We start from the raw sequence: 111,482 nt of genomic DNA, 5'->3' as shown, positions 1-111,482 counted from the left end.
TCAAATGTGAATTTGAGGTCGATAATGGATGTTGTTTGAATATAATTTGTGTCATTAAGTCAGATTTGTTTTAGATATTTATCACAGTGTCTCTGAATAGTGTAGGGCTTTCATTTTTGTCATGGAATTGAAAAGGTTTTGTTACATGTTTCGATACGTTTTTGTATTAAAAAGTTTCTTTAAAACATACATATGGTACTTGTGATTTCAAAGGCTATGGACATGGTCACTTTTGATATATACCAGATACATAAAGTGGAATGTTCACACCATTATCAACTATATTCCGTTTTACCTTATAGATCATTTAAATTCAAAATATCAGTATGGTTACTTAAGACACCATAGTATAACTTGTCAAAATTATCATTAAGAATTAGTTTAAGGATTAAAAATCGACATTTCACATTTTATTGGGGTATGGTATGCAACGAGGCTGTTCAAAATGGGCTGAGTTCGAAAGACTCCTCCAGCTTTTTGAACTTCGCCATTGCATAACACAACCCAATGAAATGCAAAATGTCGATTTAAAATACTTAAAAACAGCTACGGTTACCTAACTATATAAAATAATAAATGAGGAGAAGAAAATAGTTCCTTATTTATAGGTTTAATTGCAGTATTTTCAAAGACAAGCACAGTATAACAGCTTATCGCAACTGCATAACAGCTAACAGCTAAAAAATACAACTGCAGTTATGAAAAATTAACAAAAACATGAAAACATCAAATTATAGTCACCTATAAAGTTCTCATTATATCTCGCGATAACAGCGATAATATATAAATATCACATGGCTTCCAGTGTGAAAGTACATATTGTCAACATGAGTGAAATACTGTTACCCGAGGCAAAAATAAAAATGTATGTACTTTTTGTTCATTGACAAGTATGTCCATTTAAAATCCCTCTAAGCGGTATGTAACACTGTTCAATAATTGTTGTGTGCGAATCTTTACCTGCAATATTGGATTTAATTATCGATCATCTTTGCCAAACAAAAGAATCACTTGAATGTCAAACAAAAACCCATTTCCTGAAAGTGCTTTCCTTTTAACTAGAAAAGTTAAATACACTGAGAATATATTTCTCTTTTTCAGGAGAGAAAGGTTTTGATTGATCGCAAAACAATTCCTTAACACCTTTTATTCAATACCAGATGAAAACATTATTGGCGATCATGGAATCTACATCTTGCTGTGTGGCAAACTGAATAATAAATTCAAATTTGAGCCAGTCAGTTTAACTTTAAAACGACTAAGAGCAAAGTTGTATAGACAACAATGTATCCATTAAGGCTTCATCTCAGATCACCGGTGGATATTTTGAACAAAACACTTATTCTGACTATCATATTAAGTCAATTAAGTCAATACGGGATACATTGTCACTCGTTTGAAGATGAAGAACGATTAAATACCTTTATAACAGAGAAAACGAAGCCCGGAATAAGACCAGTGCTGGATCAAACAAGGTCAATTAATATTTCTGTTCTTCCAGTGCTATCTGAGCTCAGAGAACTGAATGCAAAAGATCAAACACTCAAAACATCCATGGCTCTAGTTTTAGGGTGGAAGCAGGAACTTATTCACTGGAATGAATCCGATTTTGGAGGAGCAAAACAATTAGTATTTGATGCTCGTCAAATATGGACACCAGATATAAATTTTAACAATCGTGTTGATTATGGCAACATAATAACTGACGATGCTGATAAATCGTTTAAAGTTACGCTGTATGATGATGGAAATGTCATCTGGGTGATAGGAGACCAGCTCGAAACTTCGTGCACTGTAGATATTAGTTGGTATCCATTTGACAACCAAACATGTATCCTTGAAATAGCGACAGTGACCTCAACAGATCCAGAAATACAACTTATTCCAGCCGCACAGTTTGTGCATATAAACATGGAAGTAACAAATACCGAATGGACCATACACGAGTCACCAATATACAAGACTGCTCTTCACACAGATAGAAGTGTCCTGAAAGTACACATATTATTGTCTCGAAAGGTTTTATCCCATATAATGAATACAATCATTCCGGTGTTTATTCTATCTTTCATGAATGTACTCAGTTTTAAGATCCCATTGCAAAGCGGAGAAAGGATTTCATATAGCGTATCTTTGTTTCTCACCTTCATGGTTTTGCTGGACATGATCAGTGACTCAATTCCAAATGTCTCCAGTCAAGTTTCTGGGCTACAGTTGTTTGTGACACTGCAGTTAGCATTTGGGGCAGTTGTCACATCACTGTCCATCGCGTTGGTTAAGTGGTCTCACTCATTCTCGAACCAACGAGACGGCGGTAGATTTTCCATTAAATGTTTGAAAGGACTGTGTAAGACCAAAACAGAGATAAACGACTTAGATGAATCAGAAGACGGAAATCAGGAAAAGGGATTCGACGGTATTATGAAACAACAACAGTTCTTTGAAAAGATTGATCGTGTTTTGTTTTGGTTCTTTCTTGCTCTATATGCACTTGCAGCTGTGACACTTATAATACTTTCATGTTAATCTCGATTCATGTTTGTCGCGTTATTAATGCTATATTAAACGCACAAAAAGTCTGGAGTTAACCCCACATAGGAGAACTGATTATGAATGTTGTCAACATGTTTTAATTTAAATGAAAACAATTGTGTAGCGCAGTGGTTAACAAACTGTTTTACACTTAAATGGAAGTTCGGGTTCCCCCAAATGGTGAGTTTTTCGTCGCCCCGAACAGCACAATGCCGGCTTAGGGGCTAGCAAACATACCAACTATTGCTAATGTCCACCTTCCCACTGATAATAAGATAGCTTGTTTACCGACGAGTCATCGGTCATTCCATTGTTGAAATCCACGTTCTCAGTTGTGATTTACAACATTATAGTAACAACGAAGTGGACATATAAGTGATAGTGTATAACGCAATCTGTTATAAACACTTCTCTTTTTGTATGACTTCTGCAGTTGTTAAAGGTGCCATAAAGTTTAACAAACTACATGTACTAGAATACAAGAGCCTTTTTGTACGTTATGAAAAATAAATATTTACCAACGCGTTAGGATATTATTTGTGAAGGGAGGACTAAAGGGTCAATACAATATCTAATTCTTAAAATTAATATGTTGTCAAATCAATCCTAAGACATGACTTTACTCAAACTATGCGAACAATACCAATCATAGAACATCACAAGGCATTTCTCATATGTATTATATATTTAATATTAGTAGTGTCATGCCGTGTCATTTGATGAATGTTGTGTTTAAATAATGTTGTATATCAATATTTTAATAAAGGTTTTACTTTGCTTGACTTTTCTTTCAAATAAGGTTAAGTACACTATTATAATACAGTTAAATGTCAAGAACTACATTTGAATGGCTTTGTCAATAATTTAGGAAATTATGCGGACAATAGCAAAGCCAATGGGACATTGGTGTACGCAAATCCGGGGATGCGTAATATTGTCATGAACCAGACCTTTTACAACTGACGTTTACGAACCAAATATAAAATAAAATATTTACATTTATGTTAACGTCGAATTCATACAAAAATAAGTTCATGCTCTGCATCAAATCGCAAACAAGCTTAGATCTATTGTATAAAGTGAGTGTTATTCATAATTTCTTATTGTAATATGCTGTGATATATTTTGTCAATTGTGTCTCAATAAATCTGGTTGTTGTTTTTTTTTCATTAAATTAATTAAGCGAGTAAGTAAACTGGTTTTAAATGTTAAAATGTTTTAGTAAATTCTCCGATACAAATACTATGCCCACAATGGCTACATTTACTGGACCACTGTCAGTGTGTGTGTATATCACGTGACAAATGACGTCATATATGCTTCGTCGGAAGGCAACGTTTTGCTTAAAATAAAGACTTAAACCAAAGATAACTTTTCGTTCACTACACTATTTTAAAATGAAACAAAGGGCAGTCTACACACACTGATAAAAAATATGAATATACAAAAAGTGTAAATAGTTAGCGTTGTTTTTTTATAATGTTCGTTCTTAATTATTTAAATATATACAAATAATTTTAAGAAAAAATGAATACTGTATCCCACTGACATACACTGTAAGAACATGGAGATTTTATATTGTGTATTGTTTTATTATAGCAGAAATATTGTATTAGTGTTTTATTTACAGAAATAAATAGTTTTTATATTTAATTATTTCGTTGTTTTATAATTTAATCAATTACGACTTAAGGGTTTTAGGCGACGTTCTTAAGATCGTCCAATTAAGTTAAATTTCAATCTGGATTAGAGACCTTGACGAACTAAATAACCAAATAGCTTCCAACGTTTCCAGTCAAGGGAACGTTTGAAAACGACTTTCCGCCCGGTACATGACATATCTAAAGATCATGTGACAGTTTGATGGTGGAAAGTAACATGCAACAAAAAATGAAGCAGTGACTTCATTGCCTGGCACCCAGCAATATAAGGTCACGCATTAGTTTGCCCGAACATATCACACATCTTGAATGGCTACTTTCGGCAGGGCACATTTCCCAAGCTTTCTTGTTTATAGTGTTTGTTTCTTAATGATTTAAATAGACGACGTGGGGTTTGTCTTCAAAGCGAGGGTCGCATCGGCGCCTTATATTGTCATACCAAAGTTACTGAGCCCAGGTATTTTTAAAGCAAGTTAACAGGAACTGACGGCAGTGAAAATATTATACTCTGTAAAATAAATAGCAAAGAGTTATAATGCAATGTACAGACTGGAAGATCACATACCATAAAAATTGAAAGTCTGTATTGAAAGTTTTATAGAATTGTGAAAAATGTTTTGCTATGTCTTCGAAAGTTTAAAACAATCGATAAAGTGAAGTTTCATGACATTTTACCCAAAACGTGTCAGCATTTTCTTACCGATTTTATCAAATAATAATTGACGTTCGTTGAATAGCACCTAATTTGTCCACTTAATAATTATGTCGTGTTTAAGCTCCGCCTTTTGTCTACTGTTTTGATATGTGAGTTAATGTTAAGACGAAACAAAGGCCCGAGACGTGGTCGCCCTACGTTATTAGCACGAGGGCCAATTATCGAACAACACCATGGCTTCACCATATTTTAACCTCTTTCATACATATTTTCTTATATGGTATATTTTTTAATTAACCTCCACTCCAGTTGTATTTCTGTCACCTAGAATTGATGAAGTAGAGTAAACTTATTCTCAAATAAAAAATAGATTTTGAGAATAAGGTCATGTCGGAAAAAGCCAAAACATTGCGTTGCCCATTTATTTTCCCATCAAGTGCCTTCTTTGTGAACATACTTCATGACTGTTATTATGAAAATAACATGAGTCTTTAATATGCAATTAGTTTTAAGTACGAGTCATGTTCTTCCCTTCATGTTAGTCAAAGAAAATTAATAAAAGAATAACTCGTACAAATAATAACTTCATGTTATTTACTAAATAAAAGTATCGTTTTCTTAAGGTCGAAATTCTTGTATAATGAACAACATTTAGGAATCTCGAATACAAATGTGCATTTTTCCCCTTAATGTGTATCCCATATCGGGTCACCAACTATCCCCACAACGTTCATATAACGTCGACAATCTGTAAGCATTGATGAAGACGCAAATGTTTTATTCATTAATCGGAATCGGAAAAAGTCGCCGTTTCGGTAAGATATAGAGATAAGCGACCCAATACGGAAAAATATTGATACATTATATTAACAATATCAATGCAAATGCACTCACTGGCTACTTGCAAGAACCCGAATATAAGAACATAACATGTTAAACGAATACATGCGCCGAGTTTATTTCGCTCTCACTCGGTTTGGTGACCTTTCCACGTACATCCCATATTGCGGCCAAAGGAAACCATATTCAGCCATATACCATATTTCTGTAGCTTTTTGCATATATATTGAGCTTCGCTCTCATCCTATATGGTTTCCTTTGCCCCTTATATCCCGTACCGGGTTACAAACTATACCTGTAATTTATGATACATATATATCAATGCACTTTCTGGTAATTTCAGAGAACTTCCACATAATACACCAAATGGATTGTAACAATATTACCAAGTATCAAATGTCCTTTCTGCTAATGGACAAGTATGTCCATTTAAAAGCCCTCGAAACGATTTGTGTCACAATCCAATGTCTGTTGTGAGTGATCCTTCCAGTATCAATTTTGGATCTAATTGTCGATTATTGTTTAAAACAAAAGAGTAACTTAAATGTCAGACATCAACCTAAGCTTGTTTTTGTAAGTGCTATCCTTTTAATACATTAACATTTAAAAAAGTAAATACACAGACATTGTATTCCTTTCTGTGGCGGATAATGGTTTTCAAGTTTAAATAAGGGGTTACCGGGTAACAACCGCAGCTAACAGGCGGTTCCATTAAGAGAGTCAACCAATACCGGTCGTACCCATAATTGCAGATCGGTTACTTTATTTCTTGTTTTGTAACAGGCTTTCTTTTAAAATTCAAAGTTAAAGCCATAGGTAGCAGTAACATGCAAATAGGAATATAGTCAATATACGTTTCAAGATGCACATGACTCAAAGGGTGCATTTAAATGGATCACCATTGGCGATTTTAAGTAGGCTGTGTTTGGTGGCTATTATATGTATTGAATACGATGTACGTTGTCACTCATTCGATGATGAAAAGCGATTATATACTTTTATAACAGAGAAAACGATTCCCGGAATAAGGCCAGTGCTGGACCAAACCAGGTCAATTAACATTTCTGTTCTTCCAATTCTAGAAGAACTCAAAGAACTGAATGCAAAAGATCAAACACTGAAAACAACAATGGCTCTATTTCTCTGGTGGAAGCAGGATCTTCTTCGATGGAATGATTCATATTTTGGAGGAGCGAACAAAATAACATTTAATTCTCGTCAACTATGGACACCAGATATTATCATTCGAAATCGTGTTGATCATGGCAATATGTTAACTGACGATGCTGATATATCAGTTAAACTTACGCTGTTTGCTGATGGGCGTGTCTTTTGGGTTATAGGAGGCCAGCTCGAAACTTTATGTACTGTAGATGTCAGTAGATATCCATTTGACAACCAAACATGTATCGTTGAAATAGCGACAGTAACCTCAACAAATTCAGCAATACAACTTATTCCAGCCGAACGGTTAGCGTACATTGCCTCTGCTGGACCACATAGCGAATGGACCATACATGATTCACCTATTCACAAAACTGGCGAGTACACAGATAAAAGTTATTTAGAACTGCACATTGTATTGACCAGGAAGCCTTTATCGTATATAATGAATACGATCATTCCCGTGTTCATATTATCTGTAATGAATGTACTCAGTTTCAAAATCCCATTACAAAGCGGCGAGAGAATATCATACAGCGTCTCCCTGTTTCTCTCATTCATGGTTTTACTGAACATGATCAGCGACTCAATACCTAATGTCTCCAGTCAAGTTTCCGGCCTACAGCTGTTTGTGACACTGCAGTTAGCATTCGGAGCAGTTGTTACAGCGTTGTCAATCGCGATGGTAAAGTTGTCTTTCGTTAACCAGAGAGACACTAGTATAAGTTCAGATGGATGTCTAAAAGGACTGTTCACGAGAAAACCAAAGGCAAAGGACTGCAATGTTGCAGATGATGAACAAAAACGGAAGGGAAGCGACGGAGTTAGGAGGGAAAAGCAGTTAATTGAAACGATTGACTGTGTTCTGTTCTGGATCTTTCTTGTCCTGTTTCTACTTGCGGTTGTGACACTTATGATAGTTTCAAGTTAAACTCGAGTCTTGTTCTCTGCGTAGTCAAATCTATATAAACGCTTACAATATAAAGTATAACTGATATAAAAGTACCAGAAGTCGATTTAACTAATTAAGATCATAGACCTCAAAATACTTAATGGTGTCATTTTTTAAAATTAGTTTTAAAAATGCGTGTCAAAAAACAATAATGTATTTGTTTTGTAGCTGCAAAGTAGTGCTCTCTCAAAAAGAATAAAATTTGTATCAAAACTCTGAATAATTGTTTCAGATACTTTAATACTGCTTGTGCTTGTCCGCTTAACGCAGTTCTTAACATCCTGTATAAGCTCGTGTTCGATACATGGTGTAAACGGGTATCATTTTTATAGTGCACGTACTTCAAAACGGTAGGATTAGGTGGCCTCCTTTTGCTAATCTCCAAATTCTCATTTTCAATAGGAAGGTTGCTTATCGAGGAATCATCAATTTTGCAACACGCCCTTGCAACCGTCCATCACTGGATATCAACATCGGCTTAATATCAAAATTGGACAGACAAACGTTATCGACCTCGACCCGACATCAATTTATGTCGCTATTACACCTGGCCCAACATCGGTCAGAATCGGTTCGCCTTTATCGTGTAATGCAACAAGAAGTCATTTCGGTCAGGCATAAAAACAAGAACATGATGATGGACCGACATACTTTATCGACAGCCGTCAAACATCAAATTTATCTCGCTGATAAAATTGGCCCCAAAATAGTCTGTTTGATATCAATGAGCTTTTAAAAAACACATCAATCCGACATCGGTCCAATATCGGTTAACATCATCATCAACATATGCATTTATGTATTTTTGGACTAAACTTTATAAATAAAGTTATATTTTGTATGTTTATACATATATCGTTTCTCTTATGTCTTAACGCAGTCTTCATATGACGAAGGATGTGCCTTGGTATCTGAAAAGGAAACAAGTTAATGATCTTATATATACAATCAAGAGCATGTCCTTTAGCAGTGTGCGTTTACAAACCTGGTTTTTAATAGTAAATTAATTCCACAATCATGAAATAGCAAAACACTGTGTATGCAGTACTAATTTGTACGCTTTGCGAATGCTAGCCATGAAAATGCGATATGGTCGCATTGAAAAGGCCAAATGATGAACCAAATGTTGTTTGCGTCTTATCCGGGTATGGAATCATTGAACAACATTGGTGAAGATTTGTAGGCTTAACTGATGATTAACTTGAACATTGCTACAGGCCATCACGGGCAACCTGTTGTGCACACTAAGCGGTACGATGGCACCTCATCCTTTTATTACCTGACAACAGTTTTGACTGTTTCACAAATGCCCATGCAACAACCGTTTTATTACCTGGTTATTTTCGGAAACATTTTCAAATCATTGTTTGTTTACGTCTGATTTGTTTACGTCTGGTGATGATATTGATCATATAGACGGAATTCAAGAGTTTATACGATATGCATTTTATTTTTAGAATATGGGTAAAACGCATGACGTATCTATGACGTAGCCTCACGCAACGTCAAGAGTTCAAAACATTGTTATGTTGATTACTATTTGTAAAACAGTCGAAAATAGTTACATTTATATAGGGCATCTGAATATATATAAAAAAATGTATGTTCAGTATCACTTTTGAATTGTGAATGTTACCATTTTACCGTATATTATAATAAGGGATGCAAACGAATATTCGAATATTCGATCGAACGTTTGGTATTCGAATATCAAAATCAGTATTCGAATATTCGATGTTTTTGTTGAAATAATAAATTAATAAACTTTTTGCCTACAACTGTCATCTTCGTCTGTCTTGTTTTTACAACGATGGACCCGTAATGCCAGAGGTGTAAACATATGACACTATACACGCGCCATATCGGATATATCGTCGGGAACAATAAACAGTCCCCGTAATTTTGTATTTACTGGCTGTTAGACAAGTGACATCAAACACATTCCAATTATTTTGGGAACATTTAAGATCGGCCTTTATACCAATGTGTTGTCGTTCCCTGCAAATCAAGCTTGGCGATATGCGCAAATCGCCTTGATGATTCGAAGGACATGTGATAGTTATTTGCTTTAAACTGTTTTCATGTTTCGTTACAACGCTCTTGCGTTGAAAAGTAGTTGTATGGTTTAACGTTTAAGGATATATGTCCTGTATTGTTGTAAAATACATCAGTCATAATCGACGTGCGGCCATGGTTGGTGTCGTTTTCTATAAAAATATTTCGTAAACATCAATCCCAGAACGAGGCTGCAAGTACCACGTTGGCGCATATCGTCATTTAACCGGGAAAAAACAAAATTCCCGATCTTATTTTGCATTGTTTACAAAAGTGAACGCAGAGGAATTGATATAGTTTTTTTTTTAAATATAATTATGGCTTTTTCTTGGGATATATTCTGAAAATGGGGAAATTCAGAGGCTAATTTGTGGAACAATAAGTGTCCGTCGCGTGTACCGAATACGACTAAGAAGGGTAACAGGGCCCTAGCTATTACGTTAGTGAATACTAGTTTTCTACAATTCTTAAAGGATCATTTTGGTAGAATATTATTTGTGTTCTTATATGGGGGAACTTGTCAATAAACAGTTGGTGCATTGATATTGATATTAATGAAAATAAACTTTTTTTTAATTAGAATGAACTGCTTTGCATTCATTATTTTGTGTTTATGCCGAATTAGAAGAATGGTTTTGTTTTGCTGTTACAGATTTCGCACAATTGTCCTTTCAAGAGAGTCAAACGAATCTTCGTTCGAAAATCTTATAACATTAGAGCCCGCAATCCTTACTTAATGTATATATTTTCTTATTATTTATCATACCATTCTAAACTAGAATATTTACTTTGATAAAAACAGCATCTTTGTTTCCGATTGCACTTAGTTAAAATAATATTTAAATGGAATGTTACATTATGAAATATTCTATGGGCACTCTCTCGCACTCAATTTCCATGTATGAAATGTTATTTAACAATAGTTCCATTAGAAAGCTCTCCAAACGATTTATAACACAATACAATCTTTGATGTGTGTGACCCTTCCAGGTTCAATATTGTATTTAAGTCTCCTTACTTGTTCAAAAAACCAAGGGATCAATGAAATGTCAAACATAAAGCTTGTTCTTGGAAGTACTATTCTTTACATCCATTAACGTTTAAACTAGTGAATGCACAGAAAAAAATCCTTTCTTCTGGAGATATTGGTTAAAATTTAACTAAAATTCACGAATACCGTCGTAACTTACAGGACATGTTCCATTAATTGTTTTAACAAATACCAGTTGTACCCATTTTTGCAGATCAGTAATTTATTGTGAAGTGGCAGGCTTTCTAATTTATACAAAGTTGAAACCGTCGGTAGAACTACCATTTAAGTGAGATGGCACGTTTAAAGATAAAAATGACTCAAAGAGCGCATATACTTGTGGATTTAAGTTGGCTGTGTTTGGTGGCTTTTATATGTATTCCATATGCAGTACATTGTCACTCATTCGACGATGAAGAACGATTATATACCTTTATAACAGTACAAACGAAGCCGAGAATACGACCAGTGCTTGACCAAACAAAGTCAATTAACATTTCTGTTCTTCCAGTTCTAATAGAACTTAAAGAGCTGAATGCAAAAGATCAAACTCTGAAAACATCAATGGCTCTTTTTCTCCGGTGGAAGCAGGATCTTCTTCGATGGAATAATTCAGATTTTGGGGGAGCGGGCAAAATAACACTTGATTCTCGTGAACTATGGACACCAGATGTAAATTTTGATAATCGTGTTGATTTTGGCAACATTTTAACTAATGATGCTGATAACTCGTATAAAGTTACGCTGTTTGCTGATGGAAATGTCATTTGGATTATTGGAGGCCAGCTCGAAACTCCATGCACTGTAGATATCAGTTGGTATCCATTTGACAACCAAAGATGTATCATTGAAATAGCGACAGTGACCTCAACAGATCCAGAATTACAACTTATTCCAGCCACACGGTTAGCGTACACGGTCGGTGTTGGATCAAATAGCGAATGGACCATACTTGATTCACCGATTTACCAAAACAGCTATTTCACAGAAAAAAGTTTTTTAGAAGTGCACATTGTGTTGACCAGGAAGCCTTTATCGTATATAATGAATACGATCATTCCGGTGTTTATATTATCTTTCATGAATGTACTCAGTTTCAAGATCCCGTTACAAAGCGGCGAGAGAATATCATACAGCGTTTCCCTGTTTCTCTCATTCATGGTTTTACTGACCATGATCAGTGACTCAATTCCTGTCTCCAGTCAAGTTTCCGGCCTCCAGCTGTTTGTGACACTTCAGTTAGCATTCGGAGCAGTAGTCACATCGCTGTCAATCGCGATGGTAAAGTTGTCATTTGCGAACCAGAGAGACAATAGTAAAAGTTTAAATGGATGTCTGAAAGGACTGTGTACGAAAACGCCAAAGACACACGACTGCAATGTAACAGATGATGGAGAAACACAAAACGAAAACGTCAGTGTTATGAAGAAAAATCAGTTCTTTGATACGATTGACTGTGTTTTGTTTTGGATCTTCCTTGCTCTTTTTCTACTTGCGGTCTTGATACTCGTTATAGTATCAAGCTGAACTCTATTCTTTTTCTCCGCGTAGTCATATATATATATCTATATCTATATAAACACATGCAATTTAAAGTGATACTGATGAAGCTGTTATAGAATTCGGTAAACCTCGTTTCCGTAAAACACCCTACGCTCAGGTTGGAGTGAACCTGTCGTACACTCAGCTTGGTCATGGAAGATACTTATAATCTCCACACTCTCATTCTCAGGGAAGTTGTGTACCAACGAATCATTGACTATTCCGTTGGTGAACTCTGTGTGAACCTCCAGGCAGTCATATTTGGGGATTTTTGTTCGCTTTTAACACATACGTTATTACATTTATTAAAGTTGACATATAAACCCTTTCAATTATACCGTGTTTGAAATTATCTGCCCTTTAAAGACGTTACGAGGTGATAGTCGATAATAGAGTGCTATTTAAGCGAGTTAATCAATTTTCAGCTATTAAATGCGATAAAAGGTACAGAACAGATTTGATGTTGTTGTTGTGTTTTGGTGTTTTAACTATATTAATTTATTCATGTACAATACGTATTTCGTATACATTCACCGAAAAAGCCACGCTTTCAAACAAATAATCGGTTTGCCATATATTTTCGCGACGTTCGTAATTATAAGTAAAAAACATTGTGCAAACCCAGTCGCAAATATATGTTAGCAGACCACATTTAAATATTAACATATTAAAATGTGATTCTATCTGAATATAAGAGCTTGGCGTTTTTCTTGATTGTTGCCTTCTTCTGTTTGCAGTCAAGCATTATCAAACAGAACGTCATGCTATAAACACGTAATTTGACAACAGTTGAAACCCGCTATGTGTAACTCTGTTATTTCGATGTTCTGGTAATGACGAACTTTTCCGAATGTGTTGGGTTTAAATATTCACATTTTGTAATTCGGTTTTATCTAATATTCCTTATCGCAAGTTTTGATTGCATTCAGCTTCTGTAGTTAGAATGAGTGCCGTTAAGCTTCTCTTCATGTACTCGTTTACAGTGTTTATTAAATTCTCTTTTTCTCTCTGTAAGTTTTGTATTATTGCTATTAACGTACTAGTTCTACTCATTATAAGGGGTGTGTCTACTCAAAAACTACATGCCACGTATTACAACAGACATGTCCTTTTACAACGTAAATTTGCAGTTATATACATTAAATTGGAATTTTGCGAGGAATAACTCATTGCGCGTTGGAATTGATACGAGTATTAAAGTTAATTTATAATATTATCGTTCCAACGTCGACTTATAAGGTATTTGAAGGCACTTGACACCAGATGATACCATTGCAAGGAAAAGGTAAAATGAAAATCGAAGTAATTATTGCAGTTCGTTGAAAAATACAGGACTGTTGACACCTATATGGAAAGTGTAATGAGCCATAAGTCTGGAAAACTAATACAGTATGTTATATATAAAAAATAAATGAGATAGTGATACCATTTTCACGCGATTCGTCAAGGATTGGACCAGAAATGCTCATGCAGGAGTGAATACATTTGAATTCAGTCAAAGTGTATGAACATTCAGTTCAAATTGTGTGATCTGGTGTTGATCGAGCTTGTTTAAGTTAGTGTGACCTTAAACATTGTTAATTAGTGAATCAAAGATAGAAACACAAATGCACAGGCTAGGGAGCAAACAATTTTTTGACAATTTATTGGCAATCAATATGGAATAATTAATACGACCTCGCTAGTAATCGAACTTAGTCGAGGCTTTTGCTCATAAACAGCGTAATGAGTTCGGTCAGAATCCACAAGAATCGATCATGTAGGAGATGGGACACAGAGAATTAAGTCAAATTTTGACAATTCAGGGACAATTGCTCTGGATACAAGATACTCATAAATTTATTTCACCCCGGATATACATAAATTACAACACAAGCTCGTAGGGCTACCTTCCGACAAAATACAAATCAAATACCATATCAATTGTGCACACGAAACCTGGAAATCAATGAAAGAATGCATAAAGATAAGATTAAAGTTAAATAGTATTAGCAAAAGAGTAAAGGTATAAAATAATATCATATTGAATGATTACAAATACATCGATTCTAAATAGATAGAACATTACAAACACCGGGAATAAATTATCACTGTTAACTAGAAGATTTGTTTATTAAAATTATGCTTACAAGATTATTTAGACGAAATGCTTATGTCTGAATTTAATATTGGAAAAATAGTTTGAACTAAAATCCAAAAATGAAAAATATTGATACAAAATGCCAAATAAAATACAAAAAAAGGCAACGCAACGCACAGTGTTTTGCAAACATATCTGAGGGAAATGTGACAAATGAAAAGAAGAATGCACTTTTATACATATAGTGTTAAAAACTACATAAACGGAGATAAGAGGCAACGAGTTTAATAACGTCGCAGCATATACTGTTCTACCAAAGCAAAACAACATTAAATTTAGAGCGATGTTATTGCAGTCTTTAAAGCAAAATTAAAAACGCTTGAGGATGAAGATACATATAGCTCAAAATGTTCATTCTACAAGAAATACTGATATAATTATAACAGGTTACATTAAAGAGATACAGATTAACAACCACATAAAGCATATGTAGCTTATAAAACTATGCACAGTGTTATTTAAATCGACATATGGAACACTTGCATTTTGGTTCTGGCCAGATGTTTGAATTCTTTAAAATTGTTTACTTGTCTTCAATTATTTTTATATATTCAAATTTCTTACCCTAGGAATGTCATTTGTGTTTGCAAATCAGTATTTATGTGTTTTATTAAATTTAACAAGATCATGTAAATGTTCTGGTGAAATACCATAACCACTATAAAGTTTCAATAGCAATTGTTTAAATCTTTCCAACATGAAGGGTAGACCAATTACAGCGATTTAATAGATCTCCATAAGATGAGTTAAAATCATTATGGACTATTCGAAGGGCCCAGTATTGAAGCGTTTTTTTCTATTTTTTAGAGTTTGTCATACTACAAAAATGCCAAAAGATAGGTCAATAGTTAAACTTTGATCTGATAAATGATTTAAAAATAAGAAGTATGTTCTTTTCTATGAGAAATTTGCTTAGTCTTTGAAGAACGTTTAGTTGAGTTCCTTTTTTTTTGCACAGGTGTGATATTTGTGAGACAAATTTAAACAGCCATGTAATCTAATTCCACTCCTTGAAGTTTGACCTGTTCATCACATTGCATTGTGTTGCTAGATATAATTAATGAGTAATTTCATCGTGCGTTTTTACCAATTGATATAGATTAAAATTTAACTGGGTTAATTTGCTTGCATTTGATTTAAAGAGAACCATTCAATGAGTTGGTTGTTCCCTTTTTCTTGTGCTGACTTTACTGCTGAGCTATAGTTATAGAAAAGCTGAGTTATAATTGATTTAGAAATTAAATGACAAGAAAAGCCAAATTATAAATGAAACATATATGAAAAACATTCAGTATTGGGACGGTTTATTCAATATACATACTTGATACACTGGTATTTTAAATAAAGCAGTATTCCGGGCACCGGTCTAAAATTAAGTAGTCCTCCTGATTCCAAGGGTAGGGGGTTCATCGTAAACAATGGGGAATTGTAACTTTCGTTAGAATTGAGAAAGTTGGAATTCTTAACGTACTAAGCATATGTAAAAGACAGTTTTCTACTCTAACGGTGATTTTATATATCTTTATGGCCAAATGTGATATTTACCTAACAGATAAGGTGTTTCAGAAAATGAATTATCTGTGATATATTTAAATGCCAAAATTTGCCGTAAACCTAGGCTTTGATTGTGTTCCGGTTTGGCTTGATCTAACGCCTGGATTTCGTATTTGAATGCGTTACTGTTCTTCCATGTGAACCCTTTATTCGATAAGGATTGTGTTTATACTTTATAGTTATCGTGTCTTTTAAATATAAGACTTTGAGCACCAAATACGACCGTTGGAAATGAATATGAAAACTGTATATAAGTTTGATATTTCATAGTTGAAATATGAACTCAGTAGACTTTTTACAAGATAGTTTTCCTTATTTCGTCGTATTTGTCCGTCGAAAAATGAATTCTTACATTTCAAAAAAAATGGAACGGAAATATGGGGTACTAAATAAACTTCTTCACAATTGTGATGATAAAATAAAACATACAAAATAGTGTTTTTGCAAATGTTAAGATAATAGTTTCATGCACATTTTATATGCATTTCCTGTGATGAGGGTAGTGCTGGGCCTACTAATTCAACGCCCGACCTCCAACCCCCTGATCTGATGATAACTTTCTGATGGATTAACATTATTCTAGTGTGTGTGTGTGTGTGTGTGTGTGTGTGTGTGTGTATGCGTGCGTGCGTGTGTGCGCGTGCGTACGTGTGTGCGTGTGTGTGTGCCGTGCGTGTGTGTGTTTCTCTTTTCATTCACAAAAATGATGTCTCCTTTTTAAAATTAACCGGGGGAGATAACTGTTGAAATGAAATAACATGATAACAACAACTATTCTAACTGATAAGATCACACCCAATATCTTTTACACACACGATCTACTAGTACCGGACCTAGTTTATCGATTCACTGATTGCAATCCGAGCACCTCGGCCATTTCCAAACATCCTCGGATGCAAACTCAACACAGTGTTACGTCCCTTACAGTCCAGTAATCACTGCCAGCATGAAAATCACGTGACCATATACCATAAAGGTAAAGATTGTAAATTACTTTTTTTTCTAAAAAAAAGTTTGTATTATGACCTCATTGCATCTTAAATAATTGAAATTTTAGAAAAAAAAACCCAATCCAAACAGAGAGAAGAAAAACAACATTAAAAACTAAAGATTTTAATATAATGTTTATTAAGCTGAAATTCAGCTATTCTCGCTCACGGTGGCAGAGATTTATTCTGCTTGTCATGGGAGATCACTGCGTAGGAGATTGCCTCGGATGTATTTGGACGGTTTACAATGTCAGAAATCTTAACATCTTACTACGCTGCATTTATCATTTATGCAAAATTACTCTTCACTGGAATTCAATTTAAACTTAGAAATACAAATAAAACGTTTAAACCGTACATTTGATTAACAGTATTATTATTTATTTTACGGACTACTTTTACCAATGCACCGGCATTCATCCGAGATTGTTTTCGATGCAAAACGGCCGAGGTGCTCTGATTTGAGAAACGTTATCAAGCTTGCCCTAACAAACGGACAATAGTACGTCACGTATTTTATATGGTCGTATGACAATATATACATTCTATCATGTCTGAAGTTCTCCGGCATGATTACTGATAAGAAAAACGAACGCCTTGAAATCAGGACTTTATTTCATCTATTATAAACACCAACTTCAACTCATTTTCATCCAATTTCATCCCTGAAAAAAATATGATAAAATTAACAATTTGTTCTAGTTCACCGAATACAGATTGCTGTCCAAAACAAAAGAAGTAAATGTATTTATAATCATGATAAATGCAAGAAAGTGAAATAAAACCGTTTGATTGCGTAAAAAAGCAATAATCATTGTCAATATTGTGGACATGGTTCTTTGTTCATTGCTTTGAAATTTGGTACACATGGGCATGTAAGCTGAAACGGCCTGTTGGTGTGATATTACTACATAGCTATAGTTTTCGACTGCAATACATTTCTTTTGTGTGTTTTTTCAAATGATAAAACAAACTGGAACACATCGAAAATCAAATAAGGCAAGGGAAAGCAACACGTCAAGCAGGACTTTTAGGACAAAATTCCCCCGGACAAAATCACCAATTTCTGTAAAAAAATAGGCAAAATAACCAATTCTCTTTTGCAGATGTTTTTGTGTAGTTTCTTATATAATTGTAAAATTTAATGAAATGATATACAATAAAACAATTTGTTTAATACGTATGGTAATAAATCTTGGAAATGGCAGGCGAAGTTGAATATCGAATGGGGCGATATTGTCCGTCGATACAAAAAATGGTGGGGGGGATTTCGTCCATCACCCGTAAAACTCATAACCTGTCCAATGCCTAGGCTAGCAATGACAATGGCCATCGACACACGTTTCACGGTTTGTGCCGCTGCTACAATGGGCGTGGCAATCGCTGTCGCTCGTGCAGAGTTTCTCGTGCATACAGTGGCAGTGGCCCCCATGGCAGTGCTCGTCCTGACCGGCAGGACAGTTCAGTGCCGCACATTCAATATCGTTCGTGCACGACTGGGCGTGAGCCACAACTGAAGTTAAGAAAATATTAAAATGACCTTCCAGAAAGAAAAACAACCAGTCAGTGTGTTTCACCATTTATTATCTAATAGATGCATTTTTTTTACAAAACTTCGTTTGATTTATTACATTAGCTAATAATTTTAGTGATATTGACTGATTGCAGACCAGGTTCAATTCGACCGGCAGTCGCCAGCATATTTTACTACGGGAAACGATCTAGTATTGAAGCTGCCTCATTTATTATTTATGATTGCAAGATTTCCTAGGCAAATCGCCCACGCTACGCCCCCGACGATGGCTATAAAGGTGTCCGCATCTCACCCTAGAAGTTATGGTTTCCTCACCGGGAAAACTTTCTCATGGGCTCTCAAAGAGGGGCCAGTGCTGGTCCACCCATTTAGCCAATTCGAGAGTGATTCCTATCAGCTCCTTGATCAGCTGTCTATGTAATCAAAACCTAAACGAAATTTGTCTGTCATCTTCTAGGTCGACGTCAAAAATAAATAACCCAAACTCAACTTACGAATGAGCGAGAGAACAGCAAAAATGATGGCGGCTTTCATCTTCAAGCTTTGGCGCGTTAAATAGCGAGATGGGCGTGCGAATGCTTTTATACTTACGGCTTATCTTACGATGGGAAGGACACGCCACGATGTTTATCAAGATCTTTCGAACTAGGCGATATAATGACAGCGCAATGCATGTCTAATAAGCAATAACGTCTGCAAACAATTTGAACTTAACTTACTGTGCTAAAAAGTCAGCATATCAGTTCAGTATATCAATGTCTCCAGCGACCTGCACTTTAAAGCACAGTTTGGCCTGCTTCGGATCAACATATCACTGGCTTATACGACAATATGTTAACGTTACCACCACAAGCTTGTCATGAAAATATTCTTTGATGGTGAACTGGAGAATTAGAGATACATGCATACTGAACTCATATTTAGAATATGTACACTGACTTACATTTTCAGCTAATTAATTTTAAGACAGACAATCATTTTCGTACTAGGCTTAATTATTAAGAGTTTCAACTTTCGCAGGGATCCGGCTACTACCACTTATTCGCTACCGTGCGGCTCACTCCGCCTATTCCTAATCATTAAGGTGTTAATTATGTCATTTAACTATTACGAAAATGTATGAAGACGTCCACTGTTGCCATTTTGATGATATCGATAATAGCCGATGATTGGTTGAACGATTTATGCTTTTGATAATCTCAGTTATTTATTTGGTCATAGTGTAGGATTTACTGAATTCAAATTCATGGAAAAAACATGTCAATGGTCAATACATGAAGAATACTTTACATTGAAAAAGAGTGCCAAATAATAAACCAAATATTTTATGCTTCATAAGGCTATATTTGTATGTTAAATTCAAAAGCTAAGGTATTGCATCATCATCAATTATTATTAAAAAAACAAGAAGGAAAAAAGTTCGTTGTTCTCCAAAATTGTTAATAAAAAATCCGTTTCCACGAAAGTCCGCCAAGTCTGACAAGAAGTGTTTTATTTTGATTAATTTAAATTTTTATGATTTCCCAGCTAGGGGTGAAAAGAGGCTTTCATTATTTTGCATTTAATTTTAAAATAACGGTGTATTCAATAACTTGAATCACCATATATCTGACTTAAATACTTCAATATATGATTGCATAGTGACTCCAATTATTAAAACCAAAATACCGAACTGGCTAAATCATGAAACTAAACTTTTTGTGAGAATATGAATAAAGAAATCATTGTCTAAGTTACTACTGAAATTTATAAGGAAAACTTAAGAGTGCGTCCTATCAAAAACCGATTGCAGACTTGACGAATACAATCCCGTTTGACAGGTTGCCGATTTAATTAGATATTTAGTCACGTGATATAAACTTCCGCTTTTGGTGGATAAATAAAATATTCCCGCTAAAGACAAAAAATAGGTATTTTTCCGAACGTGCGACGTCAAATCCATTACTTTTTGGTTGCAAACTAAAGTATTGATAAAGTTAAAATGATTAGCTTTTGTGTTTGCATCCGAATCCCGTCGATATAGCAATTGTAAATGTTCATTGTTTCACTAGATATTATTTTTGCAGTCTTTTGAGGTAGTCTAAAATAATAGACGTGTTATACGGGATTCTTCCAATCCCTAACGTCTAAACGGGAATGTGCAAAAAACGGGGGTGTTTTAAAAATATTGAAATTGTTTTAAGTGTAGTATTTTATGGTTGATATTGATCATAAAGAGTTATATTTATATTTTACCATGTAAGTGAAATGTTATTTTGCACTAAACAAACGAAAGTTGACCGACACTGACAACAATTATGCGAAGGGGAACAACTCTTTACAATCGTAAGAACTCGGCCTCCTCCGACAAAGCTTCGAGAAAGACCTCGTTATACAATCGTAACAACTCGGCCATGGCCGAAATGTTCCGAGCGATTTAAAACTGTGCCCTGAAAGCCTTGCAGGTGCCCTTCATGTATATATCGTTATGTTTTGACAGAATGAAATGAAGAAAAGCCGTCAAACTCATAATTATTAGTTGGATATTTATTTTTTTGTGTACGGAACTATTATATAATAACATTATCTGGTAATATTTCTTGTTTTTATGATATTTTATAGACGCTATATGCTTTAACCCGGAATCCTGATCGGAACAACTACCCGCTTTTGATACTAAACAATTTGTACGTGAAGGATTTGCCATATCAAAAATCTAAAAAAAATCCGTCAACGTACAATTATTTGGACTATCTTTTGAGGTTAATATCTAATATTCTATCTTGCGTATCCTTATTTAAGCTGCAATGCCAGGTGTAAGGCCAAGGCGAGCAGTCCAGGACAATGCCCAAAGTATGGCCGAACCTGCATCTGAAATGTCGGTGTAAGTATCAGAGTATTGATTATTTGTTTAGACAAATTAAACTGTTCATGATTACATTATTATAAGACTAACAGTCTTGTAAAAGATGCTGAATCATGCAACATAACCCTAAGAAACAATTTAAGGAGGAGTCCAGAAAAGTGCTGTTTTACGTTCACTCTACAGCAGGTCTTGTAGTATGCTCTTAACCTTCTAAGAATGCAATGTCCAACGCTTATAATAATATCTATATCATATTTTGTCCGAGTTCCATTTCTGGGATTGGTTTATTATATTGTTATCACCTGTAATATTTAACTATAAAAATAATAAACACATCATTAATGATTATTTGCTTGATATCGCACGATCAAATAAAATTTACCCCACAATAAAATAAAATTTACCCCACAATAAAATTAATATTTCATCCAGTGTTTACAAAGAAGAGTTTGTGTACACCACCGGGCGTTTTTCTTTACTTTGATACCATTGTCGTTATAAATAGTTGTGTCAAGGGTGGAGTCTGCGGGTGCTCATAAACAAAAAGCATGAGAATAAATAGACCTTGGGGGTCATTGGGTCATCAAAAATATTACTGTTCAAAGGCTTGTAATGTTTGGTGTTTTGGAAAATATTAAATAAAAAAAATTCAACTCATCAACATATTTATTTATTGATATTCCTTTTTCACAAGTAAAGTAATAATATTATTTTTAATGAATGAATATAACTTTTGGCCAATTCGGAGAAATTAAAGATATATCATCAATAATGGAGGTCACAGACATTATTATGAACATGAATAAAGTTACTTTTTTTTTCAAAATATATAGTTTGGCAATAAAAAAATTAAAGTTGCAATAGATTTTTGCTTACATACCACATTGAAAGAAAGATGAAGGTTCTATTATGACTATTTTCAAACCTTCTAAGTCAGAAAATTATGGGAGTTGTTAGGATCTACAACTTAGATGATGTGCCATGATATATTACTCCTGGCACACCATCTTGCTGTCAAAAAAATCATTACAAGAGAAGCAAAGATGTAAATTGTCAATGTTGATGAGAGTTTTGATCAGGCTGGGGATAATGACGTGCCGGTGCAATGAAGTTATGTCGGAAAAAAGCCTCGCCAGTGGAAGGCATGTTAAGCCCAACAAGCCATAAAGGCCTGCTGCAAACCGTGCTCATGATAGATGCATTACGATGAAATATTCACAAAGCAAACACTCAAATAAATGCTTTAAATAATACTAATATATATACTTGAAATAAGCACTTTTACTGGAGAAACTGAGCTTGTCTACCGGACATCCAAGCTCAAAAATCCCATGTAAAACTCTTAAATATTAATCAGTTTGCATTCCAATTATTGTGTTACAGTGACAATGACGATGATAGTGATGTTGAAGATTCTCCTGTGAGCAAGCCTGCCGGTAGAGGTCGCGGAAAGGGAGGTCGGGGAGCAGCCAGTGTAAGTTAACTTGTCCATGGTTTCATTATGTTTGTTTTGTAAAAATACATCAATCAGATTGATATAGCGAAAATGAGTTACTTGTGATTGAAATATTGCGTCATGTACTAGAAGTTTTCATTGAAGAAATATTGTCAAGGGTAAGAAAGCCTAACAGATGAAAGAAACCTAAAAATTGAATAACATTTGAAATTTATTTTGTATTTCAAAGTTAATTGGTTTTGATGGCTCTGCTTATGAAATTGCATTATGAATAAATATGGACAGAATTAACATTGCGAAAATGTGTGACAGTTCTTCCTAAAATCTGGTCTTCACAACAAGCCTGTTATTTAGTTTTAATTTTATTTAAAATAATGTCATTATTCATCAGGGACCATGTGAGTGTTCAATGATACATATACACTCACACTGGGGTTGTCTCACCTCTCCCTTAATTTAGCTAAGGTAGAAGTCATTTTTAAATTGACCCTAGGGTGACCGCTGAGAATATAACTTAAACAGATAGAGAATCAAATGCTGAAAATGCCTATGACAATTTAAAATCCTTATGTTTTATTTCTATTTAATCATATCTTAGGGAAGCAAGCGTGGTCGAGGCGGAGGTAGGGGTCGAGGAGCGAGGGCTGCCCCTGTTGCTCCTGTAGAGGAGGAGGTGGAAGGGGGCTCACTGTTTGAGATTGTCAAGGCTGGCAGGGCCTCTCTCCAGGTAACCATAAGATAATTACAGGATGTTACCCTAGCCACACAAAGTTTTGTTTTACCTTATTATTTCAGTACACTCTTTTATATATCTATTGTCTGGTAAGATTGATTATGAGGCTTAGAAAACAATGAGTTTTTCTAATTTGCGTAGTCAAAACCATTTAACCAAACAAAAAAGATACAACAGCCCTGGGCATGTATTCTTAACCACCCTTGAATGAACTTCATTTTTTAGAGTAGAACCTAAGAGTCATGGTTGGAATGGACTGTAAAATCAATTGAACAGTAGAATGAATGGAATTACTGACACATGACTAAGGATTTAAGGATAAGAATTATATTGAATTGGGATCTGTGATCAAGTGGTCAGGGTCCTAGGCTTTTTTCTATAGGACCCACAGGTCCGACTAGTGGACCCATTCCCAAAGCAAAATATATAATCATTCCTCATTCGCAGGAGACTGAAAAGCTTGTTCTTTAAGTTTAAACTGTAAAATTTCCCAAATTCAGCATATTTCGCGCCTAAAATGTTCCCAAACGGGGCAGAAAAGCCTTGGGTCCTGGGTTGCAGGTTGTTTCCCAGCATCTTTCATCATTTTTATGGAGTTGATATTCCCCTTTAACGGAGGCCCTGTCCAATCACATAAAAGGTATCTTGTCTTTTGTTTTCAGACTGTTGTTGATGACTGGATCGAGAATTATAAGTCGGACCGAGACGGCTCCCTGTTGGAGCTTATACAATTCTTCATCCAGTGTTCCGGATGTAAGGGGAAGATAACTCCGTACATGTACTCCAATATGGAACATGCCGAGATAATCCGTAAAATGACAGAGGAGTTTGATGAGGTGGGATATGATTAAAATGCCAAGTTTATAGAAATTAAATCTTATAACACTGTTGTTATTAATATAATATTTAACATTTAAATAAAACAAGAAAAGCTAAACATGTTTCTAGACATTTTAAGACGACTTTAACCCTTTCCTTCATAGAGAAGGCCACATCAGACGCCCGCACCTAAGCCCCTAGTTTATGCCATTATTTTATAACTTGGGTGTAAAAGGCACATCAATGAGGCTATGGATAGAGGAGTTTAAAGGCATATCTATAAAGGAAAGAGTTAAACATGTACATGTATTGTGTTTAACATTAAGTTGTCATCTTAAGTGTGGTCAGGATTAAATATAAATGTTTAGATTTTTATAAATATTTTGTATATAAAAAGGATTTTCTTGTGTTTTGTAGCATCAAACATTGATATTTGAAAATGTAAATTTTGCATGAGACGCGGAAAAAAACATATATAACCACTGGTTAGTTGTCGTCTAAACCTTTTATAAGAGATCTATTGAACATAAAGCTAAAATTCTAGTGTAAACTTAAACATAGTTGTGAACAATTGACCCTGTGCTAGTTCTGGCAGAGCTCCAGATGGCTTTGTACTTAAAGTATTGAATAATCTGATGGAAACCATTCAATTTGTTAACATCCCATTGCTGTTATCTTCAGAGATGCCAATTTTCCTCTTTTCAGCAGATTTCCTCTTTTTTGGCCACAAAAGTTAAAATTCAAAATTTTTGCTTTTTGTACGATCTAAATAAAAAAAAAAAATTGTATATAGAGTGATGGGGATACTCTTATATCGTCTAGTTTCCTATTTTTTTTACAAATTTGCTTTGGCATGCCTGTAACCTATATATTCTTATAAATTATTATACTCCTAGTGATAATTGATTTCTAGAAATCAAAGTTGAATATCACTAGCAGAAGTAGCAAAGAAAAGATTATTTTGATACTCTTTCATTCTCTTATCCCTTATGATAACTGACTGAATAATACTTTCCAGGACAGCGGAGACTACCCCCTGATTATGACAGGGCCACAGTGGAAAAAGTTCAAGTCTAACTATGTGGAATTTGTCCAGGTTAGTCATCTGATAAAATTAGGTATAAATAGGAAAATTAAATCAGCTAATTATGCTTTATTTTAATAACAGATTAATATGACTAATAATTACTGTAAAAATGATGATATCACTGGTAATCAGTGGTGGTAATTAGCACAAGTCTGCAGGCTTTGCACTGATAGATTTCATTCCAGGCTGACTCAAAGTCTGGAATATACATTGAAGGCTCGAATTCTTTCATGATTAAAGTTAAAATAGTTAAATTCGACTTTGGAACAAACTAGACAAGTCTTTGACAAGAGCAGGGATTGAAGAATTGTGCTTATTTTGACTCTTAATTTTAAATGTTTGTCTTTACCATGCTATGACGTGATCATTTTGGGCATTTAGAATATTGCATACTGGGGTATGTTACATATATGATGGCACCCAACAGTATTGCTTTGTTCACCAAAGGGGCTGGAGCGAAAAATCAATTACAATGTAATCTGTTACCAGTAGAAAATTGACAATGCCATTTCAGTTACATGAGCTGACTGGCAAGAAGTTCAATATCTTATACCATTACCTGCTCTTGTATATTTTGTCGTCCAACTGTATTGCCTTGTCTTTTCTAGGTGTTGGTGCGCCAGTGCCAGTACAGTGTTATCTATGACCAGTATATGATGGACAATATCATCTCTCTGCTCACTGGACTCACTGACTCCCAGGTCCGAGCATTCAGACACACCAGCACACTAGCAGGTAAGCTTGCAGGGTGTAATTAGGCATTGTTGGATATGTTCTTCCATATTGATTATACTAATCATGTATGGGTAAATTTGATTAAGTCTGCATAATTTGTTTCATGTTTTTCACTGTAAATTTAGTCTTCAGAAAACACATCTGTTTGGACATTACCATAGTATTGTTCTCTGGGACAATACCATAGTATTGTTCTCTGAAACTTTAGCTCATATGAATATCAGAATTAAAGTGAAAGGATCAATGTGATTCCTCTCATAGCATTTCAAGAAATATTCTGTTGGCAGCTCAGTCTTAACTGTAAGTTTATTCTTAATGAATTAATAGTTTTCAATCCTGTCTTTGGCTCAGCTGAGATATTTCCAACACTGTCCACTATGTGTTGAACATTATGTACAAGATTTCTAATATCCTAACGGACATCTTATTCTCTCCACAGCTATGAAGCTTATGACAGCTTTAGTGGACGTTGCCCTGAACCTGAGTATCAACCTAGACAACACACAGCGCCAGTATGACTCTGAGAGACAGAAAACAAAGAACAAGCAGGCCACAGAGAGGTTGAACCTGCTGCTGGTGAAGAGACAGGAGCTTGAGGAAAACCAGGCCGAGATCAGGAACATGCTGACATACATCTTTAAGGGCGTGTTTGTCCACAGATACAGGTAAGAGCATGATGCCAGTGATTATAACAATTTGGGAAATAGACTGCGGCCTTCCTGATTGAGAAAATGTGTCATTTGACTAAAATTTTGATACCAAATTTGTCTGGAAATGAACAAGAATGCTTCAAAAATAGATGTTTTTGATCAATTTTGTTCCTTTTTGAAAAATCCCAACAAGAACCAATTTTGTAATGAAATACATAAAAAAACACCTATAACCTCCCCCCAGCACACTGAATTTGGTGATTGTATTCTGTGTGTCAGATATATTCAAACTACTTTTATTAGCACAATAAAAACAGCCATTCAGTTCTTCAATAAAATGATGGTATTTGGTCAGTAAATGATTACTATAGGTTATATAATCCAATGGATTACCTTGGCTGCCTGACAAACATCTTTTGGCAAGTGACCAGGCAGAGAATGGCTCCCATTTGCTAAATGTTAATTGTGACAAAAAATGATGGCTAATAGAATATTGCACGTGTCTATTTCCTGGGTTTGAGACTTGATCTCAATATTATTGGACCATATTTCAGGGACACACAGGCTGAGATTAGATCTATCTGTATGAAGGAGATCGGAGTCTGGATGAAAAAATATCCCAACATGTTCCTGGACGATGGATACCTGAAATATGTCGGGTGGACACTCTATGATAAGGTTTGTAAGCTAATATATCATCATTATTCACCTGTATTTTGGAGATGTCTGCTTGGCTGTCTGAAGGCCCCTCTACCCTTGCTGTAACACTACAGACATCACTCACAAGATAGAGTATTTCACAAGCAGTTTAGTGAATGTCTTGTATCATTGGGTGCAGATATATATTACCATTAATTACCCACAGGTTGGAGATGTCCGCTCCGGCTGTCTGAAGGCCCTCTACCCTCTCTATGACACTACAGACCTCACTCACAAACTAGAATACTTCACAAACAGATTCAAGGTATGTTGATGATTGTGTCTTTGTGCACTTAAGATGCACATTCACTCAGTTGATCAGTGTAAATTATCCCACAATTAGCCATCATTACTAATTTCAAGCCGATGAAGACAGCTTAATATTACATGATATCACACTTGAGGCTTGTTTTCTGGGTAGAGACCAGTACTGTCTAATGTCCTATTTGAGGGGCCAAAATAATGTCCCTCTGGTAGGGATCATACCCACAATCTCTTTGGTGAGAGGCATACATCAATACCATAAAACCACTCTGACCTCTTTGGACAAGAAATAGGATTCATACCTAGATATTTTGGTCGAGAGGCAAACATATACCATAAAACCGCTCTGACCTCTTTGGACAAGCATTAGGGTTCATACCTAGATATTTTGGTCGAGAGGCAAACATATACCATAAAACCGCTCTGACCTCTTTGGACAAGCAATAGGATTCATACCTAGATATTTTGGTCGAGAGGCAAACACATATACCATAAAACCGCTCTGACCTCTTGGGACTAGCAATATTTGAAGGTTGAGTGATTGTATTACAGGACCGTATAGTTGAGATGACTCTGGACAAGGAAACCGAAGTGGCCGTCCAAGGGGTCAAGCTGGTCATCAGCATCCTCACGTGAGTAAACATTGACCATGGAGTATAGTAGCCAATGACCACTGGCCCCAATTTCTCCAACAATCTTAAGTCCCTGATAACAGAATCAAGCTGTTATGTATTGTAAAATTTTCCTTTTAAGAGTTTTGAGACTTTTATACGAAATTATTTGGAAGATTACTTTTTGTTTTGTAATTAAGATACTTAAACATGTTGTGCTGAAGATATTTTGAGAAATTCGGGCCAGTGGACATTAGGCTTTCTTGGCATAAGCTAGCACAAATATGAAAGTGATGTTGTCATTGTCACACTTTTGTTTCTGATGGATATACTTGAATGACTTGCACAGTCTTTAAACTTGGTATGCAAAAGTCATGGTATAATTTTGAGGTCAGTAGGTCAAGTACAAAATGAACTTTTACTATAAATCAGCACTTCTGACATGCAATGCATTCAATTAGTAAAACTTTCGTTTTTAGAAGAAATTTAAATAGTGTAAATTCTAAATGAATATTTACAAATGATTTGTTTTTTTTCAGGAGCTTTGGAGATGCTGTACTCAGTGATAAGGACTGTGAGAATGTGTACGAGTTGGTCTACTCCTCGCACAGACAGGTTAGAAATACGATGATATGTACCAAATTTTTCTTGCTGAAAAAACTAATTTGAACATATTTGAAAGTTCCCCATTGAATTAGCTTGTATGTTCAACAAAAAAAATCAAGGTAAATACAGTCGGAAAACCTAAATTGGCTTAACTCAGTTAAAAACGTTCATGATATTAAAAAAAACTTAGTGTGCATATTGCCAGAGACAAATTGCACATATACATCAAGACCCATAACTCTGGTTTTAATAATTGTTGAGATATGCCCCTTGTTTAAAAAAAACAAAAAACAACAGAACTAGCTTCCGTGTTTGCTCAGCAGTGCTCCTAGATTTTACTTGTGCATTATTCTTAAGTTTTAATGGTAGACCCAACTTAAACAGGGTATTTATTAAGAATTTGCCATCTTTGCATTTAATAATGAGATTATATACATTTGCGAGAAAACCTGTATTATTCTTGAAATAGAACATGCCTTCTTGATGTAAATGATCTTGCATAACATCTATGTCTTACTGTATTGTGTCAGGTTGCCCAAGCAGCTGGAGAGTTTCTGAATGCGAAGCTGTTTCGTCATGAAGATATTGAGCAGAGTGTGATGCGGACAGCCAAGGGGAAGAAGAGAAGTCCCAACACACCGCTGATACGCGACCTTGTACAGTTCTTCATTGAGAGTGAGGTGGGTAAGGGTAAAGAAACGACATACAACTGCTTTAAATTAGGCTTTTACGATTCAAAGCCTGAAGTGTGTGGTTTGTGAATGCTTCATCACATATGGATCGCACGGTAAAATTGGTCAAGTTGAACACACAAAACAAGTAGAAACAGCAAATATAAATGGTAAAATTACCAACATGTATCACAGGGAAAAAGATGAGTTGATAACAACTAAGGCATCTATGCTGTGATTATTATCTGGTTGTGGAGTATTATATGATATATACCTGAAATTATGATCAAGACTGTGGAAAGAACCATTTCACGCTTATTTGAGGTTCTCTCAAAAACTGCTTTGTTCAGTCATAGAATATTATTGAAATATTGTTTTTCAAAAATGTTTGAAGTAATTTTAATATTTAACATGAGATTCTATAGCATTTTATTTTTATATCAGCTTCATGAACATGGAGCTTACCTAGTGGACAGCTTGTGGGATATCAACCCTATGACCAAGGACTGGGAGTGTATGACTGACTTACTGCTGGAGGAACCTGGAAAAGGCGAGGAAGGTAATGGAGCCTGCTAATTGTGATAGTACAGAATAGGTTGGAGTTTGTTTGTGGGGGGATGGAGGGCTGTGGGGTAGTGAACTTTTAGTCACTTAGTGGAAGTTCAACCCTAAGACCAAGGACTGTGAGAGAAACCAAGAAATTTTGGCTATCAATTTGGGAATTGTGTATTTTTGGTCATCAATTTAGGAATTGTGTAATTTTGGTCATCAATTTGGGAACTGTGCAGTTTTGGTCATCAATTTGGGAATTGTGTATTTTTGGCCATCAATTTAGGAATTGTGTAATTTTGGCCATCAATTTGGGAACTGTGCAGTTTTGGTCATCAATTTGGGAATTGTGTATTTTTGGCCATCAATTTAGGAATTGTGTAATTTTGGCCATCAATTTGGGAACTGTGTAATTTTGGCCATCATTTTGGGAACTGTGCAGTTTTGGTCATCAATTTGGAAATTGTGTAATTTTGGCCATCAATTTGGGTATTGTGTAATTTTGACCATCAATTTGGGTATTGTGTAATTTTGACCATCAATTTGGGTATTGTGTAATTTTGACCATCAATTTGGGTATTGAGTATTTATGGCCATCAATTTGGGTATTGAGTAATTTTGGCCATCAATTTTGGTATTATATAATTTTGGCCATTAATTTGGGTGTTGAGTATTTTTGGCCATCAATTTTGGTATTATATAATTTTGGCCATTAATTTGGGTGTTGAGTATTTTTGGCAACCAATTTGGGTATTGAGTATTTTTATGCCCCCTTTTGAAAAAAGTGGGGTATATTGTTTTGCACATGTCGGTCGGTCGGTCGGTCTGTCTGTCGGTCGGTCGGAATACCAAATGGTTTCCGATCAATAACTTGAGAACGCTTTGACCGAGGGACCTCATACTTGGTATGTGTATTGGTCATCACCAGCAGATGAACCCTATTGATTTTGAGGTCAGTGGGTCAAAGGTCAAGGTCAGTGTGACCTTTACATGAAAAACGGTTTCCGATCAATAACTTGAGAACGCTTTGACCCAGGGACCTCATACTTGGTAGGTGTATTGGTCATGACCAGCAGATGAACCCTATTGATTTTGAGGTCAGTGGGTCAAAGGTCAAGGTCAGTGTGACCTTAACATGAAAAACGGTTTCCGATCAATAACTTGAGAACGCTTTGACCGAGGGACCTCATACTTGGTATGTGTATTGGTCATCACCAGCAGATGAACCCTATTGATTTTGAGGTCAGTGGGTCAAAGGTCAAGGTCAGTGTGACCTTTACATGAAAAACGGTTTCCGATCAATAACTTGAGAACGCTTTGACCGAGGGACCTCATACTTGGTATGTGTATTGGTCATCACCAGCAGATGAACCCTATTGATTTTGAGGTCAGTGGGTCAAAGGTCAAGGTCAGTGTGACCTTTACATGAAAAACGGTTTCCGATCAATAACTTGAGAACGCTTTGACCCAGGGACCTCATACTTGGTAGGTGTATTGGTCATCACCAGCAGATGAACCCTATTGATTTTGAGGTCAGTGGGTCAAAGGTCAAGGTCAGTGTGACCTTAACATGAAAAACGGTTTCCGATCAATAACTTGAGAACGCTTTGACCGAGGGACCTCATACTTGGTATGTGTATTGGTCATCACCAGCAGATGAACCCTATTGATTTTGAGGTCAGTGGGTCAAAGGTCAAGGTCAGTGTGACCTTTACATGAAAAACGGTTTCCGATCAATAACTTGAGAACGCTTTGACCCAGGGACCTCATACTAGGTAGGCTTATTGGTCATGACCAGCAGATGAACCCTATTGATTTTGAGGTCAGTGGGTCAAAGGTCAAGGTCAGTGTGACTGTAAGCTGAAAAAAGGTTTTCTGATTGTCCATATTTTATTTAAGTGTCCAAATCCTACTAACAATTTGGCTCCCAAGGGGGCATAAATGTTTCACTAACATCTCTTGTTGCCATCAATTTGGGTATTGTGTTAGCATTTGCATCAAGTGATCCTGTATAATGAACTCTCACAGAACAGAAATTATCAAAAACTATGATTTAAAGAACATCGTTGCTATTGTTTTAACAATTATATTTTGCTTTGTAAGATATCGGTCCCAGAAACTAAGTGAAAGTAACCATCTCCAGGAAACTTGGGAATACATTTCGTTTTATTGATAAATATACATGTTTATACATAATTAAAGAAATTGAACTTCTGTTGTCGTTTTATTTTCGGTTAAAATTTACTATACATGATTCTCTTTTAGCATTAAAACGAAGCAATTTCCAAACTTTAGTAATCATTATTTGCCCTTGTTTCTTGTAGCTCTTGATGACAAACAGGAGACCAGCCTTATAGAGATAATGGTGTGTTGTGTGAAACAGGCCGCCACTGGAGAGTCACCAGTCGGCAGGGGGTCCTCAAAACAGAAGGTAGGGGCAATTATATATGCAAAATTATTTCCCTATATGTTTTTCTTTTGTTGGCAAGCATCTGATATCATTTGATATCGGCTGTGTTTCCTGTTGATATCGGGTGTGTAAAATTTGCAGGACTATTTTTACTGGTCTGCAGAATTTCATGTTATATACACTGAGATGCCTTCATTTTCATGCTGCATCAGTATACGTTACCTTAAACTTGTTGGTCTGCTGATAAGATTCATTTGTTAGCTTGTCCATAGCCTCGTTGTCAATATTTTACTTGTTGAACAGACCTACTAGTTCCAAGTTTTATATTAATATCTTAAAGCGTCTCAAAGTTACTTAAATGTACATTTAATTGTTGTGCCTTTGTCATTAAACCATGGCAGTTAGTATGCATACATGAATGTGGAACATGATCTATTATTCTGTTAAGCTGTGCTGCATGATTAACGTAGTAAAGCAGACAAACGCTTGTACCAAAAGTATGTGTATGCTCAACTGTGTATACTGTATGTTTTACTGAACAGATCTGTGAATTTTGACAAATGGTTGCATGACTCAAGCAAAGCATTTCATGTAACTGTGTGGTAAATTTTAACAAAATTCAACTAAGATAGTTGCGGAGTGAATGTTTTACAGCTTTCATAACAAAGATTTAAGATGGTAAACCAAGAAGAGAAGTTTTCATGTATAACTACCATGTTTTTCAGCTGACAACCAAAGAGAAGCAGTCAGTGCAGGATGATAAAACCAAACTGACAGAGCACTACATCGTGGCCCTACCACAACTCTTGTTGAAGGTAAATAAAGTAGATATGATGCCAATCTGGGCTGGTTGTCATAAACAATGCAAAGTCTTTCAGGATTGCCAAAGGGCATGATATTTTTATATGACCATTTCTTGACACTGTTGATACTTTCCTAAAGGGACACTATGGCATCTGCATAACACAAGATTACTTTATTGTATTGCATAACACAAGAGTGATTAATATAATGTGCAATAACTTTTAAAAATCCATAAGTTTAAACTTAACTCTTCATTTTTCACCACGGTATCTGTAAGACACAGGTAAGGTTTTGAAATGGTATGATTCATCAATATCTTCTTATTTTAAACGTATACCCAACAACGTTTATTCATTCTCCACAGTATCTGATGGACCCAGAGAAGGTGAGCAACCTGCTACAGATCCCCCAGTACTTTGACCTGGAGATATACACCTCCAGCAGGCAGGAGAAGGTGAGAAATATAGAGAATGCTAACTTGTTACTAAATGGTGTGTTTGCTTCCGGTTTCTCAACCTTGCAGGCTGAAAGATTTTTTCATTGCTATCGGACATTTTTGTAGTAAAATCGAAAACAAACATTATTTTGTTTTGCCTCACACAAGATGAAAAAGACATCAGATAGAAGTGACACATAGTTAAAGTACATAAAGATGATATATAGTTAAGTATTTTTGAAGTATGAACTACGGAATTATGCTAATTTCTACACAAACATATATAGCAATACAGTAAGTTTCTTATCTGCCAACTATGATGTTCATATTGTTTTTCTTCAGAATTTGGAAGCCTTGCTAAGATATCTTCATGAGATTGTGGAAAAACACACTGACCAAGAGGTACAGTTAATACTTTTATTATTTCCCCGTCATAGATACTTTAGTACTTTATTTTTAGTACTTTCATGATAACATACTATAAGCTGGTCTGTTTTTTAAAGAAGAAAAGTTCAGGTATTGATGTATATATCCTTGACCGTAACTCTGAACCTGTTCAAGGTATTCAAAGTATTGTCAAGTAATACCTCTTGTTCAAATGAGAGAAAAAAACAGACGATCATAAGTGTGAGGTCTGTGGCGCTCTTGTTTGTCATCATTACTATTTTAACACGCAATGTCTGAGTACTTTATGTGACAAAAACTATAAGATAATGCACTATAAGATGCAGTATTGCACTTATATGTATACCACTTCTGGCAGATACAAACATTATATGACCTTTTCATTTGTGATATATTGCAGAATAAAAATAAAAATGTGGATGTGGAATAGATTGATCAGTGACAGATGATTTGGGGCTTTTTAAATGCCTTTGTAAAAATAAAATTTTATGTCAAGATCATTTTCTTGCAGATAGCGCTATTTCTTGCAAATGTCACTCATATATTCCTGTTATTGTGGAGCTTTATTCTCTGTCAAAAATTAATGTCTGTTTCCGTTAAAAATGTGTTTATGCTAGGAAGACCTTTTTTCTCCATTCTTTTTGAAAAATAACAACTACAAGGCTTTTATTTAGTAGGGTCAGGTTACCTGAAACAAACCTTTGTATGTTCATCTTAAACTGAAAAAAACAGAAACATTCATGTATATTCTGTGTTTAGGTACTGGAGATGTGTTCACGCTGCTTTGAGAGCCTATGTGACGATTCATTCGCTATTGCTGGCAAGTGTGACGTTGCCAGGAAAACGCTGGTAGACAGCCTTGCGGTCAAGTTCAAGGAGGCAATGCAAGACTTTTTTGCTGAGGTAACATAACATGGGCCATACCAGTATGTTCTGTAACCTCACTTTATTTACAAAGTTGAATATCCAAAGATTCAAACCTTTCGGTTGTTGTTGTTTTTATTAAGAAAAACTAGTGTATGTTTTGTGAGCCTTACAGAATTGCTGAGGTATGTGCTCATGTAATGTGGATGGATTTTATCATTTTTTTGGCAAATTTGTTATTGACAACTTTTGGTTCATTGCATCATTCTTGTCTGGGCTATAACTTGACCATATCTTGACCACGCAATGTATGCTTGTCAAAACACTTGCCATAAAGATTCACCATAGTGAGGTGGCATGTTGGGCACTAGACTCAGGTCTGAACTTTAAAAGGTCAAGGTCACCCTTAGAGGTCAAATGTTAAAATATGTCAAAGGCTTCGACAGCGCGACATGTCACCTTTTTAGTGTCTAGTAATGATAATTATTGGAAATATAAACCAATTTGGCACTAGAATTTGTACAAGGTGATACAGTTTACTTGTATTGTGCTTTTTTCTTGGCAATATTATTGTCAGAATGTGTATGTATGTAAACATATCAACAATAAACATGCTTTGTACAAGTATCAAATTATTTTCAAAATTAAATTTTTTCCCCCATTTTTTTGACAGTATGTTGCAGGAACCTCAATATTATTCTTGTTTGGCCTAGGTTTGAACATAATCTTTCTTTTTTTAGGGAGAACAACCCGATGAAGATGAGGTGTATGCCCTTATTGCAGCCTTGAAGCGCCTGTATGCATTTTCCTGGTAAGACCTTGCCGACAAGGCTTGTTAACACTAATCTCACTCAATTTTGGAGATCTCATCAAATTTTTATTGTTGCTTCCTTAAATGTTGTTGAAAAAGATAGTGGAAAGCCTTTATGCTTCCTCAATAAGCAAATGTATTTCTGAAGGCTTAAACTTCCATGTTGCTGCTCAACATATACAGGAGATGTTCAGTTTCCTAAACGTATGACTGCCATATATATGATTTATGATTTTCATTGATACAATTCATATAATTTGGTTTTAAGAGATTTTATTTTTTTTAAGTACTTTTTTCTTGCAATAGGAACCAGACGCCTAACATAGGAAAGTAGTTGAAATAAGTACAAGCCCGCAAGCCCTGCTTTCCGGGCTTGCTCAAATTCTGAATTTTATGTAGCAGGGCTTGTTAAAAAATTTGATGCAAAGCAATAACGTAAGTTTTTGGGCTTCTTCATCCAAAAGTCTAATTTCGATGACTGATAGAATTTATTTGGTATGGTCTGATTGAAATGTCTTACTTTTCTTCAGCTGCCATGATCTGAGTTCCTGGGAATTGTGGGAAGATTTGTTCCAAGTCGTGAGGCTGGCTTCTGAAAGTGTGGACCTACATGACGAGGTATTCGGTTGTATATTGTTCCTTTGTTTTGAGAGAATTATTTATCCGTCAGCAAAAATGCATATACCTGATAAGGATGTATTGTATAAGTATTCGGGATGATTTGAGGCTAGATGGTGAAAAAAGATGACATTGCAGATAAGGAAGGTCAAACTTTTGATCTGAGCTATCTCCTCAATCCTTACTTATCATGTATCCAATTTATGTTTTGCTAAATGTATGTACATACAATAAATATTGTTTAAACCATACTTTTAATCCATTCAATTTCCTAAAATATTTGTAGTTAAATGGTAGGAAAGTCTGTTTTTTAACATAAAACTCTGTACATTTATGTTCAACAAAATTAAGGAAAATAAAGTATTTCATAAATTATTATACCCCCACAAACGAAGTTTGAGGGGGTATATAGGAGTGAGCTTGTCGGTCGGTCTGTCTGTCGGTCGGTCGGTCTGTCGGTTTTCATGGTTTCCGGACGATAATTCGTGAAAGGCTAGACAGATTTGAAATTTTTTTGGTACACAGGTGTAACATCAGAAGATACAGGTCAAGTTCGATATTGGGGCTGGTGGGGCCAAGGTCAAGGTCACTGTTACTAAAAATAGAAAAACGGTTTCCGGACGATAACTCATGAAAGGCTTGACAGATTTGAACAATTTTTGGTACACAGGTGTAACATCAGAAGATACAGGTCAAGTTCGATATTGGGGCTGGTGGGGCCAAGGTCAAGGTCACTGTTACTAAAAAATAGAAAAACGGTTTCCGGACAAAAACTCATGAAAGGCTTGACAGATTTGAACAATTTTTGGTACACCGCTGTAACATCAGAAGATACAGGTCAAGTTCGATATTGGGGCTGGTGGGGTCAAGGTCACTGTTACTGAAAATAGAAAAACGGTTTCCGGACGATAAATCATGAAAGGCTTAACAGATTTGAACAATTTTTGGTACACAGGTGTAACATCAGAAGATGCAGGTCAAGTTCGATATTGGGGCTGGTGGGGCTACGGTCAAGGTCACTGTTACTAAAAATAGAAAAACGGTTTCCGGACGATAACTCATGAAAGGCTAGACAGATTTGAACAATTTTTGGTACACAGGTGTAACATCAGAAGATACAGGTCAAGTTTGATATTGGGGCTGGTGGGGCCAAGGTCAAGGTCACTGTTACTAAAAATAGAAAAATGGTTTCCGGACGATAACTCATGAAAGGCTAGTTTTTCTAGTCAGCAGTGTAACTTCTAAATTACTCAACAGATTTAAATTAAACAATACATGCATGATAAAAGAAGATGCAGTGTGCAGTAACCTTGGCGTTATGGCCTCTTTTGAAAGGAATAGTTTGCCATACTTGTGTCCAGGCGGCATTAAGGGGTATTCGTCACTCCTGTGACAGCTCTAGTTAAATTTTTATATGATATGAACAGTGAGATACTTATTTAGGAAAATGATTCAAATTAGGAAATGATTTAAGATGATGTGTGCAAACCAGCCCAGATACAATTAGAAACTTGAGAAATATTTCAGTCGGCCATAACACTTGGATGTTGCTTATCTCTTTCAGATTGTGTGTAAGGCTCAGAAGACGCTACAGATGTTGTTACTCTGGAACCTGAAGAAGCTTGATGAGGTACCGAGTGAGGATCACGCGCTCACTGTGAGGAAATACCAGGTGGATCTCCTCAAGTACTGCCATCAACTCCTTTTCCACACCAGCGACAAGATTAGTGAGGAGGTATGAGGCTTTATTTCTTGACTGTATATTTTAGCTAGGTTTTAAAAAAGGACTGGATGCTGCAAAAGGGAAAATGGATGAGAAATAACTTGGAACAATATGAAATTGACAAAAATCTTAGGACTTTTGAGTAATGAAAGTAAGATTAGATTTCAGCTGCCAAATATGTAATCTTTGTATGTATAAATTTATAAGTTATAAATATTTGACAGTCTTAAGCATTTCATTCTGTTAAGGCAGTGGAGCTGTCATGCAGAAGGGTGCTTAAAATAAAGGACAGGGTGCAGCACCCTTTAAGTACTTTTAAGCTTAAACAAAAGTTTATATAAATTCCTCAGAAACACCCCTATGTTTGATCTCACGACCCTTGCGATGAGCGCTTGTTTAGAAGTGAGATAAATTGACCTTACTGTCTGAACTAGAGGTTGACCACAGGGTTTCGGGTTGAAGTGCTGCTATGGGCTTTCTTAAATTGTTAAAGATATTCTCTGGTTCCATGCAGTTAGTTAAGTACAAGGTGCCATTGCATTGTGAAATAAATGAAAACTGAATAAAGTGACAGACAGCCTGGTGGTGTCCAGGGGAGCGGGAGAGCTCTGGTGTATTATCCAGAAAAGAGCCACCTTATCTTATATTAGTAGTTTGATCCATAACTTTGATTGTATACCTACAATAGCTTAAATAGTAAACCTACAACTGTTCAAAATATCCACAGGCTTACCTGACAATATGCGACAGCCTAGTGGTCTATGGGAAGCAGCTTGCGGAGAGGGAGAGCCAAAACGTGCTGGTGTATGATCCGGACAAGAGCCTGCAGAATCGTCTCACGTCCTTCCTTATGGACAAAGTCTTCCTAGAGGATGATGATGGTGTGTACATGACTTGTTCATGTGAAAGATTGAACTGTGATACATGAATGCATTTCTCAGAGGTTGTTTAGTTATGTGGTAAAGTTTGCATTCATCCCTGCATAAATTTTGAGAATATTTCACTGCCCTTTTGTCAGAGAAATGTATGGTTTCTACATCAAGTCAGATACACATGTGTAAGTCAGTGATTTGAAAAGATTTTTTTACCTTCTGCAGTCATCAAAATTAGACTTTTAAATGAACAAGCCCAAATTCTTATACTATCGCTTCAGCCTTGGCATCAAATTTTGAACAAGCCCTGCTATATAAAATTCAGTATTCGAACAAGCCCGAAAAACATTTTACCAGTGCAGGGCTTGTTGGCTTGTGATTATTTCGACCACTGCTTTTGTTTGCTAACTATTATTCTTTGGAATTATATTTATTGGGGATGGTAAAATGCAGGATTAATCCTGAAAACAGGATTACGAGCTTATGATATTAGACTATGGTATATAAGAACAGTTGGTAAGTTTGTCATTTTGCGGGATGGATGAAAAATTAGTAGTTAAAACAATGAGACAATGATATCATTAATCACATTGTTAACTTAAACAAAGTTCTAAACCATCGGCCCAATGTTACTTGCATTTACAGATGAAGTGGATGAGAACATAAAGATTGAGGAGCTTCACAAACGACGTAACTTCCTCGCCTGTTACTGCAAGCTGATTGTGTATAATGTCATCCACATCACTGCTGCTGCTCCAATGTTCAAACACTACATGAAGGTTGGTGGTCTTTATATGGTCTTATCTAGCCCGAATATCACGAAAATACTTCAGTCAACATTTATCTCAAGCTAAACTTATTTTACCATATAACATCCAAAAGTTTTTCTGATCCGTAAATGTTTATACTTTTAAAAAAAATGTGTTCTCTCATAGAATATGTTGATTAAAAACTTTGGTCAATATTCCAAAGGAAAAAATCTATGTCAAAATGTGTACTACGGTACCCCATTATTTTTAACAGTTTCTCAAGTACGGGAACATCTTCTGCTCTAAATTAGTTTTCTTTGAAATCTAGACCAAAAGTTTTTATCAACACATTCTATGAGAAATAAGTTTTAAAAAAGTGTAAAAACATGCAAGATATGCTTTTATGTTGTGAAATGAATGACTTTTTATGTGGTCTAGGGGCCTGATCTATAATATACCTGCAAAAATATTGACAACAAATATCATTTCATTGCTATTTAGTCTCTGGTTATGTAAAATCTTAAATATTGGTCTGAAAAAATGTTTTAAGAACAGTTTACAGTGGTAGCTCATATATGTTTTTGCATCAAGCGAGTCCTTTTACTCAGGTTAAAATTGTGTTGAACCAGATGCAGTTCTCAAAATCATATTTTACTTGATTAATATAAAGTTAAAGGGATTGTGCACAATGTGTATTTGGGTTTTTCATAAAAGTGTTTTAAAAAAAGAGTCATTTTATTTTCAAACATTTTAACGTCACAGTGATGAATTCAACAAACATGGCCTATCCATTGTTTTCAGTTCTACAATGACTATGGTGACATCATCAAAGCCACGTTGAGCAAGTCACGAGAAATCAACAAGGTCACCACGGCCAAGACTCTCATAACAAGTCTCACTCAGGTAAGTGGTGGAGTTTGTAGGCATCGTTTGTTCATGGAGCAGTACAGAAGCAAATATATTTCATGCCTTCTGGTGGTTTATTGAAATACGAACGTGGATTATATCTTGATAACCACAGAGTTTCAAACATTGAGTTAATCGAAGTATAATTTCACTGTTTTCTCAGATTTTACCCGTTTCATTGTAAAAATGGTAACATTAAGGCATACGATGCTGGTAAAAAATGCAATGACTTCATTTAATTTTAATTTCCGACATGACAACATTTGGTTGAAATTTCGCCCATATTTTCTGTTTAAGTTTTGTTTTTGTTAGATCACAAGCCTGAAATACTTATAAGTAAACATGTTTTGATAATGTTACTTTTAAAGAAAGTAAGTTTATCATGATATAATTCACCATATCGGTTTTACAGTTGAACACCGTTAATCCGAAATCGCAGGGACCCAACAAATTACTTCGGAATGCCGATGTTTCAAATTAACAATTTTCTGCAAATGACAGCGTTTGCGAATTATAGATGAAGTGAAATACTAAGTCCTGAAGATTGCAATGTCGGTTACACGTTACCAATACGATACATTCAGTTTGAGTTATCTTTCGTATACAAAAATATTTGTTGATTTAGTGTTTAATAATTGACAAATAATTCGCTATTATGCTTCTTTATTAAAACAACATAAAACATTTAAAACAAAATGACAGCACATGTATGCAATGCGGCAATCCAATCAGATGAGGTAGACATTTTCAAATGATATTCAGATTGTGTTAACCAGCAATGATATACACAATACATCACCCAAATGAATGGCTCATTTTCTGACATTGATGTTTGTAACATACGCATGCTCATTCTGTAACAAGTGCTTATTGTGCTCCATTGTCACCTCAAGCCGATGCCCGAGTGCATTGACAGAATGGTGTGAAAAACTTTGACATGATCGTGTTCGAAATAAGAATTAATAAATAGGTGTGTAAAACCAAATTGGGGCCGTAATTTTTACTTCGGAATAGTGATTATTTCGGAATAGCAATTTCGGATTAAAGACCAAAAATTTAGTTTAAAAAAAGGAGGAAAAATCGGGATTGAAAAATAATTTCGAAAAAGCAATAATTTTGGATAAACGGTGTTTGAAATAGCGGTGTTCAACTGTAATTACCAACTGGAAAGCATTCATCTTCATCAGTAATGTTTAAATTACAAAGCTTTGGCAGAATCAGGATTATCACTGGTTTTGTGTTTTGAAATAGTGATATTTTTTAGTATATATATATCAATTTGGTAAAAAGCAGTCTTATCTAGCGATTGAAAGTAGTTTCATCATTATGTTTCCCATATTGTTTGTATACTATCAAGACTTGCCATCATTGTTCACCCCTGCCTGTGGTGTTTCAGTTATTCCGGGAGCTCCAGGATGAGGGTAATGGTATGATTGACCGCTCCGCTGATGCTTTCCAGTCTATAAAGGTACATAAAGTTACATAATTCACAGGAGTCAAAATGCGTACTGACGTTGAATGCATTATGGTCTTCATTTTATGGTGAAAATAAAAGAAGAAAATATTTTATTTTATGTGTGCATTCATGATATATTTTTCAAAGTCAACTTGTAAGGATTTCAGAGCCAAATAACAGATATAAATATTCAGGCTTATTTGAAGACAAGATTAGTACGAATTTGAAAGTTCTTTTTGAATAGAAATTTGAGGTTATTTTCAAATATTTGTTTACGTTTGTATATTTTGTTGCCAAGCAATGGTTGATTGTTTGTGTTGACAATTTACAGGAACTGGCTAGGAGGTTTTCCCTGTCGTTCGGTCTCGATCAGGTCAAGAACAGAGAGGCAGTGGCGGCAATGCACAGGTGAGCTGAAAAATTTGGTTGGCTTAGATACCTTGGGCTATAAGGCAGATTTATTGTTTTAATGAATACATTTTCTGGGTTCTAAAAAGTTGTCGCCACTTTTTACGCGGGGGGTTAAGGGGGCCGTTAAAGGTCCTCTTACAGGTCCAGGGCGAAGCCCTCTGAAGCTCATGGGGTTTAAGCATTTTAAGAGCCTTAAATTGCATTTAATAAGCATATTGTCATGCAGAACATGATATAATATTGTTGTTCATGAAGCACAAGATATGAGCAAATTGTTATTTTATTGACAAAATATATGGACAAGTATTGGTATATATTAAAAAAAAAAAAAAAAAAAAATGAAAATATTGCCAAAAAAAGTGACATAAAAATGATATACATCAATATGATTTCAGTCTTATGCCTGCATACAATAGTGTCATAAATTAAAAAATATGATTATGAAATTATGAGATAAATTTAAAATAAATGAAAAATTGTCAGACTAAGACCATACTGTCCTAATAAAATAGTGTCTACTCTTTACTCCATCCAACTCATAGGAAGCCTTATCAAATGGGATGTAGTTCTATTTATTTGTAAGCATACCCAATGACTTCTGTTTATCTTTTTGACACTTTTTAACCCCCCTAAAATGCTGCATACATAGCAATTACAAATTGCGACAAAACCGAAAGCAAATCTTTTTTTAGCACGTAAATGTCATTACGAAATTTGCATGTCACGTGTCTTTCCGACAACCTAAATTTCTATGATTTGCATTTTTAAAACTAACATGTTAATTACTCAACAACAAAGCTGTTGAGCTTAATCTTAAAATTGTTTGCTAATAAGAGACATAAAAGTTAAAGGATGTCATTGTTAATCCGTGAAAGCAATAAAATTCCGCAATAATTAGATAAGTTTTGACTGAGCTGTGACTGCTTGCCCTAATTATCGGATTTGTTGTCACACCAGCAGATGCGCTTGATTAGTGACAGTGACAGAATCAATTATCATGCAGGCCGCATGGGCACTGCTTATGTCATTTGAAGAAAATATTTTCAAAAAAAATTGTTGCCTCCATAAATTCGCCAAATTTGAAAAGTTGTCGCCACTTTTGCGATTTTGTTGCAAATGGCGACAATGGCGATCGCCAGCGGGAACCCTGCTTTTCATGGCAAACATTGTTTTCAAAATTTTGTCTGCACATTTAAGAGCAGTTTGATCTTACACCATAAAATAGTTCTCTGTTGACCAGTTTATGAGTAATCTTGTTTTCTGAATCTATACATCAAGGTCCTAGTTGTTTGGGACTATTGAAGCTTTATTAGTAGTTTGTACTTTACCAAGACATGACCTGATTTATTTTGGGATCAAAAGGTCATAGGTCATTGTCATTGTCAATGCATGTCTTCTGGTAAAACTGTACATACAGTTCTAAGCAGCACTCGGATGGTATACTGTTTAACATATATCTCATGTTAAATCCAGGAACAGGATCTGTTCAGTATGGCCAACATTGACCTGAATGACATGATTGTGTATAAATGATAACCTTTTTCCCTAGGGATGGTATCCTATTCAGCATTGCCCATGAGGACCTGAACGACATGAGCAAGGCTCCACCAATCATTGTTGAATACCAGTGAACAATGTTTAATCTTTGTTTCCCCTAGGATGGTATCCTATTTAGCATTGGCAGTATTGAATATCAGCTTATCATGTACAATGTTAAATCTTTTTTTCCCCCAGGGATGGGATCCTATTCAGCATTGCCAATGTGGACCTGAATGATATGAGCAAGGCGCCGCCCAACATTGCCTTCCTGGAGGTGCTGTGCGAGTTCACCAACAAACTAATGAAGCAGGACAAAAAGACAGTGTAAGTATTTTATTTGAAAAGAAATCAAACCCATTTACTTGTTTTTATAACATTTATGACATCAGAAATCAGATTGTGTAACTTGTAAGTAAAATAAATTAATAACGATGAGTTGCGTAGGCAGAGCGCTATTTAAGAGTTCCACATAAGTTCAACAACCTGATTTTTAAAATACACTTTTGGTTAAGAAAGGAATATGTTAGCCAATAGAAAAAGAGCATCAAAGCTAGTTCGCCTCCAGGATGTCCCAATGGTTTTTACAGTTAGTTTTAATTGCAAATTTTCTATGCAACAACCTGAATCAAAAAGGAACTCTTTAAGCTAGCAAAATTCTAGCAATGGGAGAGTATGAAAAAGATAATCCTGATGGATAAGTTACTACAACTTCAGCTGTAAACTAATTTCACAAAGAATATACAATATGTGTAATTGCAATTTTATTTTAGCCTGAACTACTTGGACAAGCAGCTAGCGGGCGTTCCCCCGATCCAGCGCAACTCTGACGACTGGCAGGCGCTGTTCACATATCGGAACTCCCTCGTACAGGGCGAGCACGAGATCCATCCCATCACTCTGAAGCAGGCTGCACAGAAAAGATATGGCAAACGTAGGAACGTCACCAATATGGACGGTATGGGAGCTACATGTTATGTGTTGCCTTAATTTCAAAATGTCAAAATTATATTTCAATTTATTTTTATTAAACAACGATTGTGAAACAAAGTAATTACAACATTGTATCAGTTATTCTCATTGGCACGATGTTACGCGAGAGTATAGTCTATTGTTTTGGGAGAAACCGGAGTACCCGAAGATAATTCTTTAGTCCCGCATGGTGACCACAAACCAAACTCACATGCATCCGGACTGGGAAACTAACCTGGGTCGCCTAGTAAATAAGCCAGTGCGCTAACCGAAAACAATTGTCCTTTATGTAAGTCTTAAATAAAATTTCATTATGGTGTAGAAACAACTTTATTAGGGTCAGTACTTTTTTAAAACAGCTTTTTAATGTCATTTATATTCATGTAAATTCATATTATTATATATCATATTATTTTATAAATGCGTGTCTCCAAATAAAGGTACAATGACGGAGGAGACGTCCAATCACAGCTGGGACCACGGCCAGGCGGCAACCCCTGCCCCAGGCCTGGGAATGCCCCAACACCAGTCCACCACCTACCACGCGGCCACCAAGAGGAGACGTATGGACGAAGAGAGTAATGCATCAGAGCCGGGGTCAGAGGTTGACTTCCAGGAAGCCTCGTAAGTTGTCTTGTGATCGTCCGTTAGTTTTAACAGATTTATTCTAGGTTTATTTTGTTGAAAGTTTTTATAGATTCATTTTAAGCACCGGTAGTAGCAGTCAGGGATGGTGGGGAAAAAATGAAATAATTATTCATATCATGTCGCCATCATGAAATAACGTCATTTTATATGTTTAATATATAACTAGTTTAATAACTCTCCAAGAAGTGTTACGTTTCGTCATTAATAGATAGTATTAAAAATGGTTGGCTATAAAGCGATGTTTTATGGGGGGTTTAGCGCTGTAAATTGGCACAGAAGTATTTATGATATAAATTAAATCTGACATTTGTGGTAAGTCAATACTGTATTTATTCAACTCATTTGCTAAAACTATAAAAAAAATAATCGCCAAGGCTTATATATTTTTTATCAGTTTTCAAAAACCAAGGCTTATTTTTTTTTATCAATTTTCAAAAACTTGTTTCATAAATTCTGTATTAAATGACCGCTCTTGTCAGATCCTCTAAATATGTAATATTTGTGGTGTTATTGTCTTATCTTATCTTTATTGTTTCATTATTTCTGTCTTATTATTCTCCATTATGTATTGCCTACCTGTTTTATATAGGAAAGTGTTGTTTCGTGTGTTAGCTGTTTTAGACAGGAATACGTTGTTTAGATGTGATTTGTGGTTGGTGTTTGTGAGTTGTGGACAGTTGTTGTTTCCCTGTTATAATGCATGTTTGTGGGTGATTTATATATTGAAGAATATAACGGCCATCTTATCAACAAATGTACATGGAAAGATCGTAAGATATAGAATTTTGGTTTGATATTACGTTGGTGTCACAAATTTAATGGGAAGTTGCAATTTCAAATAAGTCTTGCCGGAGGATTCTATTTTTATAATTTGCTTTGAAATAAATATCATTTCTTCTCAGGGTTATCAATATAAAAAAGTGACCATAGGTATCGTACTGAGGGTTTAGTGATTAAAAAAAGCAACAAAAGGTGTCATTATCCGGGTTGTCGATTAAAAAATAATAACCAAATGTAGTATACTCTGGTTTACTGATTTAAAAAACAACCATCAAAGGTACCATACTATGTGTTTCCGATTCAAAAACCATCATAGGTTTCAAAATCAAGGGTGTTGAATTTTAAATAAAGCTATCAAAGGTATCATAATCACAGTTGCCGGATTTAAAAAAGCAATAAAAGTTATCATAATCAGGGTTGCCGAATTAAAAAAAGTGATCAAAGGTGTCATAGTCAGTGTTGCCGAATTAAAAAAGTGATCAAAGGCCTGATAAAAAAACAATCCAAGTTTTCATAATCAGGGTTGCCGGATATAAAAAAAACAATCCAAGTTTACATAATCAGGGTTGCCGGATAAAAAAAACAATCAAAGTTTCCATAATCAGGGTTGCCGGATAAAAAACAGTCCAAGTTTTCATAATCAGGGTTGCAGGATATAAAAAAAAAACAGTCCAAGTTTTCATAATCAGGGTTGCCAGATTAAAAAAACCCAAAGTTTTCATAACCAGGGTTGCCAGATAAAAAAAAACAATCCAAGGTATCATAATCAGGGTTTGATGGATTAAAAAAAAACAATCCACGGTATCATAATCAGAGTTTGATGGATTAAAAAAAACAATCCACGGTATCATAATCAGGGTTTGATGGATTAAAAAAAATGATCAAAGGTATCATATTCAGGGTCATCTATTTAAAACAGGGAACAAAGGTATCATATTAAAAAAGTGATATTAAACATTTGTTGACAAGATGGAGCCATTGTGTTTTGATAATTTCCTTAAAATTATCTAAAAATAGACATTGTTTTCCATTTATTTTATTCATGAAAGCTCTGTTATATATGTTATGTAGCGAACATTCAGACAGTGATGGAACTTTTGGTATTTGGGCTTGAAAGAAAAAGAGAATAAATATATCCATGCGGAAAAAAGGTGAAATGCAGTAGGCAGGATCTTTGTCTTTGCACCCCAATTGGATCAGTGAAGTCAGTCTCTGAATTCAATCAAGGGATTAACTGAAATTGCTGGCCAAATGTTCTCGACAAGTTGCAGTAATTGCTTTGGCGACTGGTTAATTCAATTATCATCGTGCTTTTACAAGTAGTTTTATGGTGGATTAACATGAGGAATATCACAAACTCTTCATGATATAAGTATGCAGGCAGGCTCAAGCAGAACGTATTTAACACCTTTGAATTCATTGCGTAAATGGTTTAAACAACCTTGAGACTGAACATGTTTTTAGAATTTTGGCTCCAGGAACCAAAAAAATAATGTTTTTTTTTTTAATTTTCTGAATGATTAAAAAGTCTTCTTTTTTTCAACTGGTTGCTTTGGTTGTTACTTTATTTGTGGTTAGGAATTAGGATTGACTCTCAAGTTTGCTTCAAGGAATACCGTCGAGTCCGCTTCTAAAAAAAACAGTTTTACTTCTGCAGCAGGGTGCTTCATCCCCTTTGAACCAGTTTGGGGCCTAAATTGCCCCCTCAAACCTATTGCAAATATAATTTCAGCCCCTCAGCTGCCAGTTCAATAACATCCCCGTTAAAGCAACAGTAAGAAACTAATCAAAACAACACAAAGCAGAGCTTTTATGAAGAGTGTTTATATATTCAGTTTGGTGATTATTGTTATAGTTTGTTTTGTTTTTGCTTTGTTTCTAGTGTTTGGGGATGAAGACCTCGGTGCATTATGAGTTTACCCCACCCACCTGTTTTGCCATAGAGGGGCGGAGTTACAGAGACAATAGTGCAATGTTGACACGTGATTCTAGACCCCGAATGTGTTTATAGTGCCTGAGTATTGTGAACGTGTGTATACAGTGATGCTTACATCGTAGCCCTTTGGTCAACTGAGTATTGTGAAAGTGGCTGTAAAGTGTCGCTTAAATCTTAGCTCATTGGTGAACAGTGTATTGTTAACATGCCTGTAGATCTGATAATGGTTAAAATATCACTGCAATTAAGCGGGATGTGTTCAACATATCATGTATCAAATCTTTTCACTGAAGTTTTGCAAAAGATATGGTGTGTGATATGTAAGGTTATTTTAAGCATTGTTTATTTAATGAAAATACATTACTAAAAAAATAATACATATATCGTAGATGATAAAGGCGCACAATGTTGGTTTGATGCAAACAATTATCTTTTTAATTTAATGCATTATCATGTTTAACTTGTTGGACTTTTACAATAAAAACATAAAAATATTTATGATATTTGTACAGATATTAAAAATATTTGCGTTATTTGTCACTTTTTACTCGGGAATATTTAGACAGCTATTAATTAAAAAAAAAAACATTGATAAAGGCTAATATTTTTTTCAATTTGTACCTAAATCATGTTTTTTTCTGCTTTTTGATCTTTCAAGTCAAACAAGTTATAAATGATGGTGCATTAAAATGAAAAGAATGATTTTTGGCATCATCCTCTATTGTGGGCCATTTATTAAAGGGAACACAATAAGTTACATGACTAGATTAACATTCAATAAATCATATAACACAAGGGTTTACATTATGTATATGATAAGAGTTGAAAATGTTTGATAAGCCTTTAAAATCTAAGTCATTGAAATTAGACTTTTTTTAGAACAAGTTCTCATTCTTACAATAGTGCTTGGAAGAAAAAAAATACCAAAAAGCCTTGCTTTGTTATATGAAGAATTTGAGCGCACCCGGAAACCATTTTACCAGAGAAGGGCTTATGGGCTTGTTCCTAATTTTGACTATTACAGTCTTGATTAAAATTATTACTCTTTAAATATTGCCCAATGTTTGTTGTATATATTTTTAAAGGGATATGTATACAGTAGTGTAATCAAAATAATGCTTACAATTTACAGGATAATATTGTTTGCTTTTGCAAGTTTTTTGTCTATAATGTTTTGTTTTAATACACTGTCTTCATCCTTTCATTTCATATAATGTAAAAAAGTTCATTATTATCATATTTTATATTTACCTTTCTTAGTAATGAAAATCATGCAAACTTTTTGATTTATGCAGTTTAAATGAAGAGATAAAAATGTCAAAGTTTCCCTTGTTGGTTGTTTTAATTACTTTTGGTCCTCTATGCCTTTATTATTAAATTATAAAATGTGTGATTAAAAGAAGGACAAATTATGTCGTTGTGACAGCATAGGTGAACTGATGATACATCCCCATCAGAGCTGGATCCAGGAGCATCCAGGACTTAAAATTAGAGGGGGCGTAACTTAGGTGCACAACCTTTTGACATTCACTGTGCCTGGTTCTGACTGCTTCTTGACCAATTGCAAATGCTATGAATGACTTAAAAATCTCTTTATGCTAATCCTCACAACATTGAACTGAAGTGTTGATGGTCAGGCTTTTGTCGCCAATCAACTCCTTTGCCATATATATTACTGGTTATTTGGTTCAAACATATTTATTTCATAAAAATGTACAAGTGACAACATATATTACATTCTAAATATTTAAGAATTTGATCAGAAGCTTAAAGCTTAAAAAGATCATCTTCTGAAGAAGACAGTTGAATATACAAATGTGGCTGTCTTTTAAGGATAAATGCATTTATAAATGATTCAAAATATATCATACATGTATATGTCGCAATGGAACTGAACAAATGTATCAATATTTTAATGGAAAAACACATATGAAGATCCTTGAAGTTTATAATATATAAAATGATCATTGAGTGAAAGAAATAAAATGTGTCTGTGTCTTAACAGTAAACAGATGAATTTGAGTCACGCGTAAATCAGCAAATAAATTGAACTCAGTGAAACCTTTTAGTAGAATCAACAGGAGTATACGGAAAAAAATATTTTAGAATCAGTACAAACTGGCTATATAAAAAATAAACTTGAAACGAATGGCTAGAGTGACTGGCTATCGAGGGGAGTGATGTTTTGGGCAAATGACTTTTTCATATAGGCATTTGCGATCAAGAGCTTTTTACCATCACAATGGTCAAAGTTGATTTTTCAAAAGGCCTCTGGCCCATACACAAACACAAGCACATACATACATAATACAAACATAATAGTGACAATTACACATGAAGATTTCAAAATTAAACATCCGTAAAAACATTTTTTTCTTCAAATGCATGATTTTATATATAAACCATGCTATGTTACATATGATCAAGGTATTATATTCGAATTAAAGAATAAAATTTATCTATAGTATGGTTTTCTCGATAATATTTTGCAATACAAAAAATCCTTATAACATTATATAAAGAATATATCAACACAAAATGGAATTTATTATCAATATAACATTTGCAGTATGGGCAAGTGCTTTCTCTCCATATCCCATGTCTACCAGTTACAATAGAGAGGTATTATAAATGTACAGAAATGACGCTAAGTTGCAGTTAGCTGAGATATATTTGACATTAACAAAATGTTTGCCAAAATTCCATTTTCCAAACTAAGAGTTAGTTGTGCATATAAATGTCTTTACAGCTATCAAATCCCTACACTTAATTGAATTGGTATTTGTTTGGAGAGCAATAAGGAGATTATGAACATTATTTTACTCTCTTTTTTCTCATGCAAATAATGTGGTTGCTTTGGCAACAGAAATACTGAAAATACCATACTTTTTAATCGTATCTTAACCATAAGCACAACTCAAAAAGTGTTTTGAGCTATATGTTCATGAAACCTGGTATGTGGGTAGAAGACAACAAGGAGAGTATGCATGCCATTTATTTTGTTTATGTCCGACAAAAAAAATATGGCAGGAAAATAACTACACTTCAAAATTCAAACTTATAAAAGATGGTGTTTTGTTTTTGTTTTGTTTGTCAATGGAATATTTTTTATTTATCCATTTCTATGTCATTTATATTTGTCAATTATCAGTGAATTGCTATTAAAACAGTTTGATGCAAAAAGAACGATCACATGAACAGACATTGGAGCAACTGGCCCATGTTTATTAACAAGGCCATATCAAATTAATTCAATGTTAACGGCCAGATTTCAATTCAAAGTCCACCTACCTGGCTGGAGAAATCAGACAAATTTGAGTCAGATGTTTGCATAATTCAACCTCTTTTGAAAGTATACAACAGAAGAATGGACAATCTATCCAGCATTGTACAATATAAAAAATCCACTGAAGTATGCACATTAAGTTTAATAAATTATTTGATATAACTGTTTTTATGGTTGATTATATAATACCAGTGTTTGTTTTTCACATTAAATGGTGCCGAATACAAATAAAAAAAGTATATTTTTTTCACAAAAATTGGACTCAAAATTCACAATCCAAAATTACTTCTATAGTTATGTTTAAATGCATTCCTAATCTCTTTAAATTCTTTATCTTCAAGTGCCCTTGCTTTGTTTTCTTGTTTGAAATATACTATCATAAATTTACAATTTCAGCCATTTTTTTGCTATTTTTACAGTTCTAACAGCCCATGCCCCATTCACAAAAAGATAGGGGAAAAGATTGAATACTCTGGGGTTGTAGAATTCAGGAACTAAATTCTGAAACCAGGATTTAGAGCCTTTAACATCATACTATTGTTAAGTAACTGTTGTAAAGATTGTTTTTTTTTCTCAGACATTTGCATCAAAAACAGGAAGTATGTTGAATTAAAATGACTTTGGAAACAATTTCAAACGGTGTCCAAGCCTCTTTAAACTGTTTAGGGCATGATTCCCTCATACTCAAATATACGCCTGGCTATTTTCAGAAATAACAATGATTAGCTGATTAAAACACAGGAATACTTCCAGACATGGTTAATTATTATATTCACTTTATAAATACAATATCCCTTGTGATACTTGAGTATTTAAGATTTTGAAGAACTGTAAAATCTTTTGGTTTTGAAGAGCCAAAACCTACCAGTCAGATGACATTAAACAGAATCAATTTGGTTTGGCCTCATGATGGTTATAAGAAATCATATTTTTGGGATACAAAGAGGATTATCTTGTTGGTATGCGCAGGTATAAGACAGCTATAAGATCGACAGTAATCACCCTTTTGCAAGAAATGAGTAAGTGCTTATAAAAGAAATAAGCAGCTATTGAGTTATTGCATTATGGTGACAAACCAGTAACTGCTCTGCAACCTGAATAACCAGAATAAACTTAACCTGTCTTTAAAACGTTTCCGTACCAGCTGAACAATCAGCTATGTAGATATTTAGCTACAAGTCTGTTTCACAAAGTCAAGCTTTTGCCTGGCATGGTGTCATTATTGTCTTGCAAAATATCAAACCATGGTTATAACTAAAACTGCTTTTAAGATCTTCACATGAATTTTAGTGCATGTATAATCATTGATGATTTGCTGTTAGTGATGCATGTAGCAAGGCTCATAACAAGGCCCTGCCAAACAAATCCATTCGGGAAGGGAATATTGGCGCTGTCCGTCCGTCATTCCTTCCATCTGTCCGGAACCATATCTTGGTAGAGATTGGTCAGATAATGTTCAAACTTGGTCAGAATGGTCCCCTTAATCAAAACTTGACCTCCACTTGGTTTAGTAGGTCAAATCTTTAAGAAATCATGCCTGGAACCAAATATTGGTATTGATATGTTAGACTTTGTTCAACCTGTGGTCAGAATGTTCCCCTTGATGTAATTTTGGTAGACTTTAAAAAGCGGGTGACATGGTGTCAAAAACTAGGTCATTAAGTCAAATCTTAGAGAAATCTTGGGAACAAACAGAGGCATTATATCTGCACCAATCTTCATGAAACTTAATAGGAATATTTGCATCGATGAACTCTTAGATAAGTTTGAAATTAAGTCACATGGGGTCAAAAACTAGTGTGTGAAATATTTACTTTCTGGACCTCAATTGAAATTATCTTCAAGATAATCATGGTATTCTTATTTTTATCTAGTAAAATCAGGATAAAGTAAAAAATGTTTAATGAAATAAGCTCAAGCTTGTTACACTTAATAATTTGTGAGAAATCGGGCCCAGGTATGTATCAATAAATGCAATTATAGTTTCAGCAAAACAGGACATATAAACAATCTCTCTTATTACATAATATGTATGAATTCATGATTATGTTTTTGTAATGGCTATTATATAAGGTGTCAAAGAAGTGCCATTTTTGTCATTAAACATTACTTTGAATTAACAAGTCCATTAGTTTTTTTAAACAAAATTTAATATGTTAGAAATTAAAATATGGGAAGCACTGAAGTAAAATCAAAATTAAAAAACTGCTCTCATTTAAAATCATGTTTTTTCTAATATCCAGGTTGTTTCCATATACAAATACACGAAAAAATAATAAAATAGATCAAGAGCTTTAAAGAAAAAATATGCATCAAATGTACTAGAAGATGTTTCATATGAAGACAAAGATGGTTTATTATGCATTGTTCTATGTAATTATAGATTGTCGGCGTACAACCATCAGTACAGACAGGCAGGAGGGGACTTCAGGCGCCAGGGAGACATGTAAGTTTGTGTAGGAAATCAGTCTGATCATTGAGATAGAAAACAAATAAATGATCGATTGATAATAAAAAAAATCATTTTTGTACAAACACTTCACATTTTGTATCTTGGCTATACAGCCGAACCCTGTTTAAGCTCAAACTCGCTTGGCTCGATTCCTCTTTGGCTCGAACTAGATGTAAAGGACCAAGTTATTTTTATTGAAGGTAAATAATCAGAATAGCTCGAAATCATTCAAGGCTCGAGATATTTTCACCAGTCCCTGGAAGTTTGAGCCAACGGAGTTTAACTGTATTATTTATATCTACAATTTATTTGTTTTGCATTTTCTGGCATCTCTGTTACGAATTTTTCACCCAAAGAATCAGCTAGTATGAGAGCCCGCAGATAGATGCCCGATACACCTGCTCCAGTATGCCCTTTATTGTCATTTCCTATTTATAGTGCTTCAGGCCCAAGTTTCAGTCTAACTTCACATGAGCCTTGCATCAGTTAGTATGAGAGCCCGCTGATAGCTGCCCAATACACCTGCTCCAGTATGCCCTTTATTGTCATTTCCTATTTATAGTGCTTCAGGCCCAAGTTTGAGTCTAACTTCACATGAGCCTTGCATCAGTTAGTATGAGAGCCCGCTGATAGCTGCCCAATACACCTGCTCCAGTATGCCCTTTATTGTCATTTCCTATTTATAGTGCTTCAGGCCCAAGTTTGAGTCTAACTTCATGTGAGCCTAGCATCAGTTAGTATGAGAGCCCGCTGATAGCTGCCCAATACAAGGTCTGCTCCAGTATGCCCTTTATTGTCATTTCCTATTTATAGTGCTTCAGGCCCAAGTTTTGAGTCTAACTTCATGTGAGCCTTGCATCAGTTAGTATGAGAGCCCGCTGATAGCTGCCCAATACACCTGCTCCAGTATGCCCTTTATTGTCATTTCCTATTTATAGTGCTTCAGGCCCAAGTTTTGAGTCTAACTTCATGTGAGCCTTGCATCAGTTAGTATGAGAGCCCGCTGATAGCTGCCCAATACACCTGCTCCAGTATGCCCTTTATTGTCATTTCCTATTTATAGTGCTTCAGGCCCAAGTTTGAGTCTAACTTCACATGAGCCTTGCATCAGTTAGTATGAGAGCCCGCTGATAGCTGCCCAATACACCTGCTCCAGTATGCCCTTTATTGTCATTTCCTATTTATAGTGCTTCAGGCCCAAGTTTGAGTCTAACTTCATGTGAGCCTAGCATCAGTTAGTATGAGAGCCCGCTGATAGCTGCCCAATACACCTGCTCCAGTATGCCCTTTATTGTCATTTCCTATTTATAGTGCTTCAGGCCCAAGTTTTGAGTCTAACTTCATGTGAGCCTTGCATCAGTTAGTATGAGAGCCCGCTGATAGCTGCCCAATACACCTGCTCCAGTATGCCCTTTATTGTCATTTCCTATTTATAGTGCTTCAGGCCCAAGTTTTGAGTCTAACTTCATGTGAGCCTTGCATCAGTTAGTATGAGAGCCCGCTGATAGCTGCCCAATACACCTGCTCCAGTATGCTCTTTATTGTCATTTCCTATTTATAATGCATTGGGCCCAAGTTTGAGTCACTTCACGTGAGCCCAGCATTAGTGAATATGAAAGCCCACAGATAGCTGCCCAGTGCGCCTGCTCCAGTATGCTCTTTATTGTCATCTCCTATATGTTATTCTTTAGGCCCCAATTGGAGCCCGAGACAAGTGAGCCCAGCATCAGTGAATATAAGAGCCCACAGATAGCTGCCCAGTTCGCCCACTCCAGTGTGCCCTTAATTGTCATATCTATTTTTCTTCAGGCCCCAGTTGGAGCCCGAGACAAGTGAGCCCAGCATCAGTGAATATGAGAGCCCTCAGATAGCTGCCCAGTATGCTCGACAGCAACACAGGATGTATGAGGAGGCGTCACAGAATATCGACGACCACTCTGTAAGTTGGCTTGGGGCTGGTTTCATGAAATCAGAATTTATTACATAATTTGAGATCTCATAAATATGAGCCTGAACAAAATTTCATGAAATAATTGTTGTTAAAGAAGATGAAATCAAATCAATATTATATATATATTAAGTAGCGGTGTTTTTTATGATTTAGTTTATAAATTGTATTTCTATTACAACATCATTTCTCTTGTTTATGTTAGCGTTCACATCCCGGAGTGATTCAGCAGATGTCACAACATAGCCACCCACCCCCATCTCTGACCCCCCACCCTCCTCAACCCCTCACCCCGCTCCCTCCCCCTCTTACCCCCCAACATCCCCATACCCCAATGACTCCCAACCCAAGTCACATGATGGGGGGCCACCAGGGTCACATGATCCCCCATAGCCATTCCCATCATATGCCCCAGTCCCCTATGACCCCCCATGGAGTAATGTCCCCGTCACCCATGACCTCTCATGGAGTTATGCCCCAATCCCCCATGAACCCCCATGGGGTAATGTCCCCTTCACCAATGACTTCCCATGGAATCATGCCTCAATCCCCAATGAACCCCCATGGGGTGATGTCTCCCTCAGCCATGACCTCCCATGGAATCATGCCTCCATCCCCCATGAACCCTCACGGGGTGATGTCCCCCGCCCCACTTACTCCTCACCCCCCTCACTCTCACCACATGCAGCCCCCTACTCCACAGAACAGGGGTCAGGCCCATGCTGTAAGTATTCAGCATGCACTGACTACAGACATTCATGTATGGTGATTGCTTTTCTTTTATCAATTGAATCGCAACAAACAGAAATTGGTACATTTCAGTGTAAATTTTTAAATAATCAGCTTTTATTTCACATCCAATTATTTATTTATATGTAATTTCACAGTATTTTAAGCCATGTATTTTTTTCAATGATTTTCTTAAGTCTATCACAAGCTTCTGTGCATTTGTTGTTAAAATTGGTTTTTATCATAGGCCTTGGTGATGTTACCTTAAACTGCTCTGGACCTTTACAATACATCACATCACTGGTAGCCATTTTGTTTTTTAGTCATAGGTTTTTATGAAGTCATATTTCCTGATGATGTCATATTTCCTTCTTCTCGATGGTTTCATTTTTAATGAGACCTGTTTCTGCTTGTTGCGATTCAATTGTTCATGTATGCTTTAAGTGTATCCTAGGTGCAGAATGTATTTGCTTATTTATTTGATTTGCAGATCAGCTGTAGTGTTCCCAGTCCCAGAAAAGCTTTATTGTCTATTTTGTTATTTAAGACCAAATATTAGCTCGTCTATTTTTCGAAGAAAAATGTTCGTGTATTGTCATATCCTTGGTCTCCAAGGTTTTGCCGGCGTCGACATAATGCAAAAACTTTAACCTTGGCCTTGAATGTTCAAGCATGGTACACATATTTCCAGAGACAATATGACATGCTTAATAGTATGGCCAATTATTCTGGATATAATAATTTAGGGAGTTATGCCCCTTTTTGGACTGTAAACAACAACCAAACAAACAAACAATGGCGTTCCCTTCACTGCCCTCTTGTATTATTTGATATTTACTGATAGGCGTTACTGCATTTTAGTAATGCTTTAGTTCTTGTGATATTAAATGTTGTCACTTTAAACTTGTCATTGAGCTCATGACCAATGATATTATTAAGTTTGAGGACTATACACCAAATGATTTAAAAGATATTTAATCTAAAGTTTGACTCTATTGTTGATGATGCCGTACAAACCAATCCCTATGTGTAAGGCATGCTTTGCATGCTTCGCAGGCGACCAAAAAACCCATTTAAGATTCATTCAAATAAAACTTGGTACACATGTTGCCTGAGACAATACTCATATGTACAAACAAGGACCATAACTCTGACTTTAGAAATTATTCAGTTATGAACTCTGACTTAAGTAATTATTTCATTATGTCCCTTGTTTGAAAATACAGTTACCTTCAAACTATTTTCTTAAAGTCTTGATGTTTGCTATATTTTTGAAAAGGTTTTGTGTGCTAAATTAATCTACCCATATCCTTATTTTTGTATGTCTTTTATTTACACTCAATATTACCCTTATAGTAAAAAAAGGTTGCTGACTTATGTTGTACAGTACATTTAGTTGTTAGGTACCATTAGGCAGTGCCAAATTGGTTCTATCGGGCAGGTAGGTTTTCATCCATCAGGGGCTGTATTCATCATGCATCTTAATGAAATATTTCAACCAATTAAAAAACTACTAATTTGTGACAATGCTTTTTTCAAATCTTATATATTTTTTTTAGGGATGCAAACGAATATTCGAACGTTTAATATTCGAATGTCAAAATTGGTATTCGAATATTCGATGCGTTTTGTTTGGTAAATATAATAATAAACCTTTTTCCTACATCTGTGCTGTTGTATATATTAGCATGTCTTGTTTTTACAATGATTGGCCCCTAAATGCCAGAGGCGTGACGTGATGACACTATACCGGTACACGCGTCATATGTTAATTAGGGACACATAGTCGGAGACTATAAACAGTACCCGTAATTTTATAAAAACTGGCTATAAGACAAGTGACATCAAACAACTTTCAATTATTTTCGGTAAATTCTAATGACCATTATTGGATAATAAACGGAATCGGCAACCAAAGTGGTGTCATGGCTGTCAATTAAGCTGTGCAGTATTGCTCAAATCGCCGTTATGATATGGATAACATGTGCTAGTTATATGCTGTTTACTATGTTTCGATATAACATTCGTGCTTTGAAATGTAACTGTATAGAATAGCAATTTAGGTCATTGTTATACAATAAATGGGTCAAAATTCAGGGTTATTTTTGATTTATTATTTATCGAATTTCCGAGTAGGTTTGGTGTTTTCATAGTTATATTATGTAGATGTGAATCCCAGAACGAGGCCGCTCGTCCTACAGAACGACCCGTTGGTGCATCATGACATTCAACCCGGCATTAACGATCTTCGCCTTTTTCAGTGGCTATTGCTTTTGTTAGATATTTTTGTAAATGGGGAATTTCATTGCCAATGTTTGGAAAAATCAGGGTCCTTCGCGTACACCGGCTACAACGAAGAAGGGTTAAAATGCCCCGGCTATTACTAAAGCAAACAATAAAAGTTGTTTACTACATTTCTTATACATTCATATTGGTAATCGAATATTCGAATATTCGATCGAAAGAATTAACGAATATTCGAATATCAATTTTGCCATTCGTTTGCATCCCTAATTTTTTCACTAAATTTATATATATCATTTTATAATTGAGACTTTTTTGTTGCATATATGTTCATATTTCCATTGTCCAAACATGGTTAGTTTCCTTTGAATTCAGCTTAGAAAAAACGACAATTTTCTACTTTAAAGTTGAAATATCAACCTATGTTGCGTTTTATGCCCCCGAAGGTGGACATATTAAAATCGCACCGTCCGTCTGTCTGTTAGTCCGTCTGTCCGGCTCAATAACTCGTGTCCGGGCTGTAACTTTCCCTTGTATGGACAGATTTTAAAATAACTTGCCACATGTGTTCCACATACCAAGGCGACGTGTCGCGTGCAAGACCCGTGTCCCTACCTCTAAGGTCAAGGTCACACTTAGTGTTTATTCAAAATGGAATGCTGCATATAAGGACATAGAGTATAAGTTGTCGTGACCGGGCTGTAACTTTCCCTTGTATGGACAGATTTTAAAATAACTTGCCACATATGTTCCACATACCAAGACGACCTGTCACGTGCAAGACCCGTGTCCCTACCTCTTAGGTCAAGGTCACACTTAAGTGTTTATTCACAATGGAGTGCTGCATATAAAGACATAGTGTATAGGTTGTCATGTCCCGGCTGTAACTTTCCCTTGTATGGACAGATTTTAAAATAACTTGCCACATGTGTTCCACATACCAAGACGACCTGTCGAGTGCAAGACCCGTGTCCCTACCTCTAAGGTCAAGGTCACACTTAAGTGTTTATTCACAATGGAGTGCTGCTTATAAGGACATAGAGTATAGGTTGTCGTGTCCGGGATGTAACTTTCCCTTGTATGAACAGATTTTAAAATATTTTGCCACATGTGTTTCACATACCAAGACGACCTGTCGCGTGCAAGACCCGTGTCCCTACCTCTTAGGTCAAGGTCACACTTAAGTGTTTATTCACAATGGAGTGCTGCATATAAAGACATAGTGAATAGGTTGTCATGTCCGGCTGTAACTTTCCCTTGTATGGACAGATTTTAAAACAACTGGCCACATGTGTCCGACATACCAAGATGACGTGTCGTGTGCAAGACCCGTGTCCCTACCTAAGTTCAAGGTCACACTTAGTGTTTATTCACAATGGAATGCTGCTTATAAGGACATAACACTCTAGGTTGTCAAGTATGGGTGGTATTTTTTTTATGTTAAGAGGCAATTTAAAATAACTTGCCATATGTATTTGACACGTAAAGGCAAGATCAACTTTTCATGTACTGACCTTGTTCATAGATCAATGTCACATTCGGGGGCATTCGTCACATACTGTGACAGCTCTTGTTGATTTGAGAATCCAGCATGAAATAAAACAAACATTTAAATCTAAATTAAAGACAAATATTGTTGATGTTACAAGGAATGATTCTCCCATCACAGATACAAATATTGGAGGCCCTCATGGTTGATTTATCCACGGGCGGTATTCAATATTCTCGTAGTTTATATCCTTATCCTTAGACATGCATCAGTGATTCAAATGAGTTGATTGGTCAATTAATTTTACAGTCCAATCAAAACACTCAGATTCTACTCATAATGTGAGATTTATCTAAAATGGTTACTGAATATGGCCCCAGACATCTTTTAATCAACCAATTGATACAGCTTAATGCCAATGACTTTCAAAGCAGATTTTATCAGGGCCTCTCCAAGTGTAATGCAATTATGATCATGGATGATTATGGAGCTTGCAGGCCTAGGAACATAAAAGCTGTTTTCATTAGATAATTCGAAAGAAAAAAACAATCTCATTGATATTTCTCTGTATGCAGAGAGTTACGATTTCTTTTAAAGATTTGGAGTTAAAATAACAATGATCATATAGGTTTCTACTAGGGTTTGAAAATTGGACTCCATTTGCTATCGATAATCAAATCGAATCGGACCAAGCATTTTGATTTACTATCGGACAATAATCGAAAGTTCATAATATCAGTAAGGAATACATTATTTATACATAGTATCATGAGCATTTAAGTGGTTAAACCTGGATTCAGTACCTGTGATGCTATAGACATGCATTTTGCAACAGAAAGTAAATTTCCACAACCCCTTTCTGTCTTTTAACAACTAAACGAAAAAAAAAACATTACAACACAACACGTACGTAATAATTGCACATTATACTGCAAAAAAATTGCACATTAGGCCAAAAAAATAAAATTGTTTCGGGTAACCTTCCCAAAATTTCTAGGTAGGGTAGGTAGGGATTTTTTCATCGATTGTCACCGACATAGCATTGTCAGTGACGATTTATTGATTGTACTCGATAATCATTTCATCACTAGTTTCAACATGTGTGGACCTGCGTGTGTGTATGGTGACTCTTTCATTATTGTTTTCAATGGCGAAGTCAGCTGTGCATGAGGGGCATTTGTTGTAAAGAGAATATTTATTTGTGTTTTTTATGGCGTTTCGTTTTGAAACTTAACGCTTAAAGGGACTTGCTCATGTTTTGGGACTTAATTTTTTTTTCTTCCCGTTAATGCATCTGAAAACACTCATATGTTTTTTTACTCTTTTATACCGAAATTGGATAAAAAATAATTCACTTGAAGTATAAAAAAAGATTCTGCTTTTAGTGGGATGCAAACACATGCCAAAATAGTATTAAAAGGAAGAATTAGAAAACAGACAACAAAACCACACACCCACATGGACTCATTGTCAAACAAAAGGATTACTTAACTTTTAAACCTTTTGTTGATTTGCGTTACTAATGCTATTCAAAATCTGGGACAATATTTGAGCATATAAATATTATCAACATTAATTTTGTGGAAGGGTTTGGACCAGCCGTCAGTATCTTAGTACACTCCTAATGAGTTGCAACACTTTATTTCGTCAAAAATAAGTGCATTTTACAAATCGTGAGCGAGTCACTGAAAAGGTAGAAAGTCAAGATAAATGCACAAAAGAAACATATTATTAATTTTGCTATATTATGATGTTTAACTCATTTTACTTAGGCCCGAAAATCATTCCGAGTTAAAAACCGCGCAAAATGTTGCTAATATTTTTTATCTGTACGCAAATTGTTTGCTTTCTTTGTTTTGATCATTAAAGGGAAATGAGTAATTAAAATATTATAATGCATTCAAATTATTACATTCCTTTGTGCATCTATCAAGACTTTGTACCTTTAAAAATGGAATCAATCTGGTAAGGCCTTTATAATGCTCTTGTACAAATTTTAATCATTAAGTTTTTATCAAGCATTAATCATGCTTTCATTTATTTATTTTATCATTTAATATTAAAAAATTGATAAAAAATAGAACATTTTATGTATGTATCAGGGAAGACGTTCTATTTTCTCATTATTTTTTACTATTAAATTTCTTGAAATACTAGATTACTTAATGATAGCATTCACATCTGTTCATATGCCATGACAAGTTTAGTTAATGATCCTGTAATGAATACTGACAGTCTGCATATCTGATTTAATTAACATTTTTCAGCGAGATTGATTTTCTAATGACAGTATCAGATTAACACTTAAATACTATATTTAAGATTAAGTATTATAACCCCAACATATAATCATTAAGAATTTTACACCGCATTTTCTCTTCATTACGCTGGTTCCTAATTGTGATTCACGTCTCTAATTTCAGTCAGACTACAGCACTCATGGATCGTACTAAAGATGTGTTGCCATGGATTCCAAAGAATATTTCTTCCTATTCATTGTGTTGTAAATGCTGTTGTACTGTCAGTAATAATGTTTCAAGTATTTTTTGTAATAAATCCAAGTTGCGAGTGATTTTAAATTGTTTCCTGATAGAGAACAAGGGTAAAGTCATTACAGCATTGAGAGTGTTTAAAGGTTTCATTCATTTACTTGTTAGCACTAAGGCTGTTTTTGCCCAATATTTTAGATTTGTTTTATAAAAATACACTGTTGGCCATTTATCTCTGGACAAAACCATTATGTAAGGGTTTTAAAAATGCTGATGTCAGTGTTAAAAGGGTGCTGTGGTGTTACAGAAATGCTGGTATTTTTCATTAACATGTTAGTACAAAGATTTATTCCAATATTTTAAATTTGTTTGTAGAAATACACTGTTGGCCATTTATCTCTGGACAAAACTATTGCTCATATCAGTGTTCAAAAGGTGCAGTGGCATCAAACAAATGCTGATATCATTCATTTATATGATTAAGTACAAAAAATTATTCCAATATTTTAGATTTTATTGTAAAAATACACCGTTGGCCATTTATCTCTGGACAAAACTATAACTAGTATACAAGTTTTTCAAAAATGCTCATATCAGTGTTAAAAAGGTGCTGCGACATCAAACAAATGCTATTTTTCCTGTTTGCGAACCAATATTTCTCACGCATGCCGATCACATGACCATTGATAATTTACTGCAATGTGGGTGGCATGTATTCTTGTCCACACATTTATGGTCAAAGGTGTACTACAAGAAGTGTTTTTTTTGTTTTACTTATTGCTGGTGTTATTTCATATTAGAAATTTTATCATTATATGCTAATGAGGTATATTCTTTTATTGATAAATTCTTTTATTGATAAATCTAGTCAATTTAATCATGGTGTATTATTTCTTTCATTTATTTTTTTTTTTTTCATTATAATAGTTATATAATATTGCTGTTTTAAATGTAAATCGTGTGCTATTCTTGTTGTCAGATTTTGTAGACATTGTGAAATATATATGTATGTGTTCATGTATAGATCTTAAGAATAGGCCAGAACTGAAATATATTAATAAAATAAAGAAAATCTGCCAGCCTGCCCCATATTTATAGGGAAACTTAAAATCCAGATGAGTATATGATTATTTTTATTTTGTCTGGCCTTTCTATTGAGAATAAAAAAAATGTGCCATTTCTTGAACTTCTAGCTTTTAGATTTATATAATATTATCAGTTCTGCCCAGGAAACGACTTACTCGAGAGTGATTTTATAAGCTATCAGTTCTGCCCAGGAAACGACTTACTCGAGAGTGATTTTATAAGCTATCAGTTCTGCCCAGGAAACGACTTACTCGAGAGTGATTTTATAAGCTATCAGTTCTGCCCAGGAAACGACTTACTCGAGAGTGATTTTATAAGCTATCAGCTTTCATTTCAAATAAGTACAAATAAAAACTCTTAAATTATTTTAATTTTTTTAAATTATACATTGTATTCTGTTTCACATTGTCTTATAAATAAATTTTGTTTGGAAGGATGTGTTATTTGTTTTACATGTAGCTCATACATGTTTTAAGGGACTCGTTGGTCAGATAAAAAAAAAAAATATGATCAGGTGGAAAATCTTTAAAAAGCAGCAATAATAGCAATTACGTTTGCATCAAGATAATAAAAATTATATTTTAAGAAATAGTTCTTAGCTTCAAGACACTGTTTCTAAAGCATTTGGATACACTTGCTTGTCATCCATGAGATTTATTCTCGCCGGAAACGAGAGAAATCTAGATTACACGACGAGATCTCACAATAGTTCTTTCTTTTTAGGGAAACAGTAGCAGCCCCTACAATTCAAAACACTTTTGTCAATAATTATGGGAACTTATGACTGAAAATGCTCTTTGCCATAAAGCTTTAGTAACGCTATTGGAAATAGAATTAATTCAGGCTTGGATTTATAAAACTCTGTCCAAATTAGAATCTGCCAGTGGCTATTTGGTGCTACTATGACCAAATTTACCTCAATTGAAAATCTTTTACAGTGATGAAAATGATGATGTTTGTTTCTATCAAAAAGGTTTTAGAAATGTAAAAACTACATTTTACACTTCCTTAATTGATTTGTATGCATGACAAACAATATGTACAGAAAAATAAATTATTTTCACAAGGAATCATTTCTTAAAATATTTCAATATTTGAATTTCATTTCGGTTTATATGTTTGATCAATATTTGCATACGAAACTGACTTAAAGGTACTTGTTCACTTTTTTTGTTAAGTTGTTGAAATTGAGTTATTTTACTAACTTTTGTGAACAAACAGCAAACAGCAACTTGCAAATGCTCATTTGAACCAAATTCATATAAAATAAAGTCAAGTCGAAAATGATTTCATTTTCAATAGCGTTACAAATCAATTTTCAGGCAAAAAGAGCAACGTCTGTCACAATTTTCAATGATTATTAACTGTAGAGCTAATTTGAATTTTTGAGGATGATATATCATTGTTGCAAGTATTGTGTTAACATTTAATTCACACAAAATAAAACAAGATGATGTCTGACCCTAACAAATGTGAACAAGCCGCTTTAAAACCTACGAGCAGTTTTGCTAAAAAATTCTTTTAATGATATTTAATCATACTGTTAATATGATGTTCAATTTTGAAAAGTACACATTTCTTATTGAAAGGAAGTGTCTATAGATCTATATGTATAAGAGAAGTAAATGGCACAGTTTGCCTTTTCATTGAAGTGATTCAACGCACTGCATCTGTATTTGAACATTTAAATCACCTTTCTGCCATTTTAATTTAGATAAATAAACTCAAACCTTCGTAGTTTTAAAAAGAAAGTTGTACAGATATGGATTTTTATCCAAATTTAAATCTGATTTCATGAAATCTTAAAGATAAGACATGATCCAGAGTTTATAATACGAGAATGTGATCTTGTCAAGAGGATAATTGTGTTAATGTCAGCCCAATTAACTTCAAGTTCAACTTTTTTTAGCAAACAATTAAGAACCATGTAAGAAAGTGATTTGATGTGATAAAGTAGTTCATTAGGACCTTAGATAATTTGATATCTTGATAATGTTCATTTGAAGAAGATGCCAAATCCAAGACAATAGCTGATGCTGTTGTTTTTCAATTTGATTGGAGACAATTTTAGAAAATATACTGTCAAAACACTTAGATGCATCTAGGTAATGCATAGGCCGCATTGAAAAACACTGAACAACATTATGGCTGAAGCTGTGGCAGTCCACAGTGAGGGCAAGCAGTTAACATGCAGTATCTGCCAGCGACAATTCAGAGAGATGACGGTCTCCTCATGCTTTCACACGTTTTGCCTCGACTGTCTACGAGGTCACATGACCCCTTCCACCCCCGGGCGAGGTCTAACTACCCCAGGGCGGGGCTACACCTGCCCCCTGTGTCAATCCCCTGTCATCCTCCCTGAAAGTGTTGTACGACACCTTAAAAAGGGAGATACTCTTATACCGGCTGGGACAGTGACAAGGAGGTACAGTCCTGCTGTGGCGAACACTTGTGATGTTTGTCAGGATGGAAGGATGGCTCTTTACAGGTATTTGAAAATAGATCCTTTGTATAGTAAATTTCCGCATGCAATCGACATGACACTTAAATCAGAGTATGAGATAGTTGAGCGAAATGAATTGTGTCAAAAACCTTTACAACTTTTTTTTTGTTTAAACAGCGTCATGTCCAGTTTGTCCAAAACATTTGCTAGACTGCAAGAATGAGTTTTAAAAAGAAATACATTAATGTTTGACATGCTGACCCAAAAATCAACTAGAGCTTTCATTGCATGTGATTAATACCGAACATGGTGTTTCATTATTGCACATCTGATATGAGTATTTGTGTGGGCATTTTTGCTAAAATGTATGCTATGAACTTGAGATGGGGTAAATAGGGGTCATCTACTGGTCAAGGGCAACATACTGGTGGAGTTTCATGGTCTTAGGTAAAAACATTTTCAAGTTATTGTGCGGGCAAGGCATGGCTAACAGACTGACAATCCAACTGCACGACTTTTTTTTCGAAGAGGGGCATAACATGTCCTTGACCATGTTTCAAACTGTACCATTTAACAATTCATGAAGTAGTGTGTAATATGACAAAGATGATTTTTTTTATATATTTTCTTACATGTAGCATGTTTTCTTTTTGATTGAAAAGCTTCATGTATTGCCTCCTGTTTTTAAAGTTAAAATGTCTGTGTTTTCACAATTCCAGGTGCCTGCAGTGTGAACAGAGTTTCTGCAATACCTGCACAAATGCCCACTTGAAAATGAGGTCATCTCGTTACCATGAGCAACAGCTGATTCCCCTTACAGGTCAAGGTCATTTAGATGACCATCAAGAAGATCAGAAGTCAAGGTTAAGCAAATACTGTGAGAGACACCGAAATGATGAAATTAAATTTGTATGTAGACAATGCGGCACTCTGCTATGCATTGTATGCAAGTTATTGGAGCATGAAGGTCATGTGACCAAGTTGGTGTCTGAAGAAGCCAATGAAATCAGAGAGAATTTGACCACATTGATGCAGAAGCAAATAGGATTAGGAGAAAGACTGAAAATGCAAATGAGGGAAAATGAGAATAGAAAATACCAGTATCCTCAAAGTTTAGACCAGGAATTGAGTAAGCTCAACATTCAGGCTACTCATATGCATAGAGAGATTGATGTTGAAAGGGATAGGAAAGAAAATGAACTGCTTAACCACTATGACCATCACATTGAAACAAACAACCAGGATTTGGAATACAGGCAGAGGGATTACAATGACTTTATGGCTATAAATTCTGAGGCTTTACACCTGCTGAATGAAGACAATGATATATATGTTACCAAGAAAGGCTCATACATCTGCAAAAGACTGAAAGAAATAGAGAATGAGACTAAAGAACAAAGGAAAGAATCTTCAACTCCATCGATGACATTTAGAAGTGGACAGATTGAGCAAAACAAATTGGAGAACATGCTAGGAAAGCTGTCTTCCCAGCCAATGGCAACTCATCGTCAAGTCAGGGTCTTATCACCCCAAGGCCAGACTTTCACACGGCAAAGAAGCCCAGATGGTAGAAGTCTTGCAGATTCGTTGTTTGAAGAAGTTCCCATAAATATATCAGCTTCAAAAAACGAACCCCATCCTCTGACCATAACCCCAATGTCCAACTTTAAACTCCCATACAGTGATGGTATTGGGTACGTGTATGGGATAGCACCAGTGGATGGTGACAAAGCATGGGTGACCATGCTGGATTCTGAAAAAGTTATGCTTGTGAATACACATGGTGAAGTGCTGGTCACAGTAAATGTTGGTCATATAGCAGAGGATGTAACTGATGATGGTAAAGGGGGATGTTTTATCACGTGCCCAACAAGTAAAAGTGTAAAGCACATACATATTAGTGGCGAAGAGACAGTGGTTTCTTCAGTTGTTGAAAATCTAGCTCAAGACCCTCATGGTATAGCTTTACTGCAGTACTTTGATGATGATATCCAGGACTTCTTTCAGGAGTTGTATGTTACTTTCACTGAGACAAGGGGATCCAGAATGTCACAGTATGACAACCAGAAGGGTCAAGTGAGAATTTTTACAAACACCGGAGAACAACTGGGTCAGAGTTTTTGCCTTCAGTCACCTATAAGGATAGATGTGGCTCCAGACTCGGATGATATGATAGTTTCTGACCATAGCGCGGGGTGTGTGATGATTTGTGATAGGGCCGGGCTGAATGTTGGAGGACTATACAAGGGTAGTGAGAATGAATTGTTTAAGCCCTTGGGTGTTTGTTTTGATGGGTTTGGGGGCGTGCTTATTGCTGATTGGCGAGCGGAGACGGTTACCAGGGTGACGATGGAAGGGGCAAGGCTAGGGGTTGTGGTTAGGGGGTTGAAAGGGCCTCAATCTGTGGCTGTGAAGGAGGGGATACTATGGGTTGGGGGCAGGGAGGGGCTGATACAGGTACAAAGGCTGTCTGGTTAATAAAGGGCAGTGGTCAGGTGAAGCTTCGGTCTGACTTTGCGTTGGGGGAAACAGAAATTGAAGAGGTTCCCTATTTGTCAGTGAAGGAATAAAACTCTTCCAATGATATAACAATTTTAGAAATATTAAAAAAAAAACACTCATAAATAAAAAAATTCTGAAGTTGCTCCTGTAATACTAAACCAGAACATAATAATTATCGGACTTTAATATTGTAGCATTAAAGCTATTGGCTGAGAATGATCGTGGGGGTACAGAGGGGACCAAGACAGCGGATGGTTCCAAACAAGAAAGAGTTTAAGGGCCTTCCAGAGTGCAAAAGTGGGTGGTGGAGACCAAAAATTTAAGTTTCAAAAGTTCATGTTTTATTGTAGTTTAGAGGAACAGCCTTTTTCGGGAGTAAAACAGACATCCTTTGCGACATGTAATGGGATAATGAGTCGGCCAAATTTTATGAAATTTTATCAAGAAGTACCCGGTAGGCAAGATGACTAGTTCTTCTTTCTTATGCCACACATTCTTCAAGGTTACCATATAGACGAGAATCTAGCTGTGGTGCAGTGGGCGCAATTTAAAGACAAAAAAAAATGAACTTAGAATGTTAAATATGGTAGCATTGAAAACACTAGAATTGTGTTCATAGTAAAGAAAGTTGTGCCATAGTCAGTGCTATGATAATTGTAAATGAGAAGACAACAGACAAAATGTTCTCATTATGCTTAATGGGGCTGTCCTATCATTTTATGGAAGCATAATATATTAAAATCAAAAGGGTCATAACTCTCAAAAATCATTAACCGAGAGAATGCAGTCAAGAGTCTTGTTAGTTAAGCTTTCCAGATGTTTCATGGAATTCTAGTGGGCGATTGCTGAGAAATAGCTTCAGCTGGACAGGAGAAGTCGGACATGAAAGGATGGATGAAAAGTTTCAACTCTTAGTATAACTATCAACTATCAATTTACATTTTGCTTGCACTATAAAGTTGACATGTTTTCATTTTAATGGCAACATCGTCAGAAAAGGTATTTGGAATGGTACAAAAGAATCAACTACATGTGATGTCCACGTCATTCCCACTATTGGAGACAGCCTGATGAAGGCCAATATGGCCGAAACATTTTTTGAGTTAATGTTGAAATTTGACTTCCGTTATTATAATTGATACAAACAAGTGCTCTCGTAGTCATGTGACGAATAGCTCCAATTGGGTCGATAGCCATTATTAGAGCACAAGAGGCGTTTGTAGAACCCCTTAATGACGTTTCATTTGTCGTTTCGAAAAAAATGTACCCTTAGGGAATTTAAGGTCATGACCAACCTCTCCACCAAGTTCGAGGTCCAAGCATTCTCTTCATATTGATCTGACAATGTTTTTGAACACTAGGTCACTGTGGCCATGAATTTTGACCTGCTGGCCTCTTATCAATGAGGGTCATAACCATCATCCCTGTTTGAGGAACGTAGGACCAACCAACTGACCAAATTACATAGTCAAAGCAATATATACCTGCTTCCACGAAGCGAGGCATTATCAATCATTTATAACTGACACAAACCAGTTATCACCAACACAACACTTTTCTTCCATAGAAAAAAACTCGATGGAAATATTTTTGGTTTTATTTTTGCAAGAATAACTTAAACAGCTGCACATATTAACAGAGATTCCCTAAGATACATGTATAACAGAATTTTGAAGTCATTTCTATTGAAATTTGAGTTTCTGATTTAATAACGCTATTAAAAAAACACCTTAGATGCACTTGTCCATTTACAGTTGATCAAGGGGACATAACTCCAATATTTTATCCAGAGGTATGGTAGTAAAAATTGGGGGTGGGGGTGCTTCTGTGCACTCTTAGTCAAACTTAGTCATAAATTTAATTAAGAATGATCTTAGTTATATTTTCGTTCGAATCAAACTGACGCTCACATTAAGGATGAATAAAAAGTTGAGGAAAAGAAATAAAATCAACTTGTTGCAATTTGTGGTGTTCTAGAGATTCACAATTTTTCCAATTTTGACAAATGTCCTTCAATAAAACAGGACTCAGGGATGTTTAGTTTTTAGTTCTAAATTAAAATTGAAAATTCTCTATTCTTTCTTATGCCACACATTTGTTGAACCTGAAATTTAGCCATTAAATCACCAAGTTGAGTACCGGTAAAGAAAAAAAACAGTTTGGTCATTGAAGCGATGACTAAAATAGAAACGATTCAATGAAATGGGGCCCAAGGAGCCTTATACCAAGTTCCTGCGCAACATCATGAAGGCTATGACAAGGTTGCTTCAAGAATGTAATAATAATTTAACAGTCTCACAGTCTGATTAATGTGAACACAAAAATAGTATCAACTTCAAAATTCTGTCAATGTAATGATAAAGATGAAATGCAGAAAGATACGCAGCACGAGTTGTGTCATAGAAAAGCCGTAACGACCTTTATTATCGTTTTATTTGATGATCACTAAAAGTATTTTATTACATTAGATAGCTCTATGGGAACAACTCATGCTGCAAAAGTTCCCGCATAATTAATGAGAAATGAGATATCACATTTCTGCTCATACATGGTAAAACAGAGTGTTTTGTTCAGAGAGCATGCATTATTATACAAATAGCACAAGTTATAGCACTTCAAGTTCAAGTGATAAAGGTTAAACACCACCAACAAGTATAGGGTTTTAGCCAGGTTTTGAAAAGGGCAGGGTGCTGCAGAAAAGGGACAGGGTGATAAGTGTTAAAAGGGCACATTTCATCCGTCTGATAAACTTGAATATTACAAATTTTGCAAAAATTGTAAATGTGTTTACTGGTTATTGAAGTAGCTTAAGGTTTAAGTCTTTACCCTGCGTTTACACTGTGCCATTAAACAGGGTTTATGTTTAAACTTTTGGCTACTGAACATGTTTCTGTAGTTTTTCATATAAATATCGAATTACCAGATATATTAAGTTTGTATGTATATAGTCATATAAAAAGCTTTTAAACAAAACAAGAAAAAGCAATTATTACCTTTAGCATTTAATTCTAAGAAGTCAAAAGGGTGTACATGCTGGTTCCATGAGGGCAGAGGGGTGCTTTCAAAAGGGGCAGGGTGCAGCACCCTCAAATAACTCATAATTAGCTAAAACCCTTAAGGTTAAACATAAGAAAAAGGAAAACATTTGCTGAGAAGTCCAAGGGCAGTATTCACTAACGTCTTTAGTATTAGTTTCAGGCGACATAAGCTTAGAAAACTGATATCTTAAATGTTTCAAAATATCTATAATATAACTCATTGTGTCTCAAGATGTGTGCCTTATTGTAGATTATTTGTAAAACATACATCATTTTTATTACCATCCTTAGCCATATATTAGCATTTTTACACCAAAATTAATTTAAGCTTTGCTGAGGTTAAGTTTCAAACTCACGCCCTGAGTCTGTGTTGGATTCAGGCTAAGAAAACTGAAATCTTAAATGTCTCCAAATATCTATATGACTAATTTTGACAGGTGTGTGCCTGATTGTTGAACAGATTATTTGTAACAGATGCTGATATTTTTCTCTTATATTTACATTTTTACAACACAATTAAAAAATTTCTTTTCTGAGCCTGAGTCTGGAACTCAGACTCAGGACTTTAGTGAATATCAGCCCAGTCCTTTGTGGTTCCGTAGAAAGATTTTGTCTTTTCAACACTTCTAAATGAACAGTATATTTAGCGAGTTAATGTAATTAAAAGTATTGGAAAATGTTAAACACATGCAATTATGTAAGTGACAGATTGAATCAAGTGTTTTTTAGATGAATTTGAAAATTAACACGCTCATCAGAAAATCGAGCTTGAGCATTTGTGGTGATGATAAAAAGTTCATTTTCGATCAAGGAAAGCACATGTCTGATGGGTGAAACAATGAATGTAAACAATGAATGTAAACAATGCCTTAACTATTTACATTATCACAGTCTGACACATTAAGCATAATAGAGGAGGCCGTCCTAATAAAACATGTTTGTTTGCAGTGGTTCAACTTTTATCAGAGTTTCAAAGCGTCAATTTAAATATTTTTTGACCAATTTGTGAATTAACATCCAACAAGAGAACATTATACAGGGTTTTTCGGCCCTGTTGTAGGGGACGAATATCGGCCTATTTCCTACAGCAATCTAGTCTATATATATATATCCCAATATATATTTTTCTTACGTCCTGAAAATGGAAATGAACATTTTGATTGGTATTTTAACAATACCAACACAAACTCAATTGTCATTTTTCTAAATTTCCCAAATTGGAAAATTGCAAATTTGATGTGAAATCTACAATTTTGAGTTGTCTTGTGCACCAGATAGGTGGGAAAATACTCTGACATGCCACAAGAAGAGCACCATGAAGTGAAAGCCTATGATTATTAATGCCATGGTTAACAGTCTCTGGCAAAATGTGTACCAAGTTTCAATAGAATATGTTGAATTTCATTTAAATATCTTTTAACAGTTTTCGAGTTCCATTTTTCGCACAAATATGTCAACAACTATGAAAATATGAAAATGAAAATACCAAGACCTTTTACTTTGACGGATGAGCTAATTAGACTGTTTGCCTACTTAAGGAATAAATTGCTTTATTTAGTCAGGACATTTTGGGTGAATATGTTGAAACCACTGTGAATCAAAAAGGTTTTAATGACGGCCAAGACAATGTATGTAAAAACAACTGTGTTCATAAATAACAGTCAAATCATTACAAAATACATAGAATTGCTTAGAAATCAAACAAGATCACAGTTGCATTTTTGTTGCATGGGCAAGTGAGATGTATTTGATGATAAAGATGAAAATGATTACGAAATGTCATCACAGAAACTGATGATGTCATCGATGAATGAACACATTTTGTGATGACATGATAATGACAATAACAATGAATGCTGGGAAATCTATGGAAAGCCCAACATTATCTGTGTTTATTGTTCTTGGAATGTTTGATGAGGGATGTCTCAAATTGTTGTAACAAGTCTATAAGAAATTTCTTCTTAAACCTAGCTGCTTCATGGATAATTTCTCGCACAAACGCGTGTCTGATTTCAAAAGACCCCTGCACTCTGTTCATATGTTCAAACAATGTGTCATATCCTGAAACATAAAACAAAAGCTAATTAGTTAACAGGAAAGTATCACCTGTAGTATACCTAATCATTTATTTCCATACTGTGGTAGTTAAGGCTTTAGTTTCCCAATTAAATAACCTGAGTGACTGAAATTGGGTATAATTTATCACAAAAAAGGTTCCAAAAATTGTTTTTTTAGTACTAGACTTCAATGACAAATAAGGACCTAAGACAGTTTCAAACATTGATAAAATTGATGACGATTTCACATAAGAAAAGAACTGCATTTAAAGCCTTCAACAAGGGGAGGAAGATAATTTACTTTGCCTAATTATATAGGGATGTATCCCTATCTCCAATTTTTTTCAGCATATATCCAATAAAGAAATGTATAACTTACTTTTCCCTGGTTTCCTGATCTCCTTAACAATGAGTGCTCTCAGTTGAGAATTATCCGTCCATCCATTCCCGGCGTCTTTTTTGTTATTCACTCTGTTATTCTTTCTATTTATAGCCAGTTTAATATCATGGGTTGAATAATCTGGGCTGCTCCGCCCATTTTCCTCCACTTTGATATGATTGGTCAATTCTGAGTCATATGAGTTTTCATTGATATGGTTTTCCTCCACTGGTTCTATTTTGATTTTCACTTCAAAATCACTCTCCGATTCTGGAAATCAAATATATTATTAGGATAATTGTTTTTTTTCAGTGTAAGATCATTATATATTTCACAAAGTTAGCACCAAAAGTTATATTTTACGAGTAGCCTAGCCACTAGTGAAGAAGTTACTTTTGGTGTTCAGTAGGAACTCGTAAAGTATAACTTTAACATATAATGCCATTGATTTAGAATGTGGAGCGTTCTAAAATTTTAAAACAGTGAAAAATATCAAACAGATATTTTCACTGTTTTAAATAGTTAAATATCAATATCATTTCACTGACAAATCTATATAAACCACTGGAAAGCATACAATGAATCATTTGAATCAAGTTTAATTAGACCTAAATTCTGAAAAATGGAAGTTAACATTAAACCAGTACCTTTCATTAATTTCAAACACTCAACCTCTAAATAAATGTAATTTAGCTGTATCAGTTTAACATGTACAGCTTCTCAATTTCCAGCCAGGGTGCATGTGAGTTTGGTTTGTGGTCACCAAGCGGGACAAGTGGGTTTCCTTTGGACCGGTCGTCTGGTTTCCCCCACAACACAAGACAACTCTCTCGCGCAAATGAGAGTGATTAATAGAATGTTGTAATAACTTGTAATTCACAATCATTGTAAAAAAATAATTTGAAACTTAACTTGAATATTAATTTACTTATCTATCAAGTTTAATGTGAAACCATTATAGACCTTGTGAACAAAATTGTTTTTCACAACAAAAGTAGGAAAATAAGAATTTTTTTACCTCAATTTAAGGATATTTTATAACTATGTTTTACCTTAACAAGCAATTGCCTGAATTTTAAAAACATTCATGAAACTTAGCTTATTGGTGCAGTTTCAAAATTATATATGATCTGAGCTCGGAACTGTTTCTATTTAAAGATACAACTTATAAAGAGATATCTAATACATAAATAAAGTTTATTTTAAATAGTACTGGTAAAAATAAAAGGTGGTTGACAAATAGTAGGAAAATGTAGGAGCTCTTCAAAAGCAAGCCTATAAAGGCTGACCACTTATCTGGAACAACAGACTGCTCTCAGACTGGTGACAGTGTAATCCCTTGTTCCTCCATCAGTCTACCTGGGGGCCACTTCCGGATTAATATGAAGGAATATCCATTCATAAGCTTATCTATTACCACATAGCACCCACCTGACTCAGGTTCAGACATCTCTGATATTGGTGACAGTGGAGGCCCATCCTCCTCCTTTAGTCTACCTGGAGGCCTCTTTCGCGTTAATCTGAAGTCCTTTGGAAGGGGACCTGAATTGAGACAAGTTCAAATGTAAGAGCAATTCAGCGCAAAGAATGACAAGTTACGAACACAATGAGCACGTCAATCTGACCCAAAAAGCTTATCAAATGTCCCGAGTCGCTCAAGCAGCATAACTTCAATATTATTTAAGCCAGAGTCATAAGCCTTGCTTTAAGCAAGTCTATTGTCACTGTTAATGAGCTTCATGTGAATATTGAGATACAGTCAAACATTGGCTTGAACTGGCTTGGCTCGAATTCCTTGTTGGCTCGAACCGGATGCGAAGGACCGATTTCTTTATACTGATGGTAAGCATTCCTGCTTGGCTCAAATTTCTCAAGGGTCAAGTTATTTTAACTGGACCCTGGGAGGTAGAGCAAACAAGGTTCGGCTGTACCATCAATGTTTAAGCCTTTGGCCAATTATTTTTTTTAAAACACAAAAAACTGAAATAGTCTTGTGATCATTTCATTTCTCTAAGAAATTTGTGACATCTTCATATTAACTCTGAACACAAAAAGAATTTTTTACAGCTGCTTACAGCTTATGCATTATATACATTACGGACAAATACTCATTAAAATTACCTGGTTTTCGTTTCCTGCTTGGCCCTGGCGAGCTTGGCGGGCTCTCGGCGGGCCGCTTCTTCTGCGACTGCTGGCCTGTTAACATGGAATCCTCTGCCTCATCCACCATTATGTTCTGTTTATAAAGGGAAAGGTGTGATTAAATGATTTCATAAACTGTTGAATTATATTTTGAAGTATTTCTTTAGGTTTCCTGTCATGCTTCATTAGTTTTGTGTAGTTTCCTCAATTTTAGAGATTTGATTGACCTGACAGCTGAAGAGCTGAAACCATTTTGGTGATAGGTATAGGGGGCACTTCAGGCCCCCAAAAGGATCAAAGGGAGTGTCAGAAGCAAATAACTGTCATACTTACAATATCTAAAGTTACAAACAAAAACCGGTTATCGTTAAAAAAATATGTTTAAAATTGCAGATAAATCACATCCCTAAATTTTGTCTTTAAAAAAAATTGCAACGTAAAAAAAAAAAATATCTGCCAATATGTTAACTAGGGTAAGAAGGGTTTAAAATAATTCAGATTTTCATGAACAAGCCAGCTATGTGCCACTTTCAATCACTTTTTAAACAACTGAAAGTTCAACCAGAGCTTAGGGAACTTACGCAGATGTCAAAAGAAAGATTTAAGTTCTTCAGTACCTAATCAAACCTTGAACAGGATAGCAATCTCCAAATGGGAATGTATAGCTATGGGAGTTCAAAATAAGACCATCAAAATGTTTTAGAATGTGTTTAGACCTTCGGAAAAGAATATTCTTAAGACAGTTTCTAATCAGTTTTTAGACTCTTTAGAATTATTTGAAACCTTAAGAATGTTCTTTTAAGACGTCTAAAACAGTTTGAAACCTTTTCTCAAAACCTTTAGAATGTTGTAGACTTTAAGAAGGTTTCGAAGTCTTTAGAATGTTGATTTTATACTTTCAGACGGTTTTGAAACCTTTAGAATGTTGATTTTAGACTTTCAGACGGTTTCGAAACCTTTAGAGTGTTGATTTTAGACTTTCAGACGGTTTCGAAACCTTTAGAGTGTTGATTTTAGACTTTCAGACGGTTTCGAAACCTTTAGTGTTGATTTTAGACTTTCAGACAGTTTCGAAACCTTTAGAGTGTTGATTTTAGACTTTCAGACGGTTTCGAAACCTTTAGAGTGTTGATTTTAGACTTTCAGACGGTTTCGAAACCTTTAGAGTGTTGATTTTAGACTTTCAGACGGTTTCGAAACCTTTAGAGTGTTGATTTTAGACTTTCAGACGGTTTTGAAATGTTGTGTTTAGACTTTAAACAGTCAGTTCTTTTTTTACCATGAGAATGTTATGTTTTGCAGTACTCACCTTGTTGACCTTGAAAGGGTTTCCGAACATGTGGACCCTGGTGGGCGTGTTCTCGAGGGGCCGGAGGGCAGGGGACTCCAGGTTTACCTTCTTCAGATATTCCTGGTAGTTGCCCATCTGACCAATCGGCACACTGTGCAACTCATCTGAAAGAAATTGACAATGTTAAGATATGGTGTACAAATAGTTAATCATATTTTTCGAACCAGTTCTGAAAATGTATAACATTTCATGCTTGGTAAATCTATAATATTTTGGGAACATTTTAAAATGTAACACTTACTGATTACTCATTGTAAAGTTAATAACTGAAAACACATTAAGAAAGTTACTGCAGTTGATATTGTTTTTTATAATTTCATCAGGAATTGGAAGTGAAAAGGCTTATTTCGCAATTTTCAAGACCAAAAAAGCTTGTTTGTTACAATTTTTTAGGTGTTATTTTAACATACTATTCCTAAAGACATTAAACCAGTTCAGATGACAAAAAGTAACAAAGGGTCACCAAGTATCCAAAATTCATATTCACAGAGAGACTTTAACAACGAAATACATGTTCTTCAAAAAGGCCCCGTAACTTAATTTACAAGGAATTTACTGAGATAAACATTTCTTCATTTTACAAAAAAATATTGAAGATACAAGTATTGATTTGATGAAGAATCTCAGTGTAATTGTGTAAAGGACATCTTAAAAGTGGTCTGTCATCTATGTTTATTGATAGGTTTTTTCAAAAATACATTCCTTTAGCTGATAAATCTACTCTTGATGTTGGATATACAAATATTGACTTCTGTCGAGGGGTATTAACTGAGGGCTCCACTGTTCAATATGCAGATTACTGGGAAATCAAAAAGATTCAAATCTAGGAGTTTCCAGACTTGATCCAAGACAAGTGATATGGATTGTCACCATCGATATTTAATCATTTATTTCAATCTCTACCATATATAGTTTGGAGCAGATCTAGAGGTAAAAAAAATGTCTTGGATGTTCTGACCAAAAGTCATGATGATGGCATAAAAAGTGAACCCATGAAAGAAAAAAATCTTCAATGGGGTTTGTGTTTAATTGGACTTTTTCTTCTTCCAAGATTTAGCCTAGTCACCTAATTTTTAACCTATTAAAGGTCACCTATATTCATAATTGTTCAAAAAACATGCAGACAAGTAATCTGACCAAGTTTCATAACACTTGGATACAAACTATTAAATTTATGATATAGAATAAAAACTCCAATGCAGAATTATCACAACTTAAACGTAAAATTGTTCATGACATACGCCCATGCACCCAACGGCATACCCATTTTTTGCAATTCTTTAACCCATAATTTTTGTAGAAATCTGGCTAGAATTGGGAGTTTAAAAATTAATTTACCAAGAAACCGTACACCTTAAATCTTTTGTGTGGAAGTACTGATGTTTTCTTTCATGAACAAATCTCATCATAGTTTTTGTATCTTTATCTTGTAGCATTCATGTTAATTTCTAAGAAAATAGAAATTCTTGATTTTAGTTCAAACAGCATATTTTTTCCAATCAGAAAGGCACTGACCCTCTCCCCAGAATGGTGGAAAAGAAACACTGATTTCTTCATTTATTACCCTACACAAGTGTATATACCTGTATCTGACAACTTTGTTTTGCTGCTATAAGCGGTCTGTAGAAAGTTGGTTCTCATCCGCGCTATCTGATCTAAGAGATTCTGTCTGGGAATGTCATACGGATTTCTGAAATAGACAGTTTACATGTAGATAACCTACACCTGGGAGTGTCTATCACAAACAGTTGGACTCTTCAAAAGGGATGACAAAAGAGAAAATATACCAATCCTGAAAATCCTGGAAATTTTGAATAAGGTTTTTAATCCAAACACATCATCGAGGGGATTTGACAGCTGTTGAAATTGTTTCCAATGTTATTTATATCCATTCAAGATACATCCTACTATTTTTCATGCAAATGCCCAGCAAACATCTTACTTACTTGACAACAGTTACTGTACGACAGTTGCGGTTTTAGGTTCAGACTATGATACTTAAGCTGTTATCTTTACTACAGAGTCAAAAAATTTAATATTTATTGTTTTAATGCATTTTTTCTGAAAAATGATTCTGTCAAATGAAAGGGTACAGCGGGGTGAAGTGAAAAGGCAGCCAGGTTCCTCACCCTGCTTTTTAGGCCTAGCTGAAGCACTGAATTCTGAACTTTATCATTCCTGTCTAAATCAAAGACAGAATAGCAGAAAATTCATTCAAAAGTAAGTGAAGACCTTGAGACCTTGAAGTAATAACAATTATTTCTTCTCACAACACATTGGGACTTATCAATCAGGATATGACAAAATATAGTAAAATTAAGATTTTCAGTGAATATTGTGTGCATGTTATCAATTCAATTGAACTTTTTATAGCAAAATAAAAAAAAAACTGCAAAACCTGACAAAAGCTCTTTGTTTCAAAAATTTGCTCTTTGTTTCAAAAGTTATTGTATAAGATGCAAGCTGATAATACGGCATCAAAGTTACCACAAATGTGACATGAAAAACATTGAATCAATTCCCTTCACAGGTTTATTGAAAAGATAAAAGTAGAATTCCACAAATTTGGATCGGTGGCTTGTCAGAACATCCGTTTTTTTCTGGACAGTTAAAGGGCCATAACTCTCTACAGTAACAAGGATGATCTGACTAGTAATCAAACTCAGTTAACTGACATATATATGAGATTGCTGCCAAGGTTTGTAAAGATAGGAGAAATGTTTCACTGTGTATGTTTGAGAGCGAAAAATGAAGCGTGACACCGTAAACATGATCCAAGTATGTTTGCCATGCTACGCAGGCAGCACAAAAATTTGACATGATCCATATGAGTTTGCCATGCCATGCAGGCAGCACAAAAATTTGACATGATCCATATGAGTTTGCCATGCCACGCAGACAACACAAAAATTTGATGTGATCCATATGAGTTTGCCGTGCCACGCAGGCAGCACAAAAATTTGACATGATCCATATGAGTTTGCCATGCCACGCAGGCAACACAAAAATTTGACATGATCCATATGAGTTTGCCATGCCACGCAGGCAGCACAAAAATTTGACATGATCCATATGAGTTTGCCATGCCACGCAGGCAGCACAAAAATTTGACATGATCCATATGAGTCTGCCATGGCACGCAGGCAGCACAAAAATTTGACATGATCCATATGAGTTTGCCATGCCACGCAGGCAGCACAACAATTTGACAGGATCCATATGAGTTTGCCATGCCACGCAGGCAGCACAAAAATTTGACATGATCCATATGAGTTTGCCATGCCACGCAGGCAGCACAAAAATTTGACATGATCCATAAGAGTTTGCCATGCCACGCAGGCAGCACAAAAATTTGACATGATCCATATGAGTTTGCCATGCCACGCAGGCAGCACAAAAACTAAATCATTAATATTTTAATAAAAGGTTTTAAACGTAAAATATAGCTTGATGCACAAAAGAAATGCCAAGCTAGCCTTGAAACATGGCACACAATCGTAGAAATTTATGGTGATGCGATACGCTGAAAATGATTTTGTGCAATGGAAAAAATATTTTCGCACCTTTTAAAACAGGGGAATTGCCACTATTATTGGAAACCCAGTTTTAAAGGCTTATACTTTTTTTTCTGTACATAAATCATGTGCCATTTTTGTTTTGATCATTCAAGTTAAATGAGTCAAACACAATAAAGCATTAAAATTAGTTATTGTACATAAGTTTCTTTTGTGCATTTCAAGTATATAACTATATCAGTGGTCGAAATTAACACAAGCCCTAGGAGAATGTCTTCCAGGCTTGCTCAAATTCTGAATTTTATATAGCAGGGCTTGTTCAAAAAATTTGATGCCAAGCAATAATATAAGAATTTGGGTTTGTTCATCCAAAAGTCTAATTTCAATGACTGCTATATTGTCCACCTTTAAGGCGTTCATACCTAAACTGTTGGGGCTTAATGTCCTTGTCTGGGACGGCTATAGTGAAGGTGTTATAATCTGTCAGCTCCTGTTTTAAACTGGATAAATTGCCGCCAACATTCTTAAGTAGCTGGCTGAAGTCCTTCCTCTGTAGCACTGAGGTTTTTGTTCTGAAATTCAAAATATTTTTATGGTTTAAGTTTTATAACAGCAATTTAAACCAATTATTCAGAACTTTTTTGAATTCAAACAATGATATGTTTTTTAGAAAATCTTGTTTGCAATGTGCTTTAGACAAAAAATTAGTTGTAATTGCAAATCCGGATTAATTCAATAAGACTATGGAACCACTTAATAATTTTCAAGTAAAAAATGTTCTATTGAGCAAAATAATTGGAACCACATTATTACATTGGGTAATGAGTAATATTATTTTTTTTTGTGTGTTTTATTTAATTTTGTAATTCAAGGAAAATGAGCCTCATCAAAGTTATTTATCAAATCAATTTTTATAAATTGTTTTAAATCTAAGTCTTCTCATATAATGCTCTACTTCCCAGAGACTAGAGAAGTAACAGAATTGTTTACCTGGGGTCCAAATGTGTATTGCAAAAGTACACAGATACATTGAGCATACCTCGATACTAGCATGTGGTGAAGCCTTGGAGCCAACGTAGGCCACCAGATAGCCTATCTCTACACAATATGCTAATTGACAAGATGGGAGTATTTAATATATGAAGTATACACACATACCTGGAGCAGACCTTGATACCCTCGTGTGGTGGAGCCTTGGAGCCAACAGAGGCCACAAGACGATCCATCTCCATCTTGCCCTGAAAAGTAACATATGATTTTATAGGCTTTAGGGCATACAAAAACCAAAAAGGTGAATTTTTCAGTCTTTAAAATGCAGAAATTTAAAAACCTAAGATTTCAACAGTTTTTTATTTCTAGACCACTTCGAACAGACATGAAAGCAGAAAAATTCTTTACATCATCACAAAGTCAATACTTGAATTTGTCTCCCACTTCACAAAGCACTAAACAATATTCAACTTACCAGGTTTTTGAGTTTCTTGAGGTAGGTAATTACGCTGTAAGACAGACAGTTGTCCATGTTATCTGGTACCAGGTTGTGAGCTCCCATCCTGGCCAGCGCCCGCTTTAACGGCTGAAACAGAATGGTTGGAAATATATTCATCTGTTGCAATCATAGTGCAGGTGTATTCAATAAACCTCTTACGATTTAACTTAAAAATGAAGGTGAAATCTGGCTCTTTGATTAGACTGTAAGATTATTCGGCCAATGAAAACACCTAGGTTTTGACTCTTAGACCCACCCTTTCCTTCATAGAGAAGGCCACATGAGCCATCCCTAGTTAATCCCCTCATTTTATAAAAAGTAAAAAGGAGTATCCATGAGGCTGTGGATAGAGGAGTAAAAAGGCATATCTATGAAGGAAAGGTTTAAGATCAATGATCTAAGGTGCTTATTGAATATGGCCCCTGACTGAGAATGTAAAACCCATCTGACACACCAGCTTGGTCTGGTAAAATTTATGTGGGTAAGGTTAAAGGAATCGCGAACTTAACAAAGAGCAGTTACAGACTCCCATATCTCCTGCTGAATAAGGAACAGTATCAACTACGACTTACACAAAAAGGATTACAATTAAACAATGGACAAGAACTCAAAAAATATTGCACCCAGAGTTATGGGTCTTGTGCACTGCACTTCTTATAAATGAGAACTAACTTCAATACCTCAAAGGACTTTTTGAGTCAAGCTCTTGACCAAAAAAAGTATGAAAATTATCAAAGGGCAATAACTAAAAAAAACTGCAGCCATAGATTTCATAGAGTTCCTATTCACCGCACTTCTCCTAAATGCGATAGTTCAGATCTTGAACTCATCATAGCCTAATTTTTTAGAAACTTCTTAAGTCCCTTTCACCAGGATTAAGATAAGCTCATTATTATTTTTTATAATTTGCGTAACATTTACATCTTCAAGAGATATTGAACATGCAAAAACGAATTAACAATAGGACAATCACGATTAACCATTTTTCATTCTTACAAATCTAGTTTTAAGGGACTGTGTCACAGGCACCAAAAACATTTTTTTTCTGTAATGAATCTTAGGACATTTATCTAATATAATGTGTTACGCTTTGATGTCATAATTGTAAAAAAGTACCAAAATGTAAAATAAAAGATTTTGTCGCCAAAATTGAAATCCAGCGTCTTCCTTACTGAGCTATCAAGGCTTACACCAAATGGTGACATAATTAAGCTATAAACCTACCTCAGTAATATCACGTGATAAAACCGACTAGCCAATCACGCAAAAGGAGACATACCTGGTAGACATACCCAGTAATCTTTTTTAATGGAAATATACGCAATAACTGCTAAACTCAAATAAATTGTAAACTATGTGGTACTTCAACTAGTAAGTTTCAATGCATTGTACACATCGATGCCAAGTTTATGTCATTATTAAACAATTTTATTTTTTTTTCGCTATTTTATCATCTGTGAGACAGTCCCTTTAAGTATGTATTTTGATAATTGAAATAAGCTACTAAGCCTGTTAAACTTTAGAACTTTCGAGAAATTGAGACCAGATGGGCGTATAAAACATACCTGTGCATAGTATCCGGGCATAGTTTTCAAATAGTTGTCGAAGCGTTGTCGCCACTGAAGACTTGGCTTCAACTTGTGAACCTTGAACAGCTCATCTGCAAAGTGGATACAAATCTTCAATTTGATAGAAAATCATCAAAGTAAACAAACTGCAATAGTGCAATTTGGTGAGATATTGATATCTGGCATTTTAAGCAATGTTTGTGAGAATCAATTTCATTCAATTATTAATCTATTATTCAAAACCTGGGGAGTGATTTCATCGAGAATGCAGGAGTTTTGCCCCTAGGAGAGATATTTTAACAGTTGTTCTGCAGCGATTGTAATTATATTATTTAATCAACAAGCCTGAATTCTTACATAACAATTGAGCATGAAAAAATTTCAACAATCCTTGTTAAGTAGACTTCACATTTTCAACAATGTCTGCAGCCGCTTAACAAGTGCAGGGCTTTGGGGCTTGTGTTCATTTCCACATTTGGTACTGGGACCAGTGCTGGGCTTCCAGGCTTCAGGTTATTTTGACTACTTATACAACACTGTTTTAAATTCTTCCTAGGTGCAATGTTGCTCTTAAGATTCTTGATGAATATTACCAACACCCTGTTAATACCCCCCGACCCCTCACGGCCTCTCAACACCTCCCCCAATGACATGTCAATACCCTCTCTGCCAATCAATACCCCCACCCCCTCAAGGCCAATCAATACCCCACCCCTCTCTCTGCCAATCAATACCTCTACCCCCTCATGCAGTCATCGAAATAAGACTTTTGGATGAACAAGCCTGAATTCTTATACCGTAAATGACTGGGTATAAGACGATAGGGGGTATTAGACGCAGGGAAAAAAATCTGTGAAAAATCCAAGAAAAAAACTTTTAACCTATGTTTTTGGTTAAAAGACGCATAGAAAAGATGTCAAATCGTCTTGCATTTTCGGCCACCATGTTTGTTGACAGTGACAAAAAAAAATTTTTTGTGAAAACGGCGACGGTTATCTTTAAAACCATACAATGATAAACTGTTGAGAATAAAAAGTTAAGTTATGCAAAAACCTTATATTGTACGGGTTTGTTCTCAAAATGTCAACACCTACAGAAAAGAATAAAGTACCGTAATTCACCAGTTCGGACACTCTAAATATTCGAACACCCATAATTATTTTCCAAAATAATTATTTTGCGTACGTAATTTTCAGACACCCAAAGAACATCAATCGCAACTTTCACAGTTACCAAGTTTCACAGACGAAGATTATTGATTTTTATCTTTACAATGCCTGGCTAGATTACCTAACCGTATACACCACTGTGACAAGTTAATTAGTTACTACCCCATCCTAAACGATTTATTGCCTGTTGAAAAGGAAGTGCGATATATTTATTGGAGGATTAAAGAAACAACAAGGGCAATCAAGGGATTAAGAAAACATAAACATGACATGTTTGTAAAACGATCCGCAAATAAACTTTCAAACTTGTACCACACTTATTATAACACCTTCACTATAGCCGTCCCAGACAAGGACATTAAGCCCCAACAGTTTAGGTATGAACGTCTTAAAGGTGGACAATATAGCAGTCATTGAAATTAGACTTTTGGATGAACAAACCCAATTTCTTATATTATTGCTTGGCATCAAATTTTTTGAACAAGCCCTGCTATATAAAATTCAGAATTTTTAGCAAGCCCGGAAGAAACTTTACCAGTGCAGGGCTTGTATTAATTTTGACCACTGCGCATGACCAATCAATACCCCCTAACAACCCCAACAGCCTGTTAAAATACCCACCCCCTCAACGCCTGTTAAAACACCCACCCCTTCACAGCCTGTCAATTCCCTTACCCCCTCACGGCTAATCATTGAGGCATTTCACATAACCAGTATTTCTAGAATGCTAATTCAAATACGAGAACAGCGAGCAGATGCCAAAGCTCGCTTGTTTTTCCTTCCCTAGATAGACATGTGCCTTTTGTCTACGGTAGCACATATTATTATTTAAGACACAGATATTCCAAATTGTCAAAAATATCAATTCAAAAACTTAATCACATGATTGGCTCGTTTAACTTGAGCCAAATTATAGTCTTGTTGCTCATTGATAAAATGGTGTCAGGGCTTATGTACCTACCTAATAAAGGAAGGAGTACTGGGTAATTATAAGGCATCACAAACAGGTTCACGGAGCTCAGGGTACTGCTTGCCTTGAGGTAGCCAAACGGATGTCCCAACTCGCTGTATTTGGCACTATTACTGATAAACACCTGAAACAACAGAACATTTTCTTGCACACAAGCCAAGTTGATTGTCAGGTCACCAGTGCATACCCTCCCCACAACCAACCCTATAAGTTACTTGTAACAAAGTGCCAATTGAAAATATTCAAATATAAAATTCTATGTAACACAATTTTTGACATTTCAAAAAAGCAAAAGCATTTCTATGTTGTTTTTTCCTTACAAAATCATTTCAACTCTGTTAAATTTAAAACTATTTAACTCCCAACTGTGTTTTCAAGCAACTGTTCGTCGTGATATAACAATGCTGGCAAACATACAAATGTTGTTTAAAAAATGCAAGAAAAATTATTAACGATGTTATAGTACAGATGGGAAACTAACGCTCTTCTACTTTGCAAGCCTTGAGGATTCAAGAGATTTTTTGTTACACACTCTTGTTAATCATCAAGGAAAGACATAATTGTAGAACATGGCATCGAATTTTGTAAATATGAATATCACATATTTCTTTGTAAAAGCTATTTTTCTACTTAAAGATACTTTCGTGAATAATTTAACTACATGTATCTTTGCCTGAATTGTTTTAAGTAATCGATACCATATCGATGCATTAATTGTATAGATAAGGAAATAAGTTTTAATATTACCTCTATTAAAGCAGACTCCTTGATCCTTTTCCCTGTATACTTGTAATACGCTGTATTTTTGTCATATGAATAAATACTGTTAAAACCAAATTTAGTTCACAAAATTACCCTAGAACACATACCTGCCAGCAGGCATTAGCTTGCCGTCTCTCTAGTATAAACTGTGTTAGTGGCGAGGGCTCAAGCTCGTACTTGTCAAACGGCAAGTTGTCAATAACCAATGGCTCACATGGCGCACATGAGAACTGAACATTGGGGTGCGCTGAACGTGGAGGCTGGAATAAATATACAAATTTATGGTACCAAATTTTACTGTAGAAAATACATAGGCAAAAATAGTGAGAACTGTCAGGTAAAAACTCTGAATACTCCATTTAAAGCTGCATCCTCACAGATAAACTATTTTGATTACGGTACTTTGACTTTATTTTTTTTGGTATTGGAATGAGCCAATTTTTGCTTAAATGTCTGGAAACCAGTGATACATGGCTGCTGACAAAAGATCCAATCGTATTTATGTTCAAAAATTGATGTTTTCTGGCTAAAAGCATTACTAACGCTTTAAGAAAAATTTTCGGCTGTTTTCCATTGTGAATTATCTTATATGCCTGAATTGTAGGCATTGATAATAAAATAAGCTGATTCTGAGACAAAATTTAAAAAAGAAGTCAAAACTGTCAATCTGGGAGAAAGCATTTTTTTCTGATTATACATTATCACTTTCAAGGATTGACATCAGAAATATTTCAAGGAAATTCGAAGGGAATTCGGTACCTATCGAAACATAAAAGTCAGAAGTACAACAGTTGTTCATACATTTTGTAATACACTTACTAAAGTTTGATTGGTATTATCCGGCCAAAATGGCTCTGGAATGGGCCAATGACCAACAGAGTAGCCTTTCTGTGCAGACCTGGGTACCATGACAAGCCTGCGCAGGTTATGCCAGCTTGTGTTCCCGGGCAACTGGGAGGGGAGCGGGGCAGTGGGTGCCACCTTGATAACCTCATCTTCCATCTTCACTATCTGGCCATTCATGCTTAAGTTTTCTATAAAGAAAAATGCATCAGAAATATAAAATTTCTGGTGAACAGTCATATAAAAGATTTCAAAAAAAGATTCTTGGCAAAGTAGTTACAACAAGAGTCAACAGGAACATTGTTATTTTTCCATTTTAAGGGGACAAAACTAAACAATTCTGAAAGTCAAAGTTATGTGCCTTGCTATACATGTGTGTACTGTATCCGGCCACATGTGCACTAAGTTACATTTGAATATCCATGGTTAAAGTGTTGAGGAAGACAATGACACCTAGGCTATGACAATAAATATTCTAAAAAAAAAAAAAAATAAGACAAATTATTGATATTCCACCTTGCATTTTCCTAACTTGACAACCTTTCATGAAGTCTTAAAATATCAATACACTTCAATGTGCATCATGTAATTAAACTGTTTAAAAGGCTTTACAGTATTATTTACTTAAGCATAACTTTCTTATGCTTAAATCAAAGTATTTTTATATTTCCGTATGAAACACTTAAAAAGAAAGGAATAACCAAGCAAATCTATTTATTTCTTCCCAAGTGTTTACCTTTCATATCAATACTAAGGCCATTTTCCATCTTTATTCCATCAGGGAGCAGTGGAGGTGGGTCAGGCCCAATCTTTTCAAACTGTATGACAACGCCATTCTGGACTTTCGATACGAGGCTGTCTATGGCAGCATTTAGCATCTTCTGGTTATAAACTGCATATGACCGACCTGGAGGGAAAAAGGCAACACATTAACTGTATGAACAAACTCTATGACAACATCCTTCTGAGCTTTACACATGAGCCTAACTATGGCCATACCTAAAAAACTTAAACAACATACCATCAGCTTCAATAGATAAAATAACCTGTAGGAACCTTCATCTGTAGGAACGAACTGTTATTACTAAACCTGGAGCATAAGGCTGTCTATAAGTCAGTAAGATATTATTAAAATCAAATGGTATACTTTCTATGATATCAAATCCATGTACAAGCTTTTCTTATATTTTAAGACCTGTGTTTTTTTTGGTACTTATAGGAGCCAAAACCTTGCCAAAATGTGTTTTTTTTTCCCTATCAAAGGGCTTTGCGACTATTTCCTTAAAAGCGGATAAAAAAAAAGTTTATGTTTCAGCAGTTCAAGGATTTTTTTTGAGCCACACGATCATCATTTGCTACCTTTAACAACTATGGCTTGGAGACCACCATTTCCAGTACTGAATCAGGTAACTAATCCATTTAAAGGGATTCTTGACCATCTATAATGATAAGGCCGAAACTAGGATTTAAGTATATTGATTTTCGTCAAAACAGTTGATTTTAAAAGATTATTTAATAACACAAGATACATGTAAGCCACTTAATTAAGAAATTAAAGTCCTTTTCCTTTTCAGATTTGTTATACATTTTTCTCGTTATCATACAACAAGTCCCCAATATTTCTGCCAAAAATGAAAACTAAAGTTATACTTTCTCTTTTAAGCTGAAACAGCCCTGATTAAAAATCAGAACTTGTGGAAATTATTTAGAATCAGCTGTAAGGAAATTATAACCCAACACTTCTATCCCCATACCTCCAGTGACTTCACACATGATGTCTACAGGATGGTTATCGGCTGGAGGAATGAATGTGTTACAACTCAGATCTATTGGCACACTTCCAGGGATCCGCATCACCAGCCCAAATATCCTCTGGTCCCATCGGAATGGCTCTTTCGTTAGTTCATGGCCAGGTACACAAGATGTGTTCATAGGGATGTTCAACTGAAAAAAAAATGTAATTCTGAAATTGGAGATTTTTTCTAAATATAGCTATCATTGCAATGAGGCATCTCGATCAACTAGCAAGAGTCCAAGCATAAATATTTGGTTTAAAAAATTGTTACAACTTGGCTATATAAACTTTAGATTATGAGCAAACCTGGCAGACATGTTCATTTGCTGTTGTTTTATCTTCTATCTTATCATAGATTAGTCTGAAAGGGGCCGTCCATTTTAGGGCTGAATTTCCCTTCTGAAAAAGTATATATTTTTCCCTAAAAAGCTTAAAAAGTCCACTGTAATGTTGTTGTTTTTTGGAGCATTGTCCTCTAAAAATTAAGCAAATATAGCAATATTTTAAGTGCCATTGATGAATATATTGATAGTTTTTTTAATAAAAGCGGAGAAAAAAAACATGCCATAGCAAGCACTTTTTCCCAAGTTACCTCCGGCTGAACACCAGTAGACGCAGTTAGTTTGCCGCTATCTGTCAGAACGATTATCACAGCTGGCTCAAGAAAGTGTGGACATCTACCCTGAAGAATGCATAACAAAAACAATACAAGCATGTTTCAACATGGTAATACTAATCCATTAGTTGGAGGGTTTAAAAAAAAAAACAGCTACATGTTACACAGTTTTGATTTCCAACAAATATCATATATTAGGATATGTGCAAACTGTGTAATTTCTATAAAAAATTACTAGTGCCACCATATTCAAACTGTTTATTTTTCAAGGAAATCTTTTCACACATTATCAGTGATTTTTGTTTTGTTGAATTTACTGCCTTCTAAAGGCTGTTTCCCCTTGCAAAAAAATGTCCATTTTTCCCAAATTTTTATATTTTTTTTCCCAATTTGATAAATGCAGATTACATTAATGAACAAAAAAGCGATGATTTTCTTGAAATATAAACAAATTCTTGACAAGACTTAGTCTTTCACAGCATAAAAAAGTTACATGTGTATTTGCCATTATATTAGCGATTTGGCCTGATTTTGTATTTTTCCCGAAGTCAACTTTTTTTCCCAATTTGCATGGCACAGGCGGTAAAAAATAATTCCAAAAAAAATCACTGATTATAGTATTACTATGTATAATAAAATTATCTTTATGTTGTTAAAATGTGAATTTCAGAAATTTTGATCTTATTTTTATAAAAAAAATATGATATCTCAGGACAAGCAAAGTATTTCTAACATGGTCATACTACACAAACCTGTCCATAAGTGTCGATTCCAGACTGCATTCTGTTCACATTGAGCAGATCAAAACAGCTCTTCAAGGCATTGCCAAGCGTTGTCACACCTCCTGCGCTAAGATTTTTCAACTCTGAGGTAAATGTTGCATGACTCTCTTTCCAGCCAGCCTAAAATTTTTTAGCATAGCAAATTAATAAAAAACAATACAAGCAAGGATCAATAAAAAACAAATGTTAAAAAGTAATTAAAATTGATACTATCATTATCAAATAACGACAATATCATTATGATTAACAACAATTACTTTTTTCATTAGTGAAATGGTTCACTTCGTCCTGCACCCATTTTTGTCACCTTAGTAACGTTTTCAACAAAAAACTGAACGCTTAAATTAAACTCCCAGCTTATGTATACTGTACCGGCATGGGTTTGCACCCCATGTGAACCATTTTTTTTAAATACTTTAATCTTTTTTTTTATCTGCAATTTTGATATAGAAGAGTAATAGAATTGTAGTAAAACTGTTTTCAGATGCATTTCTGTGAATAAAAAAAATGGTCCAAAAATATGTACGAGTCCCTTTAATTTACAACAATTTCTTTGATCACAATTAGTTGTACCAACTATATGATTTAAAAAGTTCAAATGTATTGTAAGAACTACTGTTAAATCATTTGAATCTATAACATAGCGGAGAAAGAATTCACGATTTAAGTGTAATTAGGACATTCCTAGATGAGATCATCCTACTTTCACTTTCATTTGGCACGAGTACAAATACTGTCTAGCCAATTGGGTCAGAACGACTTTTAAAGTTGACATTTTTGGTAGACTGGAATAAATATAATACAGGAGCATAAATACTGTATTTATTAGCTACTTATATTGATTATTCTCCGAAAAAAATGTCATTGTTTCACATTTTCGTAGATGTAGGTCAATCTATTTTTAGATGTTATTTATAATATCTCCCATCAAGCATCAGTCCAGTGGAGAAAGGAATGGCGACCAAACCTCGTCAGTTTTTAGCTAAGGATTTTTTCTTCAATTTAAACGTCTTGCAGGGATATAACGGACTATATTATGGAAGGTTACCTCCGTGAATATATCGAGGATATGTTCATCGCTTAGTTTGTGGATGACTAATTCACAAAGGCGACATTACCTTGATGTTTGACGGGGGATGATCCAAAGTCAAGAGCATGTACCTGTCCCAACGACTGTTTGGGTCACGACCACGGATCTGCAGATAATAAAATCGTAAAAATACCCTTGTTTATTTTGTAACCATAGTCATGTCAAAATATGTATGTCAATAAAATGCACAATCATTACATTTACCTTCATAAAATTCTCAACTGAACCCTTAGCAATGTCGATCAGAGATGTTCCCAAGTAAGTGCGTTGATTCATAGACGCACTTGTGTCTACGAGGAACAATATGATTGTCATTGTATAGTAGACACTCTAATGTTTAACTCCAAGTCGCTTCCGGAAGCCCAAAAGGCCTCTTAACGTGAAAAAATGCGTATATCCCGTCCGTCTCATACAATGGCGCAGTCCGGTTTGGCTGCCTAAATTCAGCAGCTAGCACGCCACGAAAATCGAGCACGTGACCTAGTCGCCATTATTATTTCATTGGTGGATATATTTGGAAGGGATCAGTCATTAGCACTTTGAAGCAATATTCTCTTAATTAATGTTTGAAAAATCGAATTGCTTATGAGATTTCTTTTATATTAATTATTAAATCGTCAGCATATATTTTCATCTGACGAATCCGTATATCTTTCAAAACGTATCTCTTTGTCCGATCCCTCCAATCTAGGTCACCTTCTTTCGTTTCGTGTGACCTACTAATGGGATTATTAACCATGCATAGATGTCAACAAAACGAGATAAAAACAATTGATCTATTAAGGTCATATCAAACGAAGATTCTACCTATAAGCTTAGGATGATAATACATCCATTGCTAATTTTTCACAAGTTATGGACAGGTTCAGTGGGTTTTATATTAAAAATAAAAACTTTAATTTTATTATCGATCATTGATAATTTAGTTTAACATTTTAGTGTCCCTTAAGTGTACTTAATTGTACATAAAATAAATAATAAAAACGTTCGACTGGCTACTTACTTGGTTGAGTCAATGGCATTGTCTGGCAGCTGACCCGTATCCATGGGAGCGAGGGAATCTCTATACCTACCCACAGGAGTTTATGTTTACGCCCTTTTCTTTGTGAAAGTTAAATATTTAAATAAAATATACTGTGTGTGTTTTTGCGATGTGTGTTTTTTTAATTATATCAGTTAAAATTGCAAGTCTTTGTAAATTTCATCTATAAATTGGAGGGCAAAAATAGCCATTGAAAGTATTTGTTCAACTCTGTACGTACTTGGGTCCATCATCATCATAATCATCGTCGTCGTCGTTGTCATCATCATCATCATCATCATCATCATCATCATCATCATCATCATCATCATCATCGATGATGATGATCATCATCATCAACTTTAACATCATCATCATCATCATCATCATCATCATCATCATCATCATCATCTATGCCGTGCCTGTTGGTGACCTTTAATTTTTGTTAGCTTATCGATACATGTATTTCAAAATCGTAACTGGTCACGTGCAGTGGCTTTATTTTGGTTGATTACGCTGGATAGTTGTTTGATTTGGTTTGTATGGTTGGTTGGCATGGCTGTCTTGCTAATTGGTAAATTGATTTGGCTAAAGCGTGAACGGTTCTGTGCTGCTGAGCTGTTTGATTGCCTGGCTAGGTTGGCAAATTGTTTGAATTCATTGTTGGTTACGCTAGGTGTTTAAGGAACGATCTGGTTGAGGCTTAAAGTTTGGCTTATAAGTCACTGACAAATTGATTTTAGTCGCTTTTGAAGACTTGCAGAAATTGATGAGGGTTATTTAATTGCTAGATAGGGCCGAGGTTGGTCGGTTGCTTGAGAAATTGCTGTGTTGTGTTTTTTGTTGTTGTTTTTTTTTAATTTAACTGTAAGATTTGGCTTCGGTAATATAGTAGTGTGGTTGTTTATTAGGTTCAGGTCCCTGATTTTGCTGGCCGTCCGTTGATGGTTGTCGTTTGTGTTTAATTGGTATTGTGTTTGGTTGGCTGATTTTTCGTTGAGCTTGCTGAGGTTTGAAAGGAGATGGCCCAGTGATAATCGTACATGTATGTTTTCCGAACTCTGAATCGGAGGGACCTGGGTTTAATCCCTACTCTGCGCCTCATCTCACTCTTACACTATTTAAAATAAAATAATGGTGTGTGTGTTTGTGTGTGCGTGCGTGCGGGCGGGCGTGCGTGCGTGCGTGCGTGCGTGCGTTCGCGCGTGCGTTCGTACGTGTTTCTTTACTTATAACATTTTATATTGCAAGTCTTTGTTAATTTTATCCATGAACTGGCAAAAATATCCATTGGTACTATTTGAACTTTGAACTTGGGATATTTTCGTGTTGCAAATGTCAGTGTCAGGGTTTCGCTCACTATTTTATGTTGTTCAACCTTTGTTGAAATTGAGTCATTTTATTTCCTTTGATGAACAAACACCGAGCAGCAACTGGCAGAAACTCATTGGAACAAAATGTTGTAAATCCAAGGTTGAAATGATTCAATATTCAACAGCGGTAGACACGATTTTCGCCAAAAATATAGCATTGTCTGCAACATGATAACGAACAAGAGATGTTTGTCAAACATTATGCCCCCTTCCCCCCCTGAGCGCCATGTTGTCAGGATTATATGGACAATTGAATGAAATATGCATGGACCGAAATGACAGCTGATTTGTTGCCGTTAAGGCAGTTTTAAGATTATGACCATTAAAGTGTGAGGATAGAGTGTGTTATGACCATGACCTTTGACTCTATGAACTCAAAATCCAGAGTCATCAGCAGGTCACCAGAAACCTAAATGTCAAGTTCGAGGGCCATGGGTGCAGGCATTGTCAAGTTATCACACAGACAAGTTTTTTTCGCTCAAGGTCACTGTGACCTTGACCTTTGACCCAATGACCCCTTAAATCATAAGGGGTCATCTACAAGTCAGATGCAACTCCAAGTCAAGTTTGAAGGCCATGGGTTCAGGCATTGTTGAGTTATCACTCGGACAACCTTTTACCATTCAAGATCACTGAGACCTTGACCTTTGGCTCTATGAATCCTAAAATCAATAAGGGTGATCTACTGATCAGGCTTAACATCCATGTCAAGTTTAATGATCATAGGTTCAGGCATTGTTGAGATATCAGTGGGAGAAGATTTGTTAACTTTTTTGCGTTAAAGGTTACTGTGACATTGACCTTGGCCTGATGACCCCCAAAGACGATAGGGGTCATCTACTGGGCAGGCCCAACCTTCATGTCAAGTTTGATGACCATAGGTCCAGGAATTGTCGAGGTCGCTTTGAAGGTCACTGTGACCTTGACCTTTGACCCCTAAAATCAATAGGGGTCATCTACTGGTCAGGCCCAACTTCCATGTCAAGTTTGAGGGCCATGGGTGCAGGCATTGTTGAGTTATCACTCGGACAACCTTTTATCATTCAAGGTCACTGTGACCTTGACCTTTGGCCCAATGACCCCTAAAATCAATAGGGACCATCTTCTGGCCAGGCCCAACCTCCAAGTCAAGTTTGAGGGCCATGGGTGCAGGCATTGTCGAGTTATCACTCGGATAACCTTTTACCATTCCAGGTCACTGTGACCTTGACCTTTAGCCCAATGACCCCTAAAATCAATAGGGACCATCTTCTGGCCAGGCCCAACCTCCAAGTCAAGTTTGAGGGCCATGGGTGCAGGCATTGTCGAGTTATCACTCGGACAACCTTTTACCATTCCAGATCACTGTGACCTTGACCTTTGGCCCGATGACCCCCAAAAACCATAGGGGTCATCTCCTGGTCAGGCCAATTCTCCAAGTCAAGTTTGAGGGCCATGGGTGCAGGCATTGTCGAGTTATCACTCGGACAACCTTTTACCATTCAAGGTGACTTTGACCTTGACCTTTGGCCAGATGACCCCAAAAAACAAAAGGGGTCATGTACTGGTCAGGCCCAATTCCAAGTCAAGTTTGAGGGCCATGGGTGCAGGCATTGTCAAGTTATCACAAGGAAAACCTTTAACCATTCAAGGTGACTGTGACCTTGACCTTTGGCCCGATGACCCCCAAAAACTATAGGGGTCTTCTACTGGTCTGGCTCAACCTCCAATTCAATTATGAGGGCCATGGGTGCAGGCATTGTCGAATTATCACTCGGACAACCTTTTACCATTCAAGGTGACTGTGACCGTGACCTTTGGCCCGATGACCCCCAAAAACAATAGGGGTCATCTACTGGTCAGGCCCAACCTCCAATTCAATTATGAGGGCCATGGGTGCCGGCATTGTTGAGTTATCACTCGGACAACCTTTTACCATTTAAGGTCACTGTGAACTTGACCTTTGACCCGATGAGCCCCAAAAACAATAGGGGTCAGCTACTGGTCAGGCCCAACCTCCAAGTCAAGTTTGAGGGCCATGGGTGCAGGCATTGCTGAGTTATCACTCGGACAACCTTTTACCATTCAAGGTCACTGTGACCTTGACCTTTGGCCTGATGACCCCCAAAAACAATAGGGGTCATCTACTGGTCAGGCCCAACCTCCATGTCAAGTTTGAGGGCCATGGGTGCAGGCATTGTTGAGTTATCACTCGGACAAGCTTTAAAATTATTTTACCATTAAAGGTCACTGTGACCTTGACCTTTGACCCGATGACCCCCAAAATCAATAGGGGTCATCTACTGATCAGGCCCAACCTTCATGTGAAGTTTGATGACCATACGTCCAGGAATTGTTGAGTTATCACTCGGACAAGCATTGGTCTACCGACGGACCGACCGACCGACCGACATACCGACATGCCTGTGCAAAGCAATATACCCCTCTTCTTCGAAGGGGGGCATAATTATTAACAATAAAGCTCCAATATTAACTTTTGATGATCATTAATCATTGTGATAAGCAGTTTGTTCACATTCCTCACTAAACTTTTTTGACGAAGTCTGACTATCATGTGACAAGTTGAACGAAAATGAAATCACATATGTATAAACTTAATATCACACCTGGCACCCATGAAAACTGTATTCTAGTATACCTGGTATTTCCCTTGCTATCTAACCAAACGCTTTAATGTTACTTGTTCAGAGTGGCGGATACGAGTTCTTGTGGTAACACACTTGACTGTCACTCCAGGAACGCAGGTTTGATTCCCCATCCGCATCACATAAATACTAATCGTGTTCCAGGAGGGACGTTAAATGGGGGTGGGGGATGCCTTGCAATCTTATCGGAGCACTCGCCGAATGGGCACGGCCTGAGTGCGAGTATAAATAAGCTTACACACCACCACTTACTAGTAGTGTCCGGCCGCCCGGTTAGCTCAAACGGTAGAGACTGTTGGACTGCGAATCTGACAACCCGGGTTCGATTCCCGGGCGGACCAGGTCACTTCTGTCGTGATTGGTTATGAAATCCTTTCTACGACCATTCGCACTGTACCACTGCCCCTGGCATGTACAGAAGTTGTCAGTTCCTTGCAGAGGTGAAGACACCTAGCTAGTACTGGTTAACCGCCTGATAGTCTGCCCAGGATAGGTGTGCGGAGGTTGAACTGTCACTCTGGGACCCTTCAATGTGCTCACGCCGGGACCTGGAGTATTAACTACTAACACCACCACCAATTACTTGTCCAGTATTGTGAAATACATAGTACCGGTTGGTTGGTATTCATAAAACATCGTAATTAAGTCAATTCCTAACTTAAGTTGATTTATTATAATATTCATAGTCAATATTAAAAGAAAAGTTTAAGTGTTTTTAACCTTAAAGTATGTTTTAATAAGGTCATTGCAAATAATGTATTTTGGTAATTCTTCAGTTTTATTTCGTATGATTTAATAGATTCTCAAATTAGGAAAGTGACCGTTAAGTTAGGAAGAGAGACTTAGTAAAACCAATTATGGTTAACTCTCAATTCTGTAATTTTCTCACTGTTCATGCGTTTCTTTCACTCCATATATTGTATCTGTGCAGTTCTGTATTTTCAAATGCTTATTTACTGTGTTCAATATTTTCTGTAATAAATACTGGTTAAACCAAGTTAGGAAACGAAGAAAAAGTTTTATGAATATCGCCCCTGGATTGGAGATCTTCATAGCTAATTTTGTTTTCTGGCTGGATTGGCTATGTATGTTGTTGTTGTGTTGAGTAAACTAGATTCGCTGGATATCTTTACGCTTTATGGCGTTTACATGACGAGATTTACCCTCGGGTACAAAATTGCATGAGTCAAAGGGAAAACTTACTGCAATACTTGTCACTCACTTATTTGAAATGACGTTATGATATACCCGTCGCAGTATATGATGGCCCTGTTGTTGTTGTTGTTACTATTGATGATGTTGTTTTTGTTGTTATTATTACTGTTGTTGTTGTTGATGATGTTAGTTAGCGTAAACGCGTCCGTCGTAATTAAGCAGTTGTATTAAAATTACCGCATATAAAAATAAAACTAGGTCCCGGATTGTCACCGTCATCCTTTCCAAGGCTCCATAGGCCTAAAACACTTTGGGTTCAGGGTACCTGACCCTCCCTGCGAAATAGGCGCCGACCCTACCAATTTTATAGTCCGTCGATGAAAAAAAAACGATGATAGAAAAATAAATTAAGTGTGTGTGTTTAATATGTAGTCAAGTTAAACCCTTTTAAGCGTTATACAGAAGATTACTTTAACACTATTTCCCATGTATGCCAATAACTTGATATACCTTGAAGCTCATCTACACATGTATGTCCCCTCCCCCCAAGCTTTTTCGATAGCTTGTGACATCGAAGGTCATTTATACAAGTTCGAGACCTTTGAACTCACTCATACATGTTATCTCTCCCTCTGCCTTTTTCAAGGGCTCGGGACCTTCAAGCTAACGTGCAGTGGTGTCCAGTAGCAGCAACGGAAACCTGTATGTCCAGCTGTCTGTTTGCAAGCTAGTAAGCTTTACACGAACAAAAAGAAAATACCTAAAAAGAACGTGTCAGAGAAAAGTTGAATACAAATTCTGAGTAATCAAGGCGAAGTCAATTGAAAACAGTTAAATGGGTTAAGAGGACAGACAATTTAAATTTAATTATGTGTAAAGCACCAAACAACGATAAGGTCTACCCATGTTCTCCAGTTAGTTTGAAGTGTGTGTTTCTTGAAACCTTTTTCAAAATGCAATTGCAATACAGTCAAAACTCGCTATGTCGAAGTCGTTTGGACCTCTGGAAATACTTCGAGATAACGGATAGTCGATATAATCGAAATACAAAACATGTCTTACTCAACACCACACATTTGAAAAAAACCAGAACATTCAGATGAGAGAGTTCGACATAGCGAGTTCCGACTGTATTTCTATTTCAGCCTTAATCTCATACCACTAATATTACTGATGCTGCCGACAAAAAAGTTCTGCTACCCAAAACTGTATCTTTGCAAACACGTTGGTAGTATTACCAGAATAGAACCGTGGCTGTGCTGGTGACAGAGCTCGGAGTTTACAGTGTACAATGCAATGGATGTGTTGAAGTCTGCAGTAACGGTAAAAATGTAGCTACACTAGCTGTACTTCACGTTTCGTCGGTGTTGATATCGGACAGTGGAAGAGTTGAAGTCTTGGTAATGTCGGACAGTGTAAGAGTTGAAGTGTTTGTATAATATCGGACAGTGTAAGTGTAAAAGTCTTGGTAGTGTCGGACAGTGTAAGAGTTGAAGTTTTGGTAATGTCGGACAGTGTGAAAGTTACAGTCTTGGTAATGTCGGACAGTGTAAGAGTTGAAGTCTTGGTAGTGTCGGACAGTGTAAGAGTTGAAGTGTTGGTATAAAGTCGGACAGTGTAAAAGTTGAAGTCTTGGTAATGTCGGAAAGTGTAAGAGTAAAAGTCTTGGTAATGTGTCAGTGTAAGTGTTGAAGTCTTGGTAATGTCGGGCAGTGTGAGAGTTGAAGTCTTGGTAATGTCGGACAGTGTAAGTGATAAAGTGTTGGTAATGTCGGACAGTGTAAGAGTTGAAGTGTTGGTATAAAGTCGGACAGTGTAAGAGTTGAAGTCTTGGTAATGTCGGACAGTGTAATAGTTGAAGTCTTGGAAATGTCGGACAGTTTAAGAGTTGAAGTCTTGGTAATGTCGGAGAGTGTAAGAGTTGAAGTCTTGGTAATGTCGGACAGTATAAGAGTTGAAGTGTTGGTATAAAGTCGGACAGTGTAAGAGTTGAAGGCTTGGTAATGTCGGACAGTGTAAGAGTTGAAGTCTTAGTAATGTCGGACAGTGTAAGAGTTGAAGTGTTGGTATAAAGTCGGACAGTGTAAAAGTTGAAGTCTTGGTAATGTCGGACAGTGTAAGAGTTGAAGTCTTGGTATAGAGTCGGACAGTGTAAGAGTTGAAGTCTTGGTAATGTCGGACAGTGTAAGAGTTGAAGTCTTGGTAATGTCGGACAGTGTAAGAGTTGAAGTCTTGGTAGTGTCGGACAGTGTAAGAGATACATTAGCTGTGATGTGGCTGTGGTGGCTATGTCGGACGGTGTGTGTATTGTAATGATGTCAGCAAACTATAAAAGCGGAGCTTTGTCATTCATACTAATTGATATTTTGGCATCAACCTATAATGTGGCTCTGCACAGCTAACTTCAACTCGTACATGTACGGGCACCTTCACTGGCACACGTCCAAGTGGTGCTTCGCATCACCATCTATCTTGATGGCAATGATTGCATAAATAGTCCAAACATACTCTATATATAGGGTTTGGACAAGATACATAGGAGACGTTACTTCCACTTCATGTAACGTTGATATTTTCAAACCGTGAATGAACTAATATTGAAACAAATGGTCGAAACGTACCACGGGTTACCCCAATCGAAAAAAAACTCGGCCATTATACAAAAGTATTGATTATCCCGAAGCTTGCCGAAGATGGCCGAGTTGTTTAGATTGGTGTCTACCCCGGGCCTAGGAGTCTCCGTGATAAAGTTGGGGCAGAAGTTTGCACTCGACAACGAGAACACTCGGTACTCGACGACGTGGACCACGTTTCAAAAGTGCCCTCCTCATCCCTGGAGAGGCTGTTCCGGGTCGTTTCAACGCTTTTTTATCTCTCTAAAAACCTTCATCTCGGCTTGAAGGGGCTGTCTCGAAACTTCGGAGAAATAAAAACAACGTCCAATGCCCCCTCCGCGAACAACTAAAACGGTGAATGAAACTAGTATAGTCTTCATACCGTAAAGTCAAATGAAGACATGCAATTATATGTCATATGTCCTGTCAATTTAAATTTCGACCTAAGTTAATTGTACTTTTTACTAGTCATGAATGAATTTATGACCGCATCATGCACAAATATAGATGAAACTTAATTGAATATGCATGAACATGATATAATTTTGACATAACATGACGAATTTCATCGATGTAGATCGGAACAATGTTATATATTCATTAAAGGGATTCGCTCGTGTTTTGGCACCAAATATATCTTTTCCGCTTATGCATCTGAAAAACACTGATATTACAATTAGTTTACTCTTTAATACCGAAATTGCAGAAAAAAAATCAATTAAGGAAAAAAACTGGTAATATAGGGGAGCGAATCCACGCTGGCACAGGCAAGGTTTTTTTAGAGAGCAGATATATTATCCACTCGCCCACAAGGACGAATATTTAAACCTTGATAAAACATCGATAGTATTTGCGTGATAATGTCAATCAACCAATCACGCTTTAGCCTTTTCAGGCTTGAATCGCGTAAATAACGAATAAAAACAAAAAGGACTTAAAAGACGATAGTTTAGCATATATCAATTTGTTGAAGGGCTTACAGCCGTCAATATCTTAGTTTTAACACTCTTAATGATTTGCCACACTTAAATTCGTAATAAAATTATTTTTCACATAAGAAGTGCATTTTACAAACCATGAAAAGTCCTTATAATAATATTAATCCGGAGTCTCTGGACCCAGTTTTAACATCATAACAATAGAGCGCTGTTGTATTGTGCCATTGTTTTTAGTTTTTATCAAACCGTGACTATTCGAACAACCGCATGTACTTTAGATATGTTTTAATGAAATGTATTTTAGCTCTGTCGTGTTCGCTATGACTTGAGCCGTTATGTCTAGATATTATATTAATCAAGCGCCTGAATGAATACACATACTCAAGCGTCTATAATCATTGATTTACACCAGATTTGGAAAGTTATGTAAGAACTATTTGTACTGTTTTGCAACGTCCTATTTGTTGTCATTCAAACTTCTGGTCATAAGCTGTAAACAATACTCATATTTTATCAATACCAACCGGTAGGTTGTCTTCAACTTATTGCTTTATTCTAAGAATTTGCATGAAATCACGGCACATATATGTTGTGTACATGTATGTCATCTGGTGATTTCTCACACAATACATAGACGGGTTAGTCATGAGAATGACCTGTGCTTTTTACATAAACCTGTTTAATTATGGATGAATGATTTTATAAACAAATTTATCTTTACTTATAAATAGGTAATGAATAGACAAGTATTTTTTCAGTACATAAACTCATACTGAACACAATTAGACTTCATAGTGAACTTAATACAGTAGTATTGTTGTAATGTTTTGATACAATCACAGTCTTATTGTTAAAAAGACTATGTGTAAATAACATGTATGCAGACTGGAAATTTTAATATTTAAAGGTATTTTCTTTCGTTTTAGTGTTTAATCTAATGTTTAACAGCTAATGTTACTGTTAGCCATCACAGCAGCTTTCATAGACTCAGCCTTTGATTAACTAGCCCAAATTGTATTTCTTGCTTTGAAATTGAAACAAACAAATTATATGAAATTAAATTGAAGCAAGCCAGATATTCATCTTACCCATGTCCGCCTTTTTTACCACATTTTCAGTACTAGTTCTTCTTTAATTCAGAACAACATAATAATTTTTATAATCTTTCTTTCCCAACAGGAGTGTGCTGTTTGGAGTTAAAGGGAAGACAGGGGGAGTGTTACTGCTAGTGCAGTCTGTTCTACACCACCACCAGGTGGCCAGTTTTATATTCATGGGAGATTCTATGTCAAGACCCTCCACTATGCCAACTCCACAGGATGCCCTTCAAGGTTGAGTCATTGTTTTATTTTTAAATCATCTTGTTTGCATGTTTTGAGCTCGCCTGTTCGATGAATAAGGAGAGCTATCCTAGTCACCCGAGCGTCGGCATAACCACTTATGTTAAAGTTTGTGTACCACCTCAAATATTTTCAAAGTCCATTGACATATGGCTTTGAAACTTTGCACACTTGTTCACCATCATGTCCCCAACCTGTACAGAGGAGGAGGTAACTCTATCAAGCATTTTGACAAAAGTATGCCTCTTTTTCTACTTAGAATTTACATTAAAGTTTGCGTACCACCTCAAATATTTTCAAAGTCCATTGACATATGGCTTTGAAACTTTGCATGCTTGTTCACCATCATGTCCCCAACCTGTACACAGGAGGAGGTAACTTTATCAAGCATTTTGACAAAATTATGCCCCTTTTTCTACTTAGAATTTACGTTAAAGTTTGCGCACCACCTCAAATATTTTCAAAGTCCATTGACATCTGGCTTTGAAACTTTGCACGCTTGTTCACCATCATGCCCCCAACCTGTGCCCAGGAGGATGTAATTATTTCAAGCATTTTGACAAAATTATGCCCCTCTTTCGACTTAGAATTTATGTAAAAGTTTGCCTACCACCTCAAATATTTTCAAAGTCCATTGACATCTGGCTTTGAAACTTTGCACCCTTGTTCACCATCATGTCCCCAGCCTGTACACAGGAGGATGTCACTGTATCAAGCATTTTGACAAAATTATGCCCCTTTTTCCACTTAAAATGAACGTTAAAGTTTCCCTACCACCTCAAATATTTTCAAAGTCCATTGACATATGGCTTTGAAACTTTGCATGCTTGTTCACCATCATGTCCCCAACCTGTACACAGGAGGAGGCAACTTTATCAAGCATTTTGACAAAATTATGCCCCTTTTTCGACTTAGAATTTATGTTTAAGTTTGCGCACCACCTCAAATATTTTCAAAGTCCATTGACATCTGGCTTTCAAACTTTGCACTCTTGTTCACCAACATACCCCAGCCTGTACACTGGAGGAGGTAACTCTATCAAGCATTTTGACAAAGTTATGCCCCTCTTTCTACTAAAAATTTACGTTAAAGTTTGTGTACCACCTCAAAAAAATTCCGATTCAATTTATGTAAATAACTCAGCACATCATGCATTGCATTGAAATCTAATCGAACAGAGATCCATGCATGTTTCGCCAAAACTTTTCAATCCATACACCGAAAAGCTGCGGGATAGTCGAGCGCGCTGTCTCTGTGACAGCTCTTGTTAGGTATAGTCATAGAAAGGGTGTCTTGCTGTTGGCTTCATCCAAACATTTAAACTTTGGCAGTAATTTAACACATTTTCCAGCTATTTACATCCAACTTAAATGGTACAGTAACCAATTACAATTTGCATATATTTGCATATGTTACAATGGCAATAACTCTGGTTTCAACAAGTGACATGAGGGTTGGCATCTCGTTGCTCTGCTCTTGTTAACTTTCACCAAAATGATTGAATGGAAAGTTGCCATTTGACAATGTACGAAAGGTCTTTCATATCACAGTGACGATTGATTGGCTAGTGTGGCCCTGAAAGCAGATGTCAAATATATATTGTTGAAACTTTAAATATGTTTGAAATCACATCAACAGCTGTTATTCAGTTATGATTGTATACCAATCATTAATATGGTCTATTGTTAATAAATGTTAATTTCTAACTTAATCATGCATTATGATTCAGTTCTTTTGAAATCATTTAAACTTTGTTAACTGAGCATTGTTCACAATAAAAATCCTGTTATGTCAATAGATTTAAATTCCATCAAATATGATTCTTTTGGTAATCACAGGTCGTGATGAGGCCATCAAAGTGTCGAGAAAACATGCAGTAAATGGCAACCCAACAATGCCTCCCTTTCCAGACGAAATGCAGATGGCTATGTTTGGTAATAAGTAGTCGCTATGAAATTTCCAAACATTTAAACACTTCCTAATTATAGTGTATAATTTTAAATAATTAAAGTACACATCATGAAATGGTAATTATTCCAATGTGTATATAAAGAACCACAGGAACGCTTGAAGTTAGGCTGTGCAAATTGATTCCATGCTTAGCGTCATTGGGCGAGGACATTTTCAGCATTCAGAATGAAATTATTCTTACCATAATTTACATTTAAGCAAAAAAAAAAAAGGTTTTCTAGAGCTCAATATTTAAATAAACTGGATTTTCTGTATGATAAAATTTGGATTTCATGTTATACATATTCATGAACTTGGTATATCTTGTTAAACTCTACTTATAGACATCATGAAAGGATAAGCCCATGCCAATTAAATGCAAATGTAAATATAATCAATGCATAGAGCAAAATTTGTTCTGCATTTTAATCTGAAGTTTAGACTCCTGTATATGAATTTGGCCAAAGAAAAACATACCGGGTATTTAAGAATTTCATTTCAATTTTTTTTAAAAGGGGGATTGGTTAGATTTAACAGTATTAAATATAATCAAAACATTTTGAATATATTGGTTGCACGTGTTGCAAGTGGTCAGGATTTTTTACAGAAAATTTAAGCTAGAGAAATAACTTCCCAGAATGTTGCCTTGATACAGGATGTCATTTAATGAGTCATTAAAATACAAATCATAATTGAAAATTCATGATTTTTCAACGGAAGTTATTCTAATTTGCCAAACGATCAATGCAGATTATATGTCTAGTCACTAAACGACACATAATAAAACTGTGGAAGCGATCTGTCCCAAATACTTCCAAACATGTCAGGGCTGCCTCTTGCTATAAAATAATAAACACTCAATACAGGAATCTTCTAATCCCTAAAAAGGTGAAAGATTTGCTGTATAAAAAAAATCCGTCTGCGTACAATTATTTCGACTCTCAACTCTTAAGTGCATTCTTAAGGGGAATTTTTCCAGAAAAAGGTAATTTGAAATAAACACTATCATTTCTTAGCAGGGGTATTCTTTGAAAAAATACGTAAAAGTGAATTGTTGGATTCTATATCATGACCGTATATTGAAGGTCAGCAATGCACATATCTGGTTTTTAAAAAACATTTTTCTTTATAAACGGGACAACCTGTAGAGGAATTTTGACACAGAATCGGGGGGAAATGCATACTTTTCAGGTGACAAATCAGGCCTAAATTTGGCATGACATTCAGTAGATAGACAGCCCTGCTTGAACACACTTGTACCAACATTTATCAATAATTCCTTAATTAAAAACATAAGCCTCATCAGAGCCATTGTCCAGTCAATTATATCAATGAATTCTTTTCAGGAATGGGCTGCTTTTGGGGAGCAGAGAGAAAGTTCTGGAAGCTACCTGGGGTCTTCTCAACTCAGGTAATGTTCAGTATGAAACATGATTTATATGTGACATAGTAGGTATGATTTATATGTGACATAGTAGCTATGATTTATATGTGACATAGTAGCTGTGATTTATATGTGACATAGTAGGTATGATTTATATGTGACATAGTAGCTATGATTTATATGTGACATAGTAGCTATGATTTATATGTGACATAGTAGGTATGATTTATATGTGACATAGTAGCTATGATTTATATGTGACATAGTAGCTATGATTATAAGTGTCTTACTCATGTGGCAGTATCTATCAAAATAGTATCATTTGGTTGTATATTTTAAAATTTTCAGAACTACAATGTTTTCTGTTTTCATTGTTTTATTCTAGAAGTCAGAAACAATCTTAATGTGTAGCATTCTTTCTTAGTTTGCAAAGAAATATAGTTTGGGAAGGAATAAAGAAGATAGAGTCCAGGTCTTGTCAAAGCCTCAGCATAATTGTATCGGCATGAAAGTACTTGGCATCAGCCATATGTTAAAACCATTCAAACTATTTAAATGAAACTTTATACACATGTTGCCAGAGACAATAAGTACATGTAAAGCAATTCCCATAAGTCTGACTTGTTTAGTTATGCACCTTTTCTGATTGAAACACAACAGACCAGTCTGCTCCAATTCACTCTTATTAAAATACCAGTATGCCAATTCTAACTTTAAGGGCCTTTTTGGGGATAAGTTTTGTAAAGATAAAGGATTGAAAAATATTTCTAAAATAGTAGTCACAACACCACTTTTGGATTGTTCTGAATTATTTGCTCACTAATAATTTGTTGCAGCAGGGTTAGCAATAGGATCTCTAATTTCAAGCTGAGTATATATGCTCTTATTATTAAGTGCACAAACTTTCCATCTGAATAAGCACAAAATGTTCAATTGACATAATTGCTCTCTCAATATATGTATTTATTCAATGACCTTCCTTGTTTTGGGAATAATACAACCATTAGGAATTTTCTAGTATTACAAAAGGGTATTATGACTTGAACTGACGTCATTTTGCCCTACTTATTTAGCGTCAAACATTTTAACAAGAAAAATAATACAGTCTTCATTTTTGGTGACAAATGTATCATGGGACAAAACTAATCGAACATCCATTGCCATTTACCGGTAATACAAATTTTTATGAAACTTATAACAGAAATGATGAAAGCCCGCTTTATAACTTTTCCTTAACAGTTTCAAATCTTTTGTATTAAATGACAACTCGTGTTAGATCAGAAAAAAATGTATATGTGTTAACTAATTATTTCATACATGTATCATCTATCCCAGGTTGGGTACTCAGCAGGCTACACAAAGAATCCCACATACAAGGAGGTCTGTTCAGGCAACACTGGCCATAATGAGGTCTTTAGGGTTGTATTTGATCCGGCAAACATCTCATACGGGGAACTGCTCAAGGTAATGGTAGAAGCGAAGACGGTGTAGTTACCTCCCTTCCATAGATTTAAATTTCTGTACAGCCTACAAGGGGGCGGGGCGGGGGGGGGGGGGGGTGTTAGCAGATTTGCCATATCAGCTTTGGTTGCTAGAGTTTTAAGTCAAGTAAGTCAACTATATAGTGTATGGGCTGAAAGACATATTAACTCCACTATTGTAATCCTCCACTTCATCGCTAGTTAGCTATGGAGCGAAGTTTCTTTGATATGGGTTGCTATATAAAAACAGCCCAAGTAAAAACAGCCAAATTAAACAATTAATACCATTATTTAGTTCTAGTTATATCAAATAAAGCAATGCTTCTGTTTGAAATTTTATTAAAACTGCTTCTTTGGATATTTTTGGTTATTATTAAACATGGGAGAAGGCAAAACTTTGTACCAACCCAGATATGTTCAGAATATGAACATGCAGGTAGAGTATTGCCATTGCTAATGCCTATAATATTAACATGAGTAATAAGAGTTGCATGGTGAAAATGCTCCACATATCATTCATTCTAGATACAAGATACAAGAATCTTTATATAAAGTCAGGTATGTGTTAACAAGAAACATTAGCTTAATGAGCCATTTTCTGACATGGGAAGCTACTCCAGGTAAAGGTAGAATGTGAAGTGGTGTTAGAGTTGCTCCCCTTTGTTCATAATGCTTTATTGCGAAGTAGATAAGAGAATTATAAAAACGCAGTGGACATATATTTGCCATGTCTTATTACTGCCATCATGCTTAAAATACATAAAACAATCATTGCCAGTGTCCTAAATTAATGGATGGACGAATAAAATTGATTTTGTTTATAGTCAAACCCTGTTGGCTCCAACTCACAGGGACCGGTGAAATACTTTAAGCCTCTTGAAATGCTAGCCAAGTTGGAATGCTTCCATTCAGTAGAAAAAAATGATCCTATCCAGCTGACGAGGAAATCGAGCCAAGCGAGGTTGACTGTACTTGAAATTTTCTTGCTTGTCATAATTGATGATCATCATTGTACATGTTATAAATATTTTGACTTCTGATATGTTTAAGGTGTTTTGGGAGAGCCATAACCCTACTCAACTGAATCGTCAAGGTAACGACTGGGGCACACAGTATCGTTCAGGAATCTACTACTACAGTGACGAACAGCGGGACGAGGCCCTGGCATCCAAAGATGAATATGAAAAACTCCTCATAGCCAAAGGATATGACAAAATTGCTACAGAAATCAAACAAGCGTCAGAATTTTACTATGCCGAGGACTATCATCAGCAATACTTGCATAAAAACCCTGATGGTTATTGCGGACTTGGGGGAACGGGGGTTAGTTGTCCTATAGGGCTGGGCGTTAGCAAGAAGAAGCAGGGTAAAAGTGATCTGTGATAAAGCTATGTGATGGTTTTCTCTATTATGTTATACCTCTGATTGACTGTATTTATAATGGGTTTCAGGTCTAATATTCTTTCATAACTTACTATATAACATTTTTACATATTGTTATTTATTATTAATTTTTATGATAATTTTGATGTACCAACTACTATTGTTTTGAAATTTTTAGTAAACCTAATTTTGTGTCCGTATATTAAAGTGGCACTCTTATTCAAAATCAATACATACACATAAATAACAAACACAAATTTTGAGTGAAAAACCTTTAACTTCTTCCTAAATAATGCATTTATGGAAAAATCAATTACTGATAATAAGATTGTAACCATGTTTTTAATAGCTGAATACGCAAAAATATTAAATGATTGGTGAGTGCTAAAAGATTAACTGCAATATCCTATCGTCTCATAAGGTAGGAATACCATGCCTTCTGCACCTTTATAAGAACCATCGTTTTTAACATTTATTCATCCTTTTTGGTATATTAAAACATTTGTATTAAATGTGGTCAATCTTATTTTGGAGTAAGAGTGCATCTTTAATCATATTGTTGTTGCTAATTACCTTGTAAACATTGTAAAACTGAGTAGTATTGTGTATAATCCAAATATTTTTTGCCATATGTGAAACACACATCATATGAACTGAATTTAAAAATTAAAACCGAAGTGGAGTATATCAGTATGTCATAGAATTGCCATATTTATTAATTTGTAATTTTTAATGGTAAATTTGATTGTTAATCCCTAATTTTATAAACTTTCCAGAAATAAAGAAGTGAAAATATGTTTATTACTTTCCAGAAATAAGAAGTGAAAATCTATTTATTACTTTCCAGAAATAAAGAAGTGAAAATATATTTATTTATTTCCAGTAATAAAGAAGTGAAATTCTATTTATTACTTTCCAGAAATAAAGAAGTAAAAATATATTTATTTATTTTCAGAAATAAAGAAGTGAAATTTTATTAATTATTTCCAGAAATAAAGTAGTGAAATTTTATTTATTACTTTCCAGAAATAAAGAAGTGAAATTTTATTTTATAAATTATTATTTTCCAGAAATAAAGAAGTGAAAATCTGTCTATTTCTATAGTTATGGGTTTGTCATGTACACCACAACAAACCAATACTTTGAATGAAATAAATATTCAATTATGCTTAAAAGTTTTCTAAGAAAACGATGTCATGTTCAAATAAGTACTGAGTTATGAGAACCGATACCAACTTTCAATAAGTGTTAAT

The 111,482-nt window shown here is 35.5% G+C and overlaps 4 protein-coding genes and 1 long non-coding RNA gene across 10 annotated transcripts; 3 read left to right on the top strand and 2 right to left on the bottom strand.

Moving 5' to 3' along the window:
• Nucleotides 1–17,711: 17,711 nt before the first annotated feature.
• LOC128218893 (uncharacterized) lies at nt 17,712–19,245 on the bottom strand. Its single transcript, XR_008258494.1, has 3 exons — nt 19,143–19,245; nt 18,412–18,627; nt 17,712–17,779 (listed from the first exon to the last, which is right to left on the bottom strand). It is a non-coding gene; the product is annotated as an uncharacterized LOC128218893 (long non-coding RNA).
• Nucleotides 19,246–20,475: 1,230 nt separating this feature from the next.
• Nucleotides 20,476–64,785, top strand: LOC128219988 (cohesin subunit SA-2-like). Of its 3 annotated transcripts, none has more exons than XM_052928199.1 (34): nt 20,476–20,558; nt 21,430–21,511; nt 22,877–22,967; nt 23,548–23,676; nt 24,345–24,518; nt 25,520–25,597; nt 26,197–26,323; nt 26,763–26,988; nt 27,528–27,651; nt 27,839–27,937; nt 28,489–28,568; nt 29,087–29,162; nt 29,684–29,833; nt 30,269–30,383; nt 32,698–32,804; nt 33,509–33,598; nt 33,952–34,041; nt 34,366–34,425; nt 35,188–35,331; nt 36,033–36,103; nt 36,634–36,721; nt 38,286–38,456; nt 39,172–39,325; nt 39,962–40,095; nt 40,867–40,968; nt 42,368–42,439; nt 42,759–42,835; nt 44,573–44,701; nt 45,148–45,332; nt 45,787–45,970; nt 54,380–54,442; nt 56,258–56,387; nt 56,602–57,120; nt 63,282–64,784. In XM_052928199.1, the coding sequence occupies exons 2-34, from the start codon at nt 21,435–21,437 to the stop codon at nt 63,309–63,311; spliced, it is 4,146 nt and encodes a 1,381-aa protein (XP_052784159.1). In that variant the 5' UTR covers nt 20,476–20,558; nt 21,430–21,434; the 3' UTR covers nt 63,312–64,784. The 3 variants fall into 3 exon arrangements, with proteins under 3 accessions (XP_052784159.1, XP_052784161.1, XP_052784160.1); XM_052928200.1 differs by lacking the exon at nt 20,476–20,558 and adding an exon at nt 21,072–21,092 and having other exon boundaries at nt 63,282–64,785; XM_052928201.1 differs by lacking the exons at nt 54,380–54,442; nt 56,258–56,387; nt 56,602–57,120; nt 63,282–64,784 and adding an exon at nt 48,657–50,035 and having other exon boundaries at nt 20,484–20,558.
• A 1,251-nt stretch (nt 64,786–66,036) lies between these two features.
• LOC128220591 (uncharacterized) lies at nt 66,037–70,282 on the top strand. The gene is made up of 2 exons (XM_052929039.1): nt 66,037–66,921; nt 67,596–70,282. The coding sequence occupies exons 1-2, from the start codon at nt 66,578–66,580 to the stop codon at nt 69,352–69,354; spliced, it is 2,103 nt and encodes a 700-aa protein (XP_052784999.1). The 5' UTR covers nt 66,037–66,577; the 3' UTR covers nt 69,355–70,282.
• A 679-nt stretch (nt 70,283–70,961) lies between these two features.
• LOC128220425 (integrator complex subunit 6-like) lies at nt 70,962–93,385 on the bottom strand. Its single transcript, XM_052928805.1, has 19 exons — nt 93,149–93,385; nt 92,973–93,050; nt 91,825–91,974; nt 91,049–91,138; nt 90,416–90,605; nt 89,398–89,568; nt 88,638–88,852; nt 87,926–88,078; nt 87,048–87,180; nt 84,915–85,009; nt 83,326–83,436; nt 83,019–83,098; nt 82,283–82,432; nt 79,929–80,035; nt 78,304–78,449; nt 76,974–77,088; nt 76,284–76,394; nt 74,853–75,122; nt 70,962–74,477 (listed from the first exon to the last, which is right to left on the bottom strand). The coding sequence occupies exons 1-19, from the start codon at nt 93,257–93,259 to the stop codon at nt 74,299–74,301; spliced, it is 2,655 nt and encodes an 884-aa protein (XP_052784765.1). The 5' UTR covers nt 93,260–93,385; the 3' UTR covers nt 70,962–74,298.
• Nucleotides 93,386–103,091: 9,706 nt separating this feature from the next.
• LOC128220186 (peptide methionine sulfoxide reductase MsrA-like) lies at nt 103,092–111,024 on the top strand. Of its 4 annotated transcripts, none has more exons than XM_052928463.1 (6): nt 103,092–103,117; nt 103,871–104,022; nt 105,870–105,965; nt 107,328–107,392; nt 108,701–108,829; nt 109,897–111,024. In XM_052928463.1, coding segments are annotated over exons 1-6 (777 nt in total). In that variant the 5' UTR covers nt 103,092–103,115; the 3' UTR covers nt 110,230–111,024. The 4 variants fall into 4 exon arrangements, with proteins under 4 accessions (XP_052784423.1, XP_052784425.1, XP_052784427.1 ...); XM_052928465.1 differs by having other exon boundaries at nt 103,095–103,217; XM_052928467.1 differs by lacking the exon at nt 103,092–103,117 and adding an exon at nt 103,341–103,422.
• Nucleotides 111,025–111,482: the final 458 nt, after the last annotated feature.

The sequence above is a fragment of the Mya arenaria genome, chromosome 15 (assembly GCF_026914265.1).
Source record: "Mya arenaria isolate MELC-2E11 chromosome 15, ASM2691426v1".
In the NCBI taxonomy this organism is placed as follows: domain Eukaryota; kingdom Metazoa; phylum Mollusca; class Bivalvia; order Myida; family Myidae; genus Mya; species Mya arenaria.
Note: the sequence above shows the minus strand (reverse complement) of the source record. Positions and strands in the feature narration are given on the sequence as shown.

Coding starts and splice junctions, on each gene's coding strand:
- LOC128220425 (XM_052928805.1), bottom strand. CDS start 93,259: ATGACAATCATATTGTTCCTCGTAGACACAAGTGCGTCTATGAATCAA. Junction 89,569..90,415: donor CATGTGTGAAGTCACTGGAG/GTATGGGGATAG, acceptor TTTTCCCTCCAG/GTCGGTCATATGCAGTTTAT. Junction 74,478..74,852: donor GATCAGGAAACCAGGGAAAA/GTAAGTTATACA, acceptor TTTATGTTTCAG/GATATGACACATTGTTTGAA.
- LOC128219988 (XM_052928200.1), top strand. CDS start 21,435: ATGCCAGGTGTAAGGCCAAGGCGAGCAGTCCAGGACAATGCCCAAAGT. Junction 27,938..28,488: donor ACTTCACAAACAGATTCAAG/GTATGTTGATGA, acceptor ATTGTATTACAG/GACCGTATAGTTGAGATGAC. Junction 34,042..34,365: donor CCTCCAGCAGGCAGGAGAAG/GTGAGAAATATA, acceptor GTTTTTCTTCAG/AATTTGGAAGCCTTGCTAAG.
- LOC128220591 (XM_052929039.1), top strand. CDS start 66,578: ATGGCTGAAGCTGTGGCAGTCCACAGTGAGGGCAAGCAGTTAACATGC. Junction 66,922..67,595: donor GGAAGGATGGCTCTTTACAG/GTATTTGAAAAT, acceptor TCACAATTCCAG/GTGCCTGCAGTGTGAACAGA.
- LOC128220186 (XM_052928463.1), top strand. Junction 105,966..107,327: donor AATGCAGATGGCTATGTTTG/GTAATAAGTAGT, acceptor AATTCTTTTCAG/GAATGGGCTGCTTTTGGGGA. Junction 108,830..109,896: donor CATACGGGGAACTGCTCAAG/GTAATGGTAGAA, acceptor GATATGTTTAAG/GTGTTTTGGGAGAGCCATAA.